Below are 141,011 nucleotides of genomic sequence, written 5' to 3' on the forward strand. Positions count from 1 at the left end.
AACCTATACAATTTGACTAGACCCAGTCCAGGAACATACTCAGCCAGAAAACTGATGCCATCGCCCTGAAAACAGACAAACAAACAAAAAACAGAGAGAAGAGTCACTCACCACGAGTTGCATTTCTGTCTCCCCCAGCTCACTGTGAGCCGCTGAAACCAGGGAACCACGTTTTATTCATCTTCCTCTTGCCGGGTCCACTTACCAAGCCTGGCCCGTGCGGCGTCACTAAATGAGGAGGAAAGGAAAACGTGGAAACACAGAGCAAGAGAGGGATTCTGACATCTAAAGCTGGGAGAAAGAAGCTGAGGCCAGTCTGCTTGGACTTGCCCCAGGGAACAGCGAAGGGACAAGACTCTACTCAATCTACCTGAAGAAAACCACAGACCAAAAACGGACGAAAGTCAGTAACCAGAGGACGTGGTTTGTGACTTTAAACTGGCTTGGTCTCTCTTCTGCTTCGTTGAGTCCGGCATCCCCAGGTGAGACTGGGTACTAAAGGGCCTGGAGGGGAAAGAAACCTCCACCCACAGGGGGCAGCAAAGAGCTAATGCCGTAAGAGAAGCGGAAACCGCATCAGCAAGGTGGGGCGTCAGCACTTCCTGCTGGGAACTTCCAGCTTTGGCATCAGTGCCTACCTCTCTCACTGGGCAAGAAAAAGGAGCTTTTTTGGAGGAATGTTGGGAAGCAGGAAATCGGTAGCAGTGTGGGAGGGATAAACATTGCTGTGACAAAGTGAGAGCAGATCAGGTAGAGTATCGCGTAGAAAGTTTTTCATATAAACATCCTGAAAACTGACCCTTAGCGAAACCTCAGTTGCAAATCGTTCTGCAGGTTCCCTCTCAGCGCATGCGCATGACTATGTAACAGCATTTCAAAGCCTAATGCCCAGCACCACAGTGACTCAGCAAAATCATCTGAAAGCACTTTTAAGTGTCAGTTTATTACTGAAGGTCTCCTCCCTGGATTCCTTGATGCTTTCTCCAACCAAGGCCATAAGCAAAAAAGAAAAAAAACTTCTGATGCGACACTGAGGCCTTGGTAATAAACCGTGTTGATTTGATCAGGTTAAACACGGAGCCACTTAGGCACAGACCTCGCAACTTGCTTCAGAGTCCTAGCGCCCGAGGTCGACCCAGAGCCGGCGCCCCGCCCCGCCCCGCCCCCTCGCCCACTCGGGAAGAGCCTGTTTTTACACAGACCCCGGGGAGTTTGCACAGTTCCGCTGTCATCTGGAGAAATGCACTTTCCCCCTCACTTCAGTTGCACAGCCTCCATCCCTTCTCCCTTCTCATTGCAAATGGCGTTGGCGTGGACTTGAACGATTTTGCCCTCCTTGATTTTTCTTTCTCGTTGGCCCTACTGCATATCCCACACCTGGATGTAGGGAAGGATCGTCTCCTCCTCCTGACCTGTAACACACAGTTTCCAGGCTCTGTCCTAAGAATCCACTGCCAACTCTAAAATAACTCTCCCATGACCCTCTCCCAGAGTTGTTAGACAATCTTCATGGAAGACCAAAGGATATTGGTTTCAGGCAGACAACAAATCACAAAGGGCGTTACCTGAAGGTGGGCAGATGAGAGAAGAAACAGAAAAAGCTCCGGGGGGAGAGGGAAACCTCACAACTTCTTCTGATTAGGATCCAGAGTAGTATCTCTCTTCTCATCTAATTTTTCTAGTTTCGGGAAATAAGGCAGGAGGAATGTCATGAGCAGAGAGGGTGATGCCCGGCCTTTGGAAGGTCTGGGCAAGTGCCTGGTAGCCAAGGGAGGATGTGTACTTCCTGCATTTTCCAGAAGGGAGAATCTGCTGCCCCAGGGGTCCTGCTGAGACAGGAAGGAAGGGGGCAGGGCACAAGCATTAAACAAATGACGCAGCTCTTGAGGATACAACAAAACCTAGTTAGAACCAACTCGGCCCAAGATGGCAGAAGATTCAACTTCCTGTAGACCTTGAGCCTCATTATATGCGCATTGTAATATATTAGCATATGCTAAGTTACACACCCACCAGCGCCAAAACAGTTACGAGGCCGGACCGGTAAAAGGCCAAAAAGTGGGTGATGGTCCAATTCCTGGAAACCCCTGCCCCTTCCCTCAAATTGTCAGAATAATCCTCCCACTCGTTAGCCTATGAAATTACCCCGCCCGTAAACACTAACCACCCCCACACCCCAGGCCAGTGTATCTCTCTAAATAAATTCGCTTCCACTTCATTATGGCTCTTGAATTCTTTCCTGCGCAAAGCCAAGGCCCCTCACTTGGCAGCCCATCACGGGAGCTCACCTGAGACCTGAGACATGACGGTTCTCTTGCTCGCACTCCTGCGGCACTGCCAGATGCCTCAGGAGCCTGAGAAGTCACCCATTCCGAGCCCCAGTGGCCCAGTGCAAGGGCCTAGAAACCAGACACCACCCGACTTGGAATCCCAACTCCAGCACTTGGATGAGCTCCCACATTTCTGAGTCTTAATATTCTAATTTGCAAAATGAGAATCATATCCTGGGAAATCTTGAACAATAGCATGGGGTGATTACTGTGAGAATTAAATAAGATGAAGTGTGGAAAGCCCCTAGTATTGTGGCTGGATGCTCTCAGAATTAAGTAGTTTTCTTTCTCCCTGCCTTACTGCCATCCTATTATTTCAATCTTTCCTTTCCCAGTTATTCATTTGGCCTCACTCAGGGAAATCCTCAAATTCCACTGAAAGCTATGGGCTGACATTGCAGGATGCTTTGTTTCCTGAACAGGGCAGATGAACATGGTACTCAATTTGACTTCTTTCTGGGTTCATGTCTAGCTCTAGAATATGAGACACCCAATAACATATGCCCACTCTATTTATTATAATTCTTTTACCAAGAGAAAAAGAATTTTATTATGCTTAAAGTTTCAAATATATACACAGAATGCTATAAAATACCCGTGTGAGCCCATCTCTAGCTTTAATGGTTATCAACAATTTAGTATTCTTGTTTCACCAGTAACCCTTCCACTTGTGTTGCTGTTACTGTTTTTCTAGACATCTTATTATACCACCATTAATACTTCAAGATATGTCATTAACAGATAAGGACATTTTCTATCATAACCACAATATCATTATCACAACCAATAAAATTAATAATAGATCCTAACTCATCTGATACCCAGTCGATATTCCCCCATTGTCTCAAAAATGTCTTCTTATGGTTGCTTCTTGGAATCAGGAATCCCCTGCCTTTGGTTAATGTTCCTTAAGTCTTTTTTTTTTTTTTTTTTTTTTTTTGCGGTACACGGGCCTCTCACTGTAGTGGCCTCTACAGTTGCGGAGCACAGGCTCCGGACGCGCAGGCTCAGCGGCCATGGCTCACGGGCCCAGCCGCTCCGCGGCATGTGGGATCCTCCCAGACCGGGGCACGAACCCGCGTCCCCTGCATCAGCAGGCTGACTCTCAACCACTGCGCCACCAGGGAAGCCCCCTTAAGTCTTTTTAAATGTGTAACAGGTCTTGCAGCAGCCATGGAGGTGCACCACCCAGATCCCCTCAAGGAGAACCTGCAGCCCAGCTGCACAGCATGAGGTCGATTCCAAAAGCATCTTCACCCATGGTAAACACCCTCCCAAGTAGCCCACAGTGAAGGCAGGGTAGAAAGGCCCAACTTCCTGGCCTGACACAGGACAGACAACTCTGATGGACAACATTTGCTCCAGAGAGATCCACTGGATTGACCAAGGCTTTGCTAGGCCTGCTACGTGGGCCCTCTCCTTCTGCCCCCTGCGTCCCAGCCCCTTCCTTTACAGGTGTCGACCCTTATTAATCACCTTGCACCCAAACTGTGTCCCAGTACCTGCTTCTAGAGAATGCAGTTTGCATAGTTCTTTTCCTTTTCCATATCACTGACTAGTTGGAAGAAACTAGGACTGACCTTATATTTTAAAACACTGTTCACTAGACTTACTGTGGTGATCATTTTGCAACATATACAAATATTGAAACAGTATGTTGTACACCTGAAACTAATGTTATATGTCAATTACATAAATAAATCAATAAAATACTCTTTTCAGCATCCCCACATTCATTTTTCAAGAGCTGAAATAAGCCAAAGATTCTCATTTTCACTAAAAGCAATTTCTGACCAACTAAAATCAAAAGAAATCAAAGATAAATACAATATACCTTAACACTTCCACTCCATTTTCTTAAAAAGCTAACCTATTTCATATACATGCCTACTGAACTGCTGATGTTACCAAAATAATCCACAAAGAAGAAAAGGCCAAGATTTCTATTAAAAACTATTGTCATGTGTAAATTATATGTTCATCGATCCTTTCTTATCCCTAATAGACCAAGAGCCAACTTGAGCAACCACAGATTGTAGGGAAACTGCAGGAATTAGAATTCAAAACCTGTCCTAGGGACTTCCCTGGCAGTCCTGCGGTTAAGACTCGGCACTTCCACTGCAGGGTTCATGTGAATGAAAACTGGCTGACCTAAAGCAGTCTCAACTCCATCTCTCCCTGGATAAATGAGCAAGCCACCTTCCTTCCAGAATCTCATTTGACTCACCTGTAAATTGGAAACAATTACACTTCCAACTTCACAGGACTGTTGTGAGGGCTGAATGGGGTAAGGAATGAGACAGTGTCTTTTATGCTGTTACATGCCCACAGCTGTAAATCCTTGCCTGCACACGCACACATACACGCACAGACGCACACACGTTGCTAATCTGCTGACTCACCTTGTTGTTGGGAACAGCAGCTGGACCTGCAAATACTCCACCTTCCCCTTCCCACCTTCAGGGTCTCTGACGCCTGAGCCAGGTGTACGTGTTTAGGTCCTTGACAAATATCCTGGGCTTCCAAGGGAGGCCCACGCCATCGAGGTGAGTGGCAACAAGAACTAACATGGGTACAGTTCTCACTCATGCTTGTGGGGCCCACCCTTCCCTCACTCTCCCCATCTTTCCATCCATCTTCAATTCCTGACCGCCTGCCCCATGGACTGCAAGCCCCTACATCAGACAGGCAAGTGACAACAGCCTTACAGAGACCGTGTAGTCAGCTCCCATGATTGCATAAGGCCAAGTCTCTTTGTCTACGTCTGCCAGTGGTTCTTCTCCTCTGGCTGGATCAGGTCTGATGCACCCACACACTCACCTCCAAACTCATGCTCACTCCCCACCTTCCTCAGAAGAGCCATTGAGAGCATGGCCTCACCCCCTTTCAGCTTCTCCCAGGACCTCCCTATATCTTTAAGCTGACAGCAACTTTGTCAAAAGCCATAAAACTGCTTAGATTTTTCAATCCTACCTCAAGAAACAAGAAAAAACTCAAATAAACAACCTAACCTTACACCTAAAGCTACTAGAGGAAGAAGAACAAACAAAACCCAAAGTCAGTAGAAGGAAAGAAATCATAAAGATCAGAGCAGAAATAAATGAAATAGAAATGAGAAAAAACAATAGCAAAGATCGATAAAACTAAAAGCTGGTTCTTTGAGAAGATTAACAAAATTGATAAACGTTTAGCCAGACTCATCAAGAAAAAAAGCGAGAGGACTCAAATCTATAAAATTAGAAATGAAAAAGAAGTTACAACTGACACCACAGAAATACAAAGGATCATGAGAGATTACTACAAGCAACTCTATGCCAATAAAATGGACAACCTGGAAGAAATGGACAAATTCTTAGAAAGGTACAACCTTCCAAGACTGAACCAGGAAGAAATAGAAAATATGAACAGACCCATCACAAGTAATGAAATTGAAACTGTGATTAAAAATCTTCCAACAAACAAAAGTCCAGGACCAGGTGGCTTCACAGGTGAATTCTATCACAGGTTTAAAAGACAAATCTCTCCACGTAGAGGGCCACCATTTCAGAAGGTAATTTGTCAGTGTATACCAAAAACCTTTTCAAAATGAGCATATCTGCCACCACAGCCTGCTCCACTTTTAAGATTTATTTGAAAGACATAATCTTGGATGCACACAAAGGATCATCATGTCAGTTTAATTTATAATGGCAAAATATTGGGAAAATATTAATCAGAGGACTGATTGAATTATATTTTAACCATATAGTGGATTATAACGTATCCATTAAAAATAGTCCAAAAAATTGCAAGAAGCAGGCTTTTCACAGAAGAGGAAACATATATGGCCTATAAAAATATGAAAAAAATGCTCATTTCATTAGGATTTATGGAAAAGCAAACCAGGATTTCAATCAGATGCAATTTTATACCTATGAGTTTAGCAAAATTTAGAAGTTTGACAAGATCACCTACTAGAGATATTGTGGATCAATGGCTGGTAAGGTGTAAACTGGTACAAGCAATTCAGAAAATTGTTTGGCATTATCTTGCCAAGCTGAACACGCACATACCTTCCAACCCAGTAATTGCATTCCCGGCTGTACATCCCAGAGAAATGCTTGCACTTGGCACATGTGTACCAGAGACGTATGTATATAAGATCAGAGCAGTGTCTGCAATAGCAGAAACACTGGCAACAACCCAACCAGTCCCCAAAAGAAAAATAGATCAATAAATTGTATATGCACACGATACAACATGATAGATACCGCAGAGAAAACGAACCACTGCTACACATAATATGGATAAATATTAGAAACACAATGCTGAGGAGGGAAAGGCAAGAGACAAAAGACTATGTATCATTTATACAGTGCCCCAAACAAGCAAGGTGAGCAATAGGGTTCTTAAACGACATACATTACAGCTAAGACCATATTTGACTTTCAAAGGTGGGCCTGGGCATTTGCGGCAACATGGATGCAGCTAGAGATTATCATTCTAAGCAAAGTAACTCAAAAAGAGAAAGACAAATACCATATGATATCACTTATATGTGGAATCTAAAATATGACACCAATCGACCTATCTGTGAAACACAGTCTCACAGACCTGGAGAACAGACTTGTGGTTGCCAAGGAAGAGGGGATTGGGGGGCGGGGATGGAGTAGCAGGTTGAGGTTAGCAGATGCAAACTATTATATATAGAACGGATAAACAACAAGGCCCTACTGTATAGCACAGGGAACTAGATTCAATACCCTGTGATAAACCATAATGGAAAATATAAAAAAGAGTGTCTATATGTGTATAACTGAGTCACTTTGCTGTACAGCAGAGATAGGCACAACATTGTAAATCAACTATACGTCAATAAAAAGTAAATAAATAACAGTAAAAAAAAAAAAAAAAAGTGGGCCTGGGGATGAGAGGTAGGGGATTCGGATAGAGAAACATAGATATAAGCGTCTGGTAATATCCTAGTTCTTGGATTGGGTGGTGGGTACACAGTATTCATTGTATTGTTATGCTTAAGAACTAACATCAAATTACATGTAATCTTCTGTATATATCAATTTTTAAAAGATAATGACATTCTGGAGTCAGGTGTGTTCAGTTTTGAGAGTGACCAGAGGAGGATTGGTTGGAGTGTCACAACAGAAGGGTTAACTCTGTTGGCAGTATAAAATACTGAAAGAAGGAGGACTATTTAGGACGATTTTCCGATTCTACAGAAACATCTTTATCTGTTTGTTCTAACCCTGTTTCTGCATATTTCGTAAGCTTTGCTTCTCAAAAAAAAAAATTCTTGCAAGTCAATCGATGCCATGTAAATTACTTCCTGCCAAGCATCCTGTGAGTAATACTTCTGAGCAGCTGGACAGCATCATAGCATGGTGGTAACAAGCCCATGTTCCCAAGTCCAACTGCCTGGCTCCAAAGACCACCCTGCCACTTAACCTGAGGTAAGCCACTTAGTCTCTCAGTCTCATTTTGTCATCTTTAAAATGAGCATGATAATAAGAGTTCCACCATATTTCACTGATGTGAGAATAGTTTGTGTAGTAAAATGCTTGACACTGGATATTCAGTAAGAAAATTTTCATTTCTGGCAACATGGTACACTAGTACCCAGAACAACACTCCTGCCAAAAACAAACTCAAAAACAATATACAATATTGTATATAAAATATTTTTTATTTTTTTAAATGCATCCATAAACTGGCAAGAAAATAAAAACAACTTGTATCCTGATTCTGGTCTCTAGTACCATTTCCCATGAAGAGAAATGAGGACTCCTTAGAGAAAGAATTGATTCAGAGGGAGGACGAGAAGGATACAAAGGGAGCCTGTGACATTTTTGTAGTTCCTGAAACCAGGGAAACTTTCAAAGGTTAATGGAATCATAACAAAAAGACACAGGAGTGGGGCTTCCCTGGTGGCGCAGTGGTTAAGAATCCGCCTGCCAATGCATGGGACACAGGTTCGAGCCTTGGTCCGGGAAGATCCCACATGCCGCGGAGCAACTAAACCCATGTGTTGTAACTACTGAAGCCCACGTGCCTAGAGCCCGTGTTCTGCAACAAGAGAAGCCACCACAATCAAAAGCACACGCACCACAATGAAGAGTAGCCGCTGCTCACCACAGCTAGAGAAAGCCCGTGTGCAGCAACGAAGACCCAACACAGCCAAAAGTAAATAAATAAAATAAAAAATAATAAAAAGCCAATTCTTTTTTAAAAAAAGACACAGGAGTAAGTTGAAGAGGATCTTAAGGGCTTATAAGCATCAAAAAGAATGATTATAGTTGAACGACACACATTGACTATATTAAAGCCAAAAATTCCATTGTATTGAAAAAAAATAAAGCTGTGGGGGAGGAGGAACTCATTTGTCACTATCTAAAGAAGCTGTTAAACCAAATTCTTACTGAGAAAATTGGTAAAGGGAAGAAATTAAGCATTTACCTTGGCTTTCTAATATAAAATGTATTTTAGGAGAGCCAAATGGCTCTATTTTACAGAAGAATGCCAGCTAGTAAATATAGAAGGAATAACAGGATTAATTAAAAATTTTCATTTCACAGCCCCTAATGAAATTATTGATTTGTTTTTCAATAAATGAATGAATTGATTGTTGACTGATAGACATTAAAAGCATTAGGAGAATGGTTGATAAGGAAATGGACATACATATGATGCTAAAGAACACCACATAGACTCTTCTTGGTCACAAGCAAGGAATGTCAATGCTCCCTGCTTATCAGGTTGCTGTCCCCCCAACAGCCAAATCTCTGATGATATGGAAACACAGTTCACAACACTTCTGACACATGCGAGCCAAAAAATGTCCACTTCATATCTTTAGTCTGAGATAAATCCCAGTCCAAAACCTAAAATGATAAGACTTCTAGAAGAAAACAGTGGAGAATATTTTCATGACCTTGGAAAAGACAAAAGCCACAAACTATTTTTTAAAATAATAAATTGGACTTCATGAAAATTAAAACTTTATGCTCTTCAGAGGAGATCATTAAAAGAAAGAAAAGAGAAATCACATAGCAAAAATATTCACAGTATACTTCGGTGACAAAGAACTTGTATCCAGAATATCTAAAGAATTCTTAAAAATCAGTAACAAGAAAATAAACCACCCAATTTTTTAAACAGGCAGAAGATTTGAACAGACTGTGCATTAAAGAAGATATATGAATGACCAAGGAGCACATGAAAAGATGCTCAACATCATTGCAAATTAAACCCATAATGAGAGGGCTTCCCTGGTGGCGCAGCGGTTGAGAGTCCACCTGCCGATGCAAGGGACACGGGTTCGTGCCCCGGTCCGGGAAGATCCCACATGCCGCGGAGCGGCTGGGCCCGTGAGCCATGGCCGCTGCGCCTGCGCGTCCGGAGCCTGTGCTCCGCAACGGGAGAGGCCACAACAGTGAGAGGCCCGCGTACCGCAAAAAAACTAAAACAAAAAAACCACAATGAGAAACCACTGCACACCCAGTAACGGCTAAAACCAAAGCCTGGCAATATCAAGTATTAAAGAGAGGATGTGAAGTAACTGGATTTCTTACACATTGCTGGTGAGAATGTAAGGCACAACTAATTCAGAAAACATTTTGACAGTTTTTTCTTTTTTTAAGTTAAACGTATACTAATCATATGACCCAGTAACTCTACTCCCGGACATTTACTCAAGAGAAATGATTTGTTCACATAAAGACATGTACATGAATATTCATAGCAACTTTATTCATAATAGCATAAGACTAAAACAATGCAAGTGTCTGTCAAAAGGTAAATGGTATAGGGGAGGAAACACACTTTTCCTCTATCTTCTTATATTCGGTGGCTGGGACATGCAAATTAAACTAACAAACAACAGATTAGCAGGAGGGAAAAAAAAGTTTATGTGTGTAATGCATATACATGCAGGAGAATTCAGTGATGACTAACTCAAAGGGGTGGTTAGAATTTGAGGTTTATATATACCATCTTAAGAAAGAGTGATAAATTGTGAAGAAATGGCAAGACATAGGAAAGGGGCTTTGGGCTTCTAGGGGAGGTAAATTATGAGAAGGTAAACATACTGGAAACTAACAGAAAAGTTATTTTAGTAATATTTATTGTGAAGACCCATCTTGATGTCAACTTTCTGTCTCCAGTAATAAGGGTTGTTTTTCCCTTCCTGATACGGGAGAGAGCAGGGAAGACACCTTCACAAAGGGAAATTTACGCCCTGCTTTTAGGCAGATAGGAGGGCAGAAAACTCTTTCCACATCTGCTGTTTCTCAATTGCCTTCAGATCAAAATAATCCTTATGCCAAAGTGGCATATTCTGAAGCGGCATAATCTGATCCCCTTCAATGAATAAAAAATTGTAGTACAGGCATGCCTCAGAGATATCACGGGTTCAGTTCCAGACCACCACAACAAAACAAGTCACACAAATTCTTTGGTTTCCTAGCTTATATAAAAGTTATGTTTACACTATAGTAGAAGTAGTCTAGTAAGTATTCAATAGCATATGTCTAAAAAAGAAATGTACATCTTAATTTAAAAATGATTTATTGCTAAAAAGTGCTAACCAGCCTCTGAGTCTTTAGCAAGTCATAATCTTTTGGTGGGGGAAGTGTCTGGCCTCAATGTTGACAGCAACTGACTGATCAGAATGGTGGTTGCTAAAGGTTGGCAGGGTAGCGGGGGCAATCTCTTAAAATAAGACAACAATGAAGTTTGCCACATCTTGACATCTCACAGACTGACTGTTCCTTTCACTAACAACTTTTCTGTAGCATGCAATGCTGTTTGATAAGCATTTAACCCACAGTAGAACTTCTTTAAAAATGGCAGTCAATTCTCTTAAACCCTGCCACTGCTTTATCAACTAAGTTTATGTCATATTCTAAACCGTTTGTTTTCATTTCAACAATTCTCACAGCGTCTTCACCAGGAGTAGATTCCATATCAAGAAACCATTTTCTTTCTCATCCACAAGAAGCAACTCCTCATCTGTTAAACTTTTATCATGAGATGGCAGCAACTCAGTCACATCTTCAGACTCCATCTCTAATTCTAGTTCTCTTGCTATTTCTATGATAGCTGCAATTACTTCCTCCGCTGAAGTCTTGAGCCCCTCAAAGTCATCCATGAGGGTAAGAACCAGTTCCTTCCAAACTCCTGTTGGTGTTGATATTTTGGCCTCCTCCCATGAATCACGAATCTTCTTAATGGTATCTAAAATGGCAAATTCTTTCCAGAAGGTTTTCAATTTACTTTGCCCAGATCCACCAGAGGAGTCACTATATGTAGCAGCTGTAGATTCACAAAATGGATTTCTTAAATAAGAGTTGAAAATCAAAATTACTCCTTGACCCATGGGCTGCAGAGTGGATGTTGTGTTAGCAGGCATGAAAACAACATGAACCTTGTACACTTCTATTAGAGCTCTTGGGTGACCAGGTATGTTGTCAATGAGCAGTAATATTTTAAAAGGAATCTTCTTTTCTGAGCTTAAAATATTCAAGTAAACCATGTTGTAAACAGGTGTGCTGTCATCCAGGCTTTGTTATTCCATTTATATAGAGAGACAGAGTAGATTGAGCATAATTCTTAAGGATTACGGATTTTCATAATGATAATGAGCATTGGTTTCACCTTAAAGTCACCAGCTGCGTTAGCCCCTAACAAGAGAGTCAGCCTGTCCTTTTAAGCTTTGAAGGCAGGCACTGACTTCTCCTCTCCAGCTATGAAAGTCCCACGTGACCTCTTCTTCCAATATAAGGCTGTTTCATCTACACTGAAAATCTGTTGTTTAATTTAGCCACCTTCATTAGTTATCTTAGCTAGATCTTCTGGATAACTTGCTGCTTCACCTTGCACTTTTAGGTCATGGAGATGGCTTCCTTCCTTAAACATCACGACCCAACTTCTGCTGGTTTCAAACTTCTTCTGAAGCCTGCTCACTTCTCTCAGCCTTCATAGAAATGAAGAGAGTTAGGGTCTTGCTCTGGATTAGGCTTTGGCTTAGGGGAATGTTGTAGCTGACCTGGCCTTCTTTCCAGACCGCTAAGACTTTCTCCATATCAGCAATAAGGCTGTCTCACTTTCTTATCATTCGTGTGTTCACTGGAGTAGTGCTTTTAATTTCCTTCAAGAACTTTCCCTTTGCATTCACAACTTAACTGTTTGGTGCAAGAAACATAGCTTTGGGCCTATCTTGGTTTGCAATATGCCTTCCTCACTAAAGCTTAATCACTTCTAGCTTTTGATTTAAAGTGAGAGACGTGCAACGATTCCTTTCACTTGAACACTTAGAGGCCACTGTAGGGTTATTAATTGGCCCAATTTCAATGTTGCCCTGTCACAAAGAATAAGGAGGCCTGAGGAGAGGGAGAGAGATGAGGGAACAGCTGGTCAGTGGAGCAGTCAGAACACATACAACATTTACCAGTTAAGTTCACTGTCTTATGTCGCACAGTTCATGGCATTCCAAGCAATTCAAGGGCAACATCAGTGAACGCTGATCACAGATCACCATAACAAATATAAATCATAATAAGAAAGTTAGAAATACTGCAAGAATTACCAAAATGTGTCACAGAGACACCAAGTGAGCAAATGCTGTTGGGAAAATGGTGCCAATAGACTTGCCCTATGCAGGGTTGCTACAAACCTTCAATGTGTGAAAAATGCAGTATCTGCAAAGTGCAATAAAGTGAAGTACAATAGAACGAGGTGTGCCTGTATATCTTTACGATGGAATACTACTCATCAAAAAAAGAAACAAACTCTTGATACACTCAACATGGATGACTCTTAAAAGAATTATACTGAGTAAAAGAGCACAGTCTACATAATTCCATTTATATGAGATCTAGAAAAGGAAAATCTCATTTATAATGACAGAAAACAGACCACTGGATTGCCAGACCCAAGGCTGCAGGACACTGACCAGAAGGAAAACAAGGAAACGTTTGGGGGGTAATGGAAATATTTTATATCTTGATTGCAGTATTGGTTGCACAAATGTATATATTTAATTAAAACTCCTCAAACTATATACTTAGAATGGGTGTATTTTATGCAAATTATTTTTCAATAAAGCTTGGTTTAAAAATATTAGCAAACTGAATCCAGCACTGCAAAAAAACAAAAACTCGTTGAAAACAAAACAAAAAGACTCTCATGGCCAAGTTAGTTGTAGTATGTGAATAAAAATCAGTTTAGCATTAGTTGAACAATTAATGTCATTTACCATATTAACAAATTAAAAGAGAAAAATATATGATTATCTAGAGATTGGTCATTTGGTAAAATTCAACAATCATTCATAATTTCTTTTTCTTTTTGGCCATGCTGCACAGCTTCCGGGATCTTGGTTTCCCCACCAGGGATCAAACCCAGGCTCTGGCAGTGAAAGCACTGAGTCCTAACCACTGGCCTGCCAAGGAATTCCCAACAATCACTCATAATTTTTTTAAGTTTGGCGCTCTAGGACAAAAGGGAGCATCCTTATCCTGATAAAGGGGATCCACAAAACCCAGCAGGAAGTTTTTAGTTAGTATTAGCTATAAATATACATATAGGTGCTACCATTTTATAGTTAAAGTGATTTGCTCTACAATTCAAGAAGCATTGTTCAACCTACCAAATTCCAGATCTCGGATGCAAGGAGATATAATTTATAGATCCTGACTTCAGGGATACAAAAAATCTGGTGATAAAGTTTTAAACATAGTCATTGAAGAAACATCCTCATTTGGAGTGAGATTTAAACATATTCATCTGATTTTCTTTTAATTGAAGTAATATTGACTTACAATATTATATGTTTAATTGTACAACATAGTGATTTGATATTTTTATGCATTAAAAATGACACCACGATAAGTCTAGTTACCATCTGTCACCACACAGTTATTACATTATTGACTATATTCCCTGTGCTGTACAATTACATCCCCGTAACTTATTAAACATATTCATTTTAAATGCAAAGCAACATATGATTAATACCAAATGGGTGATATCTTTAATTCATTGACAAGTATTTATTGAGTGCAAGGCACAAGATTGGATCTGAGATACAACAATGAACGAGAGAGTTAGGAGACTTTTTTTTTTTAATGAAATCATGTCATGCTCTAGGGATTTACTTTGTCATACAGGAGAGGTAAAATTGTCTCCTTAATTATTTTTTATTCTCTACATTTTATGTTTATCATTCAAGAATTGTATTATTGAATAGGTTTTCCCCAATGCACAGTGTCATGAAAACTTCAGCAGGTCATTAAGGGCTGGGCAAAATTTCTGATTTAGGGTATAAAATACATTATTAATAAAGACGCATAAAATCGTTTTCTCAGAAAAATATTGGGAAGGGGGAAACAAAGTTGATTTTGCAAAAAATAGGGGGAGACTGGCTAAACATGAGTCAGCCTCTCACGCCAGAGCACAACCTAAAACAAGTTAAAGGAGATTTTCAGCTGTCGTGCATTGTGAATGATCACATTGTTAATCACTCAGCGTCTCTGTGCTTTGAGTCTCTTCTCTGTTGATTCACTTTGTTATAAAGCAGAAACTAACACACCATTGTAACGCAATTATACTCCAATAAAGATGTTAAAAAAAAAAGTAAATAAATAAAATCTAAATTAAAAAAAAGAAGAACACTGGGCCCCAAGCATTTTGCATTCATCTTTCCTTCTGTCTTCTGTCCTGAAGCGCTTGGGGGAAACTGCTCTCTGTAAGGCCACCAGCGACACCCCAGCTAGCCCGTGGCCTCTTTTCAGCTTAACGTCTGGCTGATTTCATAGCTGGCACCCCTTTTGTTACCCCTCACCTCACTTAGGGATACTTATCTTCCCAGGTCTCCCTCTGCTTCTTCAAATATCCGTCTCAGGCTCCTCTCTCCCAGAGGAGATCTCAGGGACCCCATGGCTGCAGCCACATTAGACAATGATAGCTCCCCCCCAACCCCGCAAACCCCACCTTTCTCCTGCTTCTGCTCCAGGAAATGCCACCTGAGCATGCCCAGAACTGAAAGTACTGTCTCTCTCTCACCAAACGCCTTCCTCAGCCTGGGCCTCACCATTGTTAATATCATAGCTCGGAACTTCCCTGGTGGCGCAGTGGTTAGGAATCCGCCTGCCAATGCAGCGGACACGGGTTTGAGCCCTGGTCTGGGAAGATCCCACATGCCGCGGGGCAACTAAGTCCGTGCGCCACAACTACCGAGCCCGCATGCCACAACTACTGAAGCCCGCATGCCAGAGCCCGTGCTCCGAACAAGAGAAGCCACCGCAATAAGAAGCCACGCACCGCAAGGAAGAGTGCCCCCGGCTCGCTGTAACCAGAGAAAGCCCGCGCGCAGCAACGAAGACCCAACGCAGCCAAAAATACAATAAATAAATAAATAAATTTATTTGTTAAAAAAAGTCATCATCGCTCACCTGCGTGCCAAGGCACCGGCCTCAGAATCCACCCAGTGCCTCCACCTCTCTCACCACCACTAGATCCAAATGGTCTCAAATTCTGCCAGGTCTGCCCCTGAGCATCAGCTAAATCTGGGCACACCTCACCTTCCACTGTTTCCATTAAGTCTCCAACCTCCTACCCAGACTGTTACCTAGACAGCTTGCCTAAACTGTAGCTGCTGGTCCACCCACCCCCAGTTTCTCACCTTCACCCCATTCTGCCTCCAGGGGGATCTTTTAACACAATAATCTGTTCATGTTACTTCCCTGCTTTCCTTGAATCTTTCAATGCTTCTCCAATGGCAACAGGTTAAAGTACAAATTCCATAGTATAAGATATGAGGCTTTGGGACTTCCCTGGTGGTCCAGTGGGTGGGGCTCCGTGCTCCCAATGCAGGGGCCCCAGGTTAGATCCTTGCTGGGGGAACTAGATCCCACATGCATGCCACAACGAAGATCCCACGTGCCGCAGGTAAGACCCGGCGCAGCCAAGATAAATTAATTAATTTTTGAAAAAAGGTATGAGGCTTAAAAAACCCTGGATTCTACCTATTTTTCAGCTTTGCTTCATGCTTCTTTTCTCCGCACTGCACCCACACACGAAATACAAATGCACATCTACTTTCCCCATGCCCACATTATGCCAAGGCCATACTGAACTCTGTGATACTTCCCATAGTCACCTTTCTCTTTCATGCCTCAAGCGCCCTTCCCTCACATCCAGGTTTGCCAGATTTACCAAATAAAAACATAGGCGGCCCAGATAGATTTGAATTGTCCTATATGTCTAAGTATACCATGTTAACAATCTCACCTTTGTACTCACAAATAAAATTCAGGGCTGGCATTCAACTTCAAGAGCATCTCTCCATCACCAGAGCACAGAATGTGGCCTCTTGCTTTAAACGTCACAGAAATGCAGCAATGCACTCTCGGCTATGAAGATTGTTTTAATAGCTGCTGTTATTCAGTGCTTCATAAGTGGTTCCTACAGCCTTGTTTATCAGCTCAGTTCTCCTATAAGACAGGTAATGTTATCCACCTCACACAGGTCAGAGTGGCCATCATTAAAAAGTCTACAGGGATGTCCCTGGTGGCGCAGTGGTTAAGAATCCACCTGCCAATGCAGGGGACACGGGTTCGAGCCCTGATCAGGGAAGATCCCACGTGCCGCAGAGCAGCTAGGCCCGTGCTCCACAACTGCTGAAGCCCGCACGCCTAGAGCCCATGCTACGCAACAAGAGGGGCCACCGCAATGAGAAGCCCGCGCACCGCAACAAAGAGCGGCCCCGGCTCGCCACAACTAGAGAAAGCCCACATGCAGGAACAAAGACCCAACGCAGCCAAAAATAAATAGATAAATTAAAAACAAAAAAAGTCTACAAATAACAAATGCTAGAGAGGGTGTGGAGAAAAGACAACCCTCCTACACTGTTGGTGGGAATGTAAGTTGGTGCAGCCACTATGGAAAATAGTATGGAGGTTACTCAGAAAACTAAAAATAGAACTACCGTATGATCAGGCAATTCCACTCCTGGGCATATACCTGGACAAAACTATAACTCAAAAAGATACATGCACCTCTATGTTCATAGCAGCACTGTTGACAATAGCCAAAACATGGAAACAACCTAAATGTCCACTGACAGATGAATGGATAAAGAAGATGTGGTACATATATACAATGGAATATAACTCAGCCATAAAAAAGAATGAAATAATGCCATTTGCAGCAACATGAATGCAAATAGAGATTGTCATTCTAAGTGAAGCAAGTCAGAAAGAGAAAGACAAATACCATGTGATATCACTTATATGTGGAATCTAAAATATGACATAAATGAACCTACTTACAAAACAGAAACAGACTCACAGACATAGAGAACAGACTTGTGGTTGCCAAGGGGGAGGGGGGTGGGGGAGGGACGACTGGGAGTTTGGGGTTGGTAGATACAAACTATTACATTTAGAATGGATAAACAACAAGGTCCTACTGTATATCCCAATCTCCTGGGATAAACCATAATGGAAAAGAATAAAAACAAAAAGTACGTATGTGTATAACTGAGTCACTTTGCCATACAGCAGAGATAGACACAACATTGTAAATCAACTATACTTCAATTTTTAAAAAATAGAGAAGAAAAAAATTAGGTAATGTTATTAAATTTCATTTTATAGACAAGGAAACTAAGGCACAGAGAAGATACAGAATTTGACCAGGGTAATATAATGGGTGGGGGAGCACCAGAATTTGAAGCTAAATAGTCTCACAGCAGAGCACACATGATTAAGCTTTACATTTTGACAGCTACTTCTGTCTGCATAGTACTTTGCAATTCTCTTTTCTTTCCCTCATGGGATGTCTTAGAAAAAGATAATATGACCAAGACTCATGTACCACCATCCACAAGAAATACAACACAAATAAAGCTGAAACCCCCAGTAGCATTCCCTTCACTTAGTAAACACCATGTTTAGTTGGTCCCGATCCTTCCAATTTGTGTATATGTGGCATACACGGTATAATATTATTCCATATTTTTAACATATTATCACATGGTATGTATTCATCAACAATTTGCATTTTTCCCTCCTATTGTATTTTTGAGACTTATCTATGTTGATACATGTAGTCTTATTTATTCATTTTCACTGCTGTATAACTCTTCATTGAATGACTATGTCACAGCTTATTCATTCATTCCCTTGTTAATGGATATTGTTGACAATTCTGGATTTTTCTCTTGTTTTGGCTTTCATTTTATGTTTTATTTTTATTTAATTATTTATTTTTGTTTGGTTGGTTCTGTTTGCTTTGTTTTTTATTGGCTAGAAGCAAAAGCTACTTGTTATAGATGGCTCCTCAGGCAAGAATTTCTCTTCAGTAAGAACTTAAGAAAGGGATTTCTCTTAAGAGTGAGTATGTGCATTATTATATTGGAAGTCTAGCTAACAGAGTGAAACAAGAAAAAGAAAAGGCACAAGAGTTAGAAAGGAAGAAACTAAACTGCCAGTATTTACAGTCAATCTAGTTGACTATGGAGAAAATCCAAAATGTAATAAGAGAGTTCAACAAAAATGGCTAGATATTAACTCAGTGTTTTCAAGTCTGTTACATTCTTATACTATAGACAAAAATAATTAGAAATATAAATTTTAAAAATAATTTGGAATAAATTTTACAAAAGATGTGTAGGGCCTTTAGTGAAGAAAATCATAAAAAATTATATGATGCATTATAGACCCAAATAAAGAGATATACTATATTCATGAATGGAAAGACTCAGTAATATAAGGCTGTTAGTTTCCCTCAAAGTAATCTGTACATTCATTGTAATTCCAACCATAATCCCAACAGATCTCGGAGAAAATATTTGCAATGCATTTATCCAACAAAGAATGTGTATCTAGAATATATAAAGGATCATACAAGATGGACATAGTGTTGTAGGTAAATTATACTTCAAAATCAAATAAACAAGGAGAAAGAGATCAGATCTGTGGTTATCAGAGGCGAGGGGACAGGAAGAGTGGGAATTGAATGAAGGCAATCAAAAGGTACAAACTTCCAGGTATAAGGTAAATAAGTGCTAGGGATGTAATGCACAACATGATAAATATAACACTGCTGTATATTATATATGAAAGTTGTTAAGAGAGTAGAGTTCTCATCACAAGCAAAGAAATATTTGTATCTATTTGAAATGATGGATGTTCACTAAACTTCTTGTGGTCACCATTTCATGATGTATGTGAGTCAAATCATTATGCTGAACGTATTATAAAGTGCTATATGTCAATTATATCTCAATAAAATTGGGGGAAATTTTAATTAAAAAAAGAATCACAAAAGACAAAGTAAAAAAAAAAAACAAATAAAACCGTAAGAATATAGGCAGTATATTTGGTGGTTTAAAAATATGTCCACACTTCTCTGGTGGCACAGTGGTTAAGAATCCGCCTGCCAATGCAGGGGACACGGGTTCAAGCCCTGGTCCGGGAACATCCCACATGCCATGGAGCAACTAAGCCCGAGCACCACAACTACTGAGCCTGCGCTCTAGAGCCCACGAGCCACAACTACTGAAGCCCACATGCCACAACTACTGAAGCCCACGTGCCTAGAGCCTGTGCTCCACAACAAGAGAAGCCACCTCAGTGAGAAGCCCGCACACTGCAATGAAGAGTAGCTCCCACTCTCTGCAACAAGAGAGAGCCCGTGCACAGCAATGAAGACCCAAAGCAGTCAAAAAAAGAAAAAGTCCACAAATTCTGTCCATACTCCCTTCAAAAGATAGAGCTAATTTCCTTCTCCTTGAGTGTGAGTTGAGTTTGGTAACTCACTTCCAACAAATAGAATAAGATGGGAATGATGGGAAGCGTGTGTGTGATTTCTATGACTATGTGTGACTTTTACATCCTAAAAGGCATCATGACTTTCTCTTTGCTCTTTCTTGGATTATTTGGTCTGAAAGATGCTAACCACCATGTTATGGGGACACTCAAGCAGCCCTAGGGAATGGCCCTTGTGGCAAGGAATGGAGGTCTCCATCCAATAGCCATATGGATGACCCATCCTGGAAGCAAATTCTCCAGCCCCAGTCAAATCTTCAGACGACCAAAGTTCCAGCTGACTTCCTGACTGCAACTTCATGAGAGATCCTGACAGAACAACCTAGCTAAGCCACTCCCAGATTTCTGACACTCAGAGATTATGAGTTAATAAATGTTTCCTGTTTTAAGCTGCTGTGTCTAGGAATTATCTATTATTATGCAATAATAGATAACTAGTAATTATGCAATAATAGATAACTAGTACATGAAGTTATACAGTAATAGCATAGTGACTACAAACCCAAATGCCAAGTCTGACTGTCTAGATTCCAATTCTGGCTTCACCATTAACTAACTATGTGACTATGGGAAGTGACTAGCCATGTAACGACCTCAGTTTACTCATCTGTAAAGTGGAGATAGTAATAGCATTCCACATAGGACCACTGTGAGGATTGAGTTGATACAGTAAAGCACTGAGAAGAACATCTGGCACACAGGAAGCATTCGGGAAGTGTTAGCTGCTGGTATCAATTTACAAAAGAGTAAATCTGAATGTAAATTGGATGATCAACCTCACCAGAAATTAGTGAAACAAAATAAAACCACAATGAGACTTATTTGTTCCCCATAAAATCAGCAAAAAGCATAAACTCTTAGCTTGAGTGATGCTAAAATGGGCATCCTCACTGCATAATTTACCAACATGTCTGTCTCTGATATGAGACATTTTTTGCAAACATGTTATACTTCAATTCAAAACTTTAAATAAATAAATAACACAATACCCACAAAAGGCCAATCCTCACCCTCACTCTACCCTTACCCCCAGAAAATGCTCTGTTAATATGAAATATCGGCAAAGATGTGGAACACAAGAGCTCTCATATCTTGCTGGTGAGAGTATAACTTGGTACAGCTATTTTAGAGAGCAATTTGGCAATACTAGCAAAGTTGAAAATTCACAAGTAAGGTTTTACCTGAGTAATAGGACACAGACTTTCACTATCCATTTTTTTGTATCTTCTTTAAACTTTCATTCCTGTTAAGATGTCGAAGTGGGGGAGAAGGGAAGCATTCAACCCAGTCATAAAATTCTGTGACCCTGGACCCATTTATATTCTTAAGAAGTCTAACGTAACAGAGAAATGATCACTCTGCTTCCAGCCTCAGGGACAGCATGTAAAACATGCCTGGCATGCTGAGCACTCTGTTATGTGCCTCTGAAAAGGAGAATTCCTAGATAAACAGTAATCAGGGTTTTTTTTTTTTTAAACAAAGCAGAAGGACTTAAAACCTGAAAAGGAATTAAGAATGAGTTGTATTAGGAGTAGGAAAGAGAGTGGGAGAGGGGGTTGTCTTACAAGTGATCCAGTACTTAAAAAAATTTTTTTTCTATTGTGGTAAAATATATATAATACAAAATTTGCCATTCTAACCATTTTTTAAGTATACAGTTCAGTGGCATTAAGTATACTTGCAATGTTGTGCAACCGTCACTACTATTCTATTTCCAAAATTTTTCATCACTCCAAACAGAAACTCTAAAACAATAACCATTAAATAATAACTCTTCCTCCTTACTCCCCTCTAGTAACCTCTGTTCTACTTTCTGTTTCTATGAATTTAATTACTCTAAGTACCTCATATAAGTAGAATCATACAGTATTCGTCTTTCTAGGTCCAGCTTATTTCATTTAGCACTTTATTTTTAAGGTTCATCCATGTGTTCAAAGGCACACTCAGAACTTCATCCCTCTTTATGGGTGAATAATATTTCATTGTATGTGTATATCACATTTTGTTTATCCACTAATCTATTGATGGACACTTGAGTTGTTTCCACCTTTTGGCTATCATGAATAATGCTGTAGTCGACATTGGTGTACAAGTATCTGTTTGAGTCACCTGAAGTAAAGTTGGCTGTAAGTTCCAACATCCACCCCTAAGCTCACAAAGTAAAGACAGATGTGAGCCTGGAAGGTGCTCAAGGGATTCAGATTTATTCATTCAGTTTGGTCTTTTTTTTTTTTAAAGAAGATGCTGGGGGTAGGAGTTTTAGTAATTTATTTATTTATTTTTGCTGTGTTGGGTCTTCATTTCTGTGCGAGGGCTTTCTCTAGTTGTAGCAAGTGGGGGCCACTCTTCATCGTGTTGCGCGGGCCTCTCACTGTCACGGCCTCTCTTGTTGTGGAGCACAGGCTCCAGACGCGCAGGCTCGGTAGTTGTGGCTCACGGGCCTAGTTGCTCCACGGCATATGGGATCCTCCCAGACCAGGGCTCGAACCCGTGTCCCCTGAATTAGCAGGCAGATTCTCAACCACTGCGCCACCAGGGAAGCCCCAGTTTGGTCAGTCTTGCAACAACTATTTGGAGCACCTCAGTGCAAGAAACAGTGATTCAAAAGTGGGAAGAAAAAACAAACAAACAAAATAAAAACAAAAAGAAACACTGTTTCCTCCTCTCAAAGAGCTTACTCCCTAGGTGTTCAACAGCAAAGATGGTTTAACGGTGAAAAGTGTTGTGATATAACAACCAAATTGAGGGTCAGGATGTCCAGGGGTAGTGAATTTTAAGCCAAGATCTGAAGGCTGAGAAAAGACAAAGAGAAGCAAAGAGGAGGTAAAAATGTTTCAGACAATAGGAATAGGAATTGTCCAAGTAGGACAATAGACAATAGGAATACCATGTATGAACCAGAAGGTAGAGAGAGATGGTTCTTCAGAAGACCATTCAAAGGCTCATTATGACTAAACGCTGAGAACGAAGAGTAGTGGTGGAAGAGATTACAGGAACAGCAAATGTCAGATCAAAATTAATGGCTTAGGTGAACGGAAAAGCATTGCAGGGCTTGAAGGTAGGAGCACGAGAATCTGATTCATACTGTGGAGATGACTCTGAGAGCTTAGCACCAGGGGAAGATGTGGCTGCACATCTGGCTTTGGCAAGCAGGTCACAGTGATTTCATTCCCCTTTGTCAGGACTGGCCTGGCAGTGGATGTGTGACCAAGTTCTGCCAAGGAGACATAAGGCCAAGTCTCATGAGGAGCTTCTGAGAAGTATTTCCTTCCTCTTGTGGGAGGGGGGGTGGGGACAAAGATATGTTCCTGCCGGAATTCCATCATGAAGAACATTGGAAAAGCCCAAATCAAGGGACATTATGGGAACAACTGACCTATATCCAGGGATCATCTGGGAACAAGCATGAAGATGAAAACTAACATGCTGAGGAAGGTGGAATGGAATGATGGAAATCATCTGGGTTCCTGACAACTATGTTTTGCTTCTAATTAACCAATCCTGGATCTAACTTCAACCAGAACTTACGTGGTTTATGGTTAAGCCAGTCCCAAGCTTTTTTTATTTCCTACCACATACTAAAAAGTGATGTTCATATGATACACTTGGGTAAGCAGACGAGGATGCTCATGGCTAGAGGTAACTGTCTCCAGGGGCTCCCGGCCACCTCGGGCTCTCACCTGGTTGCCCCAAGGACTAAGTGGGTCAATATCTCAGAGCACCTGGAACACACCTGCTGTGCACTATGGTGCTAGGCACACTGGTTGGCAAACACTGGCTTAAGCCACTGTTAGTTGGGCTTTTGTTCCTTGCAGCACAAAGCATCCTACTATCTGGCTAATGACTAATTCCAAGCATTATCCACTTAGCCACCCAACATAAAAACCCAGGAGTCATCCTGCACTCATTCCTGTCCTTCATCCCCACTTTCCTTATGTTTGTCCTGATGCCTCCTTGAAATCTCTATGTTCTGCCCCTCACTTCATCCCTACTGCTGTGGCCTTCATTTGAGTTACCACAGTAGACTCAACCACCCGACCTCTAATCTCAATGGTCTTTCATCCATTCTAACATGGCCAATGACTGCTCTAAAATACAGGTTACCACTCACCTTTAAATCATTGCTGGAGTTCATCAATCCCAGTCTTATGTCATGATCATTTGTGATGAGGGCAACATAATTTGTTAAGCTAAGAGGGAGAATACTAAAGTATGCTGCTGGTTTGCCATTTAACATAAATTAGAATATATCCAAAACTGTCCCAGTGATGGTATTTGTTTTACATTCTGAGTGTTAGGAGTTACTGGAAGAGCACTGAGAATTTCTGAAGCAACTATTTATCCTCCCATCTGGGGAGGATAAATGAAAGCGGGCATGGAGGGGAGATGAAGAGAATGATTTTAACCTTGAAAAAAGGAGCACTTCCTGTGGGATAGGAGTGAAAAAGAAAAAGGATGGATAAATATCCAAAGACTTGAAAGAATTGGAAACATCTAAACTTAGGAGGCCTTAATCTTTTCAGGAAAATAGAAGACGTCTTTATTTGGGTCAAGAGAAGGTGTACTGGATATCTTGCCTGACCTTCAACCTTCTCTACCCTACTCTGAGCCTGGGAGGCTGAACTTTACGAGCTCTGTCAACGACACCCTTGCCTCCACATCAGGACGTGATCAGCCAATGGGAGACCTTGACAGGAGATGAAGGGATGGAGTAGATTGACGTTGGTTGTATTTCCCCCAGCTCCCTCCCTGCCAGTTACCATGAGTTGGCCGTGTACCTGCACCCGAGGCCACAAATGTTGCCAGGCTGTTTCTCCATGTAACTGCCCTCCCAATGTTTCTGATAACCATTCCCCCCTGTTGTACCTTCAGGACTAAGGTGGTAATAGCTCCCCTGCTGTCGCTACGTCTTGAGATACTGCACAATCCCCCACTGGTTTTCTTAAATCTTGCACATATCTTTATAAAAATCCTCTTATTAAACTCTCAAATTTGCTTTGAGAGTATTATCTGTTTTTGCTGGGACCCCAGTGATTTCGAATCACAGAATGGGATTTGGGTCGGGCTGGAGGAGAACAGAAAGTTTTGAAATAGTCATAATGAAGAATTTTATTGGCATCTACTAAGCAAACCTATGAGTGCATGACACATAAGCACCCATGCTCCCGCATCTTTCGGGGTGGAAAATATTTAAGAAACTAGTGATTTTTTGGACTGAAGTTACCAATTACCCATAAAATTAATTTTAATAATTATTAATCAATATTATTATTCACGTAATCTTATTATATTAATGGCCACCAAATGATCAATCTTTTTCACTGTGCATCTACTGAAGTTAGCTGTGATGACACACTTAACTTCTCTGGTTTTGTTTCTTCATCTGTAAGTAGATAATCTCTAAGTTCCTTTAAGACTTCAGAATTCTGTGATGATATGATGACAACATTGAACCCAGGAATAAGCAAAAACAGGAGAGAGAGAGGAGAAAGAAGTAGAGGTGGCAAGCTGGAGCCAAGAGCATATTCCTCTTGTACATCCATGAACCTGCTGACAGCCTCAACCATGAAGAGTTTCTCTTCTCTAAATGTGACAGCACATGACCTGCATCACTCCATCACATGATTTACGCCACTGTCTCATCTCTGAACATAGTGTAGATATCCTTTTACCCTTGACTCTACGCCTCACCATCCAGCCACAAGCTAATCAAAAGTAAGGACTACTGGGCTTCTCTGGTGGCGCAGTGGTTGAGAGTCCGCCTGCCGATGCAGGGGACGCGGGTTCGTGCCCCGGTCCGGGAGGATCCCACGTGCCGCGGAGCGGCTGGGCCCGTGAGCCATGGCCGCTGAGCCTGCGTGTCCGGAGCCTCTGCTCCGCAACGGGAGAGGCCACAACAGTGAGAGGCCCGTGTACAGCAAAAAAAAAAAAAAAAAAAAAGTAAAGACTACGCAATATATATCTCTGTATCCAGTGCTGCCACAGCCCAATATATTTTTACCGATATTCAATATACATTGAATGAATTGAAATGATGAATACGTACTGACTGATTTCCGTTTATTTCTGCCAAGAACCTTTCCCACACACTTTCATTTTCATTTGTTTTTGTTTTCGTTGTAATGTTTTTATAGGAGAAAAAAGTAGATGGCATTTGGGGGCTTAAACTATTTTCTCCCAATTGGTAAATATTTACATTTACAGAACTCGTACATTAGTTAGGATAAGCTGGGAGGCAGTTACAAGTAGTCCCAAAATTCCAGTGGCTTAACACAAAGAAGCCCACTGCTCAAGTAACACACATTTATTCCCTCACAGTTCTGTAAGTCAGGAGTCCAGCGGGCTCAGCAGGTTCCCTTCTCTGGGTTTCACAAGGCCAAAATCAAGTTGTCAACCAGCCTGAGCTCTCACCTGCAAGCTCTGGGGGAAAATCCACTTCTGGGCTTATTCAGATCCCCGTTTCCTTACTAGCTGTCAGTCAGCATCACCTTTCAACCTCCCAGAGCCTCTCTCCAGTTCTTGCACAGGGTCATGTGGCCCCTGCCTCTCAGGGTCAGCAGTGGTGCAGAAATCCTTCCCAGGCTTGGTGTCGCTCTGGCTCCTTGTTCTGCTGTATCTCTTCTGCCTCTAGCCAGAGAAGGTCCTCTGCTTTTATGGGCTTCTGTGACTAAATTAGACCCATGGGGACAATCCAGGGTAATTTCCCCTATTTTAAGGCCCGTCACCTGGATCCGTCTTCCTGGATCGCCAGGAAGATCCCACATGCCGCGGAGCAACTAAGCCCGTGTGCCACAACTACTGAGTCTGAACTCTAGAGCCTGTGAGCCACAACTACTGAGCCCGTGCACCACAACTACTGAAGCCTGCACGCCTAGAGCCCGTGCTCTGCACCAAAGAGAAGCCATCGTAATGAGAAGCCCACGCACCACAACGAAGAGTAGCCCCCGCTCGCCGCAACTAGAGAAAGCCCGCGCACGCAGCAGCAAAGACCCAATGCAACCAAAAATAAATTTTTTAAAATAAAAAAAAAAACATAAAATAAAATTGATTGTGGTAATGACTGCACAACTCTGAATATGCTAAAAACCACTGAACTGGATACTTTAAGTAGATTAATTGTATAATGTGTGAATTATATCTAAATAATGCTGTGAAGAAGAGGAAGGGACAAGAAAAGGAAGAGGAGAGAGGGGAAAAGGAGAAGAAGAGGAGGCTTCCCTGGTGGTGCAGTGGTTGTGAGTCCACCTGCCGACGCAGGGGACGTGGGTTCGTGTCCCGGTCCGGGAAGATCCCACACGCCGCGGAGCGGCTGGGCCCGTGAGCCATGGCCGCTGAGCCTGCGCGTCCGGAGCCTGTGCTCCGCAACGGGAGGGACCACAACAGTGAGAGGCCCGCGTACTGGAAAAAAAAAAAAAAGAGGAAGAAGGAAGCTACAATGTATTTATGTCCTGATTTCAGAAATCACACACTCTCATTTCTACCATCTTGTTGGTTAGAAGTGAGTCATCAAATCCAGCCCACACTCAACGGAGAGGAATTAAGCTCCACCTCTTGAAGCATAGAGTATCAAAGAATTTGTGGGCATATTTTTAAACCCTGTATAGAGCCTCCCCTATTATTGATTCTTTATGGGTGTCTATCTATTGACTAGGCTTTCTTTCAACTCTGTAGAAGTAAAAGTTAAGATGTAATGAGGCATACGTTCTTGTCTGCAGCAATGCAAACGAATTTTGCCAATAGAGATAAAATTGATTTCCATCCTATAAAAAGGATGACCCCCAAATATTTCATTTTATTGGCCTATAGGATATTAGCCAGATTTGGATCCAGTAGTAAATTCATTTCAGCATTCCTCATTACCTATGCATGTCGGTTCTTCAAATTCCCTTTAAACTGGTTACAACATCTTACTTGTTCTCCCGTTAATGAATGAGTTGAATAAAACCTCTGACATATTTATTTTACATTTGCATAAAATCCATGTCTCTTAACCTTTTGAAAATTATACTTTAGTATTATGATTCATGTATCTATACTGCTCTTCCTGTCAAAATTAGGTGTGGTGGGGCAGAGACTGGAACACTCTCAACACAGCGTTACACAGCACAGTGTAAAATGAGGACATTACCCTGGCCAAGAGGTTACAAAAGTCCAAGTTCCTCTATTCCTAATCTTAATATCATGTGTAGCACCTATCCAGAGCCGTGCAAACTATCAGAGGTCATCAGATATTTGGGATGGTAGAAGTGATGAGAAAGAAAATACAAGGAACTTCCCTGCTGGTCCAGTGGGTAAGACTCTGCGTTCCTAATGCAGGAGGCCCAGGTTCGATGCCTGGTTGGGGAACTAGATCCCACATGCATGCTGCAACTAAGAAGCCCTCGTGCTGCAACTAAGAAGCCCTCATGCCGCAACTAAATATCCCGTATGCCGCAACTAAACATGCCACAAGGAAGATCCCATGTGCCGCAAATAAGACCCAGTGCAACCTAAATAAATTAATTAATTAAAAAAAAAAAAAGAAAATACGATACCCATCTCAGGGTCTCAAGTTCTGAGAGGAAAAATAACTTACCAACACTGTTGTTTTGTCTATAATTTACTTTCAAATGCTTCAGCATAAATGGGGTAAAGTACGAGTATTCGTTTTCACTATACCCAAGAAGCAATGGATTGTGCTATTAGGCATATGAACTCAGGGTGGTAAGCTAACATGGCAGCAAAAGGATACGCTCCAATATAGAGACTATCAGAGCTTCTGCAATCGTTTTCTCTGATCAATTACAGAATGTGACTAGCAAAGTGGGGTTATAAATGGTTTTTCAGTGGTGAAACTAGTGGTTCAAGAACTAGTTCACAGGCTTTTCCATCCATGTGTGACCAGGGCATAGAAATCCAGCAAGCCCTGGTATTCATACCCTTAGAAATGGTGCATGATTCCTGAATGAATAGTCCCAAATTTAGCCACCAATTAAGAAGATTTTTGGTCATCTGACTTCAGTTAGCCAACGAGCTGGATCCTGTCCCTAGACGGTTGTCACATTTACCGCAAGATGCTGTTGGAAGACCTAAAAGAACAGGGGCACAGAGCACAGAATGTATAAATGACTCTTTGGGGCCCACTTGTTTTTTTTTTTTTTTTTGCTGTACGCGGGCCTCTCACTGTTGTGGCCTCTCCCGTTGCAGAGCACAGGCTCTGGACGCGCAGGCTCAGCCGCTCGGTGGCATGTGGGATCTTCCCGGACCGGGGCACGAACCCATGTCCCTTGCATCGGCAGGCAGACTCTCAACCACTGCACCACCAGGGAAGCCCTGGGTCCACTTATTAATAAATATCTCTGTGTGACTGAAATTGGTCTAAAACTTGCTATCATTATAAACTGACAGAAAAGCTGAAAGGAGACATAGACCCATTACTATCAGTGATTTTTGGAGGCTACTGCTATAAAAGAATCTAATTGACTTAGGTGAATTCACATCTGGTAAGTGGCAAAAACTAATCAAAATCATATTCGTCTGACATCAAAGTCTATGCTTGTTCCTTGACATTACACTGCCTCTCAGAATTATTGCTTTTAGCTGGTTTTATTATTGCTATTAACTTTTACTAGCTATTATTTGTGAACATTTCTGGATAACCAGATTTTCATTTTGTACAAGCTCAATATATGAAAATCTGGGTTTTTCCAAAAAGTAAATGGTATAGTGAAATTTGAGATTTTTCATTTTGCAAAAGGTCTAACAAGTTGATTCCTTTCAAAAGGAAGCTTTTTGGGTTCATTTAAAATGTGATTTAACTTATGAAAAATTAATATAAAGAGAATATGAGCAAAGATAAAGAAGTGAGGGCAGGATGTTCAAGGAAGAATGAGTAATCCAATTTGGCTGGAATGGAATGTATATGCTGGGAAGTGCTAGAGATAAGCCTGCAAAGGTAATTTTATTATGATTACTTATATATAATATTCACATGTAACTGTGTCTTATTAGGCTACATCTGCTCAGTCTCAGAAGTATCTAATCAAAAACACAGACACAGATCCAATTAAGAATGTATCGATGGGCTTCCCTGGTGGTGCAGTGGTTGAGAGTCCGCCTGCCGGTGCAGGGGACGCGGGTTCGTGCCCCGGTCCGGGAGGGTCCCGCATGCCGCGGAGCGGCTGGGCCCGTGGGCCGTGGCCACTGAGCCTGCGCGTCCGGAGCCTGTGCTCCGCAGCGGGAGAGGCCGCAGCAGTGACAGGCCCGGGTACCACCAAAAAAAAAAAAAAAAAAAAAAAGAATGTATCGATGAGTAATGTAGAATTTTAAAAAATGCTTTATTGCTATAACTTAGATATTATAAAAGGCACATATCTTAATTGTACAGATCAAAGATTTTAAAATATGTTTACCTCATTTTCTTCTCTTCTCTACCACTACTCCTATTTAGGATGAGGCCAAAGAGGCAGGTAGCCCAGGCGTTGTCAGCGGCTGTCTTGTAATGCTAGCCTTAAGATGAAGACATGACAACAGAAGCTGGAAAAAGAGGAATCTGGGTCCTTGGTGACATCACTGAGCCACTAGATCAGACCAACCCTGAAGCTTACCCTACTATTTGCATAGGTCAATAAACCTACTTTATTATTTAAGCCAGTTTGAATTGGGTTTTGTGTTACTTAGAACTGAACACATCCTGGTACAGAAAGGCAAGGGCATTCATCCTAGATAATAGGAGCACTGAGAGCAAAGGTAAAGAGGAATGAAACAGCTCGACCCTTAGAGGAACTGCAGGCAGGTCAGCATCTGAGCATGAAACAGGAGGAGGAAGGTGTAAACAATGAAATTTGCCCAACATCAAGCCATCAGCCACTACAGTCTCCCACAGCCGCGTGTCCTGAGGGAAATTCAGGACAGAGAACAGGACACTGGCCCTAGATAGTTAAGATGCATATCAAAGGAATAATTTCAAAGAGCCCAACTCTTACTTGGCCATGGCCACTGAGTCTGCGCGTCCAGAGCCTCTGCTCCGCAGCGGGAGAGGCCACAACGGTGAGAGGCCCGCGTACTGCAAAAAAAAACAAATCATTTACTTGAGATGTCTGGTTTTTGTGATTAGCAATAATCTTTTGATGTTTGACTACATGGTTGTTTGTGGGGGTTTTTTGGCAATGAAAACTCCTATATATCATGGCTCTTCTCTTACCTCTTTGAAATAAACAGTCCCTCAGAGCTATCTGGGAGGCTGCCCTCCTGGGCTATAGTCCTCAGTAAGGCCACTGAATAAAACATAATTCTCAACTTTTAGGTTGTGCATTTTTTTTCAGTCGACAAAGGCACCTAAGGAATGAGGCTGAATAAGTAGACAGGAGTCAGGATACTGAGCTGTGTGCCATGCCAAACCATGCTGACTCTACCCAACAGGTAGTAGGGAAGATGGAATTTTTTGCACAAAGCAATAACTTGCTTCAATTTTTTTATTTTAGATAGGTCACTAGAGGATTAGAAATGGTTGAGACTAGGGACTTCCCGGATGAGACTAGGGACTTCCCTGGTGTGTCCAGTGGGTAAGACTCCACGTTCCTTATGCCAGGGACCCAGGTTCAATCCCTGGTCAGGGAACTAGAGCCCGCACGCATGCTGCAACTAAGAAGTCCGCGTGCTGCAACAAAGATCCTGCGTGCCACAACAAAGACCCGGTGCAGCCAAAATAAAATTTTTTTTTAATCTTCATTTAAAAAAAGAAATGGATGAGACTAAAGGCTGAGAAATGGATTAGGCCAGGAAAGAAATTGTGAAAACCTAAACAAAGCCAGTGAGAGTAGGTTAGGGGACAAATATAAGTGAGATTTCAGAAGTTGAATCCACATAGCTAGGTCACCAGTTGGATGTAAGGAGTGAGGGGGAGGGAGGAATCAGGGCTGATGCCCATCTTTCTAGCTTGAGCTACTGGCAGTCAGTGAAAGCATTCACTGAAATGGGGAACAGAGACTAATGAGTTCCATTTTTGGCATACTGAGTTTCAGGGGCTGTGGGATGTGCACATGTGGTTTGGCAGGTACAGCAATGTCTGTCTCACGTGGTACTTTTAAACTTTTAAAATCAATTGCCAACATTCTGTGATTAAATTTTTTGCATAAAAATTCAAATTTATACTTTCTCTTGAAATATCAGAAGATCTGAATAATTTGGGCCGGGATTCTCATATGATTATGTCAGGGAGAAAGAAATTTTCCTCTACTCTTCTAGGTTTTTCTGGCTGGTCTGAGAGTTACATTGACATGGACAGATTAACAAGAGAAAAATCACACAGAAGTTTAACAACATGTATACATGTGAGAGACCCAGGAAAACTGAGTAACTCACCAAAATGGCTGAAACCTCACTTTAAATACTGTTTTCAGCTAAAGACAAAAGAGGATGTTGGGGATAGTGGTTTGGGAACTTGAAAGGGAGAAAGGCAACTGACATGGAGATGAAAAAGCAAATGCTTGGTAAACAAATGTTTTCCGAATATGCAGGGACAGTGGGACACAGAGAGGAATTTTAACAAACAGACTTTGCTAGATTCTTCCCCGTCTACACACCTAGGTCATCTGTATAGTTATCTACGGTGATGGTTCCCTTCCTGGAACAGGTCCTCTATCCACATTTTTTAGGCAGTTAGGGGGAAGGTCAAAGTTTCTTCTTGAGTCCTTTGGAATTTGATTGTTTTCAGCCTGAAACAATCTGCATATCAAAGAGACATTTTGGGGTGGCAAATTTTGTTCCCCTACAGTAAATTTTTTTTTAATACAGCAGGTTCTTATTAGTTATCTATTTTATACCTATTAGCGTATACATGTCAATCCCAATCTCCCAGTTCATCCCACCACCACCCCCTCACTCTCCCCCTTGGTGTCCATACGTTTGTTCTCTACATCTCCCTACAGTAAATTTACAATGTCCTCAAGTGCTTCTATTCGCCATGATCACACCCCTCCCCGTTATCTTACATGCAGCAGGCTCTATCTGGTCTGATCTGGGATCTGAATTTGCAAGCCCTCTTACTGATGCAATTGATGTCAGAGAAGTTAAGTATCCTATGAATGAAGTTCCCATCATTCCCAGGTACCTCACTTTCTAGGTGCGTTTCTAGTAGCATCTGGAGCCCCTGCTACGACCAACCACTCTTTCCTTCTGTAGCTGGGCTTGAAGCTTCAACTATGTCCCCAAAGGGGTTCCTGGTTTCCAGGTGCCACTGCCTGTAAGTTCTGAGCATTTTCCCCTTCCTTTGTCTTTTTGGCCCTTGTCCCTTCCAATACCAGAGGGGTAGGCCTCCATCAGACCAGGAAAGGAAGGGTCAGAAATGCATCAGCCTAGTCAGGGCAAACTGGGCTACATTGGAGGAAGCTAGTTGCAGCCTTCCAGATACATCTGCTTATGCAGGGCTGCCACCAGTGCTTTTATAAAACTGTAATAGAGGCAGTTATGTCACAAGTCCACTTTCTTTTCTTAGCCCCTCTTATCTGCCCCCCCCCCCACACACACTCACGTGGAATCCTCCGATTGGTCAAAATTGTCCTTCTACCCAAATCTCCTTCCCTGCTCTGAAATAATCTTCTCTCCCCAACTATATTACCAAGTCATTTTCTTTTTCTTTTTCTTCTTCTGCACATTCAGCCTCTCTAAACAGCTGTTTGAGTAAATTTCACTCAGACAGTAGTTGAACTTGAAAAACTCAGGCATTTGAATTGAGAAGTGAGTAAAATTGAACCCTGCTGAAGATTTTGGCATTACGAGGGAGAAACTTCCTAAACTACATGACGAGCGGGAAATATGTGTGCACTGAGGCATCTATAGTCAAATGCATTTCTGAGCAGTCACTGAAGAATTTATTAAGAGGTCACTCTCAGTGGGGTTCAGGAGCAAAACTGCTGAGTTCCCGGCTGCTGGAGTTGTGCTGGGTATCTGCACACAGAAGCGTGGCACACGTGCACGTACCCTCTGTCTGAAAGCACGCTGTTCTCTCAGCAGTGATGTCAATGCCTGCTCATGAGCACTAAGGAAATCGGAGCCCTTTGCTTCCTTTCCCTGGAATTATTGCTTCCCCTCTTGGCTTTCAGAATGATAATTGAATCTTATACAGGAAAATGTGTCTTCCGCACACTGGCCACATTCATGCTAATATTTAGAACAGCCCTTCTCCTTTTCTCTATTACCCATAATATCTTATAGATCTTGTGTATTTTTTCTTTTTTGGCCGCACCGCGTGGCCTGCGGGATCTTAGTTCCCCAGCCCGGGATTGAACCCAGGCCCCAGCAGTGAAAGCACCCAAGTCCCAACCACTGGACTGCCAGGGAATTTCCAGGTCTTGTGTATTTTTAAAAGGACATTGCTAACAGAACTGGTGGTGGTGATTATGTTTTGGAGATGGTGATGGTGCTGTGATTTAGCTTCATTAGCAACAATATTAAAAAAAAGTTAAAATAACGATAATAAAACCTAAATCCCACCACCGTCACATATTTCCATTTTTTTCCTATAGCTTCATTCAGTGTGTCCATATTAAAGTCTTTCATATTTTTTATACTCTGATTATCTTTTTTTTTTTTTTTTGGATAGAAAATTCTTACTTTACTTCATCAACAAAGAAGGTGAGGGGACTTCCCTGGTGGCACAGTGGTTAAGAATCAGCCTGCCAATGCAGGCGACACGGGTTCGAGCCCTGGTCCTGGAAGATCCCACATGCCACGTAGCTACTAAGCCCGTGTGCCACAACTACTGAGCCTGCACTGTAGAGCCCGTGAGGCACAACTACTGAGCCCGTGTGCCACAACTACTGAAGCCTGCACGCGTAGAGCCGGTGCTCCAAAACAAGAGAAGCCGCCACAGTGAGACGTCCACGCACCGCAACGAAGAGTAGCCCCCGCTCACCTCAATTAGAGAGAGCCCACATGCAGCAACGAAGACCCAACACAGCCAAAAATAAATAAATAAATTTATAAAAAAAGAAAAAAAACCAAAGAAGGTGAGGATGAAACCAAACACGTGGAACTTTGTGAATTGTCAATGTGACAGTATTCGTATTTATTTTACTAAGAAACAGGAAATCCATGTGCGTGATATAACCACTGGAACACGTGTCCACAGGCAGCTTCTCATATTTTTTCTGCTTTGTCACCATGACACTGGTGGGCGTACCTTTACTTCTTCACCGGAATGGAAATCAGGTTACCAGAAAGCTCTCGGGAGAAGCTTAAATTCTGTCTTGTTTAACAGAGGTGACTTGGAGCCTCTCCAGGCTTGGTTTATTTATATGGAGATATGGAAGGGTCTAGAAAGTAGCATTCTCAACTTTGAAGGGACAAGGAGTCTGTTCCACTCTGCTGACATGAACTCCCGCCTCCCCCTGAGTGGTGAGATCACCCAGAGAGCTGGGAGAATCAGCGTCAGGCAAAAAGCCTGCTGACCACCGGAAGAGCCGACCTCCGCATTCCAGCTCCAAGCCGGCCTTCTCCTCTGTTTATTTTTGCGCTGCAGCGGCTGGTGGCTGTGGCCTGGAACTGACACAGCATCATGGCGGCCGCCCGCATATGGACTGTCGGAGACATGCAGACGCGAAGGCAGTCAGCACAGAGCTAGGGGTTTCAGCTCTTTCTTGTACTTGTCTTTTGTCTGTCTCCTTTGGTAATCACTGCTGCTGTGACCTGAACAGGTCCTTATGCCAAGTGCGAACTCGACCAGTGGCTGGATCTGCAGCCCTTTCGCGCTTCTCTCGTTTTCAAGGACAGTTTCCCTCTGGTGCTCTAATCCCACCCTTTCCAATCCCTGTGTGTCTATACTCCTATTGTCTCTTAAAAAAGGAAAATATCTGGTAGTCGGTGGTGTGGTTGGGTAATTGTGGGCGAGCTGGCCATCCTTCCCACCGTGCCTTAATCAGACTTATTCAGTTATCAATACAACATTAATCTTTACTGACTGCTGAAACTCATGGATATGACCTTAAAGAGCAATTTAAAACACCATCTCCAATGGGTGTGTTTTTTTCCACACCATCAGGAAATTAACTTAATTCTCAGAGGACACTTACCAGGTGTCCCACCGATTTAACTCAATTCTGACACCATCTACCTGGAGATAGCCTCAGATGCCACAGGTTAGTAGCCAAGTCCCACCAGACTCACCCGCTTCAGATGCCAGTCGTACGTCCAGCTTGTTATCTGTGCTTCTGATCAACTGGCTGTAAATCGGAAGTTCCCACAAGCTCCACCTCAGGTTTGATTGATTTGCTAGAATGGCCCACGGAACTCAGGAAACCAGTCTACTTACTAGATTAACAGCTTATAACAAAGGATATTAAAGGATACGAATGAACAGCCAGATGAAGAGATACGTAGGGTGAGGTCCCCAGTGCAAGAGCTTCTGTCCCCGTGGAGTGTAAGGCCCGGAATGTAGCTACATTCACCAACCTGGAAGCTCTCAGAACCCCTTCCTTCGGCGTTTTTATGGCGGCTTCTTTATGCAGGCGTGATTGATTAAATCATTGGCCATTGGCCAACCTCCAGCCCCTCTCCCCCTCTCCCATCCCTGGAGGTCAGGGGGTGGGACTGAAATTTCCAACCCTCCAATCACATTCCCCTGGCAACAAGCCCCTAACCTTAGATCCTTTCCAAAAGTCACCTCATTAACATAAACTCAGGTGTGGTTGAAAGGGGTTTGTTATGCGTATCTATCAAGGCACCTTAATTGCTCTTAACACTTAGGAAATGCCAAGGATTTTAGGAGCTCTGTGCCAGAAATGAGAGGAAGACCAAGTACAGATTTCTTATTATAAATCACAACATCACGCCAACCTTCCAGGTTCTAAACAGGGAATGTAACCTTTAACTCTTTGCTTCTCAACTCTTGTGGAAAGCTCAGGTTTAAGAAATAGCATTCAGGTAGAATTGCACGAAAGCCCTAATCCAAGCATTATATTTTACTCCTCATTAAGCAAGTGCCTGAGTATGCTGTCTAACTTTGACTAAAATCTACTGTGTTAAGCTCTTAGAGTACTTCAAAGGATGTTGTTAGAATTGGTCATATCAAATCTCAAAACAAGAAGTATTAATGGAAATATGTGAAAAATGTGTGTAATCTCAAAATTCAAAGAAAGTTAAACAGTGAGGTGACTATTTTTGCTTTTCAGATTAGCAAAAAAAAAAAAATTTTTTTTTTTAATAGAGAATGAACTAAGGCAACCACAAGTGGTTTGGTCTGGCTGGAGTGTCAAGTGTGACACCAGAAATAACAAGAGGTAGTCAGAGACCCAATCTCTTCATTCATGCATGCATTCAACAAATATTTATTAAGGTCGTACTATGTGTCGGGCATGGGGATAGATGATGAGGACACAATGGTCAGCAAAAATAGATATGGTCCCTGCTCTTGTAGAGATTACAGTCTGGTGGGATAGATGGACATCAATCAAGTAATTACACTAATTAATGTAGTGTATACATTAACCGTGACTACTTAATGCAGTCAGGGTTGGGTGTTATGCCACAGGGACCACTAGGTGTCCCCATATCCATTCACTCCATCTATAGGAACAGATCTCCAGGTTCACTGCCAGGCATACGACAACCAAAATAAAGGCTACTTTTCCCAGCTTCCCTTACAGCTAGGTGTGGCCACATGACCAACTTCTGATCAGTAAGAGGTGAGTAAAAGTAATAATTGGAACTCCTGAGTCATACACTTAAAAGGAGTGATTGTGCCCTCCCTTCCCTCCTTCTCCCTTCCACCGCCTGGAATGTGAGATGGTGGTGAATCATCTTAGAGCAGGCTGGTAAGCAACAATCTAGAGATGTCAACGCAACAAGGCAGAAGGATCCTGGGCTCGCGACAGAACAGAGCCTCCAGACAAGTCCTCAGCTCCTTAGGCACACAGTGTATTTTGAGCGAAAAATAAACTTCTATCACATTAATGTCACCAGAGTCTCTGTTTCACCAGCAGATCCGTGTCCTATCTAATACATATTCTAAAAGGAAGAGAGTTCTCCGAGGAGACACAGTAAAGGGTCATGACCTATGCTTATTTGAAGAGTTGAGGTGAGAGCTTAGATTGATGGATGGGTGGACTTAACCAGCTGGGGGGTGGGGTGGGTAGGAGTGGCCTGGGGGAAGCTTGTTTAAAAAACTGAAAGAAGACCACTGTAGCTGTAGAGCATAGAGGGAAAATGTATAAGAATGATGGTGGGAGCTGGCACTGGGTTTGGAGGGCTTGAAAGCTGTATCAGAGATGTCAGCCTTTAGTCTGATAACAGTGGGAAACCATTAAAACGTTCTAAGCAGGAGAATAAGATGATCAGATTTGTGTTTCAAACACACTGCTCTAGCTGGGATTAATGTTAAGCTCATGTCTGGATAATACTGCAGTAGTTGAGGGAATTCCCTGGCAGTCCAGTGGTTAGGACTCTGCACTTTCACTGCCATGGCCGGAGTTCAATCCCTGGTCAGGGAACTAAGATCCCCTCAAGCAGTGCAGGGCAGCCCAAAAAAGAAAAAAAAAAAAAAAATTGCAGTGGTTGAGAGAGAAATTATGGTGTCCTTTCCTAGTGTTGCAACCCCTGTGAGCCCAGGGCACTGGCACAAGACTGTTGTTTGTAGTAGACAACATGAACAAGCTACAACTGCTTGCAGTAACAGTGAAAGAGTCTCACAAGCATCCTGCTGATCCAAAAAAGAAAAAAGACAGAGGTCAAAGAACACGTGCAGTATAATTTCATTCATATGGTTCAAAAGCAAGCACAACTAGTCTACATCAACTCTAAGGTGCCACTAATTGTAAAACGCGCCATTATTTTATATTATTGTATTTATATTTTATACTTCTTCTAGGAAAGAAAAAACGTGCTGCCAATGAAACCTTGACAAGCCATCAACAAAAGCATGTCTCCACTTCAGATATGCTCAAATATAAAAGAAAGAGGACTTCTTGGATTCACTAAAGTGAGATATATCGTCTAGTGATTCATCATATATAGGTGGTAAAACGAAAAAGAAAAGCAAAACCGTTATCACAGAAATCAGGATAGTGGTTACTTCTTGGAGAGAGGGCTGGTTTTTTAACCAGGGAAGGGCACACAGGAGTGGAGAGGGTTCTGGAGAGCAACAGTGTTGTTGAGTAGTTTACGATCATTCCTTAAACTGTGTACAGAGTTTGTACATTTTTTTTTGCATGCCTGCTGTATCTCACAAGCAAGCAAGCAAGCAAGCAAGAAAAAGACCTAGAAGAGTGGTTTGAAAGATGGAGAAGTAGAACTAAATGGAGAGATGTGATAGGTGGGAAGGGGTGAGGACAAAGAATCTGAGGCTGCAGAGTGACGGAAAGGTAAGAGGGGACAAGCCTAGAAGCAGGAAGACCAGTTAAGCAGAGAGAGAGATCTAAGCCTGGCCTAGGTAGCAGCCTGAGAATAGAAGCAAGAGAGCAAATGGGAAACATGCCTGAGATTTAAAATAACCTGGACTTGGATCTGACTCAATACTTTGGTTGATTGAATTATCTTGATTATCATCCTCATAGCCATCATTTGTGGAGAGATTACTGCATCTCAGGCACTGGCACCTTACATGCATTGGCTGGTAATCCTCACCATCACCTGAGCTGGTAAATGTTATTATCAGCCGTATTTTAGAGTGGAAAATGGAGGCATAAATCACACAGTTCGCGGCTGAGCCAGGATGCAAAGCCAGGCCTGACCAGTACACCCGGCATTTATTTACCAGTTGCCTGTCACTGGACTCAGGTAGCAGAATAGCTTTTCTCTTGTGTCTTGTGCACAAAGATTGTGTTACTGGGCACCATGCTTTACCCAACCTTCAAAATGAGGCAACTTGATCCACTGAGATCTTCTTCCATCCTTCAGTCACTCCGTGCTGAGTCTTTCTACTGTTTCCAGTGGAGAAAGACTCCTGGGTCAGCCTCTGGGCTCACCCATAAGTCATGGGGCCAGAAGCACAGTGTGAGGGGCAGGGTCCACCATGCCTCTTTGGCTGTGTAAAGAGGTCAAATGGTAAATTACAACTAATAAATCGAGATTTAGTTTAAGCCATGATATATAAGCAATAGTGGGTGTTTTAGAATGCGTGGTCAAATTCAAAACTACCATGAGGTACCACACCACATCAGTCAGAATGGCCATGATTAAAAAGTCTACAAATAACAAATGCTGGAGAGGGTATGGAGAAAAGGGAACCCTCTTACACTGTTGGTGGGAATGTATATTGGTGCAGCCACTATGAAAAACAGTATGGAGGTTCCTCAGAAAACTAAAAATAGAACTACCATATGATCCAGCAATCCCACTCCTGGGCATATACCCAGACAAAATTATAATTCAAAATACATGCACTCCTGTGTTCATAGCAGCACTGTTTACAATAGCCAAGACATGGAAACAACCTAAATGTCCATCAACAGATGAATGGATAAAGATGTGGTACATATATACAATGGAATATTACTCAGCCATCAAAAAGAATGAAATAATGCCATTTGCATCAACAAGGATGGACCTAGAGATTATCATACTATGCGAAGTAAGTCAGAAAGAGAAAGACAAAGACCATATATCACTTTTATGCGGAACCTAAGATACAACACAAATCAACATATCTACAAAGTAAAAACAGATTCACGTATATAGAGAACAGACTTGTGGTTGCTAAGGGGGAGGGAGGCAGAGAGGAGGGGAGGATTGGAGTTTGAAATTAGCAGAGGCAAATCTGTTCTCTATATAGGACAGATTAACAACGAGGTGTCCTACTGTATATATAGCACAGGGAACTATATTCAATATCCTCTGACAAACCATAATGGAAAAGAATACGAAAAAGAATATATATATGTATAACTGAGTCACTTTGTTCTGCAGAAGAAATTAATACAACATTGTAAATCAACTATACTTGGATAAAATTTTAAAAGTAAAATAAAAATAGAATGCATGGTTATAGACAGTGGATGCTCCTTAAAATGGGAAAAATAACAGTGCTTATCTCAAAAAAAAAATACAAGTCAAATGATGTTGTTTGAACCCTCTGATTCTGTGCTGTTGTTCCTGGGGGCTTATTAAGGATGGGAACTGGTTCAGGAAACTGGTTCTTCCATTAAATTAGAACAAAATCTTTTCCTGTAGAAAATCCCCAGAGGATGAGTGGATCAGGAAATGTGCTCACTTCCCCCAAAAGGCCACGAAGATAAAAAAGTTCTAATAAACAACAAACACACAAACAGCCATGTAGGAAAGGAGATGGGGGATTGCTGAAAGAAAAGGGGAAGGATGACAAAGGCAAATTCATCATTTGCCCTTCACGATTTAGCAGAGCCTGCTCCAAGAATAGACTGACTTTCTTAGTAAGACTTTCCTGGTCTTTGTTATTGATCATACAATACCAAAAAATATTCAGGACAGCTTCCTGCTTATGGTTAGTAAGGAAGTGGTTTTTCTCACATGCAGAACACCCTTTTTGTTTAGATTACACTGCCTTACTAATTTCGAAAAGGTGTCCCTAATACATGGCAAAATTTTTGATGGATGCCCTGTCAAGGTGTGTCATCCACATTCAGTAACCATTAAGTGACCTGTTCTAGGATTTTGTCAAACGTTGGCTGGGAAGGTGAGCTAATGTCTTTGTGAATGCTGACGTTCAATTTCCTGTCATGGAGTTGTTCTGGACATCTTCCACTCACCCCTCCCTTCTCCGCCCTGCTCTGTGCCCTGGGGGCTGACCTGTAAGGATGAAGCTTGCTTCCACGCCTTCTGGTTCCACTGGGTTCAGCCAGCGGGGACCCCAGCAGGAGATCTGAGGGAGGAAGCAGAGTGAAGTCCCTCCCTGTGGGGTTACTTCTGGCTAGTCTAGCTGCATAAAGGATGTAGGGGATGTCCGCTTCCGTCAGACAGACCCTCTACCTCCCAGTTCCTGTACATGGTCCCCTACCCTTGACCTAAAGCAATAATGGAGTTCCTCTGCTCCTAGCCCTGGGGTCCTGCACTAATCTTCATGGTTTCCCCACACCTGGGCCTCGGTAAACTCTTTCTTTACTAAAGGCTCCTTAAATTATCCTAATTTAAATGTGTCATGTTTTCTGCTGGGACCCTGACTGACACAGTAATAATAACTTACAGCTAAGAGCTTTTAAAGTTTCTCATTAATTTATTTGAACTTGGTTTACTCTTTCTGAAGTTGTTTTTTTTAAAAAAACAATAGACCATGGACACCATGCAAATGTCCATGTTTGATTTTGAGTCACCATGCTGCAAGTGGAAATGAACAATCTCTTTATTCTTGTCACTGGCATTTTTTTTTGTACCCTTTGTGTTTTTGTTTTCATTTTCACCTGTTGTTCTTTGAGAGATTTTTATTGTTAGGTAGCGTTAGGGCATGAAGCCACTCTTTCCCATTTGATCTTTGCTTGATTCACTTTTTATCCTCTAATTTCTGGACTGACAAGCCTGTGAAGGCCCTGCAGCCAGGGAAGTGTTTTCTATTTGTATCCTCCATGCACAGCACCTGGCACAGAATAGAACTCAGGGCAGATATTCTGAATGAAAGGAGAATCATATCTATTCTTGCGCACAGTTATTAGGGAACAAAGATCATCAGACAGTACTCTTCTGAGAGAGATGAAGAGGTGTGTCTGGGTAGAAGGCAAAGCATATAAGAGCTCGATCAGGGACAGTCAGAAGCTGAGATGCTCACAGACTTACATTGCCTTATAATTTCCCTTTAAAAATTCAAGGATGACCACTTTTTCTTCCCTCTGAGCAAATTATCCCTCTTAAACAGCCATGAGTTAACCACATTAACTTACTTTTAACAAAAAGAAGAAGAAATGGCTTCTGTCTCATACATTTCAGCTGTCTTGTACCCAGTGGGTTGTCAACTTGAAGGATTTCTTTTACATTCCTAATATTCCACTATTCTCTGTGAACAAAAATTTAATTTAAAATGGAAAGTGAGGGTTTGGGTTCATGTCTAATTTTTGACTCACATTATATAAACTCTCTATGCTCTAAGAACATAAAACACCCAAGATAAAATTAGAAAGTAATAGAATTCTTTAAGAGGGTAAATCATGTTTTAGGTTTTCCTGTTTCATCAAGCCATGGCCTTTAGAGATGATCCAGTTCAAACCTGTCACTTGGCAGGTGAGGATGATAAAGCCTGAGGTCAGATGCGTGATAGATCCAGGTCTGGGATCAATGTTTCCTGGCTTCCATCAGCAAACCAACTAGAGCGAGGGCTCTGTGCACCGGGACTAGTCCAGTGACAGAGAACTCTGCCCACCTGGTCATGACCCAGTCATGATCTGAAGCCCACCCAGTGGCTGACAGGCACTGGCCAGACCCTGGAGCTGGCACAGCAGTACAAGCAGTAGTGACTGGTGACAGACAGAGGGCACTGACATAAAAAAGAGGCCTGAAAAACAAACGATCCAGTTGAAAAATGGGCAGAAGATCTGCATAGACATTTTTCTATAGAAGACATACAGATTGCCAACAGGTACAATGAAAAGATGCTCAACACCACCAATCAAAGGGAAAAGCAAATCAAAACCACAATGAGATGTCACCTCAGATCTGTTAGAAGGGCTATCACCACAATGACAAAAAATAACAAGTATGTTGGAGAGAATGTAGAAAAAAGGGAAACCTTGTGCCCTGTTGATGGGAATGTAAATTGATGCAGCTTCTATAGAAAACAGTATGGAGGGTCCTCAAAAAATTAAAAATAGAACTACTGTATGATCCAGCAATTTCACTTCTGGGTATTTATCTGAAGAAAACAAAAATACTAACGTGAAAAGATATATGATCCCCAATGTTCATGGCAGCGCTATTTACAATAAATACTCAAGACATGGAAACAGTCTAAGTGTCTGTCAATGAATGAATGGTTAAAGAAGATGTAAGATATATATATGTACACACACACACATAGATGTATACAATGGAATATTATTTTTCTATAACAAAGAAGGAAATCTTGCCATTTGTGAAAATATGGATGGACTTGGAGGGCATTATGCTAAGTGAAATAAGTCAGACAGAGAAAGCCAAATATGATAGATATGATCTCTTTTATATGTGGAGTCTAAACAAAAACAAAAACCAAGCTTATAGATACATTGAGCAGATTGGTAGTTACCAGAGGCCGGGTGTGGAAGGTAAGAGAAATAGGTGAAGGGGGTCAAAAGTTAAAAAAATTTTAAAAATTTAAAAAATATATGTATATATATGAAAATGAAGATTAAAAAAAAAGCAGCCTAGAGGCTCTGATTTCCACTCTAAAGCACTGGAAATTTCCATCTTTGAGTAGTTTATAAAAGAAAACATGGGACTTCCCTGGTCGTCCAGTGGTTAAGAATCCGTCTTCCAATGCAAGGCACGTGGGTTCGATCCCTGGTCAGGGAACAAAAATCCCACATGCTGCGGGGCAACTAAGCCCGCATGCCGCAGCTACTGAGCCTGCATGCTCTGGACCCCGCACGTCACAACTAGAGAGCCCACCCACCGCAACCACTGGGCCCGCACTCTCTGGAGCCTGTGCACCACAACGAGAGCCCGTGCGCCACAACAAAAACATCCCACACACCACAATGAAGATCCCACGTGCCGCAACTAAGACCCAACACAGCCAAATGAATAAATAAATATAAAATTATTAAAAAAAGAAAAAAGTCAATATATTGTGATTACTATATTATATAAAAAAAGAAAACATGGAAGTGGGACGTTAAGGGAGATAAATAATATTTATGGTAAACCTACCATGTTCCAAGTTCTCTCATCTTACCTGAATACTATACTCTTTTTGGAACACACTGGGGCTCTTGTGTAAAGGAGCAGAATTCTGAGAGTCCACATCTCAACTTCTGTTAGTTTAACTAAATAAGTATAATGCCAATGCCCGTTTATTTCTTTTTTCAAATTAATTTAAAAATTTTTATTTACAGATCATTTAAAATAAATTTTTAATTTCAGAATTTAGTTTTAAATTTACAGAAAATTTGCAGGAATGGTTAAATTCTTGTATACCTAGATTAACCAATTTTTAATATTTTACTAATTTGCTTTATAATTCTCTCTGCATATGTGTGTGTATGTGTACATATATAAAATATGTTTGTGCATATATATTTTTTCTTCTAAACCACTCAAGAGTAGATTATATACACCATGCCCCTTTACCCTTTATAAACAAGGATATTCTCTTACATATAGTATAATTATTAAAATCAAGAAATTTAATAAGGAATTTGAATTTAATATGTAGTCCACATTTCATCTCAATTGTCCTAATAATTTCCTTTATAAACAATTTTTGTCTGGGCTAGGATCCAAAGAAGGGTTACTTATTTCATTTAGTTGCCATGTCTCAGCCTTTCTTTGTCTTTCATGACATGGTATTTGGCAAGAAAACAGTTATTTTATACAACAATCTTCAATTTGTGTTTCTTTAATGTGTCCTCATGATAAGTTCAGTGCATTTTGCCTGCAATGCTAGATGAATGGCATTGTGTCCTTTTCAAGGAGTCCTATCGGGAGACACATGATGTCCACTTACACTTTATTGGCGACGTTAACTGTGACTGCTTTGTGAAGGTGTCTTCTCGTTTCTCCACTCGATAGTTATTACTTTTCCTGTTGTAATTAATAAGTAACGGTGGAGGATACTTTGGGTAAACACTTCCTTTCTCTTCAGACTTTCCCTCCCTAGATGTAGCATCCATTGATGATGCTTTTTTTTTTTTCATTGATGATTCTTGCCTGAATAAAACTTCACTGTGATGGTTAAAATCTGGTAATTTTGTAACTCCATTATTCCTTCTAACTTCATTACTAGTTGGTATTCTACTGTAAGAAAGAATACTCCCTTCTCTCCTGTTTCTTTATTATTTTATTTACTTACTTGTACACCTCTAAAGACTCTTCATATTTTAATAGATAATAATCTATTACTGTTCTTATATATTTTGATGCACTAAATGACCTGGTTTTGGACAGTGAACATTTCAAGCCAGCTTTTGAGTGTTTTTTTCTTTGTTTGTTTTTGGGTTTTTTTGCGGTACGCGGGCCTCTCACTGTTGTGGCCTCTTCCGTTGCGGAGCACAGGCTCCAGACGCGCAGGCTCAGCGGCCATGGCTCACGGGCCCAGCCGCTCCGCGGCATGTGGCATCTTCCCGGACCGGGGCACGAACCCGTGTCCCCTGCATCGGCAGGCGGACTCTCAACCACTGCGCCACCAGGGAAGCCCGTGGGTTCTATTTTATATAGACTGACCAGGGAAGGACTCTCTGAAGAAGTTATATTTGAGCAGAAAATTTAATGGAAAGAATGAATAAATTATGTAAATATCTGGAAGACATTTCATGCTCAGGGAATGATGATTGCAAAGATCAGAGATAAAAATGTGTTAAACATTTTGGAGGAAAAGTAAGGAGATAGTGTGGCCAGAACCAAATGAAAGATGCCAACAGAAGTAGGCCATGAAGTTGGAAGGGTGGGCTTTGGGGACCAGAAGATGCCAGGTCTTATGGGCCAAATGGTAGGATTTCATTCTAAGGATGATTAGATGGGCCATTGGAGGGTTTGGGGAATGAGAGACAAGAGTAGAAGAGTAGATGTCAATTGTAGGGGCTTCCCTGGTGGCGCAGTGGTTGAGTCCGCCTGCCGATGCAGGGGACACAGGTTCGTGCCCCGCTCCGGAAAGATCCCACATGCTGTGAAGCGGCTTGGCCCGTGAGCCATGGCTGCTGGGCCTGCGTGTCCGGAGCCTGTGCTCCGCAACGGGAGAGGCCACAGCGGTGAGAGGCCCGCGTACTGCAAAAAAAAAAAAAAAAAAAAAAAAAAGAGGGCAAAGGATAGCCCAGCAATGCAGCGCTGTCCCCTGCCTCACCTCCGACAACTCTCTCTCTCTCACTTTTTAACTCCCAGCTATACCTGAAAAGAAGAGGAGAAACCTAAGCCTGGAGCCAGACTGTCAGGATCCAACACCAGCTCTGCCACTTACTAGGTGTATAACCTTGAATAAGTTACTTTAATTTTCTGTGCTTCTTCTCTATCTTCCTCACCTGTAAAATGGTGATAATACTAGTACCTATCTCTTAGATAGCTATGAGGATTAAATGCTTTATTACTTGCAAAATGCCTAGAAAAGTGGCCACCATCTGGCATGATAAGCATCAGTAACTATTAGATGTTCTCAACATCTTGAATATGCTGTATTTCTCTCACCTCTCCACCTGGCACCTGCTCTTTCCTATGCCTGGAATATAGCACTTGGATTAATTTCAAACTCATCCTCCAACCCTCAGCCTCCATGTCACTGCCTCCAGGAGATCTTTTCCCATCCCCCTAGACTAGATTCAATTCTCCTCTTGTATCTTGCCCCACCACTCTATTCTTCCCCTCCAACAATGACCCCCCATCATATTTTCCAATAATCACTTGTTTTGTTGTTCGATTTTCTTACTAGATCAAAAATTCTGTGAAGGGAGGAGCTATTCTTGTTTGTCTTGTTTACCTCCACATCTTCAAGGCCTAGCACAGTGCCTGGAAAAAAATAGGCATTAAATAAACACTGAAGAAGTCTATTCATCTAGCAACCTTCTAATATTAGCAAAAGTCCCCAAAGCAGAGAGTGTAGTAACCAAGCATCAGAACCATGTTATGACTTTCTTGGGTCCTAGTGCTTTTGCTTTCATGGGCCCCCTTTCTGCTTCAAAAATACATATATTAAAAAGTATATTTTAGGGACTTCCTGGTGGTCCAGTGGTTACAACTCCGCACTCCCAATGCAGGAGGCCCGGGTTAAATGCCTGGTCAGGGAACTAGATCCCACGTGCTGCAACTAAGAGTTTGCATGTCACAACCAAAGATCCCACGTGCCACAACTAAAGGAGGCTGCATGCCACAACTAAAGATCCCATATGTCACAACTAAAAGGATCCAGCATGCCACAACTGAAGATCCCACACGAGGCAACGAAGATCCCATGTACCACAACTAAGACCCAGAGCAGCCAAATAAATAAACAAAACTTTTTTTAAAGTATATTTTAGGGGGCTTCCCTGGTGGCGCAGTGGTTGAGAGTCCCCCTGCCGATGCAGGGGACACGGGTTCGTGCCCCATTCCGGGAGGATCCCACATGCTGTGGAGCGACTAGGCCTGTGAGCCATGGCCACTGAGCCTGCACGTCCGGAGCCTGTGCTCCACAACGGGAGAGGCCACAGCAGTGAGAGGCTCACGTACCACAAAACAAACAAACAAACAAAAAAAAACAATAAAGTATATTTTATAATTGACTTGGCATAAAGATGAATATAACCCAGACTAGATTCGTTATTATATATTCATTGTTATATTTGTTTTTTAAATTCTGATTTTAAGAGAAATTAAAATTTTTAAACATTTGCTTCTATTTTTATAACATTTTATATAACAAAAAACAGTGCTTGTAAAAAAATTCACACAAAGTTGCTAGAGAGCATACAATTTCTAAAAATGTCCTGGGTTTTTGCTACATTCTGTTTTCTAAGGATGTACTCAAATCAGTGGTAAAATGCAGACATTATGTGATATTTTATGATCTTTGGTAAAACTACTCTCATTATTTTGTCTCCTCACAGTATTAACTCTGATATCCACTTGGTGTAGGGTCTGCTATCACTAGGATGTGAGAAAAACATTAAAGCTTGATCTACATGAGGCAAGTATCTCCAACTGACAGTCAGAGCCCCTTAGCCCACCATCCCCACTTCATATCATGTATCTACACGGCAAGGCAGGGTAAGAGCTCAATGGCCTCCAATCTGGGGTCTCGAAACCCTCCTCCTCAATCAGGCAAGAAGTAAACATTTGGGGGCAAAGGTGGAAACTGAGGCCATCTCTGCAGGAACCTGAGTGGCCTTGCTGTGGTGTGGTCAGGCCAGTGACCCTTAGCATTTAAACAGCTAATCCACTTACCACTAAGTAGATCCCACTGGTTGGTTGATGATGGCTGCTGATGTGGTGGCTCCTCCCCCAAAACATAAAAAGAAAAGAGGGTTCAGGGTCAACACTGAAGGGGGAGGGGCAATTTTAAAACATTTTTGAGGGCCTTAAGCACTGTGCCCACTATGCCTAATAGATAAGTTGCCCCACAAGTATCAGCAATGGAAGGGTTAAAGCAATGGAAAAAACAAACACAAACTGTAGATACAGAGAACAGAGTAGTGGCTACCAGAGAGGGGTGGGGAGAGGGTGAAATGGTAAAGGGGATCAACCATACGGGGACAGATGGAAACTAAATCTTTGGTGGTGAGCCTGCTGCAGGGTACACAGAAGTAGACATATAATGATGTACACATGAAATATACAACTTTATAAATCAATGCCACCTCAATTTTTAAAAATTAAATTAAAAAAAAAAGCAATGGAAAAAGTGAGAAGGGAGCAAAGGGAGTTACAGAATCTGAAATTAACCTGACTTCTGGGATGAGTCAGACCGTGTAGTTGTAAATCAACGAGAATGCTTTCAGCTGCAAGTAATAGAGTCCTGACTCCAACTCACTAAACCAATAACAGGACTGTCCAGAGGTATGGCAGGATCTGGCTTAGTTAACTCAATGACTCAACAGTGTCTGCAGAGTTGCAGGTTCTTTCTAATTCTCTATTCTTCTGTCCACAGCATTGGCTTCATCTAAAGTCTGGCTCCCCTTTGGTCATCAGATGATTGTCAGCAGAAATGGAGGCAATATCCTCCTTGTTTATATCCAGTGAGCCGGCCAAGGAATTTTAGTATTTTTTGCCGTCTGACTGAGCCAATTTCAGTCACGTGCCCAACTGGACCAATAATTCCCTGGAGAATACCCCACACTGGCTGATCTAGCAAATCAGGATCCATTCCTGGAGCTAGGGCTGTGGCTATAGAAGAACAACATCAAGGAATAGGGAATGTCTGATAACCCATTCCCCAGCTCTGGAACCCCCTCAAGAGTTCAAAAGTTACATCATACATGAAGTATATAAAAAATATTTACACCAAGTAATAAAAGTATTTCCATCAAGTATAAAAAAGGGTCAAGGGATCTTTTATGCAGGGGAGGATCTTAAAGGAGATTTGTGGAAGTGTTTTTAGAGAAAGCTGTGCTGTGACCCTCAACCCAAACCCCTCCTCTTAAAGGACGAAATGGAGGTGGGTAAGGACCTGCCCTCCTACCTCAAACCTTAGTGAGTGGGGATTGCACAGAGCATTGCAGAGAGCTTAATAAATGACCCCTACATTTGGGTGGCACATGGTTGGAACTGATGCTTAGAAAATTCAGGGGACTCTCTATTGGTGACATTATCAAATCACAGACCTCCACAATGCAAAATCCAAGTCAACACTCAGTCTTCATCTTATTTAACAGATCAGCAGATGAAAATTGTGGAAAGAGTTTCTTCACCTGACTTCCAATAGGCCAGCGTTCCAGGTTTTCCTCTTACCTCCATGGCCACTCCCTCTCTTTTGCTGGCTCCTCCTAAACCTCCCACTCCCTGATGAGGGAGAACCCCAGGGCTCAATCCTTGGACCTCTTACTTTCTCTCTCAACACTCCTGTCTACGTGTTGGCAACTTCCAAGTGTCGATCTCTGGCCCAGGAGACCTCTCCTCATTTATCCAGTGCCTTTAGGAAGTCTCCACTTGGATGTCTAATGATATCTCAACATGTCCATAACAAAGTTCTTGGTTTCCCTTCCTAAAACGTGCTCCTCCCTGACTTTCCCATCTCAAGTAATGGCAACTCCATCCTTCCATTTGCTCAAGCAAAAAAGTTGGAATCATCCCTGACTCCACTCTCTGTCTCATATCCTACCTACAACCCATCGACAAAAGTATTTTTGGAGTTGTCTCTACTTACAGAATATATCCACTGTAGGTCACTTCTCACCACCTCCTCCATCATCTTTTACCTGGATTACTTCAAAAGTCTCCCAACTTCCTCCTTCCTTTCCTACTTAGATGATCACAAAAAGCTCCCTAGTTTTTTCCCATGTCTAAGCAGATGGCTGCCAGAATAAGACTTTTTAAAATGTGAGCTGACATCGTTCTCCCACATAGACCCCTCCAGGAGCTTTCCATCTCATTCAGAGCAACGGCCAAAGCCCTACCAATGGCCTATCAAACTCTACAGCACGTGCCTACCCACCGCCAACGCGTACACCTCTCTGACCTCATCTCCCCTCACTCACTTCATCTGAACAGCTCCCTGTTCTTCCTTGACCCCTGGGTCTTTTCATCAGCTGTTCTCTCAGCTACAATGCCTTTACTCCCAGAAAGCCACATGGCCTGCTCCCTCAACTCTTTCAAATATCATCTTCTCAGTGGGGCCTTTCCTGACCACTCTATCTGAAAGCACAACCACCACTACCTCCCCACCCGGGTCCCTACACCCTGCCCTGCTTTATTGTTCTTCATGACACTTACAAAGCATGCTCACTTCTAAAGTAATTTAGTTGTCAGTCTCTTCCCACAAAAATATAAACTCAATGAGGGCAGGGATATGTCTTGCCTGGGTTGTTAAATGCTGTATCCCCAGCATCTAGAACAGGGCCTGACATATAGCAGGAGCTCAATAAATACTAGTTGAATGATTGCAGGAATATTGCTTTCTATAGTTAACCTATTATTTGAATATTTTCTAAGAAGAAAATGTTTGTTTATCCATTCAACAAATATGGATTCAGAGCAAATTCAAGCCTAAGTACTATGCTAGGTGCTGGGTCAAGAGTGCTGAGCAAAACTGAGCTGACTACCCTGTCTGGGATCATGGAGTTGAGTCTTGTGACAGATGGTGGATATAATGACAAAAGGAGTGTCAAGAACTGGAAGGAAGGGACACAGGTAGACAAAAGCATATCACAAAGAAAGCTGGCCCTGCCTGGATGAGGTAAAGGTGGGTGGAGGAAAGGGATATGGGGGACCAAGAAAGCCACAGGAGACTGGAAGCCTGGCTCCATGTTATATAGTTTCTGCAGAATTTTACTCAGGACTGCCTCTGTCCAGTATCAAAAGTGTAAGAGGGGCTTCCCTGGTGGCACAGTGGTTGAGAGTCCGCCTGCCGATGCAGGGGACACAGGTTCGTGCCCCGGTCTGGGAAGATCCCACATGCCGCGGAGCAGCTGGGCCCGTGAGCCATGGCCGCTGAGCCTGTGCGTCTGGAGCCTGTGCTCCGCAACGGGAGAGGCCACAACAGTGAGAGGCCCACGTACTGCAAAAAAAAAAAAGTGTAAGAGGTGTGCTTCATGCTACCTGATGATAATTCCCTGGGAAAGTAGCACCTGAGCCAATGAAGATCCACACCTGTTACTGATAAGGGGTAAAGGTCGGGTAATGTGGAGGCATGGGGCTGAGGTAGAGGGAACTGTGTGGGTGAAGGTCCTGGAGTAGGAGGGAGTATGGCACATTCTGGAACACAGAGAGCAAGGGGAGGGTGGTGGGAAAAGGGGCTGGAGAGGGAAAGGGTGGGCAGGGCCTGGCATACTCTCTGAAAGATTCCAGCTTTATCCCGAAAGGCATCAAAAGCCATAGGAAGGGCCTTGTTTGTTTTTGTTTTGTTTTGTTCCATTTGCACTGCAGTGACGTGACAGGACCTGTATTTTGAAAGTATTATTGAAACTACCTTTGTGGAGGATAACTTACCTGAGGTACCTGACCAGGTGCAGGACAATCAGTCAGGAGGCAGCAGAGGAGTCCAGGGGAGAAATGCTGGCAACTTGTCCCAGAGTAGAGGCAGGAAATGGAGAGAAGTTGACCGATTGAAGAGGCTGTATTATGGGCTATGTGTCTATGTGTGCTATGGGCTGAATTGTGAACGTTCAAAATTCACATGCTGAAGCCCTAACCCCCAGTACTTCTGAATGCAACTGGATTTGGAGACAGGGTCTTTAAACAGGTAATTAAGGTAAAATGATGTCACTCAGGGGGGCCCTAAACCAATATGACTGGTGTCCTTATAAGAAGAGGAGACTAGGACACACGCACAGAGGGAAGATAATGTGAAGATACAGGGAGGAGAAGGCCATCTACAAGCCAAGGAGAGAGGCCTCAAAAGGAACCAAATCTGCTGACACTTTGATCTCAGATTTCTAGCCTCCAGAACTGTGAAAAATAAATTTGTTGTTTAGGCCACCCAGTCTGTGGTATTTGCTATGGCAGTCCTAGCAAACTAATACACTGTGCAAAAAAAAAATTTAAGTGAAAAGACTTCCCTGATGGAGCCGTGGTTAAGAATCCGCCTGCCAATGCAGGGGACACGGGTTCGAGCCCTGGTCCGGGAGAATCCCACATGCCGCGGAGCAACTAAGCCCGTGCGCCACAACTACTGAGCCTGTGCTCTAGAGCCCACGAGCCACAACTACTGAGCCCGCGTGCTACAACTACTGAAGCCCACACGCCTAGAGCCCGTACTCTACAACAAGAGAAGCCACTGCAATGAGAAGCCTGTGCACTGCAACGAAGAGTAGCCCCCGCGTGCCGCAACTAGAGAAAGCCTGCGCGCAGCAAAGAAGACACAACACAGCCAAAAATAAATAAATAAAATAAATAAATTAAAAAAAAAAAGATTTTAAATGAAGAATGAAACCTTTGAAAAGTAAAAACATATACTCGATTTATTCTAACTGAAATCAGGGTGGTATATGACGGTAAAGTTCAAGCAAAGGAGCCTTTCTTCAGTGTTCCCAGCAATGGCTTCTGTAATACACTTGTATCGTCCCTAAAACGAGTAGTAAGAAATACAAGTAATATAAAATGTTAGATGCTTCTATTTTGTAAGACTTTTATAAGAATTTTATCTTACTAGGAGAAAGCCATTTAAATTGAATTGGTTTTTACTTTCTCAGTTTTCTAGCCTAGCCTATGAAATCTTCAAACATTAGATATAATTTGTAACAAAATAGGTAAAGAATATGCATTATTAATGTTTATCTTAAAATAGTTACCAAAAGTGAAACATGTGCAAAATTTCATTGCATTTCTAATGCAAATATCTAAAATTACATCATTATTATCCATGGAGGCAGTCACTGAGTTATACACAATGGTCCTACAGTGCTTTCACCCAAAGATCATTCGACATATTAACAATGAGCATTACTTTTAGCAAGGTATGTTGGAAGGAAAAAATAAAATTTAAAAAGGGCTTTCTTTGGTGTAAGTTTTCTATTTTTTCCATATTCCACAGAAAGAAGAAAGAGCAAAATATCGAAAACCAAAAAGAAGTGAAAAAAAGCCTTGAACATCTTAATCTTGAATCGATATTTTTAGAAGCTGTGAATCACTTGTTTCAAATTCTTAACACATCTGTTACTGCAAAAGGTTAAGGAAGTACAAAATGACTTGAACAATACCTCAGAAAATCGTATTCCCTTGAAGGAGAATGATATTGTTGTGTTCACAGTCTCTACAACCAAAATACAAAATACAAAAAGTTATTGGCTAACATCAGGTGATTTTTTTTGTTTGTAGTCCACAGTGCACCTCTTACAATTTTACTACTGGCAGAAGCAATCCCAAGCAAAATTGTAGAGAAATAATGAATCTTATACCCTGGCTACGATTCTCCTGCGGCTTCCTCTGCCACACTGAGCCAGCCCCTCTCAGTATCAGCCTATATCTCATCCCTTAGCGGATACAAACTTGTAAGGCCCACTGGTCTCAATAATGAATGAATCATGAACAAGCTAGTGCTAATATGCTTCATCCCAAGTTACGTATGTGCATATTTATTGTTGCTGCCTCTTAGCAGGGAATGATAAAGAAAAATCTTCCTAAAGGTGGAGGAGAGATTTGGGAGGGCAGCCAGGATACCAAATCTCCTTCCAATCCCACCACCGAGAAGCCTAGCTATGTAGTCACTTGAAATGCACAGCCATGGGCCTGGTGCTGAGGAAGACGTGGGACAGAGTCAGAAATGCAGGAAAAACCACACTCCACTGACCCAGTCAGAAACAACAAAGGAGTGAACTTACAGGGTAGGGATAGAAAGAGAAATGTTCTGAACCTCTAACAAAAGCAGTATTGACCAAAAATCTTTCTTAAAGTAATATAAATAGTCAAGTGCAAACTGTATTGATTATTTTTCTCCAAGTTGGCTAAAGACAATCCTTACCAGCAAACGAATAGATTATGTCTACATCTATACCTTCATTTCTCACAAATAAGCATTTATTTATTTGCTTCTGGGAGTATTGTTATTAGGGGTACTAATACATTAAGATGTTGGTTCTTGAACTTAGTAAAGTGATCATATCTTCATGATCTTATGATCTTTCATTCAAGGCTAATCCAATTCAAATTTAATAGTTCAACCAATATTTATCGAAAGCCTACTATGTACCAGGGACTGGGGATACAAGGGTTAGTACAATACTATCCTTTCCCTCAAAGAGTTAAAGTCTTTTGGGGACACAGACATGCAAAGAAACCATTCCAAATACAATGTGCAATGAAAAGATGCAGTAAGGATAAAGGCAGGATAGCACTTTTGTTAAGAGTGATGGCTCTGGGACCTGAACTGCTTGGATTTGAATCCCAGCTCCTCTACTTACTCAGTGTGTGACCTTGGACAAGTCACTTAACTTCTCTGTGCCTCAGTGAAACGAGGCAGTGGATAATAACACCTACCTCACAGGAGTATTCTGAGGGTGTCAAATGAAAAAAATGCGCAGCCTATAGTTAAGAATTATGCTTTATTCGGTGGACGTACTGAGGACTTAAGCCTGGGAGACAGTCTCTCAGATAGTTCTGAGGCACTGCTCCAAAGAGGTAAGCGAGGAGCCAGAATATATAGAAGTTTTTCCAAAAAAAACTGAGGCAGTCGGAACATCAAAAGATTACTGTAAATTAAAGAAAAACCAGACCTCTCAAGTTCATGAATTTAGCACTTTTCCATGTATGGGAAGATGCAAGAGTCTGGGCTCGCTGAATCATTCCTTTGATGTGCATCTTAACTATCTAGGGCCGGTATCCTGTGTTCTCCATCCTGAAACCCCTCAGAGTCTACCATGGTGCGGGGGGAAAGGGAGGGAAGGGAGGGGGCGGCTGCAGTGGCTGAAGCCTTGATGGCCACAACATTCTTTGTTTACTGATATGGCAGGTGACATTCTCTGTCCACAAGGGCTATATAAGTTAATACATGTAAGCGCTCAGAACAAGGCCTGGAACATAGCACTCATTAAATGTTATTAACATTCAAATGTCATTTATTATAACATTAACTGTTACTCCTTTCTAGACCCCCCTCCCATGGCATCTTGCAAATAATAATGATAATGTTATGAATATTATAGTTGATGTTAATATTATTGTTATTGTGACAGTAGGACCGTCATAAAAGATGGGAAGGAAGGCAGGGGGTACATTCCAGGTGGCTGGAAAAAGAGGAGCAAAGGCAGGAAGGTGAAAATCAGTATAGCTTACATGTATGCCTGCAAGGGGCTCAATGTTATTAAAGCAAAGAAGCAGCAGGGGGCTTCCCTGGTGGCGCAGTGGTTGAGAGTCCGCCTGCCGATGCAGGGGACGCGGGTTCGTGCCCCGGTCCGGGAGGATCCCACATGCCGCGGAGCGGCTGGGCCCGTGAGCCATGGCCGCTGAGCCTGCGCGTCCGGAGCCTGTGCTCCGCAACGGGAGAGGCCACAACAGTGAGAGGCCCGCGTACCGAAAAAAAAAAAAAAAAAAATAGAAGCAACAGGAGTGCTAAGAAGTAAACCTGAAGAAGTAAGTGTGAATGCACTCAGCTTCCACACTAAGAGAATGGAGGTGATAGGGAAACATCCAAGGATGTGAAATGGTCAGAGTTTGTTTAGAGAGATGAGTCACATGACTGTATAGTAGCTGGATTTAAGGGTAGCACTGAAAGTCAGGGAGATCCATGAGAGCCCAGGAGGCAGTGACAGTGGTGAAGAGAAAAGGAGGTAAATGCCTCCCGTGACCTCCATCTCAGGTAACCTCCCTCATTATGCTCTGTCTCATCATCCTGCTGCTTTCCTTGACAGCACTTATCGTAAACTGAATCTTATTTCACTTTCATCTTTATCTTCTTTTGTGACCTAGTTACCATCTTGTTTCCTCCACTGGCCTACAAGCTCCATGAGGACAGGGGCTTTGCTTTGGGCACTTCTGAATTTCCAGCTCTTGGTACTACCTGGTCCCTGCATACCTGGCTCCAAAATCAGCTACATAATTTGCAAGGCTAAGCACAAAATGAAAATGGGAGGGCACTTATTCAGAAAGCACGGGAAACATCCATTAAAGGTACTAAAATATAAAGTCTTTTCCTTTCTTCCATAGTCTCTCTCTCCCTCTCTCTAGACTAGTCATGAGTTTTAAAATTTTTTTCTTTCAATTTTATTGAGATATAATTGACATATAGCACAGAAATTTAAGGTGTACAGCATAATGACTTGACCTACATACACTGCCAAATGATTATCACGGTAATCCATCACCTCATAAAACCAAAAAAAAAGAAAAAGAAAGAAAAAAAAATGGTTTTTTTCCTTGTGATAAGAGCTTTTAGGATCTACTCTCTTAGCAACTTACAGATACACCACACAGCAGCGCTAACTACAGTCACTGCCATATTTTTTGTTTCCTATTTAATGTATTCAAAATAAAACAAAAATTTTAATCATTAGCATGAATTTTACCACTCCCCTTTATATTGTACAATGCCGACTGTAAACACAAATATCAGAGCATTTAACTCTGAGGCAGAATCACTGAAGTTTTGCAATTTATATTCCGTTGCTCGTTCCCAGAAGGTGCCTGAAGCTGGTCAGGAGAAAGTGACCTAAGCCAGGCTCAGGAAGTTTGGAAGGAGGAAGAGAAGGTACCCCAGGCATGAAAGAATCTGAGGGAATGTTCCCTGGCACAGGGTGCAAGGTAAGTGTAGAAGCTCACAGGCACCCAGGGGCTGCTCCACAATGACCTGGGGGTGGGAGCGGGGGGACACCTGTGCAAAGCCTGGGCCTGACAGGGTCGCCCTCCCACATGCTGCCAGATGCCTCATACCCCAGAACGGGGCAAGGAAGCCAAATCGGGCATCTTTCTTTACCACAGGCCTGCAGATCCACAAGTGACCCTCAAAGGTTTTGCAACCTCTGTGCAATACCTCCATGAGCTGCCTGCCGCGGGGCAGACCGTCTGGCCCCCACCTAGTCACCCACTAAACAGTGCCGCGGTGCTGCCAGCCCAGGTGGGGTGGCCACTGCCATACCCCAGCCCAGACACTGCAGGATACCATGCCTGACCCTGACCCTCCCTGCTCCGGGCCTCCACCAGCGGCACAGGGTGGCAGGTGTCACTGGATGGGATGAGAGGGGAGATGCCAGACAGGGCCCAGGGCACCAGCACGTAGTGAGCAGCAGGGAGCCAAGAACCTGTCCAGGGGAGGTGGGCACATACACCACTGTCCCATCACACTTTGTGTACAAAACACACGCTCAAAGATAAAATGACTAAGCATCTCAAGACTGTGATCCCAGAATAGTACACCCCAAATGTGAAGCCCTTCTAAGTATAGGGCCCTGGTTGTGAAGCAAACCCAGTCAGCTTTGTAGGAGGGAGAGAGGGAGGGAGGGAGATGGATGGGACTTGAGTTTGAGGAAGAAATCAAGAATAACTCCCAAGGGACTTCCCTGGTGGTCCAGTGGTTAAGACTCGGAGCTTCCATGGCAGGGGGCATGGGTTCAATCCCTGGTCAGGGAATTAAGATCCCGCACGCCACACTGCAGCCAAAAAAAAAAAGTAACTCCCAAATCTCTATCTGGGGGAACTGCCCAAATGTTTACCAGGTCACGTGGGAAGGAGCTCTAACCTCTTCTGTGGAGTAGCCCTCTTTTTTCAACTGTTTTGTCTTTCTTTCTGAGAAAGACATACCTCCCACTCTCCTCTTATGGGAAGTTAGCTTGAAGCCTCTTGAAGGAGCCAAGAGAGAACCCAGTTAGAGTCAGAGAAAAGGAAGACAGAACCTCAGGTTAGGCCCTTCTCTGCTCTTCCCGAAAGGGATCCACGCAGCTCACCAGTGGTCCAGTCCAGGTCTCCTGGCAACTATGCAGGACGCAGGACCCAAGCCTGGGATGGTGTTATGGGGTTGCACAGTGTCCCCCCAAAAGATATATTCAAGTCCTAACCCCCAGTACCTGTGAATATGGCCTTATTTGAAAATAGGATATTTGCAGACAGTCAAACTAAGATGAAGTAATTAAGGTGGGCCCTAATTGAATATGACTGTGTCCTTATGAAAAGGGGAAATTTGGACATGCAGACTGACGTGCATAAAGGGGAGACCACATGAAGGCACAGGAAGAAGAAGGTTATCTACAAGGCAAGAGTCTCCTGGGGCCGTCAGATCCTAGGAGAGAGGCCTGGAGCAGATCCTTCCCGAGAGCCTTCAGAGAGAGCACAGCCCTACCAGCACCTTGATCTCAGACTTCTAGCTTACAGAACTGTTAGATGATAAATCTCTGTTGTTCTAAGCCACCCAGTTTGTGATACCTTGTTACAGCAACCCTTGCAAAATCCTGAAAATAGGGCTAACAGACTTATTAAGTTTAAAACACCTTTGAAATATCCATTTATTTATTCATAAATGTGTTTTTGAAAGAAATGAAGGTGTGTGTGTGTGTGTGTGTGTGTGTGTGTGTGTGTGTGTGTGTAAGAAGTGAAGGGACTTCCCTCGTGGTCCAGTGGGTAAGACTCTGTGCTCCCAATCCAGGGGGCCCAGGTTCGATCCCTCGTCAGGGAACTAGATCCCACATGCACGCCGCAGCTAAGGAGTCCATATGCCGCAATGAAGATCCCACGTACCGCAACTAAGACCCGGCGCAGCCAAAATAAATTAATTAATTAAATAAATATTTTTTAAAAATAAAAGAAGTGGAATGATTATGTGTAATTTTTATTTTATGTTCACTTGCCCATATTTTCTAAATATCATATCCTAAAAATGTATGACCTTTGTAACAACTAAAAAAAGGAAAGTTATTTTAAAAGTTGGTAAGTATGTTCCTTACTCGTTTGATTCCCAAATTTTCAAGGGACGGTTGACAGCATCAATGCTTCTTAAATCAGAATGTCCTGAGCTCTAAGCCCATATATTCGGCTGCCAGATGGACATGTTTATTTCAATGTTCCCAAATGACCTTGAGCCCAACCTGCCAAACCAGAACTCGCTATCCTTCTCTTTAAAAATCTGCCCCTTCCTTTTGCACACATCATTGCTGATAATGGCACTTCCGTCCATCCAGTCAACGGCCCTGGAGCAGTTGTTGATTGATCTAATGTTTGCCTGCCACATGAGATCAGTGAGCACTTCCCACCTGTCCTGTTCCTCAATACGCTCTCTTTCATCTCCTCCTCTTTACTCCCAGGGCCGCCCTCGTGGTCCCTCAACAGCCTCCCAGCTGTGTTTCCTTCCATCCAAGTTTCTTGCCTCAGCCAACCCCACCTCCTTTTGAGACAGGCTGGGACCTGGGACCCTTTGCTGCAGTGCTTGCACCTGGACTAACGTCTCCTCCAGCAACAAAGCATAGAGAAACTGTAAGGGAGGAAAAATAACTGCATGCAGGCCCAGTTGGGGCAAATTATGGACAACAAGATACAAAAAGGCCAAAAACAACCCCAACTGCCACTTCTGAAGAGCCGGAAGCAAAAACTGGGTGTCAGGAGCAAAAGCAGGGTACTGCACATGCCCCCTGCACCCACCACCACCTAAGGGGTGGGCAGACCACCTAAGCCACGCCTCTGGCCGACCCCTAGCCAGCTCACCCCACCTCGGGAAGGGAGCGAGCAAGGGAATCTGTTACGAGCAGGGGCTACTCATTGTTGCGGTGCGCAGGCTTCTCACTGCGGTGGCTTCCCTTGTTGCGGAGCACAGGCTCTAGGCGCACGGGCTTCAGCAGCTGTGGCACGCGGGCTCTAGAGCACAGGCTCAGTAGTTGTGGCGCACAGGCTTAGTTGCTCTGTGGCATGTGGGATCTTCCCGGACCAGGGCTCGAACGCGTGTCCCCTGCATTGTCAGGCAGATTCTTAACCAGTGCATCACCAGGGAAGTCCCTCTGATCAATTTCTATCGATCAGGGAAGGCTAAGAACCCTGGTCGGTAACACTTCCATAAGGACCTTAGTTATGTGCAAAAATGGAAATCTCAGTGGGTCATCCCCACCCCCTAACAACAAGATACAGGCCAATATTTTATGCATGACTTACATGTTGGCTCCTTCCCCCTTTTCTAGGCTCACCTCCAGCAATTCCCCACAAACACATTCTGCTCCAGCTACAAAAAAGATACTCCCCAAATAAAACATATTCCTTCGTGGCTAGATACGTTTGCATATGCTATTTCCTCTCAGGGAATGTCCTTTTTCCTCACTCTCTGATGTTCTCAGACTCAAGATTCTAATAAAAGACTCTCTGAAGCCTTATCTGAGTTCTCCTGTCACAGTAAGTTGGTAACTATGCAGTTAAGACTAAGAGCATATAATCTATTAGCATTTATGACATTTCCTTGTAACATTTGTTCCCATGACTATTTTTCCCAGAACAGAGTGACCTTCTGAAGAGAGGGAACCTATCATTCAACTTTGGATCACCACAACCTAAATCATGACTCGCTCAAATTAGGTTCAACAGATGTTTGTGGAAGGCAGGGAGGGGAGGTGGGAAGAAGCAGGCAGGCTGGGTTGAGTCTGATACATCTTTGATCTCAAGAAAGTGAAACCTTGAAAAGTCACATAAATGTCAACATAATCCCACAGAGATTAAGTGAAATAATTGTAAAGCTGTTGTATGAGAGAAATGGACATTTTTTAAACAACAGTAATCTACCAAGAGGATTTCTTTCATTTTTGTTGATCTTAGGTCCCTGACCAGGGATTGAACCCATGCACCCCACAGTGGAAGCGTGGAGTCCTAACTACTGGACCGCCAGGGAAGTCCCGAGGATTTCTTTCAAAGGGAGAGAAAGCATGGCCAGTGGAAGAGTAGTTCTTAAGAGTTAGGAGGCTACTCCATTACCAGATCTCCAAATGACCAAGGGCACGTTACTGAACCACTGCCGACATCGGTTTCCTCACTTATAAAAATGACAGGACTATAAATAAAGTCAGGAACAAAAGAAGGATCCTATTATGTACATGAATATTTAATCACCATAATTCTAGAATTCTCACGCTGAGCACCTGTACTAAGCTTTTTAACACACATTCTCTAATTTAATCCTTAAAACCATGTAAAATAGGTTTCACCGTCCCCATTTCCCAGATAAGGAAAACGAGGTTGATAAGAGGTTAAATAACACCCAAGGTCACATTGCTGATAGGTGGAAAAGCTGGGACACTGACTCAGGTGTTTATGGCTCTGAGCCCAGACTCATAAGCAATGCCAGCTCCACAATGTGTATGTGGCTTGGGTGTGGCAGACAAGTTAGAGATGAGGAGAGTCGGTTGGCTGGGAGACATATCTTGAAGCTTCGTTTGCATAGCAAGTAGATTGGTTTACTTAGAAACTTTTTTTTTTTTTTGGCCACACTGCACAGCTTGTGGGATCTTAGTTCCCCAAGCAGGGATCGAATGTGGGCCCTCGGCAGTGAAAGCGCAGAGTTCCAACCACTGGACCACCAGGGAACTCCCAGAAACTTTTTTTTTTATTGACTGCTAAAAAATGTATAATCCAATTGATGTCCCTGTCAAAGCAAGTATAAGCCTTTCTGTCAAGAATTTTTATATTACTCTCATTCCATTAATTCTCTACCGTTATTTTCCATTTTTGTCACAACTAATTTTTGTCTATCTAATTTATGTTATGTTGCTCAAATTAACATATGCATGTAAACTACCTGAAATCTGTTTTTAAACAAGAGAGGGCACTGGTTACTGGTAAATAATTATAGGGGAAAACATTCAACTGCAATAGTAATTTTAAAAATGTTAATAAAAAACAATTAGGCTTGGGGGCTTCCCTGGTGGCGCAGAGGTTGAGAATCCGCCTGCCAGTGCAGGGGACACGGGTTCGAGCCCTGGTGTGGGAAGATCCCACATGCCGCGGAGCAACTAGGCCTGTGAGCCACAACTACTGAGCCTGCGTGTCTGGAGCCTGTGCTCCGCAGCAAGAGAGGCCGCGATAGTGAGAGGCCCGTGCACCGCAATGAAGAGTGGCCCCCGCTCGCCACAACTAGAGAAAGCCCTCTCACAGAAACGAAGACCCAACACATCCAAAAATAAAAAAATAAATTTATTAAAAAAAAAACAATTAGGCTTAAGTTTTTTAACCTAATAAAGTTTTTTAAAAACTTCTTTTTTAAAATGATAATGCCCTATACCCTGAGAAAACCATAATTCAGAAAGAGTCATGTACCACAATGTTCATTGCAGCTCTACTTACAATAGCCAGGACATGGAAGCAACCTAAATGTCCATCAACAGATGAATGGATAAAGAAGATGTGGCACATATATACAATGGAATATTACTCAGTCATAAAAAGAAATGAAATTGAGTTATTTGTAGTGAGGTGGATGGACCTACAGACGGTCATACAGAGTGAAGTAAGTCACAAAGAGAAAAACAAATACCATATGCTAACACATATATATGGAATCTAAAAAAAAAAATGGTTCTGAAGACATAGAGAATGGACTTGAGGACACAGGGAGGGGGAAGGGTAAACTGGGACAAAGTGAGAGAGTGGCATGGACATATATACACTACCAAACGTAAAATAGATAGGTAGTGGGAAGCAGCCGCATAGCACAGGGAGATCAGCTCGGTGCTTTGTGACCACCTACAGGGGTGGGATAGGGAGGGTGGGAGGGAGATGCAAGAGGGAGGGATATGGGGATATATGTATACGTATAGCTGATTCACTTTATTATAAAGCAGAAACTAACACACCATTGTAAATCAATTATAACCCAATAAAAATTTTTAAAAATAAAATGATAATGCCCAATGTTAACAAGACAGAGATTAAACTACTATATGTATACATTGCCGGTGGTACAATGTATAAACTGACACAATCTTTCAGAAAAGTAATTCGGCCTTATGTAAACAAAACCACATAGATTCAAACCATTTAAGCTCAGGAATCTCCCTTGGAGTTATGTGTTAACTCCTTCTTCCAAACATGAGAATATTCAAATTTAAAATATGAGAATATTTATATATGCATTATAATATTATTTATAATAGTAAAAATATCAGAAGAAAACTAAATGTCTAATAGGAAAATAGTTAAGTAAACCAGGGCATACCCACTAAGGGAGAGGTTTCATTATGTAACATTTATACTCTGATTTTTAAACCACATGGATTATCTGGTCAAATAATTAAATAAATTAATTTTTAAAAAGAAAATAATTATAGTACAGTATACTTACAACTGCATAACAATATGCATGAATTTAAAAATGAGAACAAAATACTCCAAAATGTTCTTAGAAATATGATTCTGTGACTTTTTGATTGTTTTCATTTTCTAATTTTTGGTAATGTGACATATGATTATAGAATTTTTTGATTCTGTGACTTTTTGATTGTTTTCATTTTCTAATTTTTGGTAATGTGACAATATGATATATAGAATTTTTTAAACTATTAAAAATGCTAGTTTAAAAATTATTAAGGAAAGATTCATGGGTTTGCAATAAGTGACCTTTAAGTTCCTAAAGTTTGAAATTTTATGATTCTGTGAATAATTCCAGGGTGGAAAAAAGGGGAGAAAAGACACTGAGGGAACGAATGTAAGTGCATAGAAAAATCTATTGTGTTTTTATGAAAAATAATAAATGTAATATTTAGAAACAGAGAACCATAACCAAGGGTAAATATACAGTATTAATCTGAACAAGGTAAAAATTTTAATACCCCTTCAAACACACCAAATAAGTGTCATCTTAATAACAATCCAGTAACATAATTGTAAAATATTGTTTAAACTGCTAAAAGAAAAACTTTGGATGGAAATAAAGAATTATTATCAGAAAAGGAACTTCACATTGTTAATGTATTTAATTTTCATAGTGTTCTCATAAGGTATTATACTCTATTCTGAGGGTAATGCGAATTGAATGCTTACCTCCCTTCAGAGCTCTGCAAAAAGAATAGTCATCATCAGATCCTCGGCAAATAACTTCTTTGCGCACTGGGAAATTCACGGACTTAAAAGATACATAGATATTGAAGTATAAGCTTTTTATGTCTCTTCCTTAAAAAGAAAAAAATTTCATTAGCCACTCAAATAAGGTATTTTTAATAAATATTTAATAACCAACATTTACTGTATACTTAAAATATGCCCTGTGCTTTTCCTGCATTATTTCATTTAATTATGACAACTACCTATAATGTGGATATTATTATCCTGTTTTGTAGATGAGAAAACTGAAGTTCTGAGAGGGCCACTAGTTGATTGTAATCAAATAGAATGTTCCACAGTGAGAATTATGTGGGCTATGCCTAAAAACAGAATAACCTATATTTTTGAGAAAACTATCAAATGAAAATATAAAATTTCCAATTGTAGTCATAGTTCCACTAGGAAATTCAAAAGAGAGGGAAGGGAAAGGAAGGTTGTTTTTTTTTTCCTATAAATTTACTTATTTATTTATTTATTTTTGGCTGTGTTGAGTCTTCGTTTCTGTGCGAGGGCTTTCTCTAGTTGCGGCAAGCGGGGGCCTCTCTTCATCGCGGTGCGCGGGCCTCTCACTGTCGTGGCCTCTCTTGTTGCGGGGCACAGGCTCCAGACGCGCAGGCTCAGTAGTTGTGGCTCACGGGCCTAGTTGCTCCGCGGCATGTGGGATCTTCCCACACCAGGGCTCGAACCCGTGTCCCCTGCATTGGCAGGCAGATTCTCAACCATTGCGCCACCAGGGAAGCCCAGGAAGGTTGTTTTGATGAAAGATTTCTTGGAGAACAAAATTTAACCTTTGATTAAAAATTAAAGAGATGAGCTATTTATTATTTCCTCAGGATCTCTTTATTACCAATGAAGATGGAAAATTCCAGGAAGAAATGCATTTTGCTCAACTCTTCTAAGTTACTCAGTTGGCCCAACTGGACAAGATGCACAGTCTTTTTTATAATGAAAACAATTATTGTAACCACTACCTCATGGAAAGTATTTTCCTAATAAGGTCACCATGACTTATTGTAGCCATAATAAAAATTAAAAAAAAGTTTTTCCATCTTCACCTTGAACTTGGCTATGCAGAACAGAACTGCTAGCTCCTTCCTCAAAACCCTGTCCTTCCTTTGGTGTTGGCGCTACCACTCTCTTCTTGTTGTCCTCCAACCGTTCTGCGTTCTGACTCCTCTCCCCAGTCTAGCTCACTGACTCATCTTTCTTAGGATTCTAATCTCAGTGCTTCTCAATTTTCACACTGCACACTCTCCCCATCTTTAAATACCACATAGGGTAATAACTTCCAAATCATCATTTTTAGTCTCAACTTTTCTTTTAAGCATCTGTCCCCTGTGTGCATTCAATATCTCTACTCAAATGTCACTTATTACCACACCCAAAAGATCCAAAATTGATTTCCTTATCTTCATCACCAAATCAGCACTAGACTTCCTAATCCCGGTCGATCCTACTGGTGTCCCTTTTATCCCCATTACCACTATCTTAATGCAGCCTCTCGTTACTCTGAGCCTAAAGTACCACCAAACTTCCTTACTTGTCTCCACTTCTCTACTTTCAGGGTAAAGTGTAGAGAAGAAGAACGTTATACAGTCTGTTTCAAACAGTGGCCCCGTGGCCCACGCCATGGACATGGACCTGAACCTTTCTCAAAGCAGGGATGTGTATAGAAGTTGAAGAGCTGTTTTCACAAGGGATCCCTTGAGATACAAGCACATGGTAGCGTGGCAGCCAATGATAATGCAGAACAAAGAATCTTCTTCCATTTCTGTGTGGAACACACTATGATTCCAGTCTTCAATGATTCCAAGAAAGGAAGTGCTGCTTTGACATCTCAACCCTTTGTATCTTGAGAAGCTTCTTGCCCTTAGATATCACTGTGGTCATGTTAGGCACGTAAACAGTGGTTGAAGTGAGGTACCACTTGCGTGGCTCAGCAGGCCACAGATATCAATGTGGGTGTTGGAGTGAGAGACAAGAAACATGGCTCTCGGGGGTTTAGCAAAGAAGACTGTTTTTGAGCTCACCTAACACAACTTTGGGAACTTCTGAAAATAACGCTGAGGAAGGCTTATGATCCAGCTCTATATGTCAATTAGTTAATAGTGACATATAATTTATTGGCAAGGCTATGAAGTCTCAAATCATTTCCATTCCCAACCTATTTTTGGTACAAGATTGCTCTTATAGCTCTTACTGAATTTAAGTAGAGATAGGGCCACAAAAATAAGGTTGATTTCTATGAATGTGGCCCACATTTTATACAGATATTCTAGTATATTCTAGGGAAACTCAGGTCATAACTACAAAGCATCATAAAAAAACATGACTCGGGGCTTCCTTGGTGGCGCGGTGGTTGGGAGTCTGCCTGCCGATGCAGGGGACACGGGTTCGTGCCCCGGTCTGGGAGGATCCCACATGCCGCGGAGCGGCTGGGCCCGTGAGCCATGGCCGCTGAGCCTGCGTGTCCGGAGCCTGTGCTCCGCAACGGGAGAGGCCACAACGGTGAGAGGCCCGCGTACCGCAAAAAAAAAAAAAAACATGACTGAATCATTCTTTCATTACTGAATTAATATCATGTTATATAAATGTCATATTTAGTAAGTGATTAGGGTATCTGTGATGGCCATGGAGGTGTGCTGCTTAAAACTCCCTTCCAAAGAATCTGTGCGGAGGAAGGCAGTGGGCAGACAGCCACCAGCTACTGCACTTTCAGATATATCTTAGCACTCATCCGGAGGTCAGACTCGAACAGTCTGCTCCTATAATGACAGAGCACAACAAGGACACTATCATGGGACACGTGTGACAGGCGTTCGTTGCTCTAAGACTCCCCACTGACCTGGCTGAGGATGTCTCAGGGATGCATTTTGGTCTGATGACCATCCTACCAAATTCTCCTTCCTTCTTTCTCATTTCAAAGGTATCGGACCAACACTTCAACCTGCATCCTCTCCTTGCCTGCTCTAGCTTCCTCTTTCCTTTATTGTTCACAAACATTTCCCCCCCAAAAAATCCTTTGTATGTCTAATTCCTTCTTGGTATCTGCTTTTCAGAGAACCCTAAGTGAAACTGTGTTGTATTATTACTACTTGGGTCTGGAAGGCCTGCTTCCTGTGTGTTAAGGGGAAGGGGCTCACTTGAAAATGAGGTCATTCATTATGTAAATAATCACTTTTCCAAACACCTAGAGGTAAAGCACCCCACATAGACCAGAAAACAAAACCTGAGAAAAGAGGAAGAAATTGTAGAGCCTTTGTTGGGCATAATTTAGATTATTTTAGGGGATTAAGAGATACAAACTACTATGTATAAAATAAGCAACAAGGATATATCATACAGAACAGGGAAATATAGCCATTATTTTGTAATAACTTTAAATGGAGTATAATCTGTAAAAGTACTGAAACACTATGTTGTACACCTGAACTCAATATAGTATTGTAAATCAACTATACTTCAGTAAAAAAAAAAAAAGTTTAGATTATTTATTTCACCCTTGGCCAAGAAAGTGGAGCAAGTAGCTCATTGTTCTTTCCTCTGTGCTACCACTAAGCCTTATTGCTATCATTTCACTTATCATACTATATTATCTACACATCTGTCTCTCCTATTGCACTGAGAGATTCTTGAAGGTCAAGAGAATGTCTTATTTATCAATGAATTCACAGCACCTAGCATAATACTTGAAATAAACTATACATTTACTAAGTATTTTTTAATGAATAAATGAATGCAGAAACAAAGTATCAAGATCCAGGTTTTCAGGGAAATTAAAGCATAAGCTTATCGTCTATAATTTCTAGATTCTCAACTACCTTTTTTCCTGTAAGCTGGAGAACTAAAATCAGGGGGTTATGTTTCTTTAGTTCATTTATGTAAAAGCACATTTGAAAGTATAAGCTCCAAATATAAGCTAGGATGTAAATGATAATAGTGATAATGAAAACAATAATTAATATGATGATTACAACTGAATTTCCTGGGATCCTTACAGGCAACAGCTGACCGGTAGGAGAGGAGGAAACTTTTGTGCGTTTTCACAAACACTCAGATCCAGCCCAATGCTATCACCATCACCCAATTAACTTTTATAAGATGATGGCAAGTAAAATCATAGAGAGGACAAAGAAGAAATAACACAAAACAAAACCAAAATCATTGTCTTTTTTCATATCATCATCATATTTTTTTCTAGAAAGGTCACCTTTAGGGAAAAAAGTCCTTGCTTGCTCATACACAAATCTTTGACTCATGGAAACCCAAGTTTACTTATCAGCTGAATATCTAGTGACTGACAATGGATATACCTAGTAGATGGTTAGAAGTTTCTAATTATTTCAATTTTTATCATGCCATTATGTAATCCCTCCTCATGAGTATGAGCTAGCCTAGTGACTTGCTTCTAACAAACAGAATACAGCAAAGGTGATAGGGTGGCACTTTCATTAGGCTACATAAGACTGTGACTTCTATCTTGTTAGTTAACTGTCCCCCTTGCTAACTTCAGGGAAACTAGAAGCCATGATGAAAAGGCCCACATGACAAGGAACTGAGGGCTGGCCAACAGTCAGACAGAAACTGAACACTGTCAACAACCACATAAGCTTAGAATTGGGTCCTTCCCTAGTTGAGCCTTCAGAAGAAATCCTGGCCAACACCTTAATTGCAGCCTTGTGGGAGACCTCCTGAAGCTGACACAGGTAAGCCATGCCCAGACTATTGACATACAAAGACTATGAGATAAAGAATATGTCCTGTTTTAAGTCATTAAGATTGTGATAATTTGTTACATAGCAAGAGAAAACTAATACACATACATTTAGAACACCATCATTTTTCATTGATATTTCTGGAACCCTTTTAATTGTAATCTACAAAAACAAAACTTTGGACTTACTTGGAATGTAGTAAAGATACAGATTTCCACGGCCTCCCTTCAATGTTATACAGGGCTCGGCATTTATTGAAATAGGGAATTTCAAGTTATCTAAATGGAATAAAGAAAATGTCAATAAAATTACTATAAATCATTTACAATAAGTATTCTGAATATCAGCCCCCCAAAACTACCTTTAGTATTAAAATTTTATGAGAAAAATTAAGGGTAGTTAAAAATATCTCCCTCCCCAGAGGAGTAAAGTCAGCCAGATGGTAGAGTAAAAAGTCCTCCTTCCCTTGACAAACACACCAGTTCAGCAACAATTTACGGACAATTTCCCTTTGTGAGAAATCAGAAACCAACCGAAAGTTTCCTGCACCCAGGAGAATGTAAAACCAGACTCACCAATTCAGTACTGAGGTTCGGGACACCTCTCACAAGAGACACTGCTCCTGGCATAGCATAATTAGGAAGAGCTAACCTACCCCTCAATTTCACTCAGAGCGAAGAGATTGGTTCATGCGTTCAGAGCCCCAACTTTTCCAAGGAGATCCCCAGAGGACTAAAGAAAGAAAGTCTGAACAGTGTTATAACTAGTAAGGAGATTGAATCAGTAATCAAAAATTTCCCAAAGAAAAGTCCAGGACCAGATGGCTTTACAGGAGAATTCTACCAAACATTTAAGTCAGAATTAACACCAACCCTTCTCAAACTCTTCCAAAAAAATGAAGAGGAGGGCACACTGCCAAACTCATTTTATGAGGCTAGCATTACCCTGATAGTAAAGCAAGACAAAGACACTACATGAAAACTATAAGCCAATATCCCTGATGAGTTTAGATGCAAAAATCCTCACAAAATATTAGCAAACTGAATTCAACAGCACATTAAGAGGATCATATACCTTGATTAAGAGGCATTTATCCGTGGGATGCAAGGATGGTCTAACACACAAAAATCAATTAAAGTGATATGCCACATTAATAGAATGAAGAATAAAAATCACATGACCATCTCAATGGATGACAAAATTCAACATCCTTTCATGATAAAAACGCTCAACAAACTAGAATTAGAGGAAATGGCCTCAACATAATTAAGGCCATATATGAAAAGTCCATAGTTAACATCATACCCAACAGTGAAAAACTAAAAGATTTTCCTCTAAGATCAGAAGCAAGGCAAGGATACCCACTCTCAACATAGTACTGGAAGTCCTAGCCAGATGAATTAGATAAGAAAAATAAATAAAAGGCATCCAAATCAGAAAAGAAGAAGTAAAATTTTCTGTTTGCAGATGACATAACTTTATATCTAGAAAACCCTAAAAATTCCATTAAAAATTGTCAGAACTAATCAAAAAATTCAGTAAAGTTACAGGATACAAAATCAAAATACCAAAAAATCAGCTGCATTTCTGTACACTAACAATGAACTATACAAAAAGGAAATTAGGAAAACAATCCCATTTACAATAGCACCAAAAGAATAAAATATCTAGGATTAAGCTTACCTAAGGAGGTGAAAGACTTGTATGCTGAAAACTACAAAACATTGATGAAAGAAATTAAACAAGACACAAACAAATGGAAAAATATCTTATGTTCATTGATTGGAAGAATTAATGTTATTAAAATGTCCATATTACCCAAAGCAATCAATAGAATCAATACATTTCTATCAAAATCTCAATGGCATTTTTTACATAAATAGAAAAAACAACTCTAAAATTCATATGGGACCACAAAAGATGACAAATAGGCAAGAAAATCTTGAGAAAGAGGAAGCATCACATTTCCTGATTTCAAACTATACTGCAAAGCTACAGTAATCAAAACAGTATGGTAGTGGCAAAAAGACAGCCATATAGACCAATGGAACTGAACAGAGAGCCCAGAAGTAAATCCACGTGTATTTTGTCAACTAATCTTTGACAAGGATGCCAAGAATGCACAATGGGGAAAGGACAGTCTCTTCAAAAAATGGTGCTGGCAAAACATGCAAAAGAAAGAACTGGACCTTTATCTTATACCACAAATGAAAACCAATTCAAAATGGATTAAAGACTTAAACATAAGATTCAAAACTGTAAAAACCCTAGAAGAAAATACAGGGGAAAAGCTTCATGACATTGATCTTGACAATGACTTCATGGATATGACATGGAAAGCAAAGGCAGCAAAAACATGAATAAATAAGTGGGACTATATCAAACTAAAAAGCTTCTGTTCTGCAAAGGAAACAATCAACAGAGTGAAAAGGCAGCCTATAGAATGGGAGAAAATACTTACAGACCATATATCTGATAAGGTGTGAATCTCCAAAATATATAAGGAATTCCAACAATTCAATTGTAATAAAACTAATAACCTGATTTTAAAATGAGCTAAGGACTTGCATTTGTTGAGACGTGGATGGATCTAGAGACTGTCATACAGAGTGAAGTAAGTCAGAAAAACAAATATTGTATATTAACGCATGTATGTGGAACCTAGAAAAATGGTACAGATGAACCAGTCTGCAGGGCAGAAGTTGAGACACAGATGTAGAGAACAAACGTATGGACACCAAGGGGGGAAAACTGCGGTGGGGTGGGGATGGTGGTGTGCTGAATTGGGTGATTGGGATTGACATGTATACACTGATGTGTATAAAATTGATGACTAATAAGAACCTGCAGTATAAACAAACAAACAAAAAACTAATACTAAACTTTCTTTGGGTTAGTTGTATGGAAATATGTTAATATAAATGTTTCAGGCATTACATGAAATTTCTAAAAATCTCATATGTTCTGGTATAATGTTATAAGTCATAATTCTAGTTATTACTTTAAAATGTATATCTCAGAAATAACTAAATTTCCTTGTCAATTGCATTATTATGAACTTTCATCAAATCTTTAACTGTGGTCATTTTTAAGTCTTTTGTCATTTACAGACAGTTCTCGGTGTACTCTGATGGTTTTGCAAAAATGTTCCTATAAAAGGGTTTCGGGATTCCCTGGTGGCGCAGTGGTTGAGAGTCCGCCTGCCGATGCAGGGGACACGGGTTCGTGCCCCGGTCCGGGAAGATCCCACATGTCGCGGAGCGGCTGGGCCCGTGAGCCATAGCTGCTGAGCCTGCGCGTCTGGAGCCTGTGCTCCGCAACAGGAGAGGCCACAACAGTGAGAGGCCCGCGTACCGCAAAAAAAAAAAAGGGTTTCATCTTCAAGGAATTCATGGAAAAGACTCTGACAAGTACAGGTTTCTGGTAACTGACTATAGTGCTGAACTGAATGAATAAGCATTTTCAGAACTCTAATGGAAAACTGATGAATTCATAAAAGTGCTAACAAAAGATCAAGATAAAAAAAATTAATTACATGGGACCGAGTGAACTGATGAGGATGATTATAATTTTTGTGACTTTCTGTTTGAATAAAAATAAAAAATCCCACAAGGACTCAGAGGCAAAAAATATACAAATCAATTTTCACTGCAAAGTAAAGGAGCGGTTGCAATGGAGGATTACTGGACTGAATGTCAATATTATGACATAGTATGAGTGTGTTTCATGTTTGGTAATTGCAATCCTTGTTGCTTTTGTTGTGGTCATCCATTTACAATGCTTGGTGTCAGTTTATTTACCTCTTGTAAAAATAAAATACAGTGTGTGTGAAAAAATAAATAAATTAATTAATTAAATTAAATGAGCTAAGGACTTGAATAGACATTTCTCCAAAGAAAACATGCAAATGGCCAACAGGTATATAAAAAAATGCTTAATGTCACTAAGCATCAGGAAAATGCAAATCAAAACCACAATGAGATATCACCTCACACCAGTCAGATTGGCTATTATCAAAAAAAGATAAGAAGGACAACAGTTGGCAAGGATGTGAAGAAACTGGAATGCTTGCACACTGCTGGTACGAATGCAAAATGGTACAACTGCTCTAAAAAACAATACAGAGATTCCTCAAAAATTTAAAAATATGGGCTTCCCTGGTGGCGCAGTGGTTGAGAATCTGCCTGCTAATGCAGGGGACACGGGTTCGAGCCCTGGTCTGGGAAGATCCCACATGCCACAGAGCAACTAGGCCCGTGAGCCACAACTACTGAGCCTGCGCGTCTGGAGCCTGTGCTCTGCAACAAGAGAGGCCGCGCCAGTGAGAGGCCCGCGCACCGCGATGAAGAGTGGCCCCCGCTTGCCACAACTAGAGAAAGCCCTCGCACAGAAACGAAGACCCAACACAGCCAAAAATAAATAAATAAATAAATAAAATAAAGGGCCATCCTGGCTACTCTTTAAAAAAAAAAAAATTAAAAATATTACTACCATATGATCCAGCAATCCCACTTCTGGGTACTTATCCAAAACAATTGAAATCAGGATCTCGAAGAGATATTAGCATTCCTAAATTCATTGCAGCACTATTCACAATAGCCAAGATGTGGGAACAACCTAAATGTCCATCAACAGATACATGCATAAAGAAAATGTGGTATATACATACAACGGAATACTATTTAGTCCTAAAATAAAGGAAATTTTGCAATATGCTACAACATGGATGAACCTTGAGGACATTATGCTAAAGGAAATAAGCCAGTCATATAAGGACAAATACTGCCTGAGCCCACATATCTAAAATAGTCAAATTCATAGAATCAAAGAGCGGATGGTGGTTGCCAGTGGCTGAGGGGAGAGGGAAATGGGGAGTTACGAATCAATGGGCATAGAGTTTCAGTCAAGCAAGTGAATAAGCTGTAGAGATCTGCTGTACAATTTCATGCCTATGGTCAACAATGATGTACTGTACACTCAAAAATTTAAGAGGGTAGATCCCTCTTAACATGTAAAATGTTCTTACCACAGTAAAATAAAATTTAAAATACTGTACGAATACAGAAAAAACTCCGTATAATGTAAACAGATTAGTATTTTAATGTCCTTACATTGTTAAGGTGGAGGCTGAAGGTAGTGAATTACTTTAAACTGTGGGGAAGGGGGTGAACTCCCCCAAACATATTTTCATAAAATTACTTGTTCCATTTTCATACTTTTTAACCTGTTCTTTTCTACATTGCTCTTCTTTTCTATACTCTCCTCACCTCTCTGTATGTTCCATTGGTTAAAAATAGAAAATACACATCAAGTACTTAGAATTCTAGTAAATGGTAAGTGACTGAATACATGAATGAATGAGTTAATAAACAAATCTTCCTAAATAAGAAGTTTCAAGAAGGATGTAGAAGAGCTTATAAAAGCACTGAGGAGGAGGGGAAAGAGACTAAACCAGTTTTATTTAATTTGCCCCTGAATGCAACCCTTAAAATTAATGTTAACATCTCTCATTCAATGAATTGAGTTTGCCTGCAATAAAAGTCTCACAGAATGAGCTATATTAACAGTCATTTCATCGAATCATGGATGTTCACAAACATCTGATGCAAAGATGTTTATTCCTGTGTGGATTATGACCAAAGGAAAACCTGCCCAATTTGCAATAACATGGATGAAACCTGAGGGCACTGTGCTAAGTGAAATTAGTCAGACAAAGAAAGACAGGGAATTACCTGGCTGTCCAGTGGTTAGAACTCCGAGCTCTCACTGCCGAGGGCCCGGGTTGGGGAGCTAAAATCCTATCAGCCGTGTGGCACAGCCAAAAAAAAAGACAAAATACTGTATGACTTCACTTATATGTGGAATCTAAAAAACAAACACACTCAAAAGACAAAAAATAAACTCACAGACACACAGGTTGCTAGAGGTAGGGGGTGGAAGATTGGAGAAATGAGTGAAGTGGGTCAAAAGGTACAAACTTCCAGTTATAAAATAACTAAGTCATGGGGAAGTAATGTACAGCATGGTGACTATGGTTAATAATACTGTTTTACATATTTGCGGTACGCGGGCCTCTCACTGTTGTGGCCTCTCACGTTGCGGAGCACAGGCTCCAGACGCGCAGGCTCAGCGGCCATGACTCACAGGCCCAGCCGCTCCGCGGAATGTGGGATCTTCCTGGACAGGGGCACGAACCTGCGTCCCCTGCATCGGCAGGCGGACTCTCAACCACTGCGCCACCAGGGAAATCCCCTGTTTTACATATTTGAAAGTTGCTAAGAAAGTGGATCTTAAAAGTTTTCACCAAAAGAAGAAAAAAATTGTAACTATGTGAGGTGATGGATGCTAACTAGCTTTATTGTGGTGATCACTTCACAATATATACAAATATCGAATCATGTTGTATACCTGAAACTAATATAATGCTATATATTAATTATATCTCAAGTAAAAAAATGCTCAGAGGTGACTGAATAAATATTGTGCATCTATTTACTGAATTAATATACAGTCATTAACATGAATTTTTATGATATTTAATGTTATAGACGTTTATGGTATGCTATCAAGTTTAAAAAATGCTGGTTACCCAACAGTATATACAATATGGTTCTACTTTTACTGTTTTCAACATATATCATTATATATCTAAAAGAATATTTACCAAAATATCAGAATGTTCATAGTGGTTAACTCTTAACTGTGATAGGCTTATGGTGCCTTCTTTTCTTTTTTATTCACCTATATTTTTGAAGGTTTGCATAATTAATATACTTATTAACTTTCTTACCATGAAAGGTTGACATGGTATTGAAACGTGGGCACTTCCATATGCATTACCGAGCACAGTGCAATGTGTCTCTTCTTTCTCAGTGATAAGCTTGTAGAAGACCCTCAGAGCAAGACAACCAAGACTCTGGAGCAAAGCCGGGAACAAGTTAAAGCAGTGAATCCCCAGGGCCATGTTGTATGTCACAAGGGCAATTCTCTATTTTCAGTTAAGTTTCCCACATGTCTGAAGCTGGTCTGATTGTGATGAAACCATCGACACGTCAATGCAATCAGACAAATGTTCAGAATAGCCCTATGGGTGCTCAGTGTTAAGCCAGCACCAGAGCAAGGCAGAGTGGGGTAGGGCGGAGTGAGGGCGGAGAATAGAAGTGTAACCTTAATCTTTATGTCAGGAAGCCTAAGATTTTTCTAGGAAGACGAGACCACCATACATTAAAAAAATTAAATGTAAGGATCAAAAGATCACATAACAGTACATAGCATGTGACTTTTAATTTATTTGCAAAGGTTGGGGAACTAACAGAAAATAGCTTTATTACTCTAAAGTCACCATGTTTATGGTAAAATTCTACATTTGGTTTATTAAATACCAAAGAAAGCAGTGGCCAGGTTCAGCAAAAGCACAGTACAAGAGCCTCCGGTTTCCCCTGCAACCACAAATGTCAGCACTGTGAATCCATCATAGCACTTTTTCCCACTGAGCTCTGCCTCAGAATCCTTCTTAACCCAACAGTCCAGGCAACTGCAGTTGGCACAGGAAATGAAACCAGTGCCACCCTGAGTGTTGGTATTAAGTACTATTGGAGATCAAGGGAGGAAGCATTAGCTGGAGTTGAACCATCACAGCACTTCATTTTACCTCTTTAGCAGAATTTCCATTACATAAATATGCAATTCCTTCTGACAGGAATGCCCTGTCCTCATCGGTCTAGAAACTCCTTGTCTGCCTTCAAAATGTATTCAAATATCAACAATGCTGTTAAGCCCTCCTTGACTCCTCCACACCTCCCCAGCCCGACAGCCACAAACACACTATCATTCACAGTACTTGATCATCCTTCAATGGTCATTTAAAATGTTGACTACAGGGCCTTCCCTGGTGGCACAGTGGTTGGGAGTCCGCCTGCCGATGCAGGGGACACGGGTTCGTGCCCCGGTCCGGGAGGGTCCCACATTCTGCGGAGCGGCTGGGCCCGTGAGCCATGGCCGCTGAGCCTGCGCGTCCGGAGCCTGTGCTCCGCAACGGGAGAGGCCACAACAGTGAGAGGCCCGCATAGCGCAAAAAAAAAAAAAAAAAAAAGTTTACTACAATTATTTGCTTGCATGTCAGTCTCCTTCGTAAAAATAGCACAAACCTTGAGGGCAGGAAGCATGTCTCATTCATTTTTCATGTCTCTTGCGCACAGCACACTGTAGATAATAAATGTGTGTTTATTCACTTCTGCTTAGCACCAAATATTGTTCTAGGCACTAGAGAAACAATGAACAAGACAGGCAAGGGCCCGGCTCTTGATAAATGGACACTCTAGTATAGAAATCAAACAGGGCCATGAGAGAAAGACTGAGTGTACAGTGGGGACGGAGGAGTTGGGGGTGGCAATGGGTAGAGATACCTCAACTACAGTATCCAGTAAGTGAGTGACAGAAAGCAACCAACCCTGTGGACATTGTAATCAGGAGTACAGACTCATAGGTGACAATGACTTTGACATGTTCAAGCAACAAAAACAAACACACACACACATATATACACAAAGACCGTTACATGAGATACATATAATAGACAAAGTCACAGAGACAGAGAGTAGAGGTTACCAGGGACTAGGGGGGAGGGAGAAATGGGGAGTTATTGTTTAATGGGTACAGAGTCTCTGTTTGGGATGATGAAAAATTCTGAAAATGGATAATGGTGATAGTTGCAAAGTGATGTGAATGTACTTAATATCATTGAATTGTACACTTAAAAATCATTAAAAGGGTAAATTTTATGCTTGTTATATTGGTAATACAAACAATAACCGTAATAATAATATAGGTCAGTGTAAATAGAAAATAATGAAGGAGGGTGGGAATCATGGGAATCATAGGAATCAGACAGGTAGGCAAGGGCCACCTTGAGGGGTCTTGGACGCCTTGGTACAAAGTTGGGATTTCACTCCAATTGTAGCGAAAAGCCACTGGGGGGCTTTAAGCAACTGAAATAACATTATATAACATATTTACATTTTTAAAAGATCTCTCTGGTCTCTATGCTAAGAACTGATTGTATGGAGGCAAGAATTAAAGTGGAGAAAGGACAATTTAAGAGGATGTTGCAGAGGCCAGAGAAGAGACGAAGGTGACATGAGTGGTGAGCAAAGGACAGTGAAAAGTAGTTGGCTTTAACTATTTACAATAGCCAAGACATGGAAGCAACATAAATGTCCATCGACAGAGGAATGGATAAAGAAGATGTGGAATATACAATGGAATATTACTCAGCCATAAAAAAGAATGAAATAGGGCTTCCCTGGTGGCACAGTGGTTGAGAGTCCGCCTGCCAATGCAGGGGACATGGGTTCGTGCCCCCATCCAGGAAGATCCCACATGCCACGGAGCAGCTGGGCCCGTAAGCCATGGCCACTGAGCCTGCGCGTCCGGAGCCTGTGCTCCACAACGGGAGAAGCCACAACAGTGAGAGGCCCACGTACCGCAAAAAAAAAAAAAAAAGAATGAAATAATGCCATTGTGGCAACATGGATGGACCTAGATATTAGCATACTAAGTGAAGTAAGTCAGACAGAGAAAGACAAATACCATATATCACTTATATGTGGAATCTAAAAAAATGATACAAAGGAACTTATTTACAAAACAGAAACAGACTCACAGACATAGAAAACAAACTTATGGTTACCAAAGGGGAAAGGTAGGGAGGAGGGATAAATTAGGAGTTTGGGATTAACATATACACAGTACTATATATAAAATAGATAATCAACTGGACCTACTGCATAGCACAGGGGACTCTACTTAATATTCTGTAATAACCTATATGGGAAAAGAATCTGAAAAAGAATGGATATTTGTAGATGTATAACTGAATCACTTTGCTGTACACTTGAAACTAATACAACATTGTAAATCAACTGTACTCCAATATAAAATAAAAATTAAATTAAAAAAAAAAAGTAGTTGGGGAATTCCCTGGCAGTCCAGTGGTTCAGACTTGGTGCTTTCACTGTGATGGCCTGGGCTCAATCCCTAGTCAGGGAACTAAGATCCCACAAGCCACACAGTGTGGCCAGGAAAAAAAAAAAAAAAGTAGTTGGCTTTAGAATATATTCTGGGGATATTAAAAATGGAATCATCGATAAATTCAATGTGAAAAATAAGGGAGATAATTAAGGATACCCCTGGTTGGGGGGTAAGGAATTAGGTGGATGATGAGATAGGGAAGATTTAGGAAGAAACAGATTTGGAAAGGAGTATAAGAGTCCTAGTTCCAAATGGCTCTTAGACTTCCCAGTGGCCATGTTGAATTTGTAGAATAAACAAATGAATCCTGGTGATATGTTTAGTTATCCCTCCTACTACACATAAGTAAGACAAAAGCCAGAAGTTCCTTGAAGATACCAGCTACATCTTAACATAACCTTTGCATTCTCAGTATTCCTCAGCATAATAAGGAAACCTAATGCCTATTAAAGACGTAGTAAACCAGATTAAATTCAACTGACTTGACTAGGCTCTGTACGGGAGGCAGGACTTTTGATGGATCTCAGAGGTTTCCATGAAACAGAAAGATGGACACGAATATTTCAGGTTAGAGAATAGTACACATATATATCAACGCAAGTATAAATAAAGGCCAGTAAAGAGGCTGGCCTGCTTGGAGTTGGGGGGACACTCCAAACGTCAAGATACACTCACTTAGCTGAGAGGACCATGCTGGAATACTTCCAGAACCGGACCCCCCTCATCGCCTCCAATGCTCCCCCTCTGGTCCGAGTCACCATTCTCTCGCTCACCTGGATTATTGCAACAGCTTCCCAACAGGTTGCCTGCTTCCACTTTTGCCGCCTTACAGATTATTATCAACCCAGGAGCCAGACCAGGCTTTACTCGTAGTAAAAGATAAAGTCGTTCCCTGACCTACATGCCCCTCACCCTCTCCCCATTCCCTTCTATGTCATCTTCTGCTACTTCCCCCACACTCATTCCATCGCAGCCACACTGGCCTCCTTGCTATCCCTCCATCACCAGCCATGTTCCCACCTCAAGGCCATTGTGCTTGCTCTTCCCTCCACCCCTTCCGCTGGATATGGGCGTGGCTCACTCCCTCAACTATTCCTGTCCTTGCTAAACAGTCACCTTCTCAGTAAGGCCTTCCTTGCCTGTCCTAATTTAAAATGCAGCCCCCATCCCCATCTCTGTACTCTCTATCCCCTCCCCTGCTTTATTTTTCTCTCACAGCAATCACCACCATTTGACATGCTGAATATTTCACTGACCGAAACTCCAGGAGGGCCGTGACTTTTTTTTTTTTTTTTTTTTTTTTTGCGGTACGCAGGCCTCTCACTGTTGTGGCCTCCTCCCGTTGCGGAGCACAGGCTCCGGACGCGCAGGCTCAGCGGCCATGGCTCACGAGCCCAGCCACTCCGCGGCATGTGGGATCCTCCCGGACTGGGTCACGAACCCGCGTCCCCTGCATCGGCAGGCGGACTCTCAACCACTGCGCCACCAGGGAAGCCCCGTGACTTTTGTCTTGTTGTTCACTGCTAGATAATATCCTCAGTGTCTAGAACAGGCACATGCCAGATTCTCAGTGAATATTGGTTTAATTAAATAATCCATTAATTCCTTGAGTTTCAGGACTATCCATAGCCAAAAAACAGGTTAGAGCTGAGTCTCACAACTCTAGGTTACAGGACAGTGTGTGTCCAGGGCTCTGTGGACTGACTCAGACAGCCACATTTTCTGCCTTTTCCAAAGGTGGAGGATAAAACAGCCAATTCTTGCCATTTCTGTATGTTATGCGCTGAACTGTGTTCTCCTTAAATTCATATGTTGAAGTTCTAACCCCCAGTACGTCAGAATGTAACTGTCTTTGGAGACAGGGCCTTTAAGAGGTGATTAAGTTGAAATGAGGTCATATGGGTAGGCCCTAATCCAATACCGTTGGTGTCTTAGAAGAAGAGGAGATCTAGACCTACAGGGAGTCACCAGGAATGAGTGCATACAGAGAAAAAGCCATTTGAAGACATGGCAAGAAGACAGCCATCTGCAAGCCAAGGAGACGGGCCTCAGAAGGAAATCAAACCAACTGACCCTTGATCTTGGATTTCCTGGCTCCAGAACTGTGAGAAATAAATTTCTGCTGTTTAAGCCACCCAGTCTGTGATGTTTTTTATGGCAGCCCTAGCAAACAGGTATACCGTGTATGCCCAGTAGCTTGGCCAAATGGGAATCATCCTCACAGAAAGGACTGAATTGTCGTCACCAACTTCCTGACAATAATACCCAGAGGGATCAGTGCTTCCCACAAATGACGCGTTTCCATCTCAGCCAGGATGGATGCTCTAAGGCAGGGAAAGGTTGACGTGGCAGGGGCAGGGGAGAGGGGCATGGCAGCAAGCAGGGTCTCGCTTAGCTGTACATCCCACCTGCTCTCCACGGTCCCTATATCCATGGGGCAGCAGGAAAGGACCACAGAATTTCTCAGCATTGGAGAGAAACAGATAAAATCTCTCCTCAAAAATCAAATCGGAAGACAAATTGAGTTAGTGTTACTGGAAGATTAAAAGCTAAATAATAATATGAAGTGTTATATAAATAAAGGCCATAGGAAATACAGCACAGAGAAGGTGGCATAATCAGTGCATGGAGCAGAAGCGCCAAAGGAGTGGAGAGAAGGGGGCCGAGTGCACTGAACAGGGCCTGGAACAGGGCAGTGTAAACTGACCTTGCGGGGTGGGGAATTTTCAGGGAATGCAGCATGATCACAAACAGAAAAAAAGCCACCAGCCTGAGATTAGTCATACACTTAGGTCTTGTTCCCACACTGGCAATTACCCTAATTCCCAAGAAGTAACTTTTTTCTTTTTTTTTTTTTTTTTGCGGTACACGGGCCTCTCACCGCTGCGGCCTCTCCCGTTGCGGAGCACAGGCTCCAGACGTGCAGGCTCAGCGGCCATGGCTCACGGGCCCAGCCACTCCACGGCATGTGGGATCCTCCCGGACCGGGGCACGAACCCCTGTCCCTAGCATCGGCAGGCGGACTCTCAACCACTGCACCACCAGGGAAGCCCCCCAGAAGTAACTTTATCTTAATATTTGCCAGAGTGTATTTGCAGGATTGTAAACACACACTCAAAAAATAAAACAAAATAAAACTGAAAATTGGGGGATTAAATAGGTTTCTTTATTGCAGAACTTCTCAGAACTCAAAGTACATTTGTAAATCTCCCCCAAATGATTAGACCATAAATCCTTTTTTCCCATGAGGATTTCAGCTAGCAAGTATTTTCAGGAGCATCCCCTTAACCTTCCTGATACCACTAGTGGGTAGAAAAGGTCAACCAACCTATAGCGAGCAACACAATGCAAAGCACCAAACCAAAACAGTAGTCAAGCCCCGAAGCTGTGCTTTCAGACCAGCAGATATTTGTAGAGAAAGAGGGAAAACTAAACAAAACAAGATAAAACAAAACAACAGTGATCCAACCAGTGAATAGCATTAGAGTGTGGCTGATTTTTTTTTTAAGTAATCAATATTATTGTTTCTATGTGGCTCTGTGCTAAAAATTTTACCTCAAAACAATCCTTGTAAAATGGGTTCGAAAATCACTTTCACTTTACAGATAAAAAAGCTGAGGCACAGAGAGGCTAAGACTTTGCTCAAGGTCACACAGTAACTGACAGAATCAGCCTTACATCCAATTAGGGAGGTAATTCCAAGAGCCTTCAAAAACCACATCCTGAAACACAGAGCACCTGTTATACACCCAACATAACGCTGAAAACAAAAAATCATGGCCTGGGCTTCCCTGGTGGCACAGTGGTTGAGAGTCCGCCTGTCGATGTAGGGGACGCGGGTTTGTGCCCCGGTCCGGGAAGATCCCACATGCCGCGGAGCAGCTGGGCCCGTGAGCCATGGCCGCTGAGCTTGCGCGTCCGGAGCCTGCGCTCCGCAACGGGAGAGGCCACAACAGTGAGAGGCCCGCGTACCGCAAAAAAAAAAAAAAAAAAAAAAAAACCATGGCCAGGAGCTATAATCAATTCCAAGCAGCATTTAGGACTGTTCTACCTTCTCAAGAAGACCCGGTCAGTCTTGGGGGCTGAGGCAAGATCTCAGAAGCAGATCGTTCTGCCCAAACTGGGAAGAATCTGAAACTGGGTTCAAGGTAGAGATAGCTGACCACAGGAAAGGACAGAAGCACTTGGAGGTCAAGTGCAACACAGTTCAGAGACCTGTGAGGCCAGTGACGGATCGAGAAAATCCACCCAGGGCAGGAACCAGACATCACTTTTGCTGCCAGCAGCCTCCCCAGCAGCCGGAACATACGGTCATTTCCTGCATCCCGGCGACAGCAGAAAAAGGTTCCTGTGAAAACTTGCCCCTTGGAACAGTTCACATTATGAGTACCTGCTTTTGCCCTCGTACTTACCACAGTAGGAGTACCAAACACTTGTGTCAGAGGAGTTGCAGATCCAGTGTTTCTCTCCAGGTTCAGTAAATGTGGAAGAAAACAGGGCGGATAAAAGCATAAATGGGAACATGATTCAGTATCTTCAAAACTTTAAAAATGCAAGGACAGTCAGTAAATCATCAGACTCTTCCTTTTTAATAAGTAGAAAAAACTTAACTTAGTCATCAGTCACATGATTTCTGAGTTCCTATCCAACTGTTTCCTCTTTTGAATGTGTGTGTGTGTGTGTGTGTGTGTGTGTTTAATATCTGAGCACTTGCTGCAAGAGGAAAGGAGAATGATTCCGAATGTACTCTTTGCGAACACGTGATACAAATGAGAGCACAGAGCTTTAAAAACAAAATCAGGTATTTCCCAATCAATAGTAAAACAACCAGCCTGTAGGTCTTCTTTAAAATATCAAAAGACTAGCACTCTTTATCCCTCTGCATTGCTATTCTCTCTCCCACAAGTTTTTTTTTTTTTTTAAACCCTAAGCACCCCCTCCTATTCCTTCTTTCTTTATTTATGGCCATGCCGCTGGGCTTGGAAGCGTGGGGTCCTAACCACTAGACCGCCAGGGAATTCCCTCCCACAAGTTCTTTATACATCAATTCTCACGGCCAGAAAGCAGAACCTAAAGCTCTGAACTGAACAGGCTCACGCAAAGTGTTTCTGCTCGGCAACAGGTTCAGCCAGAGGGTAGAGCCCGGCTGGATGAGACCCCAGACACAGGACATTAGATGTAGTTCTGCATGGTGGGCGGGGGGGTCTCACCAGGCTTGAGAATGCATTCACTTTAGCAAATTACAGGTCCAGGGAATACCTTAAAATGGTCATTATTTTGTGTGTGGAATGTATTTCATTCCAAAACTCTCACTTTGTTCTAGAAAAACAGCCACCCCTTTAGATGTTTTGCTACCTGAAATTCTTTAAAGGACATGGTCTGGGATTAGTAGCCAAAAAATAGCATGGAGTTGGGGCCTTAAAAACCTACAGGTTTAGAGGAAAATAATCATATTTGTAAAAGGTTTTACTAAAGAACTGTACTACTTTCCCATTTTTTTAAAGGTAAATATCCATGGGGTGGGGCGTAGTCTGGGGAAATGGGGAGTTGCTCAATGGTCATTGTTTCAGGTTGGCAAGGTGAAAAAGTTCTAGAGGTCTGTTGCACAACAATGTGAATACAGTTAACACTAATGAACTGTACACTTAAAATAGGTTAAGATGGAGAATTCCCTGGAGGTCCAGCGGTTAGGACTCCATGCTTCCACTGCAGGGCACATGGGTTTGATCCCTGGTCAGGGAACTAAGATCCCACAAGCTGCCCAGTGCAGCCAAAAAAAGAAAAATTTGGTTACGATGGTAAATTTTATGTTATATGTATTTTACATATTTTTTAAGTGGGGGAAAAAAAGAGGACAAATCCATGAATGCTTCTAGTAGTCTCAAAATACCATTTCCCACTAAAAGGAACAAATACTCTAGAGAAATTACTGTTTCCAGGTCTGAGGCAGAAAAGGTTCAAGATGAGCCTAAAACATCTTATCATATTAGACACCCAATTTGATGACAGTCCCATTGACCAAAGATGGGTTTCCTATTGATGCTGGAACAAATAACCACAAACTTAGTGCCTTAAAAACAATACAAATGGGGAATTCCCTGGCAGTCCAGTGGTTAGGACTCTGAATTTTCACTGCCAAGGGCCCAGGTTCGATCCCTGGTTGGGGAACTAAGATCCCACAAGCCATGCTATGCAGAAAACACACACACATACGCACAATACAAATGAATTCTCTTACGGTTCTGGACGTCAGAAGTCCGAAATCAGTTTCAATGCGCTAAAAGCAAGGAGTCAGCATACCTAGTTCTTCTGGAGACTCCAGGGGAAGACTCTGTTTACTTGCCTTTTTCAGTTTGAGAGCTGCAGTCCTTCCATTCCTCCATCTTCAAAGTTCAGCACTGTCATCTCTGCTTCCATCGTCACATTGCCTCTCCCCTGATATCCTGCCTCCCTGTTATAAGGGCCCTGTGATTTCACTAGAACCATTTGGGTAATCCATGATAATCTCCCCAACTCAAGGTCCGCCTATAAAATCCCTTTTGCCATTTAACGTAACATTCACAGCTTCCAGACACGAACATTCAGCCTACCTGTAGACTATTATGATCATTAATAAGATAGTAACTGCAATGAATTGAAATACATCAAATATATTCAAATCAAACAGCTCATAAGAATTTTTTTAAAGTCCAATCACCAGATGATGCTAGGAAACCAACTCTATTTTGAAAACTGATAAAGGGAAAGAATCAAGCATTTATCCTGACTTTTCTATAGAAACTGAACTACCGGTAACCAAATAGTACAGAGAGGCAAGTTTCCCTTGCCTTCTCATACTCTTTTCTCTACTTTTAGAAGTATTTCAGCTAATATATGAAAAAGGAATGAGAGAATATAACCATTTTGCAACACCTAATGAATTAGTAAACTTGGGCACTGAGCATTAGTAGTTGCTAACGTCACAGAGAGAGACAGAAAGACATTGTATTCTTCTTGATGGATGAGCATGGTGGTAGCCAACCTCCAAGATGGCTCCCAATGATCCTTACTTCTTGGTATGCAAATCCTTGTGTAGTCCCCTCCAACAATGTATAAGGGTGACTGTGTAACTAAGAAAATATTGCACAATGATAATGTGCAACTTCCAAAGTAGATCATAAAAGACATTTTGCCCTCTACCTTGCTCTCCTGGATCAATTGCTCTGGCGGAAACAAGTAGCTCTAAAGAGAGATCCATGTGGTAACAAACCAAGGCCTCCTCCCAAAAGGCCAGCACCAATTTGTCAGTCATGTGAGTGAGCCACCTTGGAAGCAGTTCCTCCTGCCCCAGCCCAGCCTTCAAATGACAGGAGCACTGCCTGATGTCTTGACTGCAACCCCATGAGAGAACCTGAGCCACACCCCCTCAACTAAGCCATTTCCAAATACCTGACCAACAGACACTGTGCAATATCATAAATGTCTGTTGATGTTTTAAACCTCTAAGTTTTAGGGGCAATTTGTTATGCAACAATAGAAAAATAATACAAACAACATCAGCCATGAATCAGTCTTGTCCAAAATAATCAAACCTCAACCTGATGAAGCCTCAATTTATAGCAAATACAGTAGACAGACAAACATGTTAAACTACACCTTGGGGATATAATCAGAAAACCTAGACCATGAAAACATATATAGGACAAAACACTCAGTTTCTTCAACAGATGATTTGCAAGGGGCGGGGGGTGGCGGGGGAAACAAAGTGAAAGAGGGAATTCCCTGGCAATCCAGTGGTCAGGATTCCGTGCTTCTGCTGCCAGGGGCCGGGTTTGATCCCTGGTTGGGGAATTAAGATCTCACATGCCATGTGGCAGGGCCTAAAAAAACAAAAACAAAGTGAAAAATATAGAAGGGCCCATAGATTAGAAGTCTTAAAAGAGACTTAGAAAATAGGTGTGAATAAGTTGGGAACTTTAATTAGATCTTAATCCAAACAAAATGGGGGTGAAAATTATGAAACAATTGGAAATTTGAGTAGACTGGATATTTGATAACACTGGGGTCAAGGGCAGCTTAGGTATTATGATGGTACTGTTATTTTTTTAAGTCTTTATCTTGTAGAGTTACAAAATTAAATATTTAAGAAAGAAATCTGGGCTTCCCCGGTGGCGCAGTGGTTGGGAGTCCGCCTGCCAATGCAAGGGACACGGGTACGAGCCCTGGTCTGGGAGGATCCCACATGCCGCAGAGCAACTAAGCCCGTGTGCCACAATTGCTGAGCATGCGCTCTAGAGCCCGTGAGCCACAACTACTGAGCCCACGTGCCACAACTGCTGAAGCCTGTGCACCTAGAGCCCATGCTCCACAACAGGAGAGGCCACCAGAGTGAGAGGCCCGTGCACCGCAACGAAGAGTGGCTCCTGCTCGCCACAACTGGAGAAAGCCCACGCACAACAACAAAGATCCAATACAGCCAAAAATAAATAAATAAGTTTATAAAAAAAAAAAAGTTTAAAAAAGAAATCTTATGATGTCTGGGATTTGGTTCCAAATAAAAGTAGACGGCAAGTGGTCTAGATGAAACAATGAATCTGGATGACAAGTCACTTTTTCTGAAAAAATCAGAGTACAATTTTAACGAATGTGTCCAAGCTAAGGCTGTCATTCATACCTAATGACAGTTTTGTTACTTTTGCTTCCAAAAGCTGAAGTCTTTCAGTATGACGTAATCTACGTTGAGGAAAAGGATTATATCTTATCATCAAAGGGTACACTATCTGATGTAACCCAGAGGTCCAAGGGGATCACCCTGCCTTTTGGGACTCAAATAAAACTGACTCAATATCCTTCCCATAGGTAGAGGGAGACTCACCACCTTCCTAATCTTTCCAAGATCACTCTGCCTGGGGAGAGGGTGGTAAAGTGGCATGGAAAGACGTGCGTATATTTCTTACCTTGGCCTGAGCTGTTTCTGCGGACTTATTTCAGTGATGAACCATTATGGTATCCTACGTATGCTGATCCTTTTCTACATCTTGGTCTCACTCCAAATCATGCCCTTGAGAAGTCATCTTCCTCATGTAGTATTTTAAGCCTTTTTTCTTTTCTCTAAACAATTGAGGAATTATTGATACTCATAAAAATAGGATTTTCACTCCACTCCACAGGTGACAAAATGGTTGCATGGATATAGGACATTTAAAGAAAGAGATAGGATGTACTAAAAACAAGTTATGAGAAAACTGACCCTTGAGAGAAAACTTTGAAATGTTAACAACACTGTTTTCTTCTAATATTTATCTAACATTTGATAATGAGTATTTGATTATGGAATAATCTTTTTTTGTGTGTGGTACGCGGGCCTCTCCCTGTTGTGGCCTCTCCCGTTGCGGAGCACAGGCTCCGGACGTGCAGGCTCAGCGGCCATGGCTCACGGGCCCAGCCGCTCCGCAGCATGTGGGATCTTCCCGGACCGGGGCACGAACCCATGTCCCCTGCATCGACAGGCGGACTCTCAACCACTGCGCCACCAGGGAAGCCCTGGAATAATCTTTTTACAGAAAGATATAAATCACATTAACTGCTAAGATAGCAACAGGTCCACATCTAGGTGACAAAGGACAGAAAAGCAGACAGGCAGAGGCCCAAACTGAGGACAGAGGTGGTGGCAGCTTGTTCATCTAAGAATAGAGCCCGCCCTCTACTAAGACCACAAGCTGGCTGATCCTAGCAGAGGGCAGGCTCTAAGTCTCAGAAAGATGGGCACTGGTCTACCTTAAGCTGTCTCCTATAACCTTCTAGCAGCTTCGGACTTGATCTTTCCCCTAAGAACCAGTGATGTCCCTGCTTTCTCCATCCACCTCCCTCATACCACAGGCAAGCCAGAAAGATTAGATTTATCATCGTGGCAGGTGATAGATGTTAGGCAGCTCTCTACAGACTGGGTGTTTTGTTCTCAACTGTGACTCCGGCAACTAGCCCAGTACCTGACACCCTCTAGGCACTTAATCAGTATCTACTAGTCTAAATAGCATGACTCGAGGCCCGTTGTTCCTGGCTGAAAATCCTTCACAAGAACCAACTTAACATTAGCATGGAGACTTTTATTTTATAAAAGGTACTATCCATCTGTGTAGTACATACAATTTTCCCACTGTGTCAGGGTGTAACAAAGGAGAGTGTACATGGAGGGACAAATGGAACCACTGAAGACGATACTACTTAGGTCACCACTTCCCCAAGAGCTAACCACACCCTACTGGACATGGATATCTTTAACATGGGCAGCCATGCCAGAGACGATAGGCAAAAACCTGAGCTCGGAGCCAAAGGAAGCAGATCAACAGTCTCCCATAATCTGTGAATTTTTAAAGAGTTTTCAATGTGGGAAAAGGTAATATCTCTATCCTTAGAAAAATCCAAACACAAAGGAAAAATAACTTTCCCATTTGCTTCTGACATCCAATCCCCAGCTGAGAGGCAATCACACTTATTATATAAAAGTAACCATGCATATGTCAGCATATACATGTATTTTCACACCCTTTTAACACAAATGATAGAGTATTGTATGTTTTGTTTTTCAAATGTAACTTTTTTTATTATAAAGGAACATAATTCTCTGGAAATGAAAAGTTCTGTGATACAATTTCAAATTATTTTTTAACAGTCACTAACAAAAATCATAAGTAAAGGCAATTATTATACACTGGAACATAAATCACATTTAAGCACAAACATAAAAACAACAGACTCATTTCTCTTCTTTAAGCTGTTTCTTTTCACTGGCTTCTTCCACATCAAAAGTGAATGGTTTGTCATAACCCATTAGATGGTTATAGTCTTCAGGGTTTGGAAAGAGTGCTGGATTAACTAACAGTGATTTTGTTTTAGCATAAAATGTGGTAAACACATGTGTGCTATTTGGAATCGTCACGTCATTCTGGTGGAACACTGTACTCGTTTCCAAAAGCACAACATTATAAGTAATGGCTTTATAAGTGTCTGTTGTGGCCTCATGGTACAACCGAATGACATAGCCTTTTGTAAGAAAGTGAAGCAGTGTTGGAGTGATCACTGTAAAGCTTCCTATGATACCATAAAATAAGATTTGCAAAGGCAGACTTCCAAATATAATATTATTTTGTGCAAAAATGTACGGTAGAAATGCAAGGCTGATCAGACTTGTAGAGTAAGAAAAACATTTCACACCTAAATAAGAAAAAAAATGAGAGAAGATTAACATTTTTAACTTTTATAAAAGAATCAACCTATCCAATTAATTCTTCCACCTTTCTCCCTACAATATCATCATCAAAACAACAAAACCCAAACACCTATATAGTGCTTATTATATTCCAGGCTCTATTTTAAGCACTTTACATATTTCATTCATGAAATCTAGAAAAAAACCCTATGAGACTGATGTATAATTATCATCACCATCACTCCCATTTAAAAGATGAGAAAATATGAGGTACTTGCTCAATGTCACATAGCTACCAAGTAGCTGTGTTGGGATTTAAACCCGGGCAATCTGACTCTAGGGTCCAGGCTGTTGGCCATTACAATGCACTGCCTCTCCAGCTGGGAAGTCCGCTTTAGGGTTAACTGGCTTCTATCTCAGCTCCCAATAAAAGGTTTAATATTACTCAAAAATCTTTCTGAATACTATAAAAGTTAATTCAGTCAGCAGATAATCAAATAAAGCTCTCTATTAACAAGCACTTCCACAGATCTAACATAAAACGTTCAAATATGGGGCTTTTTCAGGCTAAGTGCACAGCATTAAAACAACAAATTGAAAAACAAGCAAACAAAAAACACCACCAGTGGTTAAGAAACATATGGGAAAGGTAATCAACTTCTTTACCAAGGAAAAACATTCAAGTTAAAATAGTGAGATATTTTTACTTATCACGTTAGAAAGATTAAAAAATCAGTGACTTCTGAACTGTATACTTAAAAATGGTCAAAATGGTAACTTTTACTTTATGTCTATTTTACCACAGTAAATAAATAAATAACTTAAAATGTAAATTTTCTTAGTTTGAATGTACAATTTTAACATGATCAAATACCATCTGTTTGGAAAACAGGCAAGTTGAGATCCTAGAAGGGTTGATTATAAAGTTATTTTGGAAAAACAAAGGAAGAAAAAAAGGGGGGAGGGTTAGATACTAAAACATAAGATTGTATAATTAAAACAGTGTGGTAGTGGCTCAGTACATAAACAGATCAATGGAAAAAAACGGGAAATCTAGACACAAACCTAACTGCATAGAGAAATTTAGTATAGAACAAAGATACAATCTAAAATAAGTGGTGCTGGGACAACCAGATTCAGAGAAAATTCCATCGATCCCTCATACCATATACCAGGAAAACTCCAAATAATCCAGAGATTTAAGTGTATAAAATAAGAGAGGTATAAGAAGAAAATACCCGTGAAGTCCTTTATAATCTGAGAATAGGTAAACTTTTCTAATTATGACTGAAAATACAGAGGCAATCAAGGGGAAAGTTGATAAATCTGATCTTTTTAAAATGTACATGGACATAAATACCGTAAACAAAGAGACAAATGAGAAAAATATTTGCAGCTTATATGACAAAGGGTTAATATCTCCAATACACAAAAGGTTTCTAGTATATGAGAAGAAAAGATCAACAACCCAATAAACAAACATGCCAGAAATATAAGCAGACAGTTCAGTGAAACAAAAATGCACACAGCCTTTCAACAGATGAAATGATGCTAAGCCTCAATCATAAGAAACATTCAATTAAAACCACAGTGAAGGCTGGGAGGGAGGGAGACGCAAGAGGGAAGAGACATGGGAACATATGTATATGTATAACTGATTCACTTTGTTATAAGCAGAAACTAACACACCATTGTAAAGCAATTATACTCCAATAAAGATGTTAAAAAAATAAAAAAATAAAAACACAGTGAGATACCGTTTTTCCCCCAAACTGGCAAAAACTGAAAATATGACATCATACTCTGTTGGTGAGGCTATAACAAAGCAGACACTCTCATACATCACTCTTGCTTGAAGGCTTAATTATCTTGCATTAGTAATTTTAAAATAATTCCTTCCCCCCACAGGTAGATGCCATGACACTGGTACACATGGGATTCAATGGGGACCAAGTTGCCTTCTATATAAAAGCCTCCTTAGCCCTTCCAACTACCTGTTTTCCCCATTAATCTTTCACACTATAGTAGGTTGAACAGTGTCCCCTCAAAATTCACATCCACTTAGAACTTTAGAACATGACCTTATTTGAAAATAGGGTCTTTGCAGACAATTAAAAGTTGAGATGAGATCATACTGGATTACGGTGGGCCCTACATCCAATGAGAGTATCCTTAAAAGGACAGAACAAGACAAGCAGAGACACAGAGAACGCCGTGCGAAGTAGGAGGCAGAGACTGGAGTTATGCACCTACAAGCCAAGGAAACATGAAGGATTGCTGGGAGCCACCAGAAGCTGGAAGAGACAAGGACAAGCTCTTTCCTAGAGCCTTCAGACAGCACGGAATGCCAACACCTTGATTTCAGACTTCTAGCCTTCAGAACTGTGAGAATAAATTTTTGTTGTTTTAATCCACCAAGCCTGTGGAAATGTATTGTAAGAGCCCTAGGAAACTAATACATACATATACTTTATTATGCCTGGATTGAAGTAATTGCTATTTTCTAAACATATTCTCATGCCTTTGCTCATACTACTTCCATGCCTGGGATGCCCTTCTTTCACAACATCTTCATGTTCAAATTCTACTCATCTTAAAAAGAGAATACTATGACATCCGTAATTATCTGTTGCTGAATTAACAAGAACCATCAACTAAAAGTCCCTTCAAATATCTTTAAATTAGGACCCAATTGGTAGTTTAAATGGTACCACTATGTTAATGTCTCTCACTCAGTTTTACACAGAAAAAATATTAATCCCTGATAAGTACAGTGACTTTCTATTACTATAATATTGAAGGAACTCAAACATTAAATTCTTCTACAGGTTACAGTTCTAGAACTTTGAATATCATGCATAGCTCTGCTCTTCCACAAATATTATATTGTACCCACACTAAAATTAATTCCTATTTATATTCTCTTCTCTTCAGAATTGAGTCAAGTGGGAACATGAAAAAAATTGATTAAGCCTTCCCTTCATTTGAAGTAACGGTGTCTGTATTCAGAAAGAAGGGTACCACGGGGGTCACGGTGAACACATCTCAAGGGCATCAGTCTAGGGATCCCAGGCTCAATCCAGAGATGAGACACAGGCTCAGTGGCCCACTCATGTTGTGACTTGAAGAAATTTCTACCATCCGAAACTGCTTATTCCAGTAACTTCAGAACTCCACTCAACAGTGATTATAATCACTCCTTATTCACAGAAAGTTTTAAATAGCTAAAATTGTATCTTAAACATACTCTATTTTAATGTCACACACTCTTGAGAACTTACAGACTTCCAGATTAAATTTCAGACAACTGGTTAACACCAGCATGATCAAAAACACACATGCAAATGGGGCACAGAAATCTTGTGGCCAACTTGGCTATAAAGTAATCGTCCAGATATTTCAGGTTATACTTTTTTTTTTTTAAGATTATTAAAATGAAATACAACCTCAGGAACTTGAATAAATCACAAACCTAAGTTCTTCTAACTTTCCCTACTAAAATATTCCATACTAAATACTGAATTATGACCTAAGGAAAGAGCTTTAAACTTGTAGCTATCTAATACACTGCCCTTTCCTTCTCCACGATAACTCCCTACTACTTGGATAACCACTAAGTAAATATGTTTGCTGAAAATTCTAAGATGACCTAAAAAAATGTAAAATTAATATATCTTTGAATTATAAAAGTATTACTGCTCATTTTAACTGCAAAATCTAAAAACATATACTGTAAATGTCTACTTACCCAAAATAACTACTCCTAAGAGGTATTCGCCCATATTTTTTTCCTCTGCATATTCAAACATTACATAAACATACACTTTTTGTTCTGTTTTATTTTGTTGCTAAACATCCCGAGAGGTGACCAAAGGATGGAATCTTTAGTGCCCAGCCATAAGATCACAAAATCATAAGAGTCTACAAAAACCTTTTAAAAATCTCCTAAAAATGCAAAGGTCTTAACCTCTAAATCTTTTATCAACAGACCACAAGAAAAAAATTATAATTTTTCCTTCTGTCTTGCAATTACGAAAAGTGCTAAAATAATAAGTTATCATATGCTAAGAACCTTTTTTTATAAGTAAAAGGGGGGGAGAAAAGGAAATATCCTCACTTCTGATTACCCACCAAATACTGTTCGGGCCAGATTCCCAGTATAAATCAGCCTTCCATCTTCTGATTTTTCAAGTTGTGTATGTAAACATCGAACACATCTTTCCCAAGAAACAGGTATCTATTGAAAGAGACCATTATAATGTGAGTACATGATAAACTGCATTTTAGACCAACTTTTAAGTTTATTTTGAAAAATATAATAAAGAGTAAAAGAAAACTTATCACATGGGGTGATTTAAGGAATTCTTCCAAATCATCTACAAAGCTAAAGAAAGCAAACTGAGTAACACAATGGCTTTCCTTAATTCCACTCACAAGTAGACACTGAATTGGGAGTTTGAAGACCTAAGTTTGCATCCCAGCTAGAAGCATTTTAAAGTGTGACGTTAAACAAGTAAAAAGTTAGTGGAAGTTTCTTCTACTCCACATCACTTTCAGCCAACTGTCAAAGATTTAAATGCATTAGCTTTTTAAAAAAAGTTTAATTATGTAAGTAAAATACTGCAAATTCATAAAGTTTAAAGTCCAGACTGCTTTTAATACTTCTAAAATATTTATACTATAGCTAGTATTTAAAAAAATAATAACTCTTTCCCTAAGGGTCTTGTATCTATCCCTTGCTCCTCGCAAGGAAAATATTTTACTTCAACTCCTACATCAAATTTCACAGGAACAAAAGAGTTGCCCGAACCTCTGAAAATGACTTTCACAACACACACTCTTCAAGATGTAAAAGGCATGCCTAATGCCTTTATGCTGAAATTTAATGAGATTCCAATTCCCGCGTTGGCCTTTCCTCCCAAGTTTCAACCATGTTTGCTAATCCTAATATTTTACAGGGCAGGATTAGGAGACAATTTATTCAGATTAAAATGAGAAGGATTAACGTCTCCATCCCATTTTTCCAGGGAGCAAAGGAATTCCTAAAAATAGAGCCACCTAATAAAAAGCAGAACAAACTCAAAATCAGGTTTCCCGAGTTCTTTCAGTTCGGTCTCCACGTGGAGCATCTAAATTTCGCTGCAAATTAACCCTTCCGAGCTTGCGCTCAAGGACAGAAAAAAAAAGTAAGAGTCCTCACAAGCCCAATGGATTTGCAACCGTCTCTGTAAAGTGACCGGAACCGCCCAGAAAATAAGCACTTTCCAAGGGACACTGCTGGACTCGCGGGGGCTGCGAACCCCGGGAGCACCGGCCTGTTGCCCAGGCCGAGGCCGGCCACTCCTACCAGCCCCATAGCACGGGGCTCCTTCAGCACCAGAGCCGCCGTGCAGGCCGGGGAGAAGCTATGGGAGAGCCGGGCTCCCCAGGCCCGGTGCTACTCCCACCCCCACCCTTACTCGGGTCCGCGAGCCCTCTGACCGCCGACCTGCGCTCGCACCCGACACGGCAGAAGCGTCGCGGCTGCCGACAGCCCCGCGCCCCCGCCGCCGCCCCGCCCCGAGGAGCCTCTGCAGGAGGCCGCCCGCCAGACGGCCGCCCTAGGGCCTCGGAGCGCAGTGGCTGCCCACGGTGACGTCCTCTTCCCACCAAGCCGCAGTCCGGCCGCCCACGGGCCGCCCAACGCCAGAAGCAGCATCCCGCGCGTGACCAGAAACGGCGAGTGCACTGCGGCGGCAGCCGAGCACGCCGAGGCGCAGCTCCTCACCAGACCGCGGCAGAAACGAGCCGCGCACTCGGCGCCGCCGCCAGGTCCGCGGGCCGCCCTGGCCGCCTGCGCGTGCGCAGAATGGACGGCCCGCCGGCAACCTGCCCAGGCACACGCGTTCCTTGTGGGCTGAGATCTGAATCCGACCTGACCCTCGCTGCCAGAACCAGCAAACGGCCATCCTGCGGGCTGCTTCCCCTCGTCGGAGTCTGGCGCTCTTTACAACCGTGTGGAAGGAGACAGAGGGGAGAGACACGCGAGAAGGACAAAGCCTGGAAGCAGGGTTAAATCCTTCATTCTCGTGGGCATCATTTTCTGTGCCCATTTTCTCTGCGGAAAATGTTTCTAACCTGTTGGCACAGAGGAATACTACAGTGCACGTTTGAACAAAAATGAATAGTAATTTGATCCAACCAATAGGTTGGTAGAAAATGAGTGGAACTCGTTCATATAATGTTGATACTTGTCAAATTTGTCTTCGGAAATCACTCTCATCCGTTTACACAATCGTTCATTATTTGTGAAAGGGATCTGGAGCGCCTCGCCAACTACCAGGACTAAGTTGGAAGCAGAGGATACAAAGATACTGAAGAAAATTGGAAATCCACAATGCTTACATAGTGAGGGAAACACCTAAAAATAAGCTAAAATATAATGCTGAAATATAATTGACATATACCAATTTACAAAATGCTGCAGAGGCCCGAGAGACAGAATGATTAATTTGGCCTCTGAATGTCCAAAGGCTTCAGGTTCAGCTGAGTATTGAGGGATGAGCATCCAACTAGTAAAGGACGCTTTTGTTTGCTATTTCAGAACCATGTTTTTCACTCAGTATGGTACTGGCAGGCTTCCCTGGTGGCGCAGTGGTTGAGAGCCTGCCTACCAATGCAAGGGACACGAGTTGGCAGGCCTGGTCCAGGAAGATCCTACATGCCGCCAAGCAACTAAGCCCGTGCGCCACAACTACTGAGCCTGTGCTCCAGAGCCCGTGAGCCACAACTACTGAGCCCGCGTGCCACAACTACTGAAGCCCATGTGCCTAGAGCCCGTGCTCTGCAATAAGAGGAGCCACCACAGTGAGAACCCCGCACACCGCAACCAAGAGTAGTTGCTCACAGCAACTAGAGAAAGCCCACGCAAAGCAATGAAGACCCAGTGCAGCCAAAAATAAAATAAATTTATAAAATAAAATAAAATAAAATATATATGTTATTGGCATAGGGGAGGAACAAACTAATAGTCGAAAATAGTATCACCTTCGCAACTCCAAATCCTGTCTACTTTTTTCTGGGTATCCAGAAGGATAAAATTATACTATTTCTTCATGGATAACTTCACTTTCTTTCTTTCGTTTGTTCATTGAAGTATAGTTGATTTACAATGTTGTGCTAATTTCTGCACATTATATATTATAGCAAAGTGACTCAGTTACACACATATATACGTTCTTTTGTCATAGTCTTTTCCATTATGGTTTATCCCAGGAGATTGGATACAGTTCCCTGTGCTATACAGTAGGACGTTGTTGTTTATCCATTCTAAATGTAATAGCTTGCATCTACTAACCCCAAACTCCCAGTCCATCCCTCCCCCTCCCTCTGCCCCTTGGCAACCACACCTGTTCTCTGTGAGTCTGTTTCTGTTTTGTAGATAGGTTCATTTCTGCCATATTTTAGATTGCACATATAAGTGATATCATATGTCTTTTTCTGACTCATTCACTTAGTATGATAATCTCTAGTTGCATCCATGTTGCCGCAAATGACATTATTTCATTCTTTTTTATGGCTGAGTAATATTTCACTGTATATATACATATATATATACACATATATATATACACACACACACACACACATATATATATACACACATATATATATACCACATCTTTATCCATTCGTCTGTCAATGGACATTTAGATTGTTTCCATGTCTTTGCTTTGTAACTTCCCTTTTTTAAAGTTATCTTCCACTTACCTTTCAAAAACTCTTGTTTTAGTGTAATTCATATTACAAACAATATCAATTAGCCATTATTGTACTGATATGTATGTAAATTTTTCTGTTCATACAGTGTTTTTCTTTAATAGCTTTAAAAAGATAAACTGAGGCATGCTAAAATTTTTGAGTTTATTTGAGCAAAAATTTATTCAAATCGGACAGCACCAAATCTGGAAATGGTCAGGAGCATTCCACTGACAGGAGCTAGGGGCAAGGTTTTTATGGAGAAGATGCACATGCAAAGCAAGGAAATTATTTGATTGGTTATAGCTTATGCCACACTGTGAGGCATGTAGGATCTTAGTTCCGCAACCAGGGATCTAACCCATGCCCCCTGCAGTGGAAGCGTGGAGTATTAACCACTAGACCGCCAGGGAAGTCCCTGCTTATAGATTATGCTGTTGCATTATTTGAGAAAATCTAGTTGGCTGTTTGTGATTGGTTGTTTGTGATTGGTTGTAAATACCTTGAGGTATTTATAAGAATTGAATCTGGCTTAGCTTTTGGGTTGCTCACTAAACTACCAAGGCATCAGAGCCATCTCAGTCTAATGGCCTCTTTGTATGATTACTTCAACAATACATTGAGGGACTTCCCTGGTGGCACAGTGGTTAAGAATCTGCCTGCCAATGCAGGGGACATGGGTTTCGAGCCCAGGTCCGGGAGGATCCCACATGCCGTGGAGTAACTGAGCCCGTGCACCACAACTACTGAGCCTGTGCTGTAGAGCCCGCAAGCTACAACTACTGAGCCCGCACGTCTACAGCCCCTGCTCCACAACAAGAGAAGCCACCGCAGTGAGAAGCCCACGCACCGCAATGAACAGTAGCCCCCGATCTCAGTAACTAGAGAAAGCCTGCACAGCAACAAAGACCCAACGCAGTCAAAAATTAATTAAATAATTAATTTTTTTAAAAAAGTATATATATATATAGAGAGAGAGAACCTGAATTTTTATCTTCTGTTAAGCTTAGTTTCTTCCTACAGAAACTGTAAGCAAATGAAAATGATAATATTTGGTCTACTCAAGGTTTCTAAGTAGCTAAAATGAGATGATATTCTGAAAATTCTGTGCTATAGAATTATATGAAAGTGTCATTCATGGTTAAAAAGATTTCCCAATTCTTGGGCTTCCCTGGTGACGCAGTGGTTGAGAATCTGCCTGCTAATGCAGGGGACACGGGTTCGAGCCCTGGTCTGGGAGGATCCCACATGCCGCGGAGCAACTAGGTCCGTGAGCCACAACTACTGAGCCTGCGCGTCTGGGGCCTGTGCTCCGCAACAAGAGAGGCCGTGACAGTGAGAGGCCCGCGCAACACGATGAAAAGTGGCCCCCCGCTTGCCACAACTAGAGAAAGCCCTCGCACAGAAACGAAGACCCAACACAGCAAAAATAAATTAATTAATTAATAAACTCCTACCCCCAACATCTTTAAAAAAAAAAAAAAAGAACGATTTCCCGATTCTAGTAGTTTAGAGACAATTTTTGAAAATATACTACTTGAGTGGGATTTTAGAATGATACTAAGGCTGTTTACAAAATAAGCCTTGATTCCCCATTCATATCATCTGAGATGAGAAGGTCCCTTTAAAGATGGAGGGTGATGGAAAAATTGAAAATGGCTATCACTTGTAGAATGTATGACCACCATTATTGTATGTATTTTTTGTTTGTTTTTTGGCTGTCTTTCCTCCCCATCCACCAGCCCCCTTCCCCTCCTTTAACATGAGCTAAAGGGCAGAATGGTGTGATGGAAAAAAGAAAAGAAAAATTGTGGTAAAGCTAGTATTTTGATAAGGACCCTAAATGCTTCTTTATACATTACTAGTTTCAAAAATAAATTACGAGAATCTTTGGGGAAAAGAATTTGTCAACAGATTATCAAGATCTTTTAAAATGTTCATATTCTAAAGAAATAGAAACATGGTCAAAGATTTCTGCAGATACTGAACACAGTATTACATGAAGTGATTTAAAAATGGAAATATGGTCAATGTCCAACATTTAAGGAAATACTTAAGTGAGTCATGGTACATTTAGACAATGTAAGTATATACTGACAATAAAAATGATGCTTGTTGAGATTTTGGTTACAGAAGTGTGGGTTATTGAGGTTTGTTAAGTTGGAAAATAAATAGTATAAATAACCATATATATACACTGTATAATCTATGTAAAAGTGTATTAAAAAACCAAATTTATCTGCAATTTTTGCATTTTTATAAGCATATATTATATTGATTATTTCTGCATTTTATAAGCATATATTATATTGATTACATAATAAATAAAATTTTTAAGTAAAATTTTGTGTTTTTTAAAAAACAGTCCTAGACTAGATTAGCCCTAAATCTGGCATTAGCTGGCCTCAGTATCCTCACCTGGAAAATTCTATCATTCTCTAGGCAACTAACAGTGACCCTTATAGAATGTGATAATGCAATGAGGAAAAGGGAAAGTTTTGGAGAAAACAACACTTCTGAAGTAGAGGAGGAAAAGTATAATTGAAAATGGGCCCACATCCTTCTCTTCTCACCCCATTGCCTCTCCTCCCCACCAAATTCTACTCTGAGCTATTATAACCAAAAAACTTTGTTTGATAATTTTTGCAAAGGCTTTGAAAAATTAACCCAGGACGGTCTGTCCGGTATTGCTTTTGCAACACCTTTTATCTGCCAAATGAACTAAAAAAGTCTTGCAGGCAAAAGTCACTATTTAGGTCAACAAACTTTGGATCGCCTGTATCTGTTTTCCTTTTGCGGACATCGTTACACAACAGTAGGAGTTGAGCAACTTGCAATGGTGAGTCTTGGCCCTACATTCCTTTCATGCCACAGTCCGGCAAACAGAGGGTGAACTTTATTTAGCTGTTTCACCCTTCCTGGAAGGGTGCCTAAATTTCACCAAGGGAAAGAGAGTAAAGACGGCTCTGATTTACGATAGTTCGATTTACAATTTCTTGACTATACGATGGTGTCAAAGCTATATGCATTCAGTAGAAACCATACACAATTTGAAATTTTAATCTTTTCCTGGGCTACCAATATGCAGTATGAAACTCTCTCCCCGGCGTTGAAGCTCCTAATCAGCCACCCAAACAGGAGTGTAAACAACCAATACACTTATACAACCACTGTGTCTTTCACTTTCAGTACAAGTAATCAATAAATTACCTAAGATAATCAACACTTTATTATAAAATAAACTTTCCATTGGACGATTTCTGCCCAACTGCAGGCTAATGTAAGCATTCTGAGCACATTCTAAGATAAGCTAGGCTAAATTATGTTAGGTCTATTAAATGCATTTTCGACTTACGACATTTTCAAATTCCACTGGGCTTATCAGGACATAACCCCATCTTAAGTGGAGGTAAGATGTGTAAAAATGATAGGTGGATGGGGGTTGGGGGGAAGCGCTCCGGGGAGAGACCGGGAGAGAGAGGAGAGGAAGGAGGGGCAAAGGGGGCGTGGAGTGACAAAGATGGTGTCAGAACTGAGTACTGGTGGCAGGACTTTCGGTGAGTGATTTCAGAATCCAGAAGCTGAGCAACCCTGTGGCTGGGAGGGGGCAGGAGGTGGGGGAAAGGCCTCAGAGTGGGGGTGGGGGGCGTGGTTAGTTTTCAGTAAACACTGAAAGGTACCGGGAAGAGAGGAAATGAGGCCGGCGATTTCGCGAGCTGTTGGGATGCTCTTCAACAAGCTCTGCAACTTTTCACAAAAGACAAGCTGCTTCATAAAGAGCACGATCTTGTTAGCATAGCAACCGCACTCCCACTATCCAATCTTTTCTCTGCAGATAGTCTCCGACCTCTACGCGTACCCCCAAACAAGCGTCAGGAACAACCTCCAAAATTACAAGGTTCTTAACATTCGACATGAGAAACTACAAGTCCCAGGTTGCAGTGCTGCCTCAACCAAACACGACACTACCCGCCAGATAAACTACAAATCCCAGGATGCAATGCTGCCTCGCCCCACCCCACCCCACCCCCACCCCCACCCCCACCCCCGACCCCCAGCACCTCTTTGAGGATGCTGTCCCCGCGGAAATCAGATCTGGATCGGCGCTGCATGCTGGGAGTCAAAAGACCCAGAATAGGATTGGTTGAGACTTTCCAGGGACTACCGTCCTTTTAGGCTTGGCCTGTGGGAGAAGGGAGGGGGCGCTGCGCACTTCCTGTAGACGCTGGCGGGCGACGGACTCAGGGAGTCCCCGCCTCACTAGGTACTAATCTCCCGCGCGTAGAAAGCGTCCGTGACCCAGCGGAAGTGATTTCTCCAACTGCCCCGGAACCCACGGCGGCAAGCAGCTGGGGGTGGGGGGGCGGCCCTGGTGTAGGGGCTGTGGCGGTGCGCGTGGACCCGGTGCGGTGGCTGTGGTTGCTGCGTGGCTGACGAGTGAGTCTCGGGCTGGGGTGGGAACGGAGCTCCGGGCCAGCGTGGGGGACGGGGGAGGCTCCTAGTGGGCGCGCTCGCCATCCCACTTCCCACCCCTTCCCATTTGGGCGGGGAAAGAACGGAAGCTCTTAACCTTCCCTGGCCTCTTCGCCTCTTGGTTTGGGGGAGGGGAGAGGCGGGCGGCGGGACCTTTCCTGGCGCCGCTCGGTGGGCTTGGAAAAGGGTGGAAGGAGGGGCGGCGGCCGGCGAGACGGCCGGCGAGACTGGGCCTCCTCGGGGTTAAACGCGGGCAGGGTGGAGTTAGGAGCATGGCAGCCCTGTCTCTTTCCCTTTTTGCTTTCCCCGGGTGCACTCAGATTCGTTCTTTTCTTGGGGTCAGTCCCTAGTTAGAAGAGGGCCTTCGCTCTTCCCAGTTGCGAGACCCCGAGAAGTTTACCAACTTGTTGGGTGATCTCTGCCCGACTTGGTGTTTTGGGGCTGCCGTGCATCTGCCTCCCAGCCTCATCTGAAAGGAGGTATCTAGTGTCAAGTACAGTGGCCATTAAGTTTCTCTTATGGAACCTCTTTAATACAGCTATGGAGTTCGAATTATTAGTGCGAGCATTTCTACTCTGCATCGCCTTCAGTGTGGAAAACAACCGCAATCCTTTAGAGTTTTAAAACCTCATTTTCAAACTGCCAGATTTGCTTTCTGATCCCCAACTAGTTTCCTTTTTTGCTTAGTGGACTAAAATGATACGTCTCGGATCTCGTTTACATTATAATTGTGGTATAATTCATGATGTTGAAATATCACTGTTCACACGTGGATTCATTCATTTTGGAGGTACAGTGGCAAGGAGACAACTGTGGTCCCTGTCATCGTGGGTATTAAGTGCTTATTGCCAGTGATGATTTTGGCTTCATACTTAATTTTTAAATGATTGTCCTTTTTTTTCTTAAGTGTGAGATTTACCTAATAACTATCTACCATTCCAAAAAATATATATGTATATAAATTTATTTCAAATGGAAGATACTAGTTTCATTACATTATGGTAATTCTGTAATATAGTCAGTAGTTTGTAGTCAGAAGTTATAGTCAGTTCTATATATCAAGTTCCAAAGTAATATTTATATCTTATAAATTGCTTGTTTGGGTTTTTTGGGTAGATTTTTTTCAGTACTAGAAAATAATCTGGAAAATCTTTGTATTTACACTGGTATGTGTTAATGCATTTCAGCTAACCTGTCCTAAATGTTTACTGTTCCGTTATTAAATAAGATCAGAAAAAGCTCACCCAGTGATGCTCAAAATTTCAAGCCTTGGTGATTAAGAAAACAGTAGCGCCATTCACTCAACTCTTTATTGAGCATCTTTTGTATGCTAGGTACTAAATGAGGCCTGCCCTCACCGAGCTTGAGGAAAGAGGCTATACATTATATAAGCAAATACAGTTTCAGGTGGTGATAAATGTGAAGAGACTGTATCTAGATTAGAGTTAGATTAAGTTAGAGGACTAGGGTGTGGTGTCTGCTTTTGAAAGGAAGTGATCAAGGAAGACCTACCTCTCTGAGGAGTTAATGCTTTGCCTGGAGACTAAAATAATAAAGATCTGAAGGAAGAGTTTTTCAGAGAGCAGTAATTGTAAATGCATAGACCTTAAGGGAGGAATGAACTTGACCTATTAAAATACTTAGAAGGCCAGTGTGGCTGGACGTTAATGAAGGAGGAGTGATGGGAGATGAGATCAGAGTGGTTAGCAAGGAGTAAATAAGATGGAACTTTACAGTCCTTGTTCTGTCTGTAATGAGAAGCCATTAGAGGATTTTATGCAGGGGAGTGATACCTGGCTTATGCTGTTGATGACTGATTGCTGAGTGGCAAACTGAGAGTTGGAGGAAAGTGGAAAAACCAGCTCCTAAGGAGGCTGGTAGTAGTTCAGTTGCCATGTGGTAGCTTGAACTAGAGATGTAGAGTTGGAAGTTAGTGAGAAGTGGTCTGATTTGGAATGTAATTTGAAGGTGGAGCCAAATGGTTCTTACCTTCGCCCCAGAACGAAAAACAATTTGGAGGAGTCACCTGTTTTGCCCGAGCATCTGGGTGAACAGTAGCACCGTTTACTGGAATGAGGAAGACTGGGGCAGGTGCACTGGTTTCTGAGGAATAAAGCAGGAGTTCTGTATAGAGTGTACCCAGGTGGATGACTTTATACAGCTCAGAATCTGTGCAGTAGGCAAGTAGGATATCCACTGCTGTTGCTCAGGGGAGAAGTCAGGCTAGGGAGGTAATCTTGGAGTCATATTTTACATGTGATATTTAAAACTATGGACCAGAGGACATCAAGTAAAGAGTATTAATGGAGAAGAGGGCAGATGTCTGGGAGCACTCGGGTCAGAGGAGGAGCAAACAGTGACAGAAGCAGAAAGGCCAGGAGGGTGTGGCATCCGTAATACTAAGGGAAGAAAATGTTTCAGAAAAGAGGGCGGAGTCAACTGTAAAACCCTAAGAGTAAGATGATGATGAAAAATTGACCCAGAGAGGACTTCCCTGGCAGTCCAGTGGTCAAGACTCCGCGCTTCCAATGCAGGGGGCTCGGGTTCGATCCCTGGTCCAGAGCTAGATCCCACATGCATGCCGCAACTAAGACCCCCGTGCAGCCAAATAAATAAATAAATATTTTTAAATGAATAAATAAAATAATAAAAAAAATTGACCCAGTGACCAAGTAGTTGAAATTTGACAAGAGCACTCTGAATGGACTAGAGGTCTAAAAAGTCTGATCAGTATGGGTTACAGAGAAGTGTATGGTAGTGATGATGTTACAGCATTTTGATATGTTGAATTGTGGCAGGACAAAGTCCTTGGATCACTGTGCTTAGCTGGAAAGGTTGGCCTTGCATAGGAAGGATGATTTTTTACTCAACTTTTGAAACAGGAAGTATATGGTATATAGATGCAGGTAGGATGAAGGTGGAAAGATAAGGCAGTTGAAGTGACTTGTTTCTGTTTTGCTGGTGAAATAAGTGAAGTTGTCAGGGTAGGAAGGAGAGGTATGTTAGAGGTTTAGGAGATGCCGTGAATTTTCTCAGAGTAGGAAAGCCAGTTGACTAGGTAGGAGGATCAGTCTGACACCAAGTATCTGTTTAAAGTGTGTGGCCATAAATTTAAAATTGAGACCAGTCACAATGGTTGTGACTTTTCTTCAGCCGATTCAGTCTTTGGTTGAGGCCTGAGCTCGGTGGAGAATTGGGTTTGGCCAGGGTTGGGATTTGGGTGGGTAGCTACATCAGAGGAGAGGGCAAGGAGTTAAGGGTGTAAGGGCTGCGAGGCACGCATGGTGCTAGTCTTCATGAACTCTTCACAGTGGGATGGAGCAAGGTCAGGGTTGGGTTTATATTTGTTTACTTTCAGCCCATCATTTAAAGGTTCTTTTTAATTATTTTATTGTGTGTAGAATCTATAATTAGGTACACACTATATAGTGAAGTACTTGTTCATACTTTTTAGACCAAAACAAAGGAGTTCAGAGATCATTGTCTAAGAGGGAGATTAGGTAGGTTAAAGGGTAAGGCAGACAAGACAGCCTCAGTGGGATCACACAGCACTCTAGAGCTCTTGAGTTGTGTGCTGTGTAGGAGTGACTCTTGCTTAACAAAGATGGGAAATTGGGAGTTATGGGCAGTTGTAGAGGGAGGGTGAATTTCACATGGGTTCAGTCATGAAATGGTAGAGCTGGAAGGGACTTTAGGCACAGTTGAGTCCAATTTCCTCATTTGGGAGATGAAGAAACAGAAGTCTTATCATTTAACCTATCTGGGTCTCAAGATAGAAATGCGCAGAGTAGAAATTCAAATATGGACTTCTAACGACACTGAGTTACTTTGCCAAAAGTATTAAAACTGCCTACACAAGAGTTAAGTACTATAGGAGCATTGTTATAAGTTGAATAAGCCAGAATGAGAATTTTATCTCATCCTGAGATAAATAAATTCAGCGACACTATAAGCACATTCTAGGCAAGATATTCTGATGCCTTGTTACAAACTGGAATTGTGTAACTTCTGTCAATTTGTATTAATGGCCAAAGCCGCTCTTCTTGCCTCTTCAAATAGGCCTAAACATTAGATAATTTTTGGTTAATGTAATTTACTTTGTTTTCCAAATTAATCATATTCTTACATATTGTTAAGAACAAATCATCAGGCTGACTGACGATTGTTTCCTTCATGAGTGGCTTAGTTCCACATACTTGTTTCTTTTTAAAAATCAGTTTTAAATCATAGTTTCCTAGTTATTTGTACTTTCAAACACGTATTTTTATGATTTTTTTTTAAAAATTGAAGTATAATTGACGCACAGCACTGCGTTAGTTCCAGGTGCACAGCATAGTGATTCTATATTTCTATACATTACAAAATGATCACCACAATAAGTCTGGTGCCATCTGTCAGTGTACAGAGATATTACAGTATTATTGACTATATTCCCCACGCTGTAGATTTCATCCCCATGACTCAGGACTTGTAACTGGCAGTTTGTACCTCTTAATCTCCCTTGCCTACTTCACTCATTCCCCCACCCCCTCCCCCGTGGCAGTCACTGGTTTGTTCTCCTGTATCGGTGAGTCTGTGGTTCGGTTTTGTTGTGTTTGTTCATTCATTTTGGTTTTTAGATTCCACATATAAGTGAAATCATGCAGTTTTTGTCTTTCACTGTCTGACTTATTTCACTTAGTATAATACCCATGTTGTCACAAATGGCAAGATTTCATTCTTTTTTATGGCTGAGTAATATTCCATTATATGAGTAATCTTGTAGTGTGTATGTGTGTGTGTATCATATCTTTATCCATTCATCTATCGATGGGCACTTAGGTTGCTTCCATATCTTGACTATTGTAAATAATGCTACAGTGAATGTAGGGGTGTGTGTATCTTTTTGAATTAGTGTTCTTGTTGTCTTTAGAAAAAATACACAGAAGTGGAATGGTGGATCCATGGTAGTGCTTCCATGCTGTTTTCCATAGTGGCTGCACCAATTTACAGTCCCACCAGCACTGCGTGAGGGTTCCCTTTTCTCCACATCCTTGCCAAAAATGATGATAGCCATTCTGACAGGTCTGAGGTGGCATCTCGTTGTGGTTTCAATTTGCATTTCCCTGGTGATTAATGATGTTGAGTATCTTTTCATGTATTTGTTGGCTGTCTGTGTGTTGTGTGTCTTCTTTGGGAAAATGTCTATTTAGGTCCTCTGCACTTTTTTTTTTTTTTGCGGTATGCGGGCCTCTCACTGCTGTGGCCTCTCCCATTGCGGAGCACAGGCACCGGACGCGCAGGCTCAGCGGCCATGGCTCACGGGCCCAGCCGCTCCGCGACATGTGGGATCTTCCCGGACCGGGGCACGAACCCGTGTCCCCTGCATCGGCAGGCGGACTCAACCACTGCGCCACCAGGGAAGCCCATCTGCTCATTTTTTAATTGGGGTTGTTTGGGGTTTTTTTCATGTTGAGTTGCATGAGTTCTTTATATATTTTGGGTATTAACCCCTTATCAGACAGATTGTTTGCAAACATCTTCTCCCATTCAGTAGGTGGCATTTTAATTATGTTGATGGTTTTGTTTGCTGTGCAGAAGTTTTTTACTTAGTTTGATGTAGTCCCATTTGTTATCTTTGCTTTTGTTTCCCTTGCCTGAGGAGGCATATCCCCAAAAATACTGCTAAGACCAATGTCAGAGAACGCACTATGTTTTCTTCTAGGAGTTTTACGATTTCAGGTCTTACATTTAAGTATTTGAGTTTATTTTTATATATAGTATGAGACAGTAGTTCAGTTTGATTCTTTTGCAGTAGCTGTCCAGTTTTCCCAACACCATTTATTGAAGAGGCTGTCTTTTTTCCCACTGAATATTCTTGGCTCTTTTGTCATAGATTAATTAATCATATAAGTGTGGGCTTATTTCTGGGCTCTCTGTTCTGTTCTGTTGATCTATGTGACTGTTTTTTACATACTGTCTTGATTACTGTAGCTTGTAGTAGTGATTTGAAATCAGGGAGCATGGTACCTTCAGCTCTGTTCTTCTTTCTCAAAATTGTTTTGGCTATTCAGGGTTATTTTTATATATTTTTTTTTTCCAGCAGAAAACATGAGGTTAATAGGTGAGAAATCCCTTATTTTACTTAAATGACATCAACCTGTACCTATCATTCTAATCTGCTTTTTAAAAAATTAACAGTTTATCTTGGTATTTCCATGTTATTATATACATAGGTTTAACTTATTCCTTTTCACTGCCCCATAATATTTCAAAAGTATAAATATACTATTTTTGTTTAGTATCACCCATTTCCCCTTCCCTCCAAAACTTGGTTCTTAGCAAGTTTTAATGTTTTAGTTTTCTCATTACCATTGGGGTCAAACATTTTTATACAGGTCTATGAGCTATTTGTATTTTTTCTTCTGCTATTTTTCTAGAGTTCAGTGGGGTTTTTTTTACATTTGGTTCTTTAAACTGTAGTGTGTTTTTGTGAGTGATGTCAGTTAGACATCTAACCTTATTTTTTCCAGGTAAATAACCAATGTAAAAAAGCAAAAAGATACAAAGAATAGATTTGCAGCTGTTGCTCTCATCTACTTAGCTAATCCAAGCAAGTCAGCTGAAAAACTGTTAGAACTAATAAGAGTTTGTGAAGATCATGGAACACAAGCTCAACTTACCGCATTTAAAAGGTTTTCGTTAAAACACCAGCAATAACCTTTCAGAAAGTATAATCGAAAACACAGATCCCATTCATAATGGGAACTGTAAAGTACCTAAAAATAGACCTAATGAGAAATGTGTAATAACAAAATGTGGACTTGCCCAACTCCTTAGCAAAAAGATGTTTATCACACTATTGTAATTAAAACAGTGGGGATATTGGTCAGGTATAAACAGATTGATGGAACAGAATACAGTCTAGAAATCCATGTAGTAATATAGTATATGATAAGGGTAACATTTCAAATCAGAAAAGGGATGGGCTGTTTAAAGATCTTTTCGGTGTTCAAAGATACTAGGATAAAAACTGATTTCAGTGTAGGCCCTAGGCTCACCTAGAATTTCTAAGTATTTGTTAGATAATAAAAATCTAAAAATTAGAAAACTATAAAAAAGTAATGTTTATATATAACACTCTAAAAGCACAATGACATCAAGCCTTTGTTCATGTCTTCTGCCTGGAACTATTCTCAACCCACTGTTCAACCACTTCCTCCTACCTACCTAATTCATATATACCTAATTCAGTTATGGAGTAGATGTTCAGATGTTCACACTGAGATTTTATAGCCCCAAACTTAGATTTGTATAGGTTATTTGTGGGTTAAGTCCAAATTTAATCATATTTCAAATATTTTTTAACTTCCACGTAGGAATCAGTGTTTACTCCTAATTGTTAGTGTTGATTTACTCTTTCTTTGTTAGTGATGGGGAGCTCCCTCCCCCCACCAACCTTAACCCTTGTGTAAATGATGGAATTGATTTACTATATTAAGAAGTCTGTAGAAAAACTGTTGCTACCCAAAGGGCTTCTAAGGTGTGACTTTTCATGGTTGCTAGCTACTGCTAGTTAAGTAAACAACCTGGATGTTTTGCTCTGGAGATTTTCCAGAGAAAAGTTGGCACTTGAAATTCTTCTTCTAATAGCTTTTCTAGCATTTTTTTCCTTTTTTTGTGTTTTAGAAGGAGTACAAAGCAGTATGAACAGAAGAAAATAATAATTACTGATAAATTTTTTAATTGCTTACTACTATGACCAAAAAATGACAGAGTACTGTTCTTAAATTTGAGATAACTATCTAAGGATTTATATCAGCACCTCTCAGCAGTAGTGGAAAAGAAGTTTTAACAGGAGCCAGAATTTGTTACCATGGCAGTATGGAATAATGGAAGGGAGCATGGGCTCTAAAGCAAACCTACCCAGGTTTAAATTCTCATGTTGCCACTTAAGCTGTAGAAGCCTTGAGCAGGTAGCAGCCTCCTCATGTTTTCTCATCTCTAAAATGGGAATGATAATTCCCCTGTGGAAGTGTTGTTTTAAAATAAGACAATGTATGCAACGCATTTAATGCAATGTTTACACTCATTAGGCCCTCAAATGGTTGGTAAAAACGTTACATTGCCCCTGCTGCCTTTCTCTCACATTAGCCATGGTACTTTAAATACCTCCCTACATGCTTGGGGAGTGTTCTAGACTAACATTTAATTTTTCCCCTGACTCTGTCAACACCTGGAGCATTCAGCCTCTCTATACATCAATGATGTTTTTTAAGGTGAGGGATTACATAGGTTTATTGGTCAGGAATTTCTTAGAGAACAGGATAATTAGGATACACTGTTTTTCTGATAATGACATAAAAAATAATATTCGGATAAAAAAGTCCTCCTTCGAAGAAATGCTGTTAAAATACAAATTACTGAAAACATGAGCTCTTTTCCTTTGGTAGTCATTTCTTTCGTGAAATTTAAGATTTCTCAAAAATTAATTTTTTTTAACACTTCATTGTTAAATCTCAGAACTTTGGTAGCCTCTGTGCAGAAGGGATGGAACAGTAAAATGTATTATAGATGTGCACACTTACATAAGAAGAGGGCAAGCCTTACCTTTTTTATTCACAGGAAAGCTCCTTCACATCCTTGGATTTATCATGTTGTCATTCATTTAGCAGATACTTGCTTTAATGTTTACCAGTGTCTAGTAGCTATAGTATACAAAGATGATTAAGGCCAAGGGTGTCTCCTTCAAGTTCAGTTCAGCTCCTAAGGAACAACATATGTGTTTTTAAACTGTTGTCAGAATAGTTACCCTAAAAAGGCGGGGGGAAAATCTGTATTTAGACTTTACTGTCCTGGAGGTGATCATCTTCTCTCAGATGTTCAGAAACTTGATACTGTTCCATATTGTGGTGGCTGGGAAACTTACATAGCAGAGAGAGAGAGTCCTTGCACTTGTAACACCAAGGACGTATTAAAAAATAATGGGAAAACATGTTATTGTGGCATTAATCTCAATACAGTATTGTTATATTTCAGGAAACTACTAAAGTTCCTGTGGACTCAAAGTAGAATTTCATAAGAACATAATGGGTAAGTTATATAAAAGTCATTTTGTAGTTCAATTAGTTGAAGCTTTCTTCTCAAAGATAGGCCTTTGAAGTCAGTGAATGCAAGTAAGAAAGTAGAGTAGACTGAAATTAGTTGTTTAAATCAGCAGCTTATGTTTATTATATATTTCTGAAAAGCAGATCAGTAACATTATTATGCCAAATTTAATTTGTGATTGCTAGTTATTGTACCTTAGGAAATTAGAAACTCTCCCAACATACATAGAAGGTGGTTTCTCTTGCCAAAAAAAAAAAATACTGGAAGTATAAATTTAAATAATTGATAATTTTTATTTTTGTTATCAGAGGTCGGCAAAAACTGCTAAAAATCTGTACTCTTGAATAGTCTATAATTAGAAGTTACATGCATCTTTATGAGTCCCCCAGCTTTTTATTATGAAAAATTGCAAGAATAATACACTATAGCCTTCGCTAGTTAACGTTTTGTCATATTTGCTTTTCCTGCGTGTATACGTTTGTATGTTTATATACCCACATATACACGCAAAAACACACATAAGCTTTTTTTTCTGTTCTATTTATTAATTGTACATGTAATACTCCACACCTAAATGCTTAAGCATGCATCTCGTAATTCAGTCCATATTCAGAATTTCAGTTTTTTCAATAGTGTTCTTTACAGTGGGTTTATTATTTTTAAATCCAGGGTCCAATCAAGGATTTACTTATTGCATTAATTTATCTCTTTTGCGTTCTTTAAACAGTTCCCTACTTTTGGGATTGGGTGAGGAGTGAGGTCTTTCATGACTCATTTAAATTTAGATTTGTCTGAGTATTTCCTCCTCATTAGATTCAGGTTAAACATTTTTGGCAGTGGTAGTACATAAGTGACTTTGATATTTGTTAATCTCAGTTTTAGGAATTTCTAAATTAATGACAAATGAATGAGTAAATGGATGTTTGTAACTGAACAGTACTTCAGCTTCATCCTCTGTACTTCTCGCTAAGTCTTCCTAAGTTTTTAGAATAAGCCTTAAGATATTTTCTTTCAGATATTGGTACCATAAAAATTAAAATTCTGTCGGTACAAAATTGTAAAGTTATACATGTGAGAAAAGATCTTAAAGGGTTGTATAAAAATACATAGTCCCTCAGAAAGTTACGTTGAGCCAATTCCTGTGGCTGAAGCCGGCATGGTGGCATTGAGGATAGCTGGTAGCTACCTCACCTCTACTTTGAATTTTTAAAGATTGATTATTTGTCTGTAGTCATTGTTTCAATATTCATGCAATAATTTAAACTGGGCAGTAAAATTTTTTGATCGTTTTTTTATGGATCAAGAGTAAAATGCTGAGTAAAGAAGGCCCTAAATTTTAGAATATGGGGCTTGTCAGAAGTTGCGCTCACATGGCATATGAACATTTATTCATAAACACACTATGCATCTTACTTTAAAAATGAGTATTTCAGGTCATAGAATTAAAGTTTTACTGAATATTTTCTTTTAGTCTTCAAATTTAAATGTGCTGCTGTGTTCACAAATTGTTAATACTTCCATGAAAAATAACGGTAAATTTTCATCTAAAGTAAACATCCTTGGGAGTTCCCTGGTGGTCCAGTGGTTAGGAATTGGCGCTTTCTCTGCTGTGGCCCATTTTCAATCCCTGGTTGGGGAACTAACATCCCAGAAGCCATGTGGCCAAAAATTAAAAATAAAAATAAATAACGTAAACATCCTTGAATGTAAAGTTTATTCTGATATTGGAAAATATTTAGAGAATAATAAAATAAGGAGTTAAAAAGTTTAAAATCTTGGTGGCTATTACTCTCCAGAAATGTTTCTGCTCTGAGTTATTCAGATACTAACCTTGGTAAACCTGTTTATTTTTAATAAATTTTGTGATTCAAAAATTATCTACTACATACTTTAGATGGAGAAGAGAAAACCTATGGTGGCTGTGAGGGCCCTGATGCCATGTATGTCAAATTGATATCTTCGGATGGTCATGAATTTATTGTAAAAAGAGAACATGCGCTAACATCAGGAACAATAAAAGCCATGTTGAGTGGCCCAGGTAGGTACATTTCTTTATTTCCTCTTAATATATCCTCACTTTTTTAATGTTTGATGAATGTGTTTTCAAGCTGAATTAAATGACTCATAACATTAAAAGAAAGACAGTAACTGTTCTAACATTAATTACTGCATGGTTATGTTGCATTGGGAAAAAAGTGGCTTCTGCTATTTCCTGTTTTCAGTTATTTACCATAGTTTCAATAAAACCTAATTGATTACTTTGTAATAGGAAGGATCCCTATGTTTCCATGGTCAGTTCACCACAGAAGGACTCTGGTGATTTTTGCTTCTGGTTACATGTAAAGTTTACCTATAGAAGTTATCGCTTCCCACATATCTACTGTTCCCATTTTACCTCAAGAAAATTGTTCTTGAGGGTTGGAATTTCTGGAGCATAGGGTAATTCTGTGTTTAACTCTTGGAGGAAACGCTGAACTGTCTGCACAGTGGCTGAACCATTTTACGTTCCTGCCAGCTGTGTACGAGGCTTCCAGTTTCTCCACATCCTCCCTGACATTTGTTATTTCCCATTTTTCTGATTGTAACCATCTTAGTGGTGTGAAGTGGTATCTCATTGTAATTTTGCTTAGCAATTCCCTAATGACTGATGAAGTTAAATATATCTGCTTGTGCTTGCTGGTCATTTGTATATTTTCTTTTGACAAATATCTGTTCAATTTTGTTGCCCAGTTTTTAATTGACTTGTCTTTTTGTTGTTGAGTTTAAGAGTTCTTTATAAATTCTGGACACTTTATAAGTTCTTTATAAATTCTGAACTTTATTAAGAGTTCTTTATAAATTCTTTATACCTTATGAGATAAATGATTTGCAAATATTTTCTTCATTCTGTAGGCTGTTTTTTCTTGATAGTATCTTTTGATGCACAGAAGTTTTTTATTTTGATGAAGTCCAATTTATTTTCCCTTTTGTTGTTTCTGATTTTTGGAGTCCTGTCTAAAAATGCATTGCCAAATTCAATGTCATGAAGATTTACCTTATGTTTTCTTACAAGAGTTGTGTTTTAAGCACTTACATTTAGGTTCTTGATTTTAAGTTAATTTTTGCCTATAGTGTGAATCAGCTTCATTCTTTTGCATGTGAACATCCCATTACTATTTGTCAGAGAGACCATACTGAATGGTCTTGGCATCCCTGTTGGTAATCAGTTGACCATAGATGTGTAGGTTTATTTTTGGGCTCTCGATTTTCCATTGATCTATGTATCTGTGGTTATACCAGTATCACGCTGTTTTGAATTCTGTAGCTTTGTAGTAAGTTTTGAAATTGGGAAGTGTGAGGCCCCCAACTTTGTTTTTCTTTTTCAAAATTGTTTTGGCTATTTCGGATCCTTTGCAATCCCTTTTCTATATTTTTTACTATGGAGATTTTAGAACATACACAGACTTGGAGAGAATAGCATAACACACCTTCCTGTACCCATCAACTAGCTTCAATAGTTGTCAACATTTTGCCAGTTTTGTTTTGTCTATTATCCTAACTTTTTTTAAAAGAGTATTTCAAGCAAATTCCTGACATTAGGTTATTTCACTTGCAAAATCTATGATAGTCCCCCTGCAACCTCTCCCCTGCTTTTTTTTTTCAGACTATCAATTTTACTAGAAACAAAGTTATTTGTATAATGTCCACATCCAGGTTATACTTAATCATGTTTCATCTTGTAAATTCATAATTAGAACTCTAGAGCCTTGAACAGAATCCAGTTTATCTTTCTAGCAAGAATACTTTATAGGTGGAACTCTTGTAGTCCTATTGTATCACGTCTTTTAGCAATGTCAAGACTGATTAGTGGGTTCCAGAGTTATCAAGCTGATTTGTCCATGAGCAATTCCCCAGTCAGACTTTCATATAATATTTAGTTTTAGCATTCACTGTGATTATTGCTGAGATATACTTCATTTGGAATTATAAAACAGAGATTTTCTAATTCTGTAATTTCTTCTGCATTTATTAGTTAGAACTCTCCTATAAAGAAGAACTATTTGGTTATGCTGAAATATAGTCTGTACGGGAAAGAAAAGATAAATGCTTGATTTTTTTTTTTTCCCCTTTACATGCAATTTTTCAGAGTAAAGAATTGGTTCTTCAGCATCCTCCAACAGTAAAGAGTGTTTGTTTTGTTTGTTTTGTTTGCGTATATACTTTTTATTGGATATTTTTCAGTCAGGTGCAGTCATTCTTACTGATGCTCAAACGGCTCCGTTTTTATGCCAGAAGGAGCACATCAGGTTGGCTCCTGTGTCCTTTTGACACAGTTTTATTAGCCTTGAATAGCTATACTACTTTCTGTAATAAAAAAATTTCTCAGGTTCATTTTGTACATTATTCCTCAATCCTAAAAACAGCCATTCATTAAAGAGCCCTGGGGTTTGGGGGGGTGGGTTTTTTCGGTTTGATTTTTTAATGGAAAATGGTACTTAGATACCCCACTGTGGGTGCTAGCAATACTCATTGCTCCTGGGTTGAAGTGCTTTTAGACTTTTCTACTGGACAGAACTAGGATGTACTTTAGGGGAAAAATCCCGATGCAACAAAATTTTAACTAAAAATTGAGATTAAAGGATTTTTGCAAAGTCTGATCTCCTTTAATTTAAAAAGAAGAGTTTTATCTTTGAAGCATCAAACTTTCGGCACCAAACTAATGTTTGCATGAAAGGGAATGAAATACTGATGCATGCTACAAGGTGGATGCACCTTAAAACATTATGCTGAGTGAAAGAAGCCAGACACACATTGTTGTATACTTCCATTTGTATGAAATATCCAGCATAGATAAATCCATAGAGACAGAAAGTAGAGGGGAGTTCCCTGGTGGTCTAGTGATTAAGGATTCGGTGCTTTCACCACTGTGGCCTGGGTTCAGTTCCTGGTCAGGGAACTGAGATTGTGCAAGCCGCGCAATGTGGCAAAAAAAACCCCCAAAAACATAGAGAAGGAAAGTAGGTTGGTGTTTTCCAGAGGCTGCGGTGTGGGTTTTATTTGGGGTGGCGAAAATGTTTTGGAACCAGATGGAGAGGATGGTTGCTCGGCATTGTGAATGTACACTGAATTGTACATCTTAAGTTGGTGACTTTTATATGAATTTCTTTTTTTTATTATTATTAATTTTTATTGGAGCACAGTTGCTTTACAATGTTGTGTTAGTTTCTTGCTGTACAGCAAAGTGAGTCAGTCATACGTATACATATATCCACTCTTTTTTAGTTTCCTTCCCATTTAGGTCACCACAGGGCATTGAGTAGAGTTCCCTGTGCTCTACAGTAGGTTCCCATTAGTTACCTATTTTATACGTAGCAGTGTATATATGTCAGTCCCAATCTCCCAATTCATTCCACCCCCTCTTTCCCACCCAGTAACCATGTTTGTTTTCTACATCCGTGACTCTACTTGTTTTGTAAATAAGTTCACTTGTACCCTTTTTTTTTAGATTCCACTTGTAAGCGGTATCATCTGATATTTGTCTTTATGTGTCTGACGTCACTCAGTATGACAGTGTCTCAGTCCATCCATGTTGCTGCAAATGGCATTGTTTTCTTTTCTTTTGGCTGAGTAGTAGTCCAATATATAGATGTACCACATCTTCTTTATCCATTCATCTGTCAGTGGACATTTAGGTTGCTTCCATGTCTTGGCTATTGTAAGTAGTGCTGCTATGAACATAAGGGTGCATGTATCTTTTCGAATTAGAGTTTTCGTCTTTTCTGGATATACGCCCAGGAGTGGGACTGCTAGATCATATGCTAACTCTATTTTTAGTTTTTAAAGGAACCTCCATACTGTTCTCCATAGTGGCTATACCAATTTATATTCCCACCTGTTATACGAATTTCACCTAAAGAAAACACTAATGTTTGTCTAGTGTCAAAGGCTTAATAAGTGCCTATTGGTAATATTTCATACATACATTTAAGAAAGAGAGTTTTCGTTATTGGCAAACAAAAATTTACCTCATTGCTATGAATTATCTGCTGAATCCTTCTTTCCTTTCTCCGCATCCCATCCTACCCCCAACCAATAGACAATTACTAGAAAACTTTTAAAATACTACGTTCTCAGAAAGTACATTTTTCTGCCTTTTATATTCAGTGCACAGTGCTAGTGCTAGACTGACAAGAAAATATTTTATCCCAATAGTAAAGAAATCATAGAGCTAAAGAAATTCTGAGAGATCACTAAAAACAGTTTATGAACTGTTATTAAACAAAGGGAGGAAGTAGCTTATGAGAGCTCATTAACATGACCATATTTTTAAAAACTAAAGGGGAACACAATGCATTTACTTTCTTGGAAAGATTCTTTAAGGATAGTGTTTTCACTTATCATTTATATTTACATGACAACATAGCATAGAGCTCCTGCTGGTCTATAAATACTTGATTCCCTAGACTGAATCGTTTTAATAAAGATTTTTTTTATGTTTCTACTCAGAAATCTACATATTTCATTTGATGCTAGTTGGGTTTATCCTTTTTGCATTATATTAGTTTTGCTAGGGCTGCCATAACAAACTACCATTGACTGGATAGTTTAAACAGAAATTTATTTTCTCACAGTTTTGGAGGGTGGAAATTAGAGATCAAGGTGTTGACAGAGTTGGTTTCTTCTGAGGTCTCTCTCCTTGCCTTGTAGATGACTGTCTTCTTCCTGTGTCTTCCCATTGTTGTCTTATCTCTGTGTGCCTGCAGCCTCATCTCCTATTCTGATAGGGATGCCAGTCATATTGGATTAGGGCCTTAATACTATCTCCAAACATAGTCACATTCAAGTATTGGGGGTTAGGACTTAAACATATGAATTTTGGAGGAACACAGGTCAGCCCATGTATCACGAACAAATTCCTTTTCTTTTCCAGGTCAATTTGCTGAGAACGAAACTAATGAAGTCAATTTTAGAGAGATCCCTTCACATGTGCTATCAAAAGTATGCATGTATTTTACCTACAAGGTTCGCTACACTAACAGCTCCACGGAGATTCCTGAATTTCCAATTGCACCTGAAATTGCACTGGAACTGCTGATGGCTGCAAACTTCCTAGATTGTTAAATAAAATAAATTATAATAAACTGTTAACTTTTTTCAGTATTTAATACCTGTAGTTCAGTTAGTAATTTTTTCATATATAGCATGTTGCCTGTGTGCAATTGAACTTTAAAGTTCGTTGCAAAGCAGATTATCTTCTGTTCTTTTGCATAGCAATCAGAGTTGAAATTTGTTTGCTACATCAACAAATTAAGGACATTTTCACAAATTGAGAAATAAACAAATATGCCAATTCGTAGGTGGTTTTGCCTTATCCTTTGGATGTGATTTTTAAAATTAGAGCAGTGGTGATATAGTAAATGCTGAAATTTAGGCATAAATTCAACACGTTCTACAGGTAAATAATGGGGCTACATATTTTTATGTTTTTAGTGTTTTTTTAAAAACCTATTCTGATCTTATAGCTGTCATTAGCATTACTAGAGTTATGCAATTGCATATAATTGCATTATAAACATGTTTATAACTTAGCCAAAATATTGATTTTTATAACTGTCAAAGACATGAGAGTTGAAATTTCTTATGTGTCTTTTGATAAACTGCAGTATTGTTTAAGTGTATCTTGTCTTTTTGTTTATTGCTACAATTTAAGAACTTTATTTAAAATCAATTTTGGAAGATTACTAGGTACAGCTTTTGGAGCAGAGACTTTTTGAACTTTAGCCACATGGTCAGCAAGTAAACTACATGACTTCAGTTTCATGTGCATCTTGGCCAATCCATTGTATAAAGTTTCCTTTGCAGTATTCATTCTTACATAGTCCCTTGTTGTGATTACACTTCTCATTATTTAAATATGTTTTAAAAGACTCACTATGAACTTTTTCATCTAGATCCTAAGAGCAAGACTTCTCTGACAATTCCAGTCTTCCTCCATTCAACTGAAATATTATAAAATAAGAAAAACGAGAGATGCAGTGCAAATCTAATAATGCACTTTGATATAGTATATTAATTATCTTCTATTAATTAAAGTATGTCCCACTAGATATGATATCCATAATCTGGGTCTTCTACTGAACTCAAACTTATAGAAGAGGTCATTCAACTTTTACACTAAGACAAAAAAAGTTTGAAGAACTATAATAGAGCGTCTCTGCTTAGTCGTGGAAAAAGAAGCACTAGAGTTGGGTTTATTATTGTCTCTATCTTAGTAGTAAAACAAAGCTGTTATTATAGGGTCTATAAATTTAAGTCTTCAGCTTACTTCTTTAAGACTGGTTCAATATGGACCAGTTTTTCTGGAACCTGCAAAGACCATAAACAAGATCAATAAAAGTAATTTTTCCTCTTAGAAGACCTAACATTGTTATTGAAAGCAATTAAATATAAATGTTAGTTGCATATGTTTTAGTAACATCTTAAGACATACTGTTACATATTTTAGTATAGAATTATCAAGTACTAGAATTATATTCTGCTACTTGGTGACAAATAATGCCAATTATAAACCTAAGTGGTGATCTTAAAGATCAAGGTGATAGCTAGAATACAGTTTAACTTTGACCCATTTTAGTAGGTTACTTTATATGTTAGGTCCAGAAGTTACCTTAAGTTCAAAATATTGAAGTAGAACTGAAAGATTAGGAAAAACTGTATAGCTTGCGGCAAATGATACTTGCATGTTAATAAAGACTATTGACTGAAAGGTTTGATGAACACTTGGTGTTTGATCTTTTTAGCCTTAATTTTCTCTTTTTCTGAGGATGTATGAAACTATTGGCTTCAGGACATCTTGCCATATGATTGAATAGCAGGAATTTTTATTTGGTTCAATTTTAAGAGATGATTTTATATAGCATTGAGACCTTAAATAGTTTTCTGACACTTGGTGATTAGTTTAGTTTTTGAATTATGTGCAAATCTACCCAGTACTTTTTCTGCACAGAAAATAGTACCACAAAATCCTTTGTTTTATTCAGTTACTATTTCATTTTTGTATTGTCTAGATTATTTTATGCTTTTTAGACTGCTTATCTTTCATGCAATTATTATTGGCAGATAAGTCTCCTTTTGAAGAGCTGTTAATATTGAGGAATACAATCTACGATAAGTAAATTCAGCTCATGTTAAAAGAGAAATACATTTAGAGACATCTTGCTATATATGGAGCTGTCATCTTAGCTGTGGGTCGTTTTGCTAAATTTATCAATTATTCTTTCAAAATGGTGCAGGTATTCTGAGAAATTATATAAAGTTGCTGTTAAAGATTGAAGAGTGTTTAAAGCTAGTAATTCCTATCTGTGTAGAGGAAAATTCATACAAATTAACAAAGCTTGGTTGTATTTAGACTTAGCAGTGCTAAGTTGAGCTTCTGTTTAGTTATATCTAAGTTTGGTAAAACACATCTGGAAATCAATAGATGCAGTTGATTTTATATATGGTGTTTTATTTGCAATATATAAATCTCATTTAATTCCAGGCTAGTCATATTTGTGCTAAGTCTTTATATTCCTATTAGGCTATAATAAGAAACTCTTAAATATTATATATTACACCTAATGGTTTGTTGGTTTAAACAAATATTTATTAGTCTAGAAGTATTTTGGTATATCACAGCACCAAACTAAGAGTTAAAAAGTATAAAATCTTGTGCTAATAAGCCAAGTTATCTTGAACAGGTGACTGGTTCTTCATTTCACTTCTAGGAAATTAAGGAGACTACACATCAATAGGGTGATGTTTACCACATTTTTTAATGAACGAACAAGATTGTGGATATTGCTTAAATCTAAGATTGTAACATTACAGATGATCAGATTAGAAGAATTATAAATGAGAAAAAATGCCTTTCTTGCTGCATCTTTTAAGTAACAGTCTATAAATTTCAGCTTTTGCTACTTTTGATTAAGCATTAAATATTACACAGCAGTACTAAATACATTAACTAGATTAATTTAGATACTTGTTTTCTATTGCCTGCTATATAAAGAAAATTCAGTTTTAGTGATGGTCATCATTAACTTTATGATACAAAGGGAAATTTATGTGCAGTTTTCATACCAGTATATGCAATGCCAGGTCAACCGCAAACTCAGTTTTCATTTATGCTCTAATATAGTATTTATCCTGAATTAGGTACATATGTATTTTCTTTATTTACTCCATATTTCTTTATCTGAAAACAGAAGACTTTTGTTTTAATGCCCTATAGAATATTCAGTTTCCTTTCTCCACATTCCCTTAGTTGCCCACCGGCCCCCCTTCCTATACACACACACTGTATGTTTCTTAAACTGGGAAAATTTTTTTTTTTTTACATCTTTATTGGAGTATAATTGCTTTACAATGGTGTGTTAGTTTCTGCTTTATAACAAAGTGAATCAGTTATACGTATGTTCCCATATCTCTTCCCTCTTGCGTCTCCCTCCCTCCCACCCTCCCTATCCCACCCCTCTAGGTGGTCACAAAGCACCGAGCTGATCTCCCTGTGCTATGCGGCTGCTTCCCACTAGCTATCTATTTTACGTTTGGTAGCGTATATATGTCCATGCCTCTCTCTCGCTTTGTCACAGCTCACCCTTCCCCCTCCCCATATCCTCAAGTCCATTCTCTAGTAGGTCTGTGTCTTTATTCCTGTCTTACCCCTAGGTTGTTCGTGACATTTTTTTTTCTTAAATTCCATATATATGTGTTAGCATACGGTATTTGTTTCTCTCTGACTTACTTCACACTGTATGACAGACTCTAGGTCCATCCACCTCATTACAAATAGCTCAATTTCGTTTCTTTTTATGGCTGAGTAATATTCCATTGTATATATGTGCCACATCTTCTTTATCCATTCATCTGATGATGGACACTTAGGTTGTTTCCATCTCCAGGCTATTGTAAATAGAGCTGCAATGAACATTTTGGTACATGACTCTTTGAATTATGGTTTTCTCAAGGTATATGCCCAGTAGTGGGATTGCTGGGTCATATGGTAGTTCTATTTGTAGTCTTTTAAGGAACCGCCATACTGTTCTCCATAGTGGCTGTACCAATTCACATTCCCACCAGCAGTGCAAGAGTGTTCCCTTTTCTCCACACCCTCTCCAGCATTTATTGTTTCTAGATTTTTTGATGATGGCCATTCTGACCGGTGTGAGATGATATCTCATTGTAGTTTTGATTTGCATTTCTCTAATGATTAATGAAGTTGAGCATTCTTTCATGTGTTTGTTGGCAGTCTGTATATCTTCTTTGGAGAAATGTCTAAGGTCTTCTGCCCATTTTTGGATTGGGTTTGTTTTTTTGTTATTGAGCTGCATGAGCTGCTTATAAATTTTGGAGATTAATCCTTTGTCAGTTGCTTCATTTGCAAATATTTTCTCCCATTCTGAGGGTTGTCTTTTGGTTTTGTTTATGGTTTCCTTTGCTGTGCAAAAGCTTTGGAACTGGGAAAATTTTAATGTTGCTTTGAGATAGAACTCATGGTCTTAATCACCATATTGTTCTATAAGTTTTGTGTTTATGTTATTATTCTAATATAGGACACAGTTGCCTCAGTATTAGGCTTGTTTCCCCCTCTTTATAGTACTCGATGCTTAGCATCATTTTTAATACAAAAATGTTATTTTTATTTAGGTATATATTTATATGCTAACACCCTTATTGGTGATAGCATCTATTGCTTCATTATTTAGAGAAGCATATATAAGATGACAGCTTATAAGAAAAATTCAAATTTCATGTTTTTTTACTCAACCAGAATTGTCTAAAATATTTTAATTTAAGCCGCCTTTTACATCATGAAGTAAAGCTTGTGATTAATTCTGCCTATGCATACCAACTGGCCCAGATCAATTGTTAGGATTTTTTAAATACATCAGTAGAATTTTAACTATAGGCGTATTAAATGTTGATGCAAACTTATCAAATATATTTTCCTTTTGAATCAGTATAGTGTCATTTCTGCTCTAGAAAACTTCAAGGATCTGTGCATCCATCTCAAGTATAATTTTGAATTGTAAAGTACATTTTCTTCAGACCATTGAAGAAAATTTTTGTTTTTCCATAATTTCACTCAGCTGTTTTTGAAAATGCATGTTTCCTTAGTTTCTTACAGCCACCATTTGAATCAGCCAATATGTTCCTTTTTGATACTTGTTTTTTGTTTTAATGAGGATCCAAGACAAAAAGTTACGGTAATCCAAGGTCACAAGCTAATTTATGGTGAGATTCTAGATCCAGATCATAGTTCAAATTAGAACAAACATGGTGCTTAGATTCTAGAAACACCCTATGAATGGTACATCTAGAAAAGATGTTTGTTAAGAGTACTGAAATAAATAATATACAGAATATTGAAATGGTGGAATTGGGATAGGGAGTTAATGCATGAGATGGGCTTATAAAGTAATAAATGCCTTTTAAAGTATATAACATTTCTATCCAAATGAACATCATCCTTAGTAGGGCGAGTGTTGCTCAAAAATGTTTCTGGAACTGACTTCAGAGCTTATAATAAATGTTCTTTTGAATAGCCTCAGTGGTGGGAGATGCTTTTCTTTGAATGTTTTGCAACAGTCAATGAATGTTTTTGATCCAAACCTACTGAATAAAGATGAGTGGCCAGGCCAGGTCAGGAAGAAGATACATAATTAAAGGAATTAGAGTAGCTTTCTCATGTAGCCAGTAATCATGCCAGGAGCATGACATGTCACAAAACCAAATTTAAGAAAGCTGCATCAGAGTTGTGATTCAAATGGGTTTTATAAAATTGCTACCTTACAGTGTAAAACATCATCTGTGTTACTTTGTTCAGAGTAGACAAGGTTTAAGCCTTGTGCCTCCAGCAGTTTGGTTTCTCTGCAACATCATATTAACAGACAGTTTGGGGAATTCGCTGGCAGTCCAGTGGTTAGGGCTCTGCACTTTCACTGCGGGGCCCAAGTTCAATCCGTGGACGTGGAACTGGGATCTCGCAAGCCGGGCTGCACGTTTCCCGCCCCCGCCCCCCCCCCCCCCAAAAAAGACAGTTTTTCTGTTACCGGGAAGAGTATGATCTACCTGATAAAGTACCATTCCGCCCTTAAATACTGAAGGAACTCTCCAATGAAAACTTACATTCCTAAAGAGCTGAGTCTATGAAGTTACTTTGACTGGTGGAATGGCAATAGTAAAGTCATAAAAAGCCAAGAGCTAATGAAACCACAATTTAAGTTATGTGATTGTTCTTAAATGGAACTGTTTTTCTTCTTTTCCTAATGGCAATTTTTGCCTTATCTTCTAAAAATTAGATTGTAAGAAAACAGGAATAAAGAAGGGAATTATTTCATATTGTGAGGGGGTGTTGATCTCATTGTCTCTCCCAGTCTCTAGCAGGGTGCTTTAAACATGGTAGGTGTTCTATAAATGTTGACTTGAAACAAGCTCATTGGTGTGGAAAGGCAGTACCTCAATCATATTCCACTGGATCCTTAAGTTTTATGTCTTAACTAACGTTGAAATAAAATATTTGTCTGAGCCTAACTGCAGATGTCTGCACATCATCTAGTCTGCCATTTGCAGGGGAGAATACTGAATGCGAAGGCAGGAAAGCTGGGTTCAAGATTGTTGTTGCTGCACTAGATTCTTGGTGTTCTCCCATGAAAAATAATAGCAGTCTCTGAACAAACATTTCTCCAAAGAAGATGTACAAATGACGAACAATACCTGAAAATTTGCCCAAGTCATGAGGCATTAGGGAAATGATAATCAAAACCACAATATGATATTTCACACCCCGTAGATAGCTATAATAAAAAAGATGGACATTAACATATTGACCAGGATGTGTAAAAATTACAACTCAGCCTTGCAGGTGGAGATGTGAAATGGTGCAGCTACTGTAGAAAATAGTTTGGTGGCTCTTCAAAACGTCAAACCATGTGACCCATCATGGTATAGGCCTAGGTATATACTCAAAAGTACCCGTTGGAAGTTTTTAAACATCAAAATAAATAGCCACAGGGCTTCCCTGGTGGCGCAGTGGTTGAGAGTCCGCCTGCCAATGCAGGGGACACGGGTTCGTGCCCCGGCCCGGGAAGATCCCACATGCCGCGGAGCGGCTGGGCCCATGAGCCATGGCCGCTGAGCCTGCGTGTCCGGAGCCTGTGCTCCGCAACGGGAGAGGCCACAACAGTGAGCGGCCCGCGTACCGCAAAAAAATAAAAAAATATAAAAATATAATAAATAGCCACAGAGAAGAAAGTTATGATTGAAGACTACTCTTTAAAGAAAGGATAGAGTAACATTTTATGAGGTGCAGCTATCCATCCTAAGCAAATTCATAGCCTTTATTATATATGAGAGAATGAGAAAACAAACTAAGCATTAAATTCAAAATGTTTGAAACTAATGCCAACAAAATCAGGATGAAAGAATTAACAAAAATAGCAAAAACAATTAGAAAATAGGAATTAGTAAATTAGAAGGACATTTATAAATAGAGGAGCTGGTTCAGAGCAGTAGAAAAACATGGGACATATCAAGAGAAAAATGAGGAAGCAAAAATATATGGATGAGATAGAAAATAATACTCAACATTTGTTATGAGAAAGTTAATACCCCAAAACAGAGAAAAGCTCTTAAATTATAAGAGATTATTATTTATACCAAATTTTTAAATTGTGATTGAGTGATTTTCTAGGAAAATAGAAATTATGAAAATTAAACCAAGACAAAATCTGAATACATCAATAACCATGAAAGGAAAGTGAAGTAGTTGTCAAGATATTTCTCCCAAAGAAACGTAAGACTAGATTATTTTTTTTAATCTTCACGGAGCATGATTCACAAAGATAGCAAATTTCTAAATTCCTGTTACAAAGTTAGTATAATACTGATATCAAATTCTGAGATAACAGACTTAAAAAAAGAAAATCCTATAGGCCTATACCACAGGTATATAGAGAAAACGATCCTAAATAAAATACTAGCAATCAAATCCAGACTGTAGTCCAAGTATACTACACCATAACTAAATGAGGTTTATTCTAAGTAAACAAGGATTGTTTAAGGTAAGAAATTTTATTGATATAAATTTACTGAAAAAAATGTAGGATCATTTCAATAGAGGTTTAAAAATAATTTGGCAAAATATCATTTCCACTCCTAATTTTAAACTAATACACTACGAGTAGAATGTTTCATTTATTATTTTAAAGCAACATTAAGCTAAAGTTATCATACTTAACAAAAAACATTTATCAAAGGTGCTCTCATTGAAAATGAGGACCACTTAACAAGTGTGGGTGAGGATGTGGAGAAAAGAGAACCCTCATGCACTGTTGGTGGGAATGTAAAATGATGCAGCCACTATGGAAAACAGTATGGAGGTTCTTCAGAAATTAAAAATACAACTACTGTATGATCCAGCAATTCCACTTCTGGGTATTTATCCAAAAACAAAACCAAAAACACTAACTCAAAAAGATATATGCACCACCCCCCTGTTCACTGCAGCATTATTTACAATAGCTAAGATATGAAAACAACCTATGTCCACCAAAGAATAAATGGATAAAGAAATTGTGGTATATAAATACAATGGAATATTATTCAGCCTTTAAAAAGAAGAAAATCTTGCCATTTGCAACAATATGGATTGACCTTGAGAGCATTAAGCTAACTTACATAAGTCAGAGAAAGACAAATACCATACAATCTCACTTATATGTGAGAACAAAAACCCAAGCTCACAGATACAGAAAGCAGATTGGTGGTTGCTAGAGGTGGGGGGTGAGGGGTGAGCAAAATGGGTGAAGAAGGTCAAAAGATACAAACTTACGGGGTTTCCCTGGTGCCGCAGTGGCTGGGAGTCCGCCTGCCAATGCAGGGGACACGGGTTCGTGCCCCGGTACGGGAAGATCCCACAAGCCGCGGAGCGGCTGGGCCTATGAGCCATGGCCGCTGAGCCTGCGCATCCGGAGCCTGCGCTCCGCAACGGGAGAGGCCACAACAGTGAGAGGCCCGCGTACCTCAAAAGAATAAAAAAAGATACAAACTTCCAATTATAAAATAAGTCATGGGGATGTATGTACAGCATGGTGACTGTAGTTAGTAATATTATATTACACACTTGAAAGTTGCTAAGAGAGCTAATCTTAAAACTTCTCATCAGAAGAAAAAAGATTTTTCTGTGTATAGTGACAGATGTTAACTAGACTTATTGTGGTGATCATATTGCAATACACACAAATATCAAATCATTCTGTTTTACACCTGAAAATAATATAATGTTACATGTCAACTATACCTCAAAATAAAAAAAAACATGAGAATACTTGCTATCAATACACTATTTAGCATTTCTTGGAAATATCCAGACATTGCTGTAAATTTTTTTTATGTACGTATAAATACTGGAAAAGAAGAGACAAAAATATCTGCAGGCAATATAGAATCTCACAGGAAAATCCCAAAAGTCTCAACTGAAAGATTCTGAAATCTAAAAGAGAGAAGTAGAAAATGTAGTGGACATTTGTAGAATCTTTTCTTTTCTTTTCTTTTGGCTGCACAGCATAGAAATCCCCATCCTGGGTTTGGGAAATACCATTATCTAAATTCAGGTGAAGGGGGCATCCCCACACCCTGCTACAGAAGTCAAGAGACTTCTTGGGGACTTCCCTGGTGGCGCAGTGGCTAAGACTCCGTGCTCGCAATGCAGGGAGCCCAGGTTCTATCCCTGGTCAGGGAACTAGATACCACATGCATGCCACAACTAAGGAGCCCATGTGCCACAACTGTCGCAACTAAGACCCAGCACAACCAAATAAATAATAAATTTTAAAAACAGACAGAGACTTCTTCCCTGCCTCCTGACTGCCAGGGCACAGGAACATGACCAAGGAACCCTCCACATCCTTCCAATAATTGCCTTCTCTTTTCTACCTAGGCTTTCTGTTGAGAATTATAACTCCTACAGAAATTGATATTAAGGGTAGGTTGCAGGCAGCAAACCCTCCAGAAAACAGAGGAATCTAACTGTGATTACTTTGCCCAGGTAGGGCCCAAAGTGGTGGCAATTCCACAATACTCATAAATGGGGATCTGAAATCAAACAGCTCAGGAAAGTTAAATAGCTATTCAAGTTATTTCTTGCCTGTTGAGGACAGGGCTTTGGATGATTTCAATGCACCTATGAAAGAATAAGATGGAAGACATCAAGAATTAATGGTGTGAAACACAGAAGACCCCAGAATAGCCAAAGCAATGTTGAGAAAGAAAAACGGAGCTGGAGGAATCAGACTCCCTGACTTCAGACTATACTACAGAGCTACAGTAATCAAAACAGTATGGTACTGGCACAAAAACTGAAGTATAGATCAATAGAATAGGATAGGAAGCCCAGAGATAAACCCACACACATATGGTCACCTAATCTATGACAAGGGATAAAAAACTAAAAATAGATCTACCATGTGACTCAGCAATCCCATTACTGGGCACATATCCAGAGAAAACCAGAATTCAAAAAGGTACATGTACCCCAATGTTCATTGCAGCACTATTCACAATAGCCAGTACATGGAAGCCACCTAAATATCCATCAGCAGAGGAATAGATAAAGAAGATGTGGTACATATATACAATGGAATATTACTCAGCCATAAAAAGGAACAAAATTGGGTCATTTGTAGAGATGCAGATGGACCTAGAGACTGTCATACAGAGTGAAGTAAGTCAGAAAGAGAAAAACAAATATCGTATATTAACGCATATATGTGGAATCTGAAAAAATTGGTATAGACGATCTTATTTACAAAGGAGAAATAGAGACACAGACATAGAGAACAAACGTATGGATACCAAGGGGAAAAGCGGGGGTGGGATGAATTGGGAGCTTGGGATTGAGATATATACACTATTGCTAGTATGTATAAAATAGATAACTAATGAGAACCTACCATATAGCACAGGGAGCTCTACTCAGTGCTCTGTGGTGACCTAAATGGGAAGGAAATCCAAAAAAGAGGGGATATATATATACATGTATAGCTGATTCACTTTGCTGTACAGTAGAAACTAACACAACATTGTAAAGCAACTGTACTCCAAAAAAATTAAAAAAAAAAAAAGATGCATGCACCCAATGTTCATTGCAGCACTATTAACAATAGCAAGGACATGGAAGCAACCTAAAAGTCCATCAGCAGAGGAATGGATAAAGAAGATGTGGTATATAAATACAATGGAATATTACTCAGCCACAAAAAGAACAAAATAAAGCCATTTGCAGCAACATGGATAGACCTAGAGATTGTCATACTGAGTGAAGTAAGTCAGACACAGAAAGACAAATATCATGTGATATCGCTTATATGCGGAATCTTAAAAAAAGGGGTAAAAATGAACTTATTTGCAAAACAGAAGTAGAGTCACGGATGTAGAAAACAAATTTACGGTTACCGGGGATAAGGGGGAGAGGGATAAATTGAGAGATTGGGACTGACATATACAAACTACTATATATAAAATAGATAACTAATAAGAAGCTGTTGTATAGCACAGGGAACTCTACTCAATACTCTATAATGGCCTATATGGGAAAAGAATCTAAAAAAAAAAGAGTGGATATATGTATATAACTGATTCACTTTGCTGTACACCTGAAACTAACACAATATTGTAAATCAACTACACTCCAATAAAAATTTAATACATAATTTTTTAAAATCTAATGGAAATAATTTCAGGAAAAATTAAAAACTCATCAGTTGATATTTTGTTCTGAACAAAAGCAAAATGTACTAAACTCAGTTTCTGATTTTATCTTACCACTAGCCTGTACTCCAATTATCAGTTAAAATGACTAAACCCTGTTTTCAATTAAAGAAAACAAAAAAGAATTAACGGTGTGAATTTATAGCCTGAGAAGTGGAATGGTTGCTTTTCTTTTTTATTTTTTTGGCCACGCGTGTGGCTTGCAGGATCTTAGTTCTCTGACCAGGGATCAAATCCGTGCCCCCTGCAGTGGTAGCATGGAATCCTAAACACTGGACCACCAGGGAATTCCCTGGAGTGGTTGTCTTTAATGGTACCGGATGGCTTAAAGAAAGAGGACAACCTCAAATCCCACAGATTTCAAGGCATGGTAGAATTCTAGGAAGTTTCTAGTATTCTGTTATTTAACCACAGATAGCTTTCTGATCATTGTAAAACCAAACTTGAAGATTGATCCAATAAGCCGAATTAAAATGTCAGTTCAGTTAGTGTCTGGTGGTTATATGTCTACCATGTAAAATTTAAGATATTGATTGAGAAAAGGGTGGTAACCTAAAAAACTGAACAGGGATCATATTGAACCCCTCATGACCCTCCTCAACAGTTAAATCAATCTGCCACCATCTTTTGGTAAGAAGCAAGGACTCCCTTATACCTGGAGATACCTTCTGGGGAGAGGTAATTCTCACCTCACCTGCCGTTGTTTCAGAGTAAGAACACAAATGGGTCCCTGGGGACTCCCAGGATTCAGCATCAAAGTTAATGGAAGATTACTGCCAACTCCATAAAGACAAGATCACCAGGAGTTTAGATCCCTCAGGAATAAAAGTTTAAGTCACGCTACTGGGTAAAAAACTCCAGCCAGGAAGTTTACTGGCTGAAGGCAAAGGAAACAGTAATGGAAGAGGAAAATCATAAAAACCTGCTTTGACCTTACTACCCGTTGTAGAAATGACAATTACAACCTTTCCTTTATATTCTTCCCTGCTATGCCCTGTGTATATTTATATGTGTTAACTACTTTCCTTTTTTGTTTTTCCCACCATCTCCTTTGTCCACCACTATTTTATTTAGGTCTTTTGGAGGTTTAACTTTATAATTAGCCCTTGAGGGGATCACAAGAGAACTAGACAAGAAACTGATATTATTTAGAGAACTCAGATTTTTTTTTTTTTTTTTCCGGAACGCGGGCCTCTCACTGTTGTGGCCTCTCCCGTTGCGGAGCACAGGCTCCGGACGCTCAGGCTCAGCGGCCGTGGCACACGGGCCCAGCCGCTCTGCAGCATGTGGGATCTTCCCGGACCAGGGCACGAACCCGTGTCCCCTGCATCGGCAGGCGGACTCTCAATCACTGCGCCACCAGGGAAGCCCAGATTTTTTTTTTAATTCAGTAATTGGCAAGACAGTTGCTCCTCTTCAAGAAAAGAAGGGCTAGTGCTTATTTTTCCCAGTTTTACTGAGATATAATTGACATGCAACACAGTATAGGCTTATTTATCCATTCCACTGTTGATGGACATTTAGGTTGTCTCCAGTTTTGAGCTGTTACAAAAAATACTGCTATGAACTTTTTTGTACATGGTTTTTAGGGCTCATATATATACATTTTGTGTAAAAGCCAGAAGTCAATTTGCAGATTCATAGGGAATGCATATGCTTGGTGTTATACGTTTTCAGCTAACGGTTTCCTAAGGTGGTCGTACCAATTTATACTTTCACCAGCAGTGTATGAGAATTCCAGTTACTCCACATTCTTACCAACCAACACTCAGTATTGACATTTTTATTTTAGCCCTTCTAGTGGAGGTGTAGTTGTATTGCATTTATTTAGATATTCTCACCCATGCATCTGATGCTCAATTAATCTACGACAAAGGAGGCAAGACTATATAATGGAGAAAAGGCAGCCTCTTCAATAAATGGTGCTGGGAGGGGACTCCCCTGGTGGTCCACTGGTTAAGACTCTGCACTTCCACTGCAGGGGGTGAGGGTTCGATCCCTGGTTGGGGTACTAAGATCCTGCATGCTGAGCGGAGCGGGCAAAAAAAAAAAAAAAAAATATATATATATATATATATAGTTCTGGGAAAACTGGACAGCTACACATAAAAAAATGAAATTAGAACATTCTTTAACACTATACACAAAAATAAACTCAAAATGGATTAGAGACCTAAATGTAAGACCGGGTACTGTAAAACTCTTAGAGGAAAGCATAGGCAGCAAACACTCTTTGACATAAATCACAGCAATATCTTTTTCAATGCATCTCCTAGAGTAATGGCAATAAAAACAAAAATAAATGAATGAGACCTAATTAAACTGAAAAGCAATAAAAACAAATAAATGAATGAGACCTAATTAACTGAAAAGCTTTTGCACAGCAAAGGAAACCAATAAACAAAACGGAAAGACAACCCACAGAATGGGAGAAAATATTTGCAAATGATGCAACCAACAAGGGATTAATCTCCAAAATTTACAAACAGCTCTTGTGGCTCAATATCAAAAAAACAACCCAATCAAAAAATAGGTGGAGGGCTTCCCTGGTGGCGCAGTGGTTGAGAGCCCGCCTGCCGATGCAGGGGACACGGGTTCGTGCCCTGGTCCGGGAAGATCCCACGTGCCGCGGAGCGGCCGGGCCCGTGAGCCATGGCCGCTGAGCCTGCGCGTCCGGAGCCTGTGCTCCGCAACGGGAGAGGCCACAACAGTGAGAGGCCCACGTACCGCAAAAAAAAAAAAGGTAGAAGCAACTATACTCTAATAAAAATTAATTTAAAAAAATGCAGGAAGACCTAAGTAGGCATTTCTCCAAAGAGGACATACAGATGGCAAAGAGGTACGTGAAAAGATGCTCAACATCGCTAATTGTTAGACAAATGCAAATCAAACTACCATGAGATATCACCTCACGCCAGTCAGAATGGCCATCATCAAAAAGTCTACAGACAATAAATGCTGGAGGGGGTATGGAGAAAGGGAACCCTCCTACACTCTTTGTGGGAATGTAAATTGGTACAACCACTATGGAGAACAATATGGAGGTTCCTTAAGAAAGTAAAAATAGCGCTACCATATGACCCAGTAATCCCACTCCTGGGCAAATATCCAGAGAAAAACATTGAAAGGATACATGCACCCCAATGTTCATTGCAGCGCTGTTTATGATAGCCAAAACATGGAAGCAACCTAAATATTCATCAATAGATGAATGGGTAAAGAAGATGTAGTACATATATACAATGGAATATTATTCAGCCATTAAAGAGAATAAAATTAATGCCATTTGTAGCAACATGGATGGACCTGGAGATTATCATACTAAGTGAAGTAAGTCAGACAAAGACAAATATCATATGATATTGCTTACGTGCGGAATCTAAAAAAAAAAATGATACAAATGAACTTATTTACAAACCAGAAACGGGAATTCCCAGCAGTCAGGGGTTAGGACTCCGCACTTTCACTGCTGAGGGCCCGGGTTCAACCCCTGGTCAGGGAACAAAGATCCCACAAACTGCGAGGCAGGGCAAATTAAAAAAAATTTAAAACGGACTCACAGACTTAGAGAATGAACTTATAGTTACCAGGGGGAAAGGGTCGGGGAGCGGGAGGGATAGATTGGGAGTTTGGGATTGACATGTACACACTGCTATATTTAAAACAGATAACCAGGGCTTCTCTGATGGCGCAGTGGTTGAGAATCTGCCTGCCAATGCAGGGGACACGGGTCCAATCCCTGGTCTGGGAAGATCCCACATGCCGTGGAGCAGCTAAGCCCGTGAGCCACAACTACTGAGCTCCCACTTCCATGAGCTTTTGCTTAAATGATTCTAAAATTTAGGACCACATTTTCCCTTACCCAAGGATTTTTTTTTTTTTTTTGTGGTACGCAGGCCGCTCACTGTCGTGGCCTCTCCCGTTGCGGAGCACAGGCTCCGGACGCGCAGGCTCAGCGGCCATGGCTCACGGTCCCAGCCGCTCCGCGGCATGTGGGATCCCCCCGGACCGGGGCACGAACCCGTGTCCCCTGCATCGGCAGGCTGACTCTCAACCACTGCGCCACCAGGGAAGCCCCCCAAGGATTTTTAAGACACTAATTCACTGTTTGCTAATACTAAAGTGGAGGATTCTGATGATAAACTGATTTGTCCTTCTTGATTTTTTTAAGGCAATATTTACAGTTTTTCTTTTTTTTTTGAAGTATACTTGACTTACAATATTATCTTAGTTTCAGTCATGAAACACTGTGATTCAAAATTTTTATAGATTATACTGCATTTATAGTTATTATAAAATATTGACTGTATTCCCTGTGCTGTACCATCACCACTCTTTATGTTTAAATTCCAGTATTTTTATTAGGCTATGTCTCTGCGCTGATTGAGCTGTATTACCTTTTCAAAATTTTCATTAAAACACACTTTTAATCTTTCCATCGATTTTTATGATAAAAACTTTCAAATGTTGAGAAAAGTTAATAGTACAATGAACATCCATATGCCCTTTACCTAGATTTAGCAGTTGTTAACATTTGCCACATTTGCTTTGTCTACATCTATATCTATTATTTTATCAGTCAGGATTCTCCAGAGAAACAAAGCCAATAGGATATATCCATATCTATCTTTCTATCAATCTGTAGCTCTATATAGATATAAGGTTCTTTTTCTCTCTTTCCTTCCCTCTCTCTATAGATAGGTAGATAGATAGAAATATATAAAACAAGATTTAGTTTAAGAAATTGTCTCATGTGGGACTTCCCTGGTGGTCCAGTGGGTAAGACTCCACGCTGCTCCCAATGCAGGGGGCCTGGGTTCGATCCCTGGTCGGGGAACTAGATCCTGAATGCTACAACTAAATGATCCTGCATTCTGAAATGAAGATCCCGAGCGCCGCAACTAAGACCCGGTGCAACCTACATAAATAAATAAACAAATATTTTTAAAAAATAAAGTCAACTGGATTCTAGATGTACTCATCTACAAAGTACAGTTGTCCCTCCTTTTCCCAGGAAATTGGCTCCAGATGACCCAGAAGCCCCTGTGGATACAAAAATCCTCCAATGCTCAAATTGCTTATATAAAATAGCATAGTACAGGGACTTCCCTGGTGGCACAGTGGTTAAGAATCCACCTGTCCTTGCAGGGGACACGGGTTCGATCCCTGGTCTGGGAAGATCCCACATGATGCAGAGCAACTAAGCCCGTGCACCACAACTACAGAGCCTGTGCTCTAGAGCCCGAGAGCTACAACTACTGAGCTCACATGCCGCAATTACTGAAGCCTGCGCGCCTAGAGCCCGTGCTCCACAACAAGAGAAGCCACCGCAATGAGAAGCCCACGCACCGCAACAAAGAGTAGCTCCCGATCACCGCAACTAGAGAAAGCCCACTCACAGCAGCAAAGACCCAACGCAGCCTAAAATAATAAAATAATAAAGTAAAATAAAATAAAATAAAATAAAATAGCATAGCACAATATGGATACTGTCGGCCCTCTCTACCTGCAGGTTTCACATCTGCGGATATGGAGAGCCAACTGTACTGTCACAGCAATACCTTGATTAGTGTTTGATTAAATAACTCGGTACTATAGCCTAGCTGAATTGACACATCAAGTTAACTATCAAAATTATCTATATGGGACTTCCCTGGCAGTCCAGTGGTTAAGACTCCACGCTTCCACTGTAGGGGGCACGGGTTTGATCCCTAGTGGTGGAACTAAGATCCCGCATGCCATGAGGCGCAGCCAAAAAAAAAAATATATTATCTATATATTTCTCTATATGTCTATAGCTCTCTCATTATATAGAATACATATACGTGTGTGTGTGAAATTTGCAATTCTCTGAAAGTTGCAGAAATCCTGACACTTCACCCATAAATACTTGAACATATTTCTCCTAAGGACTAGGTTATTCCCCAACATAACACAATACAGTGAGGACAAGTTAATTCAACTGATTCGATAACAGTAAAATTTCCCAAACTGTTCTAATAAATTTTAAATCTAGCATTTATTCAAGATTATTTATTGCCTTTAATTGTTTTGTCTTTTTATTTTTCTTTAATTCCAGAGCCATCCTCCACTTTTTTATTTTTTATTTTTTTGGTCACACTGACATTTTTGAAGAGCCCAGGCCAATTGTGTTCTAGAATGTCTCACAGTCTGGATTTGACTGATTGTTCCTTCATGATTAGATGCAGGTTAAAATTTTAGTCAAAGAATACTAAATGCATAATGCTATATTACCGCCTAATCCCACCAGGAGGCACATAATTTTAGTTTGTCTCATCATTGGTTTCATCACTTGGTTCAGACACTGTCTGCCAGATTCCTCTATTAATAAAGATAAGCTTTCCCCTTTAAAATTGACAAGGAATCTGAGGGTTGATACTTTGATACTTTGTGATTATCCTGTTCCACAACAACATTTCACCTAATGGAATTTGTGTCCATTGATGCTCTTTGCCTGAATCAGTTACTACATTGGTGGTTGTAAAACAGTGATCTAATTCTATCATTGATTCTCTCTCTGTGTTTTTGGCTGCATTGGGATTTCATTGTGCGTATTATGATTTAAGAAGCTAATAGGAATCTTTCTCCACATCAAACCAAAGGTATATGACCCACACAGCCTTCCCTCTTTAAATGCCTAACATTTTCAAATATCCTCCTCTACTGACTCCTTTTAGCTTATGATAATGCTCAAATCACTTTCTGAAAACAAACAAGAAACAAAACTTCTCCCTACTCTTGACCTTGCATTTGTCACTAGTGCAGTCTTATCTCCCTTTTTCTCATCTCCTCCAAGCCTTTGATGTCTCTTTTTTAAAAATATATAAATTTATTTATTTATTTTCTGCGTTGGGTCTTCGTTGCTGCACACTGGCTTTCCCTAGCTGCGGTGAGCAGGGGCTACTCTTTGTTGCGGTGCACGGGCCTCTCATTGCAGTGGCTTCTCTTTGTTGCGGAGTGCGGGCTCTAGGCGGTTGGGCTTCAGTAGTTGTGGCACGAGGGCTCAGTAGTTGCAACTCGCAGGCTTAGTTGCTCCATGGCATGTGGGATCTTCCTGGACCAGGGATCAAACCCGTGTCCCCTGCGTTGGCAGGCAGATTCTTAACTACTGCACCACCAGGGAAGTCCAAGCCTTTGATGCCTCTTTATCTTCACTTACCAGTTCGCTCCACAGTTCACTACAACAAAAAGTAATCTGATGAAGAGCATTGACGTACTCCACATTGCCAATTCAGTTTTTGTTTGTGTGTGTTTGTTTTACAAATCTTGAATGAATTTACATTATTGATTACTTACTCCCTCCTCAAGACCCTTTTGACTTCTAGGCCACATTTCTCTTAAATGTTGGTGTTCCTTTAGCCACTGACCTCAGCATTATGTTTTTTTTTTCTCCCCTAAACTCTCTCTTGGAGTGATCTCTTTATTTTCATGGTTTCAAATGTAATCATTTTACTGAATGAGCTGGACTCCATGTGGTGCTGTCTCCCATTGTCCTTTAAAACCTGCTCCGTGGGTTTTCCTTGCCTTGGATGAAATCTCAGGAAGATTCCAGAACATCTGCAGTCCCTCTGTCAGAAGAACAGTTTCTTTAAAAAAAAGAACAGTTTCTTATCAGTCATTAAAAATTTCAGGCCACGGGCTCCCCTGGTGGCGCAGTGGTTGAGAGTCCGCCTGCCGATGCAGGGGACGCGGGTTTGTGCCCCGGTCCGGGAAGATCCCACATGCCGCGGAGCGGCCGGGCCCGTGAGCCATGGCCGCTGAGTCTGCGCGTCCGGAGCCTGTGCTCTGCAACGGGAGAGGCCACAACAGTGAGAGGCCCGCGTACCGAAAAAAAAAAAAAATTTCAGGCCATCTAGTATTACATCATAATCCAAAACTTCACTTAAATGAAAGCTCCCCCCTATCCTCTCCCAGCTTAAGCCTGTGGTGTAGAATGTCTGCTGAATATATTCCAGTTGAGATGTAGTAGTGGACATCTGTACTTTTTGTCTCTCTTGCATCTCTTACCTCCCCTCACTCTAGTGTAAGAAGCTTCTTTCTTATGGGAGGTCTCATTTCATGTGATTTGAGTGGGTCTGGCTCCACTCCCACCCATGCTACAGCCCAGGCCTGATCAATCAGATCACTGATTGGTTGAGAGATGAAGCTGATTAGAGCTAAGCCAATTGGACCCCCCTCCCAGATCTTTGCTGTTAGAATAATCCACTGGGGTTATGAGCTGGTAGGTTGGATATGAGTCTGGAGACTAGAGGCCATCTTGAACACCACAGAGACTGACAGAACACATCAGCTGAGCCTCTGTTCCCAGGATTTCCTAGTGAATTCATTTGAGATAGATTTTACAAGTTTCACTTTTAAAAGGCATGACAGATGACCTATGGGAAACTTTAAATCCTCAAATATGTCCAAAATGGAATCATTTTTTCTTTCCCTTCTATTTTCATTTTTTCTGTCTGTACCAACTCCTTTACTTTCAAATCAGAAACCTTGCATTCAACTCCTTCCTTGTCCCCTATATGCAACAAATCTCAGTCCTGTCTGTTCCCCTTCCTAAATATGTCAAGAGTCCTTTTTCTACGTTTCCTAGTCCAAGCCCTCATCCTCCATCTGTCAGGCCCTTGCAATAGCCTCCTTTTCTGATTTTTCTTTTCTGATCTGACCTGATCAAATCTGTTCAGAACAGTCATTTCAAAATATAAATCTGGCCTCACCACCTCCCATCTGAAAATAACTCTAATTTGCCAAATGATTTCTTTTTTCTTCTTCTTCTTTTTTTTTTTAATATTTACTTATTTGGTTGCGTGGGGTCTTAGTTGTGGCAGGCAGGCTCCTTAGTTGAGGCATGTGGGCTCCTTAGTTGTGGCATGCGAACTCGTAGTTGCTGCATGCATGTGGGATCTAGTTCCCTGACCAGGGATTGAACCCGGGCCCCCTGCATCGGGAGCGTGGAGTCCTATCCACTGCGCCACCAGGGAAGTCCCACCAAATGGTTTCTAAGATAAAGTCCAACCTTGCCAGCCAACAAAGCCTTCCATGGCCAGATCTTGGCTGCCTCTTGTCTCTCACCTCCTTCCATCAATGATTTAAGATATTTCTTAAAAATTTGATTTAAGAACAGGTTTCCATTTTTTTTAAGTGTACACCTGTAACTTATATAATACTGTACATCAACTATATCTCAATAAAAAAAATTGTGATGACAGTACAAAAATTCCCTATATTCCTCATTTAATTTCTCATATTAACATCTTATATTAGTATGGTTCATTTGTTACAATCAATGAACAAATATTGATACACTATTAATAATTAAAACCTATACTTAAGTCTGATTTTCTGCATTTTAACCTAATCTCCTTTTTCTATTCCTAAATCCCATTATATTTAGCATCCTGTCTTCTTAGGTTCCTACTTAAGCTGTGACAGTTTCTCTCAAACTGTCCTTAATTTCAATGACATCGACAGATTTTAGGAGTACTGGGACATTGACAGATTTGAGGAGTACTGATCAGGTCTTTTGTAGAATATCCTTATTTAAGATTTGCCTGATGTTTTTTCTCATGATTAGACAGGGGTTATGTGATTTCGGGGGTGGGGGGGAGACCACAGAGGTAAAGTGTCATTTGCATCACATCTTATCAAGGGT

At 40.6% G+C, this 141,011-nt stretch overlaps 3 protein-coding genes across 7 annotated transcripts; 1 reads left to right on the forward strand and 2 right to left on the reverse strand.

Moving 5' to 3' along the window:
• Window positions 1-53,743: 53,743 nt before the first annotated feature.
• Window positions 53,744-84,661, reverse strand: LY96 (lymphocyte antigen 96). Its single transcript, XM_029222451.1, has 5 exons — window positions 84,483-84,661; window positions 70,230-70,319; window positions 65,267-65,395; window positions 54,538-54,590; window positions 53,744-53,903 (listed from the first exon to the last, which is right to left on the reverse strand). Exons 1-5 carry the CDS (start codon window positions 84,592-84,594, stop codon window positions 53,805-53,807), a joined length of 483 nt encoding a protein of 160 aa, XP_029078284.1. The 5' UTR covers window positions 84,595-84,661; the 3' UTR covers window positions 53,744-53,804.
• Window positions 84,662-90,676: 6,015 nt separating this feature from the next.
• TMEM70 (transmembrane protein 70) lies at window positions 90,677-97,079 on the reverse strand. Of its 2 annotated transcripts, none has more exons than XM_029223101.1 (3): window positions 96,759-97,079; window positions 95,390-95,495; window positions 90,677-91,263 (listed from the first exon to the last, which is right to left on the reverse strand). In XM_029223101.1, exons 1-3 carry the CDS (start codon window positions 96,954-96,956, stop codon window positions 90,806-90,808), a joined length of 762 nt encoding a protein of 253 aa, XP_029078934.1. In that variant the 5' UTR covers window positions 96,957-97,079; the 3' UTR covers window positions 90,677-90,805. The 2 variants fall into 2 exon arrangements, with proteins under 2 accessions (XP_029078934.1, XP_029078932.1); XM_029223099.1 differs by having other exon boundaries at window positions 96,747-97,079.
• Window positions 97,080-102,861: 5,782 nt separating this feature from the next.
• ELOC (elongin C) lies at window positions 102,862-120,213 on the forward strand. 4 transcript variants are annotated; one of them, XM_029223103.1, is made up of 4 exons: window positions 102,862-102,893; window positions 112,487-112,540; window positions 114,450-114,593; window positions 119,466-119,887. In XM_029223103.1, exons 2-4 carry the CDS (start codon window positions 112,537-112,539, stop codon window positions 119,654-119,656), a joined length of 339 nt encoding a protein of 112 aa, XP_029078936.1. In that variant the 5' UTR covers window positions 102,862-102,893; window positions 112,487-112,536; the 3' UTR covers window positions 119,657-119,887. The 4 variants fall into 4 exon arrangements, with proteins under 4 accessions (XP_029078936.1, XP_029078935.1, XP_029078937.1 ...); XM_029223102.1 differs by lacking the exon at window positions 102,862-102,893 and adding an exon at window positions 103,258-103,432 and having other exon boundaries at window positions 119,466-120,213; XM_029223104.1 differs by lacking the exon at window positions 102,862-102,893 and adding an exon at window positions 103,358-103,432 and having other exon boundaries at window positions 112,471-112,540.
• The last annotated feature ends 20,798 nt before the right edge of the window (window positions 120,214-141,011 follow it).

Source organism: Monodon monoceros, unplaced genomic scaffold (genome assembly GCF_005190385.1).
Source record: "Monodon monoceros isolate NGI ecotype Baffin Bay Population unplaced genomic scaffold, NGI_Narwhal_1 Super_Scaffold_14, whole genome shotgun sequence".
NCBI classification, from domain to species: domain Eukaryota; kingdom Metazoa; phylum Chordata; class Mammalia; order Artiodactyla; family Monodontidae; genus Monodon; species Monodon monoceros.

Coding starts and splice junctions, on each gene's coding strand:
- LY96 (XM_029222451.1), bottom strand. CDS start 84,594: ATGTTCCCATTTATGCTTTTATCCGCCCTGTTTTCTTCCACATTTACT. Junction 54,591..65,266: donor TTGCAGAGCTCTGAAGGGAG/GTAAGCATTCAA, acceptor TTTTGGTTGTAG/AGACTGTGAACACAACAATA. Junction 53,904..54,537: donor AGGGAATACGATTTTCTGAG/GTATTGTTCAAG, acceptor TACTCGTTTTAG/GGACGATACAAGTGTATTAC.
- TMEM70 (XM_029223099.1), bottom strand. CDS start 96,956: ATGCTGCTTCTGGCGTTGGGCGGCCCGTGGGCGGCCGGACTGCGGCTT. Junction 95,496..96,746: donor CGTGTCGGGTGCGAGCGCAG/GTCGGCGGTCAG, acceptor CTCTTTCAATAG/ATACCTGTTTCTTGGGAAAG. Junction 91,264..95,389: donor TCTGGCCCGAACAGTATTTG/GTGGGTAATCAG, acceptor TTTCTTATTTAG/GTGTGAAATGTTTTTCTTAC.
- ELOC (XM_029223103.1), top strand. Junction 114,594..119,465: donor AGCCATGTTGAGTGGCCCAG/GTAGGTACATTT, acceptor TTTCTTTTCCAG/GTCAATTTGCTGAGAACGAA.